Below are 144,179 nucleotides of genomic sequence, written 5' to 3'. Positions count from 1 at the left end.
GTGTGATTTTTTGGAGAGGTTGGACCTCAAATAAACTTACCCTGCTGCAATTGTGCCTATCCTTATTTGACAGAAATATAGTGCAGATTGTTGCATCTGACTAGATTCAGTGTTTTTCAAAGTTGCAACTTATAGATATGTGGACTTCAACTCCCAGAATCCCCCAGCCTGCAAGTTTGAAAAAAACTGGACTAAATATATACTGCCCAATTAGAATATTGATGTTTATAGTATATTTAAGAATGTTTAATTGTATGTTCAGTTAAATTGTTTCTTCTCTGTTGCTGTCTTTATTCAGTAAAGTATAAAAAAAATGAAACAAAACAGTTGATTAGCAACTTGCAGAACTTTATGTGCTGCATTTCACAAATGCTTCACTTACATATAGTTTGTTTAATATGTAGGTGTATACTTTCCCCCCCAACAATTATATAGTGAAACTCCTTCAGATGTTGCTCTAACTTTATTTTTATTTTGTTTTTCCCAGGATATTTCAAGAAGCACAGAAATATTGGCAAATTGGTGACACCTAACGACATTCATAACATCTACACTTAAAAATGACTTGTGATCCTTCAAATTTTGATTAAGCTTCTGTATTTACAAACTGCAACTACTTTGGAACACAGGGCCCCTTCATAAGTGGGGCATTCATTAGTTTTTGTATCACTGGGTCATTTGGGGGGGGTAGGCTGATTTAAAAATTAAAATATGACCTTTTTATTTTACACAAGTGGAAGAATATATATTTTTTCTTAAGAATATTTTATGCATTTTGCTTCCTACCCATAAGTTACAACATTGTTACCACGAGACATATTGCTGCAACAATTGTGATAGATTTGAGGGGAGAAGCAAAGGGGGGGCAGAACATTTTCTTAAAATCAGTGGCAACTACTCAAGCAATGGTGAGAGGAAAATGCACAGAAATAGCATGAATATGAAAGCAGAAGGCTGGTGTTAGATGATTGAGTCAGAAAAACATTAAGGAAGCTTGACAAAAGAGATAGGGTTTTGGAAAACATTCTTGGAATTAGTGGAAAAGAGAAATGATGTAGCAGAAGTTGTAATTACAGTGTATACGTTCACACAAAGAGCAGTATACTGCATAGGTTTTGTTGAGCTTAAGTGTTTTGCTTCTGATTGCAAGGCTTTGACATTTTGAATACATGCTTAAATCTCCACTCAGTTAAACTGCAAAAATTTAGCTGATAATAAAATACACACTTTGCAAAGCGGTTGTTGTGGCCTACCAGCAGACAGATTCAGACAATGAGGAGGTTGGGGAGGAACATGGGCCACTCCTGCAGTCTGGGGAAGGCTCTGACGAGTGCTCTGCATCGGAGACAGAGATGGGACCAGGGCCATCTGATAGTTACCAGCTGCCTTCGGAGTCAGAGATCAGTGAGACACATGAACAGCTAAGGAACAAGGGTCGATTTGGAAGTAAGGCAGTGGTGGGTTTCAAAAATTGTTGGAACCTACTCTGTGGTGTGGCCTCCTTGTGTGAGTGGCTTGCTGCCCATGTGGCTGGATGGGAGTGGCTTGCCACCCATGTGACCAGACAGGAGTGGCTTGTCAACCATGTGATCGGATGGGAGTGGCCTGCCACCCATGTGACCTGGTGGGAGTGGCCAAGATGATATCACTAGTACAAAAACAATAAAGAGCTACTTACAGATGGAAGATGACTGTTCTTGCCAGTCTTCAGTATCACGGATTAATGGGCTGCACAAAGGAGAGACACAGAAAGCAAGACTTTAATTGCATGAACTGCATTGGGATGAAACCAGCACACAAAATAATAGAAAAGGAAAATTACTCTCCTTTTTTGCGTCTTCTGCACCACCACCTCACCACCTTGCTCCAATAACCTGCACAAAGGAGAGAAAACAGAAAGCAACACTTTAATTGCATGCACTTCACTATCTCGAGGAACACAACACAGAGCACATCACACCCAGCAATAAAGACAGCTACTTACATAGGAAGCATTGCTGGCTTGCCAGTCTTCTGCACAGCACTTTATTAGATTTAGGTTTAGGTTTATTGGCTTTACTTTGCTCAGAAAACCTGCACAAAGGAGAGACACAGAAAGCAACACTTTATTGCTGGCACTTCACTATCTCAAGGAGGAGCACAACACAGACCACACCACACCCAGCAATAAAGACAGCTACTTACAGAGGAAGCATCGCTGGCTTGCCGGTCTCCTGCACACCACCTTCTTTCTTTACTTTGCTCAGAAAACTTGCACAAAGGAGAGACACAGAAAGCAAGAATTTAATTGCTGGCACTTACACCTTACATAAGAATAACACAATGAAGAGATACACTCAAGTACTTACTTGTGTTATTGCTTTTCTGGTTGTTGATAGCTCCATACTGGTTTTTAGGCTTCCAGATTCCTCTGTTGCAGTTTTCCTCGTCTTTACGCGTGGATCATCAGCCGTGTGGTGGTGCGCTCTGAGCCAAACCTTCACTGTAGGAATTGGGTCCCATCTCTCAACAAGTATGCCAACAACACTTATCACCATCAGATTACTGAAGTTTGGAACAATTAGGCATGTTCTTTGCTCTGAACATATGAGGTTCATTTTTGAGACCCCCTTTCCGCCTCTGCTGAACTAACAGCAATTATCCTGACAATATCTCTAGCTTTTCTGACACTGTCAGGAATTTGTAGTTATCTGGATTTTTCAGCACATTTTCCAAAAAAATCCGTGTAGTGACACTGTAGTCCTTCAAATTAATTTCATAATTAAAAATATTGCCAAATTCAAACAATGCTTTCCTCTGCGTCACCCCATGGAATGACTACATCTTTCATATTCCAGTAACCTGGCTCCAAATAGGTGATAAATCTAACTTTTGTGCTGCTGGCAATAGGCTATCTGTTCTTAGATGGTCGCAATCCATCAGCCTTTTCTTTAAATTGGTGATGATGCTTTGCAAAAGTTTTTCACAGGGGAAGGACAACAAATCGTTGGTTTGGAGCTAAATTGATGTTTGGAAGGCTTGTGTTTTTAGCAATTCCACAAGTTCTTTCTCGTATTTGCCCTTTTTCTGTAGTAGCACTTCAAAAGCACCAATTGTTCACACACTAACTTTCGGCCACAATGATATTTGTCGCTCTCCCCTGTAGGGCATTTACAGAACAGAAATCTCACTTAGGATGTCAATCAACAGGGCCAAATCCTGCAAAAAATGTAAATTTTCAAAACGGGAAGCCATGCCTGGGAACCTTCATTGCCTTGAAAAAATTGATGTAGTGCTGGATAAGCACGCCACACAGCCATGGTTGCCCTTAAACTACAGGCAGCCCATCTTGGTCCCAAACTCTGCCAATCTTCACAATTTTGATGCCCAATTGCTCGGAGATTTGGAAGAGCTCATTCTGGCTCTTGCAGGATTTGTGGAAGGTGCACTTTATCCAGGAAGATCTTGAAGTAGTTGATCTGCTTCACTTCTCTTATTGCATCATCCAGCACAAGTTGCAGGCGGTGGTTCAAGCAGTGCCAGATGATGATGTTTGGGAATTCTTAAGCTATTCTGGCGATGACTCCAGATTTTCTTCCCAGCATTACGTTGGCCCCATCGGAGCAGAAAGCGATCAAATTCTTCCGTAGATATTCGGTGGTAAATCCAACTTTGTGCAAGCTTTCCATTGATGCAGAATATATGGTCTCCACATCTTGTCTCCGTAATTCCAGAAGCTCAACGAAGATGGTTGCTGGGCATTCTGGATCCTCAACTCTAACAAAAACTATCCACGCTGCTCTCATTGAAAGTGTTGAGGCCTTTCGATTATTGGCAATAATCCTTGAAAACACGGTGGTCTTGATTTGTTTTGCAATGAATTCAACCATTTTCACTACATATCTTCGTGAATGCAAGCCAACTCCCACATCCACTCCAAGCGTATTCAGCAAATTTACTTGCGCTTCGATGTCTGAGAATGGATTACATCTCTGCGCCAGATCGTAAATGGTAGAAAACATTGTGCAAATACTGGATAAATGTTTCTCAGTTGACTTATCCAGGGATTTGGTGAAAGCTTCCTGCTCCTGTTGCTTACTGGTCTCCACGTAAATAAGGTGTGCCTTTGACTGAAAGTGTTCCCTTAATTTTTTTCTGAGCGATGCTTGTTGTATATCCTTGCTTTTCCCTGCTGGTGCCACCTGGAAATGTTTCCACTCTTTGGAAACATGAATACCTTTCTCCAACCTTTCAAACAAAGAATACCTTTCTTTGCACAGTACTCACAACCCACCTTCTTGTTGGATACTTCCAGTCCATCATACTTGTCCTTGAAGAGTCAGTATTGCTGCAAATTCCACCAGTCAGGAAGTTGTGGAACTGCAGTGGAGTCGATGGACTTGCTGCTTTCTCCGACCTCAACTGATGATAGTGGTCATGCTGGAGGTGCTGGTGCAGCTGGCAGTGCTAGTGAGGCTGGCGGTGATGGTGCAACTGGCGGTGCTGGTGCGGTTGGCGGTGCTGGTGAGGCTGGCGGTGCTGGTGCCTTCCCTCGCAGAAGCTAGGCCACTACTGCCGCTACCAGCCCCCACCCGGCTTCGGCCGCGTGGCGTGTGCCAGCCCGCGGCTTTTGTGAGGCCTTCCCTCGTGAAAGCTGGGTTGCCACCGCCCACCCGAAGTAAGCTAGCCTCTCGAGTCCTGCTGCTGGGGCTTAGTTGCTTACCTGAGGGGGAAGCAGCAAGCTCCTGGAAGGTGAAGGGAGATTTCAAATGGAGGTCAAGCATGAAGAGAGGCGTCTTGGCAACAAGAGTATTTAGAGTATTTTAGAGTATTTAGAGTATTTATTAACACTTATAGGCCGCCCTTTTCCCTGAGGGGACTCAGGGCGGCTTACATAAAATGAAGGGAAGGGATATACAAACAATAACACATACGAAACATAAAATAAAATAATAAGCAACATTCATTCATCATTCGGGTGGGGGCAGTTATCTTTGTCCCCAGGCCTGACGGGCTAGCCAGGTCTTAAGGGCTATGCGGAAGGCCTGGACGGTGGTGAGGGTACGAATCTCCACGGGGAGATCATTCCAAAGGGTCGGAGCTACTACTGAGAAGGCTCTCCTCCTTGTAGTTGCCAGTCGGCACTGACTGGCAGATGGAACTCGGAGGAGGCCTAATCTATGTGATCTTATAGGTCGCAGGGAGGTAATTGGCAGAAGGCGGTCTCTCAAGTACGCAGACCCACTACCATGAAGGGCTTTATGAGTGACAAGTAGCACCTTGAAGCGCACCCGGAGATCAACAGGTAGCCAGCGCAGCTCGCGGAGGATAGGTGTTATGTGGGTGAACCGAGGTGCACCCACAATCACTCGCGCAGCTGCGTTCTGGACTAGCTGAAGTCGCCGGATGCTCTTCAAGGCCAGCCCCATGTAGAGCACATTGCAGTATTCCAGCCTAGAGGTCACAAGGGCCCGAGTGACTGTTGTGAGAGCCTCCCGATTCAGGTAGGGTTGCAACTGGCGCACCAGGCGAACCTGGGCAAATGCCCCCCTGGTCACAGCCGTCAAATGATGGTCGAAAGTCAGCTGTGACCCTTTTGAAAAGAAGAGCAAGACTCTTTTCAAGAGAGGAATGTTAGCCGTTGGCGCCACACTTTTAAATGCTTTGCCTCCAGCTCGCTCACTGATTGGCTGGATTCCAGCCAATCAGTGAGCGGCAGGCTGGGCTAGCTTAGTGCGGATGGGTGGGGGCGAGCAAGCGATGCGACGCACCGGCAGGGGCGCTTTGCAGCGACAGAGGCCAGGACCGTACTAGTATTCCCGGAAGTTAATTACTTCCGGTTCATTGACCAACCGGTTCGCAAGGACCGGCGTGGACCAGTAGGAACCCACCCCTGGAGTAAGGGGAGTGGAGTTTGCAGGAGACAATTAGTTGAAAGACTGTGAGAGGAAAGACTTTGCTGGAGAGGAATTCACTGTAAATTAAATGAAAGGGGTTTATCGTGATGGGGACTCAGCTTCATGCTGCTGGGGAAGGCTAGGTCAGAACCCAGATGTTTAATCTAATACAATGTGCATGAAGCCTTGAAGGTGATTCTACTAAAACACTCATTATTGGACACTGCAGTTAAAATAGTAATACAATTGTTAAGTGAATCTGGTTTCCTATTAACTTCGCTTGTCAAAAGGTCACAAAAGGGGATCATGTAATCCTGGGATATGATAACCGTCATAAATGTGAATCAGTTCTCAAGCATTTGAATGTAAATCATGTGACCATGGGGATGCTTCAATAGTCATAAATGTAAAAACGGTCATAAGTCACTTTTTTCAGTACCATTGTAACTTCAGTCACTAAATGAACTGTTGTAAGCCGAGGTGTATTATCCCATTCACCTTCCCAATATAGTTAGAAGAATAGAATGGAGAGAATTTGGAAAAATGTCAGGACTGAGGCGGTAACTTAAATACATTTATTGTCCATTTTTCTGTGACTGAAAGTATATGTAGAAATACTGAACCGTTTAAATAATGCAACCATCACAATGCTAAAAAATGCATATGGGATTTTAGACTTTCAAAATGACAGTCTAGGGAAGGTACCTCTTTGCTTGTTTGAGCCTTGCTGATGTAATCTTCCCAGGTGCCATGTGGTATGATGGGTGGAGGACTAATCCTACCTTTGTTATGTAGAATAGACTGGCTCGGGCCTTAATGGTCCATTGACAAAGGTGGGGGTGCAGGGAGCTGCTTTGTCCTTTAAAACACGTTTCTCCTTTTCTCATCCAGGGAAATGTAATATTTCGCCTTTTTAATATTTATTAAAATATTTCATTTTTCTAGGAGAGTGAGGGGTGGGTGCTAACTTCCTACAATACATTAATTGGATATCCAGGCATAAGTGGATACAGATGCTGCACTTACAGGCCACAATGCTCAAATAGGGCAATCCATACTAACAATGGCATTTGAAGCCTCAGGATTTCCCAGAAACCATCACCACCTGAATTTAAGCTTCATGTATGATCAGATATAGTGACCAGCTATAGAGCTGTAGATTTACAGGGGTGTCAAACTGATGGCATGCGGATTGGATATGTCATGCACAGGCCACGCCCACCTTAGCTCTGTGAAGGGAAAAACCTTGATACATCATGTGACAGCAATGTTACGCTGTGAGTTTGACACCAGTGATTTAAAACAAAGGTAGCTGATCATGAATACTTAAAATTGTGCCTTCTGTGGTGCTGCAGACAATAGTGTTGATAATTCTTTGTACAATACTCCATGTTTTTGTCCATGTCCCTACTGGCCACGTTCAGCAGAAATCCTGGAATCCTTCTTCTATACTGTAGCTGAGAAAGGGTGTTGTGATTGTGAGGGTGGATAGTGGGCCATAATGATCAGGATGGCAGACCATGCTGGAGAGTGGGCTCTTCAAGTAAGAGTCCTGTTTACATTTAGGTGAAGAGTGACACCATCAACTGGCTATGTTTGCATAGTGTGATTATTCAAGTTTACCCTGGTTTAATATTAACTATGGTTCATAAGTCATAAAGGTGATCCACTCTACCTGGATATCTGCTACAGTAAAATGTGATAGACTAATTCATGGTTCAGTGTATTGTGTGAGCTCGTTTTGGCACAATTCCCTAAACCATACCTCTGTATGAGCTAAATCTGAAAAAAAAAATCATGAAACCATCTACAGTGTGTGTACTGGGCTGTTATGCTATGATCCATTTGTGTATCCATGTCGCGTAAACATAATAATTAACGTTGGTTGATGGTTTATGTTGTATGAACAGCGGTTGGATTTGAACAACATGCTAGACTAAAATGTGAATGATTAGTATGTGATTCCGTATGTTGGCGTAGTTCAGTCAACCAGGGTTAAAGCAATCATGGTTAGCAAGCTGCCCACACTCAGTCACTCTGATGTGCTTGTGGATGTGCTGTGCGTATTCAGAAAATGAAGGTGTGAAGAATTTTGTCCAAACATATTTCATCTTCCTGCTAAGGTGAGATGATTCACAGTTCCTGAGAGCTGCTGGGCCATCTGAAGGGAAGATAGTGTTCTTTGAAGCTTAAGTCCAAATGGAAGTCATTGTTTAGACTGAGCTTAAAAGAGTCAGTTTAGTTTATTGGTTAAAGCACCAGGCTAGAAACCAGGAATCAATGAGTTCTAGTCAAGCCTTAGGCACAAAGCCAGCTGGGTGACCTTGGGCCAGTCACTTTCTTTTAGCTCTAAAAAGCAGGCAATGGCAAACCACTGTAGAGACTTGTCCGGACTTGTCTAGATAGTTATCAGCAATCAACAATGACTTGAAGACCCGGGCTGGGACGCGCGCGCGCCCACCCACCGAGAGCGAGAGAATGGGCCAAGATAAATTGGATTAGAGGGTCCTTCGAACAGAAAGGAGTAAGGGGCTAAATAAGATGATGGGGATGCAGTGCCACCCACTCTGTATCGACTTCTAGCGGCCAATCAAGTCAAAAAGTTAGCAGATTTAGACTCAGTATCTGGATGAGAGAGATCCCCACAGAATACTGGGATCGTAGGCTAAACGGGACGGTCGGAAAAAACAAACACAACACACACCACACACACACACACACACACGGCAGCGAAAAACCGTTTCCGCCTTTCGTGAAGAAAATGAATTCCAGTCACTTTCTGTAAATCAATGGCACGCCTTAAATCTAACAGTAGGCGCGGCTTCTTGGAGTTCTTCAGTGGGCGGAGTCAAAAGTTTTACACCACCACCCCTCTCAACAACCCGCTCCCTTCTTTTGCGGCCCGCAGAAGCTGTGAAATTGGAGAGGGCTGCGCGCGCTTGCTCTGTTGGGAAGAAGAGGGTGAACCTCAGAGCATTCACCGGCTTTTCATCGGGGATTCCCGGTGACGCCTGGTAGGAGTGGAGAGCTACTTCGTCGCAACACGCACGCACCACCCACAAACAGACACGGAGAGAGAGAGAGATATAAACCCCCTGCGCGTGAAAAGAAGAGCTGAGCTGCGATAGCCGCGAGCCCATTGAAATGGCGGAGACGCAGGTGGTGGTGGTGATGTCGTGCTTGGCCGCTTTGACTTGGCTGCAGAAGGTAAGCCGAAGGGGCAAAATGAGGCGGGAAAAGCTTTGTGAGTTGCTGTCTGAGCGCCTCCTCGGACGTCGGGGAGCCGAGAGGAGAGGAGAAGACGGGGGAGGAAATTCCTAAGGAACGGGCCGCGCGGGGCCAGCTTCATTGATTCCGCCGGCTCTTGCAGAAGCGGCCGACTCCTACCGCGGAGTGGCGGAAGGAGAAGGGAAAAGTCTTGGAGGAAAGTCCGCCAAAAGTTGCAGTTCTTCACCCCACCCACCCCCATTCACTCCCCTCCATATCCTGAAGATCCATAGGTTAGAGAAGTGCTGCCAGGGAAAGGGCGGCGAGAGGCTTCTTTTCTTTCCTGGATTTCGACCTTTGGCACGTCGGGGTGTTAACTTTGCAGGACTTTTTGCTTGCCCCCCCTTTCCTTCCTTTCTTTTCTATCTCTCCTCTCTCTCTCCTCTCTCTCTCTCTCTCTCTCTCTCTCTCTCTCCCTCAGCACCTCTCGCTCGGGCAGCCCTCCTCCTCTCTCTCTCCTCTCTCCTCTTTCTTCTTCTCTCTCCATCTCTCTCTCCACCTCCATCTCCTCCTCTCCTCCCCTCCCTCACTCCTCTCTTTCCTCTGAGGCCGCAGTTAGAAAGGAGTTCAAGGAGTTTGAATCGGGGGCCAGCCGGCCGACTCCGGATTTTGCCACTCCCGCAACTTTACTCTCTCTCTCCTCTATAGTAACAGTTTTAGCTGCTGGTTACATTATGTCACTTAGACCGCAAGATGGGCAGGATTTAAAAAAAGATACACGGGGGAAAAACTCCTGAGAGGGAATTCGAGGGCGTGGCCTAGCCCCTTTTGGTTCTAACAGGTTTTGCAGGTTTTTTGGTGCTTCTTTCAGGGGCCGCGGTGGGATGAAGCCGATCTTAGCCTTTTCCCAAGCGGTTTGCGTTCTGAAACTCAAAAGTTTTCCTCCAGCCATGTTTTTTTTTAAAAAAAATGGCATACCTGTACATCTGTACAAGTAGTCCTCGACTTACGATAATTTCTGTTGTTAAGTGAGACATTTCTGGCGTGAGTTTTCCCCCTGTTTTACGACCTTTCTTTGTTGTTAAGGTGAATTGCTTCAATTCATAAGTTAGTAAGTAAACTGGTTATTAAGTGGATGGGCCTTCCCCATTGACTTTCCTTGTCCAGAGGTTGCAAAGGTGATCCTAAGTAGAACCAGTTGCCAAGGAGTCTGAATTTTGATCACATCATGGGGATGCTACAAAGGTCATAAGTGAAAATGGTATAAGTCAGTTTTTTCAGTGCTGTTGTAACTTTGAATGTTCACTAAATAAACAGTTGTAAGTTTAGGACTACCTGTACTGAAAATACTTATTGCTATTTGTGACTTGTGAGGTAAAGGGACATTTTGGATTTAAGACATTTCAGTCCATTCCACAGATTATTCACTCTAAGAGATGCTCCCCAGAGATATGATCTGATTTATATAACTGATTTATTGAATAACTCCAGTTGGCTGAGTTTATGCACACACAAAGGAAATCACTTTTGACGGATAGCATGTTCTGAGAACTCCTGCATTTTAATTTCAAGTGTCTATTTTATGCTAATAAAAGTTTGATTAAAAATAAAATGGAAAGTGTTGAGCTTCTAATCTAGCCCTTTAGTGTCCCCAACCTGGTGTCCTCCAAATATTTTAGAACTACAGTTGTCAGAGCATAGCTAAAGCACAACGGTAAAGTGGCATTGTGTATGTGCTAGGATGGGGCTGAAGCACCCTTGGGAGTAATAGGAAATACATGAGTGAGATGATTCACGTTTCTTGTAAATCAGAGTGTTTATAACTAGGCAATGCTTTTAACAAAATGTTAAAACGCAAAAAGTTTAGACAAAATTTTTCTTCAGAATTTTGACCCTTTTTGAACTTTTTGCTGAAAACATATCATTTGATTTTGGATCTACAAGTTTGATTGTTAGAAAAGCTGAAATATGGAAAGAAGGGAGCCATGATCCTGAAGGATAAAACATAAATACATTTATAACTGCAGCAAAGAAGATTTGAAGTTGCTCCTTTACATCTTTTATTCCCCTTTTCTTTTTTCTTCTTTTCTGTCCCTGTTCTTTCTTATTTCACTTTAGTTTTTTCTTCAAATTTGCATTGTTTGTATTTTTGTTATTCTGCAAAATTTTTTAATAAAAATTAGAAAGGATTTGGGATTTTAAAAAAGAACAAAGAAAATATGTTGATGTTAAACAAGAGTCAAAATTGAGTATAAATTTAAAGTAGAATGCAGTGGACTTAATTGGATTAGGTTCAGTCCTGATAAGATTTCAGGTTCTATCTTGGTCTACTGAGAATGCATAAAGGCTGTCCTGCTTGGGGGGGGGGGGGCGACTATAATTAACATAGAATGGTGCAGTTCTTTGACAGGCAAAAAACACAAATGAGTTTTATATCAACAGTGCTGCAATCTTTTTTTTTTGCACTAGATAAGATAGCATTTGCATTCCTATGGTTAAGAGACTATTCTCAACAGATTTCCATCTTCTCATACTATAATAAATTATCTTCCAATTTGAGGTCATGCTTCTAAAAAACAAACTACTCTTATACTCTCATATTGGGAAAAGGCAAACTCTAAATTCTGAAAGCATTGCACAGATGAAAAAAATGGAATTTTATTAAGAGCTCCTCATCAAGTTTGAATTTTTAGCACTGTTAAACACTGTGTGTTTAAATAGCATGTATATGTTTCCTCTACTAGTTTCAGAGTTAAAAGAAAAATGTGCTACTCTACTGGAATGTTTACCTACTGCTCACAGTCCTACCAAGTACTATATCATATATTTTGCTAATTCAAGATGATGGAAGTTAGAGGCTACTCTGCAAAGGTTTTTTTTTTTTAAAGAGGAGAGACCATGATCGGGAGTGGGAGAATTTCTGTATATGCGTGAAATGTAAAAGTTCTATACAAGATCAATGGGAAATATTTATGTTGGGTACCACCATTCCTTTACAACTATTATTAACTAATTGATAGTTATATAGTTAGGCAATATTTGTTATATTGCCAACATGCATATAACAAATTATTGTAGACACAATCTGGTTCTTTATAGCTAGCGTTGGCCTTCATTCACATTCAATTCATCCCATATAATGTAGGGAACAGGGTGAATAAAATTGATGTTTTTTTTAAAAAAAAGATTTTTTAATTTTAAATTGGATTTTTTATTTAAATCAGATTATTTTGATTTTTATCAAATTTATTTTAATAAAATGCTTTTGGAGTAAAAGTCTATCATTTTCTATTTAAGATACATTAATAATTTAGTTTTTCAACGATATTAGACGAGGGGGCAGACCTAGCATGTATTACTGAAACCTGGCTGGGCCATGAAGGAGGAGTCCCTCTCTCAGAAATGTGCCCAGAAGGTTTCAGGTGCTCCACCAACCACGACACTAGCGAAGGGGTGGGGGAGTGGCAATTATTATCCGGAATCATTAGTTCCTCACAGGATCCCTGCTCCGGAGACTGTCGGTGTGAGTCCCTCTTTGTGAAGTTGGACCTGGGAGGTCAAGTGGGCTTGTTTCTGACGTACCTACCTCCCAGCTGCGTCACAACCCCTGCCTGCGCTCCTAGAGTCAGTATCCAGACTGGCGGTTGAGTTCCCCAGACTTATATACTAGGGGACTTTAACCTGCCATCTCTTGGCAAACGCTCTGATGGGCCTAGGAGTTCATGGCTTCCATGGCAACCATGGACTTGACCCAGGTAATTCAGGGTCCGACCCATATGGCGGGACACACACTCGACCTTGTGTTTCTCTCAGGACAATGGAGACGATCTGGAATTAAAGAGGATAGAGATCTCGCCCTTGTCATGGTCAGATCACTTCCTGTTGAGGCTGGATTTTCGGAAGCTGCTCCCCACTGCAGGGAGGTGGAGCCAATTAAATGGTTCTGCCCTAGGTGCCTGATGGACCCATTGGGATTTCAGACAGAGCTTGGTGAGATACCTGACTCCTTGCCCACATCCGACCGAGTCCTTGGTCGCTGTCTGGAACATTACGGCCTCTCCGTGCAGTGGATCCAGGAGGGCACCTTGGTTTACCGAGGACCTCTGGGAGATGAAGCACCAAAAGACACCTAAAGCGACGCTGGAGGGCTAGTAACTCCGAATCTGACCGAACACTACTAAGAGCCTACATTAGGACTTCTAGTGGCGATACGGGTCAAAATGTGCTCATTTTTCCGCTCTTATTGCGTCCGCAGAATCTCACACGGCTGCCCTGTTTAGGATAACCTGCTCCCTCCTGAAAGGGAGGGATGCCGGGGAACCCTTACAGGGAAGAGCTGAGAATTTGTCCAGTTTCTGTTGGACAAAGTCACTCAGATTCGGACGGACCTAGACTCCATTTGGACAGGGACAGTAGAGATGCTGAGGGAGGGTCTTGATCAAGTTTTGTGGAGCGAGTTCCAGCTTGCCACTCCTGAGGAAGTGGACAAGGCCATGGGAGCGATGAGTGCCGCCACCTGTTTGCTGGACCCGTGCCCCTCCTGATTAGTTTCGACCAGCAGGGAGGTGACACAGGCTGGATCCAGAGGATTGTGAACATCTCTCTTCAGGGGGGATCTTTCTCGCAGCCTTTGAAAGAGGCGGTGGTGAGACCCCTCCTTAAGAAGCCTTCTCTGGATCCAACTGTCCTTAAAAACTATCGTCCAGTCTCCAACCTCCCTTTTGTAGGGAAGGTTGTTGAGAAGGTGGTGGCCTTCCAACTCTGACGGACCTTTAATGAAACCGATTATCTAGATCCCTTTTCAGTCTGGTTTCAGGCCTGGTTACTGCACCGAAACAGCATTGGTCGCGCTGACCGATGATCTCTGGCAAGCCAGGGATAGAGGACATTCCTCTATCCTGGTGCTCCTTGACCTCTCAGCGGCTTTCGATACCATCGACCATGGTATCCTTCTGCGACGGCTAGAAGAGTGGGAGTGGGGAACCATCTTGGGGTGGTTCTCCTCTTACCTCTCTGGCAGGCCGCAGTCGGTGTTGGTTGGGGACAGCGGTTGACCCCTAGGCCCCTTAAATACGGGGTGCTGCAGGGCTCGGTCCTGTCCCCCCTCCTATTTAATATCTATATGAAGCTGCTGGGTGAGATCATTCGCCGGAACGGCATTAAATACCATCAGTATGCGGACGATACCCAGTTGTATCTGTCCACCCCATGCCAACTCAGTGAAGCGGTTGAAGTGATGTGCCAGTGCCTGGAAGCTGTTAGGGTCTGGATGGGAATGAACAAGCTTGCACTCAACCCTGACAAGACCGAGTGGCTATGGATGTTGCCCCCCAAGGATAGTCCAGATACTCCATCCCTAAGTCTGAGGGTGAACATCATTTGTGAGCTGTGACCAGGGGAGCTTTGCCCAGGTTCGCCTGGTGCACCAGTTGCAGCCCTACCTGGACCGGGGGCACTTCAAATGGTCACTCATGCCCTCGTCACCTCAAGACTCAACTACTGCAACACGCTCTACATGGGGTTGCCCCTGAAAGCATTCGGAGACTACAATTGGTCCAGAATGCAGCCGCACAAGCGATATTGGGTGTACCTAGATACACCCATGTTAAACCCATCCTCCACAAGCTGCACTGGCTCCTGATCGGTCTCCGAACGTGCTTCAAGGTGCTGGTCATTACCTTTAAAGCCCTGCATGGCTTAGGGCCTGGATATCTATGGACCGTCTTCTGCCACCACCTCCCGCGACCAATAAACCTCACAGGGTGGGCCTTCTCCAGGTGCCGTCAACCAGACAATGTCGTTTGGTGGCTCCTCGGGGAGAGCCTTCTCTATAGCTGCTCAGGCCCTATGGAACGATCTACCCTCAGAGATCCGGACCCTCCCCACTCTCGCAGCCTTCAAAGTCTATTAAGACCTGGCTTTTCCGCCGGCAGGCCTGGGGCTGTTGACCTCTTGAATGAGGTCCAGCCCCACTACGGTTGAGTGTGTTGTGTTTTTAACCTGCTTGTTTTTCTTTACTTTTTAAAACTTTTTAGTACTTTTTAAATTGTTCTTTTATGTAAGCCGGAGTCCTTCGGGATTGGGCGGCATATAAGTTTTATTAAAACTAAACTAAATTATTCAGCATGAAATGGAGCTTACCTGTGTAGCATGAAGCTGTATATTCTGCAATATTTACATTTTTAGTAAACTCTTTAATGAATCCAAGGTCTACAAGCTAAATAGGAAACCTTCATTTTGTTTGCAAATAATAATACCAAAGATTCTACCTACCAGCAAGATGAGTCCTTACATTTAAAGACCACCTGTCATTTCAGATCCACCATGGCCGCGCCTGTTAGCGGGCATCCATTCACCCGCTGCCTGCCACATCCCTCACCTTGTTGTGTCACGGGTGCGGTGAAACAACAGCGGGTCAGAGGAGGTGCCACTGCAGGACAGAGATGACAGTTGTTCTTTAAAAAGGTTGATTTAAATCAAGCCTTTTTACTAGTGATTTAAATCATCTAAATTGTGACTTAAATCAACGATGTAAATCAACTCCTCCCTAGTAGGGAATGTATGTATTGGGGTGGTTATGTGCAAATCCAAGCAGTGGGCCTTTTGTAATTGACAAAAATATTTTCTAAGTGCCATTCAACCCTTTTGGGCATGGCAGTGTGTCAAATAATCACTGGGACCACCACTGCCAGTTTATGCTATAACCTTTCATTGTAGTTTTTGAACCTTGATACTTTGTGATGTTCCCCACTTCTTTTGTCACCTATTCTACTATCCTCTGGTATTGCCACATTGATTCTCCACACTTTCTTCTTTTAATCACAATTTAACGTGTCATGTGCCAAGGATTTATCCGTTTGTATTAAGGATTAAGATTGGTCACACATTTAGCCAGATGTTTAGACTGGATTTGGCATTTCCCCTCCCAAATACCATGCCTCCCCCTCCCCGTTTCAATGACAGCCGAAAGCAAGTAGCGAAGCAGAGGCTGACAGGTTCCTTGGTATGGGTTTCATGACTAAGAGAACAGATCCAGTGGTAGATAAGGCAGAGAGGTGCCATCCCTCATGTGAAGATCTCAAAGATTCGGAAGAGGAGTCAAAGAATTTAGGAAGCTAGAATAGCAGTACAGATAGTCCTTGACTGATATCCACAAGCCCAAAATTTATGTTGCTAAGTGAAAAATTTGTTAAGTGAGTTTCCTCCCATTTTATGACTTTTTTTTGCCACATTTGTTAAGTGAATCACTGAAGTTGTTAAATTATAACACAATTGTTAAGTGAATCCCCATTGACTTTGCTGGTCAGAAGGTTACAAAAGGTGATCACATGACCCCAGGACACTGCAACATAAATAGGAACCAATTGTCAAGCATCCAAATGTAATCACATGACAATGGAGATGGTGCAATGGTCATAAGTATGAAAAATGGTCATGTCACTTTTTCAACACCGTTGTAATTTTGAACAGTCACTAATCAAACTGTTGTAAGTCAAGGACTATCTGTAGTGATGTTATCTGGGAAGAAAGGGTGTAAAATTTTCTATTGCTTTCATATGAGTTCATTAACTGCCTAATGCACAAGCTGAGAAAAGGCCTATAGCTGTGATAACGAACCTATGGCACGCGTGCCACAGGTGGCATGCGGACCCATTTCTGAGGGCATGCGAGGCATTGCCATGCCAGCTCCAGAACGTATGTGTGAGCTGGTCAGCTGATTTTCAGCCTTGATTTTCGGCTGTTTTTCTCCCCTGAAGGTTGAAAAAACACCCATCGCACAAACCAAAGTTCGGGAACAGACTTATGGTTTGCGCATTGGGCTGATTTTTCGCCCTCCAGAGGCTTCAGGGACCTTCTGAAGCTTCCAGAGGGAGAAAAACAGCCCAATGGGCAACCCAGAAGTCTGTTCCCGAACTTCTGGTTTGTGTGTTTGGGCTGTTTTTCGCCCTCCCCAGGCTCCTAGAAAGCCTCTGGAGCCTGGGAGGGCGAAAAACAGAACTACCGGCCCACCGGAAGTCAGAAAAGAAAGATGTACGCGCATGCGGGGCAACGGGGCAGTGTCACACATCCATATGCAGGGCACAGCGTGGAGGGCATTAACTTATGAGGGTGGGCATGCGACGCATGCGATAGCGCATGCATGCTTATGGCACCAGAGTGAAAAAAGTTCGCCATCATTGGCCTATAGTTTGAGATGGCAGAGGCAGAATGAACCTACACACATATACACATAGTAAATTATTTCTATGTTTGAAAAAACTGAGATTGACCATCAGACTCATTGGCCGTATTTGCTTATCATGGTAGGTTAATGCAGGAATGCAAAACTTTTCATTTATTATCATATTTTTCGGACTATAAACGCACGAGACTATAAGACACACCTAGTTTAGAGAAGGAAAACAAAAAAATGTTTTTTGCCTCTGCCTCTGCAGCATCCAGAAGCACTCTGCAGGTCAAAACGGGCTTGTTTTTGGCCTCCCAACTCTCCGTGCTTCCCTTTTCAGCCTCCCCGATGCCAGGGAAGGCCAAAACGGAACCCACAGAGGACAAAAATAGGCCCATTTGTGGCCTGCAGAGGGCTTCTGGATCCAGGGGAGACAAAAATGGGCCCGTATTCACTCTATAAGATGCACAGACATTTCCACTCACTTTTTGGGGGGGAGGGAGTGCATCTTATAATCTGAAAAATACGGTAAATATATACAAAGGATCCATAAACTCTATATGACAAAACAACAAAGCAAAATAGACAACACTTGAAATATGAAACCTGCTTGCTCTGGGGCAACTCATCACAGCCAATTCGCCACAGGTCAAAAGTTATACTAATGTTAAAGAAATGGTGGAATAGAATCATTACAGAAAGGATACGAAAGAAGGAACACAATGAAACATGAATGACAAACATTAAAATAATTTTTAAAATAATTTAAAATAATTGCATTGTTGAATTGTCCTTCAGCGAGTTGTCCTGCTACTCTACAGTTTTAAGTACTTAGATCTTTCTCAGTAAGAGGAGTGGCATATAAATGCAATAAGTAAGTAATTAATAGATTCCTAATTTTGTGCTTTATGAAAAAAATCATAAACTGCCGACACTAAGGAAGAAAGAGGAAAGGGTGTCTTGAATATGCAATGCAGTTATGTAATTTAGTTCTGTTATTTAACATTATGACTAACCTGAGTGAATGCAACGGTGATGCTTGCTTTGTATAGCGACAGAAAATAATTCATTATACTTGATGTGAACCAATTAAGATTTAAGAGTGCAATTGTATGACTATATTTGGATTTACTTCTGTATAGGAGTTGTTGGCACTACAGCTATTTAATGTCTTCAGTCTTTTGAAATAGTGTTTGCCTTCTCACTATTGCTGTATGACAGCAAGTAACTTAGAGTTTGAGGAAGTTTTGCCCTTTTATGATTGTTGTTAGCTTATTTTATTGGTACAGATTAAGCCTCAGAGTTTTAAAACAATGTTGAATTTGTTTTATATTGTTTTGATTTATTTATGTAATTGTTTTAAAATACGTTACACTTGGCAAATTAAATTAATGCTTATTGTTTATCTGTGCTACTCATGACAGATCAAAGGTTATTCATACAGTATGCTCAACTGAAGTTTGAGGAGTTTCATGTACAAGTAGAAGAAGATAGTGGGATTAAAATTTAAATTGGCAGATAGAGTAGTTGCATTTTTAGCCCAAGGGCAAAAAATTCTAAAGAATAGAAAAGTGATTGAACAAGCTAATGGAACCTTTTGTCTCTGACATACCGCACCATTTTATTTTGATTTGAAGAGACCTTATATGGAGAATAACCATATAATAATCTCTTTCTTTCACAGTATCGTGTGAATCTAATCATTCCACCACACATTCTGTTACTTATGAAGGAAATATAAGGTTCAATTTTCTATCTCAGCTTTTCTTGATTAAAATAATGATGTCCAATTGTTATAGAATTTTTATACATTTCAGGTTCTGATGTATTATAGGGAAATATACTCCACTGACTTATTTCAGGAATGTCTGCTTTGACTGGCATTATTCTAACGCCATGTAATGAATTGGCCTCCTCTCTTCATTCACTGGATTTGAACTGCCAGCCCTATTTTACTTGATGCTATGATTCATTCCAGTTTGCATCTGTTGCCATATATTTAAAGTTAGGTGTTGTACTTAAAAAGTTATCCAGATCCTTTCCTGTGTAAGCAGTTTGAGAGTTCCAACTTTATATTGTTAACTAGAACCATGACATGTTGGATTATCCTTTCAGAAATATTTCTTTACCTAAACAGAGAAACAGAATGACCACAAGCAGGCAAGAAAGCAGTAGGAGCATAAGCAACTTCCAACTTCCTTTCAGCTTCCCCATTGCCTTTGTTTCTGGGAAACTAGCAGAGAGTGTTGGAAGTTTCAATCATATCACTGATGATGCTGCAGTAGGTACAAGTTTGAGAATACAACTGGTGTGAAGATCCTTGAAGTTTCAATTACACAGAAGTAATGAGTCACAGATTTTATGCAAATCCTTTAACTTAGCAGAACTGAAGTGTCCTGATTCAAAACACTTTGCACAATGATGTAATGTTTGGGATAATTGAAGGTTACCAACAGACAAAAAGGAAAATTTTGATAGTATATAGATAGATAATTCCTCAGATCTTGGCTGAATCATTATTGGTTGAATTAGAGTAACATCTTTATTAGGGACTAATTAAAATCCCACAAATATTCAAGCAAGATTTTAAGTTTTCCTGCACTACTTGTCAGACAAAATGCTATAACAAGCAGGAGATAGGAAGAGAGAAGAAAGTCCAAAGATTAGTTTAGGGTAGTTTTTTTTTCCAATTGTAGGGCCTACATTAGGACCAGTTTCAAGATGAATATTGTTCATGTGGTGTTTTCCAATTGTAGTATTGGTATCAGATTACCCTAGTTTTCCTCATCAAGTAATATAGCCATTATGGTTTTTAATAATTATTTTTCAAGCTTTCAAAAAATTCTGATTTGTGAAATGGCTTTTGGGGTTCCTTTTGTTTCATCTTAGAACAGGGGTGTCAAACTTGATTTCATTGAGGGCCGCATCAGGCTTGTGTTTAGCTTCGGGGGGCCAGAGAGGGGTCCAGGCTGGGCATGGCCAGCTCAACAGTACTCACTGAGGCTCTGTTTTCAGCTGTGATGGCCTCATGCAGCCTTACCTAAAGCACCCGGCCCTCCTGAGCTCTGTTTTTACTTGCAGAGGGCTGCAGGAGGCTGTCGTGGCTGAAAATGGAACCCAGGAGGCCCATGTGTGACCCTCCCATGCTCCATTTTCACTGGCAGAGGCGCTGCGGGCCAGTCCTTCGCTGTTTCCAAGGTGGGCTCATGGGCCAGATCTAAGCACCCTGTGGGCTGGATGTGGCCTGTGGGCTGTGAGTTTGACACACCTGTCGTAGAAGGTATGAAAAACTCCTGATGTTTCAAAAGTTGCTTGAATCACAGACTTTCTACTCTTTCGTCACCCGCATAAGACACCACAGACAGTATTCCTTAAATATTAGATGCTAGGAAGCAGTGGTGGAAGATAGTTATTTGCACTCCAGTTCATTGCATCAACTTCCCCAAAACATCTAGTTGGCCACTGTGGGGCAGAGAATTGTAGAGAGTGAGGATGACCTTAACACATGTAGGTCAGGAGGAAAGTGGAGGAAATTGTATTTTATTCTGACAAGTTACTGATACTCATAGCATGTTACAGGGTGGATTTGATTTAAATCAACTCGATTTAAATAATAACTTTTCATAGTATACAGCCTCATGCTACATAACTAAGCTCCATTTCATGCTGAATAAACTAAATTAATTTATATCTTAAATAGAAATCTATCCTTAGATTTTTTTACTCCAAAAGCATTTTATTAAAATAAATTTGATAAAATAAAAAAAAGGATTTAAATTTAAAAAATCTTATCTGGCAAGCTACACTCATTCCATGAGAAGGTATAATATATCTATTCCCCCCCTACACACGCACACACAGATCAAATTTTCTTTCAATGATAGAATTTGAATTTAGTTTATCTTGACAGCTTTGCAGAACAATGGCTTGAGTTTGCAGGTTCGTGCATCTCTGATTAAGACAAGATAATATTGCTGGAAAAGTGCAGTGATTAGAAGAAATCTCTCCCTTTTCAAACCTCCTAGGTTGAATCTCCATCACTTCGAGTCCACTGCGATCCTGCAGAATTCCCATATTCTGGGATTTGTTGCAAACGCTGTCCTGCGGGTAAGTTCTCATAATAAGATAATATGATTTTATATTCTAGTGAAAGAAATTGGGGCTTTCTTTTTGAAAGAAGACAGAGGCGACTGTAAAACAATTAGTGTCAATAGGTGGTGTCTTTGAATCTAAGAAAATTTTTCTCATTTTAGGCTATTCTATACAAAGGAATTTTCTTCTCTTAACAAAGTCCATATAACATGTCTTGAAAAATGTTCTCTCCACCCTGGGTATCCTTTTTCCTGTTGTGTAATCTGAAAATGGTTGCGCTTCCTCAATAAAATAACTAGGGTGGCAGATTGCCAGAAGTAGTTCCTTTGACAAAACTTGATACATTTTAAAAGAGATAGAAGGTACTGGAAGTCACATAGACTTCTGCATTCCCCCCCCCCAAATACTTCATTTTATCCCACTTTTTCTCCAAAGGAGAGAGTCTTATCTTTTCGCCCCTTAGCCTTTTAAGTTCTGTAAAGCAATTTCTTACATCTTATCAATGTTTCACAGCCTAAAATCTCAAAGGCTTTATGGATATTCCACCAAATCATTCTAGGCAGTTGAATTACTATAGAACAGGGGTGTTGGGAACTGGGCCATGCAAGCAGCAGGCGAGTGTGCAAAACTTTATTTGTACATGTGCGGGACCTAGGTTGTGCGTGCGAAACCTTCCCCCTCCCTCCACCACTGGTTCATGTAGCCAGAAAGGTTAAGAAAGCTTGGGACTGCTATAGAATACTGGCTTAAAAAAAAACCTAGTACTCATTTAAAACCAATCAAATGTATTCCAATTTGCAAAAACTTCCTTGCTGATTGGATGTTTAATTCTTTGCTTCCTCTGAGTGATTTTGTAAGCTTGACTGTGCCATTACCTAAAATACATGCCCAAAGCTTCGTATTGGTACCTGGTCAACCCATTACTTTTATAGGGCGTGGATAATAGTCATTATTGTGCTTCCAGTAAGACTTCGTGGTGTCCTGTAATGAAGGCATCAAGATATATATAGTTTGCTCCTGATTACTTGTATGGTTGAATTCCAATGTGTACCAGAATCGCAGACCAGAATCAGCAATGGCATAGCAGTTAGAGATTTCTTAAAAAGCAAATCTAGTGAGATTTTGATATCCCTGGATGAAAATCTCATACATCTCATGCAAAACTACTAAAATGGTTTTTTTAATTCATTTTTAATACCTTTTTATAAAACTTAATTTGGAGTGCTCATTTTTACTATTTGGGGGTGTTGTCATCATGCCCTACTTCCTCTACCAGCAGTGCCAGTATAATTGTTGTAAGAAACTTTGTAGATATCCTGATTCAAGCAAAACATTATTTGGGAGATGAAAAGTCATTTGCTTCTGTTCAGTTGTGATAATCTCTAATAGGAAACAGAAAGAAACCTGTATTTTATATGCTTTTGTACTTCAGGTGATAATTGTTGGATGATTTTGACCACAAATGTAAATGATTTTATTAGCTTTGCTTGGCGACTTAATTACACAAGACTTAAGCAGCAGAACAATGCAGAGTTTAATTATGAAGTAATTTATCAATCAGTAATTAATCCATATTAGTTCAGATAAAAATCCCATAGTTCCATTGTGAAAGTTCTTCATTAGTTGGCAGTCTTGTAACATGCAGTTGGAAAAGCATATAACATGCACAAGCCAAAAGTGTATAACTGCCTATATTCAAATACTAACTTTCATTTACTATCCCATATCATAGGTACCTTTGTTGAGGAGTTCTGTACTGTTCCACGAACACAGGGAAGATGTGAATTCTGTATAGATGGAGAAACGTATACTGACCATGAAAATGGTTTAGCCCACTGCTTCCCGTGTAGTGTCTGCAAATCTGGTATGGTACATTTTGGACACCACTACTGAATTGCGCTATTTTTCAGCATCAGATATTATAAGATTCTGCCACAATCTTATAATGCCTTATATATTTTAGAATTTTGCTAGTCTTTTGCCACATTACCTCCCCATTCCTACTTTGTTTAAACTGAGTATGGGTTAGTTGAGTACTTTTTTTGTCCAAAGTCACCTGATCTCGGGAGTAAACTTTATTTTTCATAGGCTTCTCTTCCCCCCTTTTCTTCCTTGCCTGGTAGATAGTTATATAGTGTCAGCTTGAGGTCTGAATTCATCTATTTGCGCAGGGCTTCTGAAATTAAGTTGTAATTAAGCCAATCACCCAGAAAGGTAGCTGGTTGCCTTTACTTGGATATATTCAAGCAGAAGTTGGACATTAGTTTAGATTCCTGCACTGCTTGAGTGATCTAAATCAGGGGTCCCCAATCCCCAGTCATTGGCAACTGGGTCATGTAAACAAACAAAGTCCCATGTGTGGAATGCAGGCAGCACATGAAACCATGCCCCCTCCGGTTCATGGAAAAACCTCTCTCCATGGAACTGATCCCTGGTGCCCAAATGTTTGAAGGCCACTAATCTAAATGATCTCTTCCATCTCTAATTCTAGGCCCGGGATGGCGAATCTATGGCACGTGTGCCACAGGTGGCACATGGAGCCATTTGTCAGAGCACGCGAAGCATTGCCCTGTCAGCTGGCCAGTGCGCATGCGTGTGCTGGCCAGCTGAGTTCAGCCTTTTTTAAAGCCATTTTTCGCCCTCCCCAGACTCCAGAGGCTTTTTAGGAGCCTGGGGAGGGTGAAAAGAGCCTCCCCCGCCCCCCAGAGGCCCTCAGGTGGCTTCAGGAGCTTCCCTGAAGCCTCCGGAGCGCAAACAAATGGCCCTATGGGCAAATCAGGAGTTCGAGAATGGACGGTTTGCTCGTAGGGTCAGTTTAAGCCCTTCGGAGGCTTCAGGGCTGAAGGTCCCTGAAGCCTCTGGACGGCCTCCGGGGGGGCTGTTTTCACTCTCCCCAGGCTCCTATAAAGCCTCGAGCCTGGGGAGGGCAAAAAAGCATGCAAAAAATGGAGGGGAGTGCTGCTCATGTGAGCATGCGCACTGGGGGGGGGGTCACGCATTGCATTATGTTCGCCATAGCTGTTCTAGGTTAAGGACTGTGTTTAGGAACCTGACAGCTTAGTTGCTCACTGTCTCAAACTTCATTTTTGCCTGCTCCAAAGCTACTCCTGCAACTCGTTCATAATCTACCTCTTAGGAATCTTTCTCCTTTTCTATTTTGTTTCATTGTTAGTATCTCTGTAGAGTTTGATAAAGAACCTTTCTTCGGGAGGGATCCTTCCCGCCCCTCTTAAAGGCGGCGGTGGTGAGACCCTTTCTGGAGAAGCCATCTTTGGATCCAGCCATCTTAAGTAACTACTGTCCAGTTTCCAACCTCCCCTTCGTTGGGAAGGTTGTTAAGAAAGTGGTGGCCTCTCAGCTCCGGCGGTCCTTGGATGAAACCGATTATTTGGATTCCTTTCAGTCTGGATTCAGGCCTGGCTACAGCACGGAAACTGCTTGGTCGCACTGATTGATGATCTCTGGAGAGCCAGGGATGGGGGGCCATGCCTCCATCCTAGTGCTCCTTGACCTCTCGGCGGCCTTCGATACCATCGACCATGGTATTCTTCTGCGGGCGGTTGCATGAGGTGGGAGTGGGAGGCACTGTTCTTCGGTGGTTCTCCTCCTACCTCTTGGACAGGTCGCAGTCGGTGTTGGTTGGAGGGCAGAGGTTGTCCCCTAGGGCTCCCTTAAGTATGGGGTGCCGCAGGGTTCGGTCCTGTCCCCCCTCCTGTTTAACATCTACATTAAGCCACTGGGTTGAGATCATTCGTCGGCACGGGATAAAATATCATCAATATGTGGACGATACACAGCTGTATCTGTCCGCTCCGTGCCAACTCAGTGAAGCGGTTGAAGTGATGTGTCAGTGCCTGGCGGCTGTCAGGGTCTGGATGGGTGTGAACAAGCTTGCACTCAATCCTGACAAGACCCAAGTGGCTGTGTTTTTCCCTCCCAAGATTGGCCTTGTATTCCATCTCTCAGGCTGATGGGTGAAATTATACACCCCTCAGACAGGGTTTCGCAATTTGGGAGTCCTCCTGGACCCACAGCTGACTTTAGAGCATCATCTGTCGGCTGTGACCAGGGGGACATTTGCCCAGGTTCGCCTGGTGCACCAATTGCGTCCCTACCTGAACCAGGAGGCCCTCAGAACAGTCACTCACACCCTTGTGACCTCAAACTGGACTACTGTAATGCGCTCTACATGGGGCAGCCCTTGAAGAGCATTCGGAGACTTCAGCTTGTCCAGAATGCAGCCGCTCGAGCGATTGTGGGTGCACCTCGGTACACCCACGTTACACCTATCCTCCACGAGCTGCACTGGCTGCCTGTTGGACTCCGGACATGCTTCAAGGTGCTAGTCGTTACTTTTTAAGCCCTACATGGTATCAGACCTGGGTACTTGAGAGACCGCCTCCTGCCAATTACCTCCCTACGACCAATTAGATCCCACAGATTAGGCCTCCTCTGAATACCATCAGCTAGCCAATGTCGACTGTCGACCCCTTGGGGGAGGGCCTTCTCGGTGGCTGCTCCAGCCCTCTGGAACGATCTCCCTGTGGAGATTCGGACCCTCACCACCCTTCAGGCTTTCCGCAAAGCCGTCAAGACCTGGCTGTTCTGGCAGGCCTGGGGCTGGTGAGTTCCCAGCCCCACTTGAATGTTGTGATTGTTGTGTAGCTTTTAATCTGTTTTTTGTATCTTGTTTTTGTCTTGTTTGTTTTTTGTATCTCCCCCTTCCCCACTTGTTTGTTAGCCGCCCTGAGTCCCTCGGGAATAGGGCGGCATAGAAGTATAATAAACAAAAAAAAAAAACAACAACAAACAACAAACAAACAGTGTGTATATTTCTGCTTTTTTGAAAAGAAACATTGTCCATGTTGATAAGGTTACGAAATTCTGTTTCAGGTTTCAAAATGATAGCACCTTGCACCAGTAAGAAGAACACTGAATGTCAGTGCAATGATGGTTATTTCTGCCTCAAGGCTGTGAGGAGTGTATGAAATGCAGGACACAGTATGTACATTAATACGTTTTATGGTGCAGTTCCTTTTATGATAGAGAGTATGTTACATACAAATAAATACTTGGCAATAGATTGATTGCATTTAAGCTAAGTTGATATTTATATGTTATATATCCGTTCGTTCATTTGCTGGGCTAATAATAAGCCTCTCCAATTGAAACCAACTCTGAGCAGTTTACAGTTCCCATCTTTGTAACTCAGATTTTAAAAGAAAAGCATAAACAATATAAATGATAATCCAACAGTTAATGAAAAAAATATGTAAAAAATTATGTTGAAACAAGTTGAAATCCATATCCTTTTAATGATGCAATAAACCCGACATTGGTATAGTAATCTTTTCTGGGCAAAGCCCACTGGCTTTGAGCTGTATGCTAAGAATTCCAGAATTAAATGTTGGTTTAATTGATTTATACCATGGGGTTACTCTCCATGTTAATTTCTACTTCTGCTACATTAAAAAAAAACCTTCAGTTGCTGCATCTGTAAAAAAAACTCTAAAAGTTTACCTCAGACTAATGTGCTTTGGAATATCAAATTGTATATTTAATTCATAAATATACAACGTGTGCTATTATCTAAAGCTATGTATAACTCAGTCTATTAATTTTGTGTAGCTAAGCCTATTAATTTTAGATAAGTGTGCTAAAATCGCCCCTGGTGATGTTAGAACTAGATAACATGGCAGGAATGGCATATTTAAAAATTATTGGCTATCTTATTTGCAGTATTCACTTTTGCACATGCGATTCTGACATATTCCACAAAAATTGCTTTTGCCACAGATTAACAATAGTTGGTGGAGTCTTGATCTAATGCAGCAGTCTGAGAGTGTTGTTTTTAGATTACTTAATACTTTATTGTCATTGCGCCTTGTACAAAATTAAATGCCATCTTCAGTGTACATTATACACAAGAAAACTATAAAAACAAAACAAAAACACACATCCTCACATTCTATACAATTGAATTAAAAAACCCTGATATTGCATTAATATTGTACCATACAGTAGAATTCAATATACGTACTGATATAGATATGTGCGAGCACTACAGTCCAAATAATTCCTAGTCATCAAAGCCCAACACTTCAAAATTCATAGTGGGTGTGCATTCTTTTGTCATGAATTTCCTGCATTCGGTTTCACTTCTACTTGCTTATTGTTTTGTTTCATTTTAATAGTGCTGTGTTTTCCTGCCTTGCTTAATTACCACACCAAATTACTGGCAGTCTACAGCATTTGGTCACAAGTCTTTACATGTGTATGTTTAAGGAACAAACTAGAAGTTCAGAAGATGGTGAAAATAAGGATTAGTAGGGAATTGGGCAGTGTCTTTGATAAATGATCTTATTCATTTACTGAGATCATTTGCTAATTTTTTGGAACTAAATAATAGCAAAACACCAAACAACAAAAATATATTGTCTGGAAACATCCTGGCATTAAGTACGAAACTTGTCTTTATCATATATAGAATGCTACTTCCTCAACATCTCAAAAAGGGATTGAGAGAGTTACAGTTTGTTTTGCTTGCTAAAGACTTAAAACAGTCTTTAAGTAAGCTGTCTAATTCAAGTTTTACCAGAAGTGATAATTTCTTGCTACAGAATGAGAGTGTGGAGAATAAGTTAGGCACACTTCCAGACAAAACACCTAACTCCTGCAGATAAAGTTTTTATTTTCTAAGAAAGCTTAAGGCATTCCTTTGGAGACCAGTATATATCTCAAGTGATGATGATGATGATGATGATGATGATGATGATGATGATGATGATGATGGAGTGACATTTTTCTTTATCGGAGGTCAGCTTTCCTTGTTTTTAACAAAATTGAATTAAAATTAAACATTTAAAAACTTGGTAGGGATCAAAGGAGGTGACAGTAACACATTGGCTCTTTTGGATGCCACATTGGGCACTATTGATTTTATGAGGAACTGAGGATTAGCTTGTGTCAGATAGTTTACATGTATTTCCCAATATTGTAAGAGAAGAACCTTAAATTAAATATAATGGCAAAAAATAGGAGTGTGGTGGCTTCTTTTCCAACTAGTAAAAATGTCTTAGATAAAAGAGTGCTACCAGACTCCTCTGATTATCATCAATAATGTTACAACTATCGTTAGTTCAGACTATAGCTTCCCACACAAAAATATTTTCTTCCTGTCTTTTGTATCAGCTCCACACCTTGTTAAAGAAACTGAAATAAAATCTTAGAAAAAATAAAATTCTCAAAGTTTAATTGAAAAGATCAGTATTCAGAGATCAGAACTGAGATTCGAAATATTTGAACTTACATGTTGTGGACAGTTAATAAAGATTCATGACATTGTCTCTTTCATTTCGAGATCTACATATTTCTATTGGATGTTGTAAAATATATATTTTATAAATTAAATCAGGTGATCCCTAGATTGCAAATCAAAGGAGATTTTCTCTTTTCAGAACACAATTCTGATTCTTGGTCCTTTGAAATACTCTAGTATTGGTCTGTCTGTATATTCTCAGCTGCAGGAGGTCCTCTGAAAATATGTGGCTGAAATTTAGTTTAAATGGCCAAATTTGGGTGGTGTTTAACAAAAGTACCCTCCTCAATTCCTAAAAAATAGACTGAAAATTTATTTGGGGCTCACAATTGATGGAGGTGGGGGTACTTTGCTGTTGCGTCTCCTCCCCCCCTCCTATCCTTAACAATAACTTCAAAACTTGGGCCCACATCTTGTATGAATTTACTAGATTTCTGGAAAATATTGGCACTGAATTGTATTCCAGATCTCAAACATTGCCATTCCTGATTTGTATAAAAAGCTGTAATGGGCAAAATAACAGTACTGTAATCAGCTGATCTGCCTCTTAGACCGGTGTGACTTTCATCATTTATGGTATTTTTGCCATTGGAGGCAATTTGGGGAGGGAGGAATTTGTTTAATGAACATACCTAATTTTACCAATGTCCCATCCCGAGTTGGGTAAGGTTTGCTGGCTGGGCCTCTTGAATTATTCTGTGGAAAATCCAACTAAATCTGTTATACTTCCTCTTCGACCTCTAGCAGTCAGTCTTACTGTGATTTAGAATGGGCATAATCATTTCAAACAATCCTAAAATAAGTTAAATTAAGTTTTTGTAAACACAAATAAAAAGATTTGAACTGTATCAGTTTCTGTAAAAATTGCATATTTCAACCCTTCAGTTCTTAGGCTTGCCTGCAAATTTATCCCATTTGTTAAACAGTACGTAAGTATTATATTTTTTTGCATGCTAGATTGTAGAAGAAAAACATCTGATATACTCTTACTCTAGAGCTCATTGAGCCTTTTCAAAAGTCCCAAGCAGCTCTGTTATTTTCATTCAGTATATAGATATGCCTTCTAAACAATCAATCTACCTTTTATTAACAATTAATTTTTAGGTGTCCTGAAGGACAGGTGGTAATGAAAAGCTGCAATGCCACAACAGATATGAAATGCGGATCACATTTCCAGGTTAATATTATAATTGCAAACAATAATAGACCAAATTGTCGTAAGTCAAGGACTACCTATATTTTTATTTAATGACAGTATAGCATTGTATTATAATCAAACAATGGGAAGGCTACAAAAGCAGCTTCAAGTGATTTTATTTTACAGTTGTCCATGTGGAAGGAGAGGCAGTTCATGCAGGACAGGAGAAGTGTGAGGTACCCACTTAATGACTGGACAGCTGGGACTGCTGTCATTAAACAATATGGTCAATGCTTCACTTAAGGACTTCTTTGTTTATCAATGAAAATTCCAGCCCCAATTAGGGCCATAACCCAAACATTAGCGCAGTCTATTTCGGAAAAATACCAGCTGAGAGGTTCTTAATCTGGTACATTAAAAGAGTATGGCTAGGATGTTTTTCCTTCCCAGAATTACTGTATTTTTCAGAGTATAAGACGCACCTTTTTCCCTTAAAAAATCTGGGTGCATCTTATACACTGAATATAACATTTTTTGCCTCCTGGAACTCTGCCCCCTTCACCAAAATGGCCGTGCATAGTTTTTAGAAGGCTTTCAGAGAGCTCTTGGGGGCTGGGGAGGGCAGAAATGAGCGAAAAAACAAGCCCATTTCCCCCACTGCCCCCAGCAGCACTCTATAAGCTTCCTAAAGGCTATCCATGTCCTTTTTTAAAAAAACAGGCCCGTTTTGCGAAAAGCGGTCTGTTTTTTGCTTGTTTCTTCCCCTGCCCAGGAGCACTCTACAAGCCTCCTAAGGCCTATCATGCCCTTTTGTTGAAGAAAACTGGGCCTGTTTTTGTGAAAAACTGGCTGTTTGGGGGAGATTGCAGAGTGCAAAAACTTTTTTTTTAATTTTCCTCTTCAAAACCTTGCTGTGTCTTATACTCCGAAAAATACAGTAATACATTAGTACTGTTTTGTCTCTGTTGGGAGTAAGGAAGCTGATACCTAACCCTAAACCCCAATCAGCCTTAGTATGATCAGTGGCAAAGGTTATGGGAGATATAAGTCAAATGATTTGGAAGACGCCAGATTATCTTCTGAAGGGATGTGGCATTCCTTTGCCTTGCATTGCAGAAATGAAACTCAATATCAGAGGATATTTTGTAAGTTTCTGTAAAGCTCTGGCTAATTTTGTTCCCCAAAGCAGTTGCCTAGATTCGCTCATTATGCTTAATCATGATTTGCAAAATTTTGTTTCCCTGAATAAACAAGAATATACTCGGTATATGCAGCATGTTTAGCCATAAACAGTCTTCAAACTCAAATGGTAGGGTTCATATAGCTGTACCATTATCTATAAATCTAACTTCCGTTCTTGGCATGTTATGAGTGCATACGTAGAAGAGTCTCTTTACCTTTAATTTGTTTAAAGGCTTTCTATTTGTCTTTTAGAAACTTCAGATTCCTCATTTCCAAGCATTTACATCGGGATTGGTGTTTCAATTGGAGTGGTTTTCTTGGCAATTGTCATCATTGGTTGTTTAGTTTACTGCATGTATAAAAGGAGAAAATCTAAAGGTAATTTCCTGATGAATCGCTAAATATGAAATAATTTGCTATCTAATATTAAATGAACCAAAGTACCAAAAAAATTGGGAGACCCAAAGCAGGGAACAGTGTGTGCTAATTAGTGAGTCGGATTTGCATGTTGTAGTTTAGCTGTAGTTTGCTTAACTGAGGTTGGTTGAATAAGTATCAATTGGCTGGATGTTCAGATTGCACTAAAATATAAATCATAGCATTTTAAAGAATCCTCACCCATGGGACAAAGATTGCTTATTTCCTCTACCTAGGGGTGTCACACTCAAGGCCCAGGGGCCGGATCCAGCCCATAGGGTTCTTAGATTTGGCCAGTGCGGTCATCCTGGAAACAGCAAAGGACTGGCCTGTAGTGCCTCTGCCAGCAAAAACAGAGCTCAGGAGCTCCCGAACTCCATTTTCACTGACAGAGGTTGCAGGAGGTTGTCACAGCTGAAAGTGGAGCTTGGGAACACATTTTTGCTGGCTGAGCGCTCTGGCCACCACAGGCACCCCCGACACAAGTGATGTTGAGCCACCCCAGGTCAAACACAATCCTGATGCAGCCCTCAAGTTTGACACCCCTGTTCTTACCCATTAGCTTCCTTTGTGCCAACCCATGGTTCATTGCATAATGTTGCAATCGTGTCCAAACTTCTTGCAGAATGCAGGATCAGAAATTTCAGCGGAAGAAGTACAATAATGAATAGCTATACATTTAATTGGAAGACCAGGGCTAATAACAGAACTGCTGGAATGAAAGGAATCATCAGGTTATCAAGTCAGCTTTAAATAAGCGATCACTTATTTAGCAATGAAATCATGCAATTTTTCCCTGTACAAAGATTTGATGCCGATATTGCTTGTTTACTGATGGTACAGGTAATCCTCAACTTACGACCACAGTTGAGCCCAAAATTTATGTTGCTGAGTTAAGTGAATTTTGCCCTAGTTTATGATCTTTCTTGCCACAGTTGTTAAATGAATCACTACAGCTCTTAAATTAGCAGCAGAGTTGTTAAGTGAAGCTGGCTTTTCCCATTGACTTTGCTTGCCAGAGGTTCACAAAAGAGGATCACCTGACCCCAGGACACTGCAACCATCATAATATGAACCAGTTGTCAAGCATCCGAGTATAAAACCTATGACCATGGAGATGCTGCAATGGTCATAAGTGTGAAAAATAGTCATACGTCACTTTTTCAGTGCTATTGAAACTTTGAACGGTCACTAAATGACTGTTGTAAGTCGAGGACTACCTGAAATTGGTACTAGGAATTCCATCGCTAAGCGTCATAAGGCACAGCGTCATGGGCCCACCCCAACTTGTGAGAGTAGTCTAGGCGAATCCATCAGGCTGCAGTATTTAACAGTCATGTTATCACCATTTGCGACATCCCGACAGCTTCCCCACTGACTTTACTTGTTGGAAACATGCAGCGAAGTTCACAAATGGCAATGACATTATCAGAGGAATGCTGTGATAATTTAAGCTATGAGGACCTATCATAAATCCCCCTCATTCAGCACCATTGTAACCAAACAGTTCCTGAATGACAATGTTAAATGAGGACTAATGTATATATTTTTTTCTATACTTTTCTTCCCAGGAATGAAAGAATCCAGAGACAACTTGGTAAGCATTTGTGTACTTATTTTTTAAGGGAAAATAACTAGTGTTCTTAGCATGCTTCTGTCCATCCAAAATGATGAGAAGTTCACAAGAATCAGCATAGCCAGCTTTCTTCTCAGTTGTTAGTTCATAAAACTGAAGAGTTACTGAGAAGACATCAAATTTTTATTTTCATGTACAACAATCAAGGCCAATCAATGATGCACTTGAAAAAAAAACAGCCTTGTTTTTCATCTTCATTGCAAGTGCATCTTTGATAGGACCTCTAGCTTTCTTTGTGCCCCACCAGTGTATTCTCCCTCCAGATTAATTTTTAATGTCACATGGGATAACCAGAACATTAGCATTCAGTTGCTTCTACTGTCACAACACCAATTAGATTCCAACCCCCAAATAAGTGTTGGTTTGCCATTGATAAAATCCTATATGGCTCAGGTCCATATTATCTTAGGATCCATCTGTTCCAGGTGAAAACTGCCTAGCCCAGGGGTCTGCAATCTTAAACACTCAAAGAGCCATTTGGACCCATTTCCCACAGAAAAGAAAACACCGGGAGCCACAAAACCTGGATAGGCGTGGCCAATTCAACATGACTCCCATCCAGTTACATTATCCAGCTGCCCCTGACACGCTTACCCGGGTTTTGTGGCTCCCTGTGTTTTCTGTGCTTCTTGCAGCACTTTGTGCAGCAGAATTAAATTTAGTGTGCTTCACAATGGGGGAGATGACTTCCCATCCTTGTCCTGGAGCCCATTATGACCCAGAGTATTGCCTGCAGCCAGGCTGGGCCAGTGTCTCTGGGCAGAGAACAGGTTGCGCATCTCCCCGAGCAACTGAGGTGCGCACAGCACCAACAAGGGCCGGAAGAAGCGCCCAGGAGATGAGGCAAATACAGGAGCACTTCACTCCTGCTCTGGAATATGAAGCGAGTCTCCATCCACCGTTGCCCTTACCTTCTCAGGCCAGGTGAGGAGTGACTGCGCATGTGCAAGATCAGAGATGGCTGTCAGGCGTTTTCGCTCTGAACGAACCAGGCGAAAAACGCTGAAAAATCTTTAGAAAACAACTCTGCACCTCTCGGAAAGGGGTCCCTGGGGATGTCCAGAATTCAGGGGACCCGAGGAATCCAGACTTTTGGGGGGGTGGCCACTCCTAGGCGACCCTGGACCATCCAAATCTCAGAGACTTTTGTGCTGCCTGTGCTGTTCGGCGGTGGGGGAGGCGGCGTTTCGCTGGCGGCAGCGGCGTTGTCTTCCAGCATTTTCAGCGTTCCTATTCGACTTGCTGAGCTTTTAGGGGCTTCGTTGATTGCCATCGTCCCAGAGAGGGGGTGAGCGAGCTGGATTATTATTGGGACTGGATAAACTGGGCAGCTGGCTTTGTGGCTGGCTTTGCCTGGCGTCGCAGCAGCCCTTCCGGACAACCCCCCCTCCCTGTTTGGCCCCGCTCCCTTGCCGACGCTGCCTCTTTCCTCCTCCGTTCCTTGCCTGGCTTGTTTGACGCTGCCTTTTTCCTCCTCTGCTCCTTGCCTGGCTTGTTTGTTTCTTGCCTGGCCTGGCTGCTTTCCTGGCGCGTTTTCTCCTCTGCCCACCCTTGCTGTTGTGGGCTCTCCCCCCGTGTCTTTTGCCTGGCACCTGGCTCTCCCCTGCTCTGGCCTCTCAACATCTGGCCTCCTCTGGCCACGGCCTCTGGGCTTTTGGACTCGCTGGCGCAGCCCCATCTGGCCTTGACTATTACCATCATTACCATCATTATCATCATTACCACCCGTCATTGCCCTTGGGGTATTATCTTGGATAGCGCCCGCGCAAGCCATCTCACTGAGGCACACTGGACTCTGGATGGGTGGGGGCACTTACAACGAGTGCTGAGGCCCCCGGACTTGTTGGTAACATCTACAGTCTGCTCCTTGGTTTGCTCCCTGGTACATCTGTCCAACGGAGGGAGCGACAGAAGATGGCAAAACTATAAGAGGGGATTTAATGTTTCTAATGTATCCCCCCCCTCTTTCACGATCCACCACGGCCACCCCGGACTTTAGACTCTTTAGACTCTGGACCTTTTATTATACCTTTCCAAGAACGAGGTATACCATTTGCTTACCACCTGTATACCACCTGTATACCACTTTTTGGTGCTCAGCTACCTCAAATCTTTAAGATCTATCTGCACAGCTATTAATCTATACGTGCGCAGTGCTCCAAAATTTTTTAGGAATGCGGTGTGAATGGTATGCCTGACTGATGACTGTACCCACTTTTTAACTTTATTACTGTTGTATTTTTTGTGTTTTAATTGACCTATGTGGGGAATGCATGGATGAGTGGATGTATTTATGTGAGAGGATGATTGATTCAAAGGGCCTGTCGGAAAATGCGGGGCCTGTGGGGGTGGGTGGAGGGATCACGGACACGGGAGTGGGCCGGAGCATTACGGTCTTAACAGGGAGGGGCAGATATGGCGGGGACTTTAGGGCGGGCCATTACCGGGGAAGGAGGGCTCGCTACGTCACAGAGATCCCTCCTTCCGGCCCTATGAGTCCCACTCCAAGGCCAGATGGTGTGAGTAATCAGGACCCTGGTCTCAGGCTGCTGTCGCTAAATGCCGGGTCTGTAGTTCATAAGGCTCCCCTCGTTCAGGACTTAATTATAGACAAGAGGGCAGACCTGGCATGTATTACTGAAACCTGGCTGGGCCCGGAGGGAGGAGTCCCCCTCGTAGAGATGTGCCCAGAGGGCTTTCAGGTGCTTCATCAGCCGCGAGCCCAGGGAAGGGGTGGGGGTGTGGCCATTGTTATCCGAGAGTCTCTAGTACCTCGTAGGATCCCTGCTCCAGAGCTTGTCGGGTGTGAGTCCCTGCTGGTGAAGTTGGACCTCAAGGGTCAAGTGGGCTTGCTGTTAATGTACCTGACTCCCAACAGCGTTGCAGCAGCCCTCCCCTCGCTCCTCGAGTCGGTAGCCGAGCTGGCAATTGAGTTCCCCAGGCTTATGGTTCTGGGGGATTTCAATTTGCCTTCGCTCGGTGAACACTCTGATGGAGCGCAGGAGTTCATGGCTTCCGTGACAGCCATGGGCTTGACCCAAGTAATCCGGGGCCCAACTCACTCGGCGGGTCACATGCTCGACCTCGTATTTCTCTCGGAGCAGTGGAGTTGTGACCTTGGTCTGAGGGGTAGTGAGATCTTACCCCTGTCATGGTCGGACCACTACCTACTGAGGCTTGACTTTCGGAGACCAAACCCCCACTGTAGGGAGGAGGAACCGACCAGGTGGTTCCACTCCAGGCGACTTATGGACCCGTCGGGTTTTCAGACGGAGCTTGGGGTTATTCCTGATACTCTCACCCGCAGTCCGGCGGAGACTCTGGTTGCTGCTTGGAATTCAGCAGCGACAGAGGCTCTTAACCGGATTGCGCCTTTACGGCCGATCCGAGGCAGTGGATCCAGGAGGGCCCCTTGGTTTACTGAGGAACTCCGGGAGATGAAGCGCCAAAAGAGACGCCTAGAGCACCGATGGAGATCCAGTAAGTCCGAGTCAGACTGAGCACTTTTAACATCCAGCATCAGAGTCTACATCCGGGCAATTAGGATGTCAAAAAGAACATACATTGCCTCTCTGATTGCTTCCGCTGAGTCGCGCCCCGCCGCCTTGTTCAGGATAACCCGTTCCCTCCTAAATAGGAGGGATACGAGCGATCCTTTGCAAGGCAGAGCTGAGGACTACGTCCAATTCCTCGCGGATAAAGTTGCTCGGCTTCGGGCGGACCTGGACTCCAATTCTGCAGAACCAGCTGAGGCACCAAGGGATAATCTGGTAGGACATCACTGGATTGATTTTCAAGCTGTTACCCCTGAGGACGTGGACAAGGCCATGAGAGCTGTAAGTGCCTCCACATGTGTACTGGACCCGTGCCCCCCCTGGCTGGTTAACAGCAGGGAGGTGACACGGGGCTGGATCCAGGCGGTTGTTGCTGCCTCCCTTTGGGAGGGGGTCTTTCCCCCCGCATTAAAGGCGGCGGTGGTGAGACCCCTCCTGAAGAAGCCATCTTTGGATCCAGCCATCCTAAACAACTATCGTCCAGTCTCCAACCTCCCCTTTGTGGGGAAGGTTGTTGAGAAGGTGGTGGCCTTTCAGCTCCAGCAGTCCTTGGAGGAAACCAATTATCTAGATCCCTTCCAGTCGGGTTTCAGGCCTGGCTACAGCACGGAAACCGCTTTGGTCGCATTGATCGATGATCTCTGGAGAGCCAGGGATGGAGGTCATGCCTCCATCCTGGTACTCCTTGACCTCTCTGCGGCTTTCGATACCATCGACCATGGTATCCTTCTGCGACGACTGCGGGAGGTGGGGGTGGGAGGCACGATCTTACGGTGGTTCTCCTCTTACCTCTCGGACAGGTCGCAGTCGGTGTTGGTTGGAGGGCAGAGATCGACCCCTAGGCCCCTAACGTATGGGGTGCCGCAGGGTTCAGTCCTGTCCCCCCTCCTCTTTAATATCTACATGAAACCGCTGGGTGAGATCATTCGACGGCACGGGATAAAATACCACCAGTATGCGGACGATACACAGCTGTATCTGTCCGCTCCGTGCCAACTCAATGAAGCGATGGATGTGATGTGCCAGGGCCTCGAGGCTGTTAGGGACTGGATGGGGGTTAACAAGCTTGTACTCAATCCAGATAAGACCGAGTGGCTGCTGTGCTTCCCTCCTACTAATTGGCCAAGTGTTCCACCTCTCAGGCTGGGGGGTCAAACAGTACGTCCCTCAGACAGGGTCCGCAACTTGGGAGTCCTCCTGGACCCACAGCTGACTTTTGAACACCATTTGTCAGCTGTGACCAGGGGGGCATTTGCCCAGGTTCGCCTGGTGCACCAGTTGCGTCCCTACCTGAACCGGGAGGCTCTTACAACAGTCACTCGTGCCCTTGTGACCTCTAGACTGGATTATTGCAACGTGCTCTACATGGGGCTGCCCTTGAAGAGTATTCGGCGACTTCAGCTTGTTCAGAATGCAGCCGCGCGAGCGATCGTGGGTGCGCCTCGGTTCACCCACGTAACACCTATCCTCCGCGAGCTGTACTGGCTGCCTGTTGATCTCCGGTACGCTTCAAGGTGCTAGTTGTCACCTACAAAGCCCTTCATGGTATTGGATCTGGGTACTTGAGAGACCGCCTACTGCCAATTACCTCCACTAGACCAATTAGATCCCACAGACTAGGCCTCCTCCGAATTCCATCAGCCGGCCAGTGTCGACTGGCGACTACCCGGAGGAGGGCCTTCTCTGTGGCTGCTCCGACCCTCTGGAACGAACTCCCTGTGGAGATTCGTACCCTCACCACCCTCCAGGCCTTCCGCATAGCCCTTAAAACCTGGCTGTTCCGACAGGCCTGGGGCTAAAGACTCACTGCTCCACTTCGAATGGTATGATTGTTGTGCTTTTAACTATGTATGGTTTTCATGTTTTTGTAACTCTGTTTGTTTTTCCCCTCCCTTTTGAGTTGTGAGCCGCCCTGAGTCCCTTGCAGGGAAAAGGGCGGCATACAAATAAATGAAAATGAAAATAAATGAAATGACTGGGAGGGGAGGGTGAGAGGCTGAGCCAGCGAGTAGTAGGTTTATCCTACACGGAGCCATAGCCAGGGGACGAAAGAGCCATGGGTTGCTGACACCTGGCCTAGCCTATGCATTTGGGCAGGAAGCAGTTGTTTAGGAACCTACCTGTGAAAAGAGTAAAGGAAAAAGGATATGTAAGCAAACCTTCTCTGTAGCTGTCCCTCTGTTTTTGGAACATTGTAATCCAGGGAAGCATTCATAATTTTTCACCTTAGGGGCACAATGAAGATGTCATTATTGACCTAGGCGATAAAACCCATAGGTGGAACAGAATTTGGCTAAATTAAATGGAGAGGCATTTTTGATGTGTAAGATTGTATTATTAACACGCTTCTCCGTTTGAACATTTCTAGAATTTCAGAGGTGGTTTTTTTTTAATACAATTACTATTTCCTACCAATTTCTTTATTTTGCAGATATCTGATAATGAGAATAAAAACTCTAAAACTGAAGCCTCTGCTCCTCCTCAGGACAGACTGCCTGAAACTGCGGAGGGAGAGGATTTGGAGATGAGGGAACAAGACTCTTTCCTTCCAAATAGGCCATCTGTGTCATCATCACTTGAGGCTGCTTGTTCAAATGGGCAGTCCAGTGGAGGGAATAATGTAGGTATTTTTCAGTAGAAAATTGCTAGATAATTAATAGTTACTACTGTTCTGTGGGTTGTTCCATAGCAGAACAGTTTGAAATAGTATATGTTCACTTAACAGGACGGCCTTTTATGAATAAATTAGGCCGGTTTGAGGCAACTCTGTTCTGAGAAAACATGTTGTGCCACAGAAACAACACAGTTCTCTTCAAAGTGGTTTGTGCTGCTTTGTGGTCTCTTCCAGTGGATGGCCTGAAGAAGCTTCTCTGCATAAGCAGCATGTGTAGAGACCTCTTTAGGCTATTGAAACTGCTGGATGAAGCCTTAGAAATGAGGCAACGTAGCATTGTTACGTCTAATTTTAGATGCCAGTGGAGATTTAAAACAGATTTTAAAAGATGGTTCACACAGATATTCACTGAAGGAAAGCAACCCCTTGAAGTTTTATACAGCCATAAAACATGTAAGATAGGTTAGAGAAATGATCATTATAACATAACATACCTGTTATGTTATAACAGAATTTCATCTAAAAATACCAGGTGAAACTTGCAGTATTTTGAAATAGCAGCAGAGGGCGCAATATAGTAACATTTAGCAAAAGGACCTGCTTAAATAATAGGGTTCTAACAATAGATGTTGAAGGATTTAAATGCTTTTGTCTTGCAAAGCCATTTGTCACACTAGGAATTTGCTGTGTTTCTGTGGCTGGAGATAACCGGATACAGGCAGACATTAAGCAGTAAAAAAAAAAAACGCTAACTGCTTGCCTTGATCTGCTATGTTGACTGCTAGCTAAAAAGGTTCACAAGAAAATCCAAATTTTTCTAGTGTGTGCCAATATGACTAAGATCAGTTTTGTCAGGTCCTGAGCAACTTTATGGGAAGAGATATTTCCTGAGATATTCTGGCCTCAAAATGGCCACCAAACCTCAAGTAAATTTCCACGTTTCTTTAGGACACGGGTGTCAAACTTGCCATGTCACATGACGGATCGTGACATTTTGCCCTTCATGGAGCTGGGGTGGGTGTGGCCAGCACATGACATATCTGGCCTGCGGGCTGCCAGTTTGATACTCCTGCTCTCGGAGAACTGTTATATTAGTAGCAACATTTGCATACTTCATAATTTGGACCTGTACCTTTTCCTCTTCCTTGCCCCTCTATGCTTTAACTGAAGCCTTTGCCTCCACAATAGCACTTGACCCTTGTTATTCTAGGTAGTCAATATGAAAATGGACTTAGAGATGCCGTAAGAAACATGGTTTTGAAACACATAGTTAGAATGTAAGAAAACACTTCTGGCCTTGATATCTGCCTCTTTATCATCTGCGTTTTTGCTATCCTATCCCTTAAAGTGAGCTTTATAAAGTAACTGCAGCCTTTAAAGATTAACACACACACACCGCCCCCAATTATGATTTCATTGAGGACAGGAAAGTGTTATGGTGGTGTTCTTATTGTGCATCCAAGTGTTTATAGAAAATATTGGTATATTCCTTTTAGAATCAAAGTACATACAGCTTAAAGCAGAAAACCTTATGCTTCTGCCCAAAAATTCTTGGTAGAATGTTCTTTTACAGTTACTATTTTAAAATGATTATTTTCTGTTGCATTGCCCTGGCTCCAACTTCTTCTGCAACTCCCATTAAGGATTCTTCAGAATTCTCCAGCAGAATGCAAACTAATTCCACACCATCAATTATTTCAAAAGAAAGAACATTCTTGCTTCATATTCTTCCCCTCCATGGTTACCTGGAAAGATGCATTTATTTTTGCAACATGGGATTTGCATGCTATTTTGGATTAGCTGCATAAAGAAACACATTACACAAACTTTCTTACTGAGTGTCAGGGAGATTATCATATTTTAACATTTTTATTAAACAAAGAAGTTGAATAGCCCTCTTAAAAGTTAACAAGTTTATCAGTAGTAGTTTCCCGTGACCCGTCAAAACCGCATTCCACAAAAGCGCGGTCGACGAAATCGCGTATGTGACGTCATCACAACGCGTCGAAAAAGATCGAAAAATTGAAATAAAAATTAAATTACAGCAAGCCGATTCACATAAAGGTAAGCGTTAGGTTAAGGGTTAGGGTTAGGTTAAGGGTTAGGGTTAGGTTTAGAGCGTTAGCGTTACGTTTGGCGTTAGGTTAAGGGTTAGCGTTAGATTTTTCGTTAGGTTAACGGTTAGGTTTAGGGTTAGGTTAAGGGTTAGGTTTAGGGTTAGGTTTGGGGGGGGTAGGGGAAGGTTTTAGCTTTATTTTTACATTTTTCTATCTTTTTCGTCGCGCTGTGATGACGTCACATACGCGCTTTCGTCGACCGCGATTTTGTCGTCCGCGGTTTTGTGGTGGAACCGTAGTTTCCCACTTACAGATCTGGTCAACAAATAACACTAAACTCTAATGTGGTTTTCTTTCATACCAGATTTTATGCCCGCTGTCAGTGTAGTGGCGATGAGCTTCCAGGCTAACAGGCTGTGATCTAATTGATATCCTGATGTTTTGCCAGCAACTGTGTCTGGCATTTTCAGAGGCAAAGTAATCTGCTGTGCAGTGTACTTCTTCTCAGGTCACAGGCAGCTGCGCAGAAATTGAATGCGCTCACTTTACTTCTGAAGATGCTAGTCATAGTTGCTGGCAAAATGTCAGGATATCAGACCACAGCCTGTTAGCCTGGACGTTCATCGCTATGATGTGATTTGTTTGCTTTCAACTTGGCACGTGATATATGATTTGTACTTTCTTTTTTCTAGTAGTGTCAAAAACAGAATGGAATCATCTTACATTGAAGTTTAAGGTTTAAGTTGAATCTGAGAAACAGAAAGGTTGCTTAAAATTTGTCGGGTGCACTTTGGAATCCATTGAATAAATTTCACTATGTTTCTCTGATTATCTGTTTAATTCAGGGGTGTCAAACTCGATTTCATTGAAGACTGCATCAGGGTTGTGTTTGACCTCGGCGGGTGGGGTGTGTGGTCAGGATGGGCGTGGCCAACTGGACCTCACTCGTGCCTGTAGTGGCCCGAGAGCTCTGCAAGTGAAAACGGTCTCCTGAGCTCAGTTTCACCGCAATGGCCTCCTGCAATCCTCTGCCAGCGAAAACAGAGCTCGGGAAGACTGCGTGCAATGCCCCTGAGCTCCATTTTTGCTGGCAGAGGCACCATGGGCCAGTCCTTCACTGTTTCCAAGGTGGCCCACGGGCCAGATCTAAGCACCCACGGGCCAGATCTGGCCCTTGGACCTTGAATTTGACACCCCCGGTTTAATCTGTTTAAAAAAAACAATTTGCTGTGTTGAGTCATATTTTACGTTTTTTTAATACTTTGAATTACAACAGATCATCCTTTTTTTAAATTTTTCAGGTACAGAGCTCTAACAATCCTGCAGTAAGGTTTAATACTTCCTGTAAGGAAAGTGAGTAGTCCAAATAACTATTTTACAGATTATCATTCAATAAATCATATTGAACAACATTTGTAACTCAAGTACAAAAATATGTTAATATTGACAATTACATTTTCAATTCTTGATAATTTAAATTAATCTCCTAAATCAAATAAACAGCAAAAGAAACTTCTTGAGCAAGTATGTAAATGATGCACTCATTGGACATCATATTAACAGTGAACTATAATGATTCTGTTCTGAGTGCAAGGGAATACTTAAATGTCTCAATCATCTTCTTGAAATATCCTTGAAATATTAATTCCATCCAATATTTTTTAAAGTGTTCATGCTACTAGTTGGATTCTCAGTTCCCATAAGTCATGAGTCCCCAATCCCTGGATTGTGGCCCACTACTGGGCCGTGAGCTGTTTGGAACTGGGCTGCAGAAGTGGTGGGTGACTGTGCATTTGTGTGCGTGTGTGTGCTCTCCATTTGCACCAGTGGCAAACGTGAGTGTCTGCTGCTCGCGCAAATGGAGATGGGTGCACTTACTGGCGGTTCACACAGAACTTACAAAATTAACAGAAGAATTTTTTCCTCCAGTTCTTAAAGTAATGTTCCAGCACCAAGTATTTATTTTCACATTGAGTTTAGTTTTTAGTTTTATTTGGCATTTATAGGCCGCCCTTTTCCCTGAGGGGACTCAGGGCGGCTTACAATTTGTGGGAATTCGAGTTATTTGGAATTATATATTTCAGGTCAATAGCTTTATCAAAAATAAACTACAAATGGTTATTAAAGTGAATTCTTACCCTAAACTGCAATTACAATGGATAGATGCTACAACTTAACTCTATTATAGTTAGGAATGGGCAGTCATAAATTTGGCTGAACAAGGGCAGCAGCAGATACTCAGATCCACAGAACATTCCACTACAAAGCAAAAATCAGAGAGTGCACTATGTGAGTGTACTGTTTTATCTCCACATACACATGGCAGGATGCAGAAGCTAATTGAGGCTGGTATTCCATCTCAGTGAAAAGCCTCCTTGCCTCTCCTTGCCTCTATGTGTAGAATTCTCAGCATTCAGCCCTTATGTCAATGTCTACACTATCATCAGATAGAGCCGAGGTGGCGCAGTGGTTAGGGTGCAGTACTGAAGGCCACTACAGCTGACTGTTATCTGCAGTTCAGCGGTTCTAATCTCACCGGCTCAAGGTTAACTCAGCCTTCCATCCTTCCGAGGTAGGTGAAATGAGGACCCAGACTGTGGGGGCGATATGCTGACTCTGTAAACCGCTTAGAGAGGGCTGAAAGCCCTATGAAGTGGTATGTAAGTCTAACTGCTATTGCTATTGCTATCATCATCAGGATCGGTTCTTTTTTAAAAAGAGGCAAACTGAGTACAAATTTCAGCTTCCTCATTTAGTTCCCAACAACAATCTCCACTATTCAGGAAGATCCTCAGACTTCTAAAACAGCTTTTTACAGGGAAGTATAGGAGAAGTTTTAAAAAAATGCAACAATGAGGACATCCTATGAGTAGAGTAGTACATATGAGCCGAGGTGGCGCAGTGGTTAGGGTGCAGTACTGCAGGCCACTTCAGCTGACTGTTATCTGCAGTTCAGCGGTTCAAATCTCACCGGCTCAAGGTTGACTCAGCCTTCCATCCTTCCGAGGTGGGTAAAATGAGGACCCGGATTGTTGTTGGGGGCAATATGCTGACTCTGTAAACCGCTTAGAGAGAGCTGAAAGCCCTATGAAGCGGTATATAAGTCTAACTGCTATATGGCCCAGTTCCTCAACCTTTCTGGCTTTGTGGACCAGCAGTGGGTGGGGAAGAGTGGATGGTTCTGAAAAGGGTTTTGGTATTTGAATAGCCCCTTCTTTGTCTTCTCTCTGGCTAGGAAAGATACTTTTATTCTAACAAGCTAATATCCCGTTACTGCATTTTTAAAATTATTTTTTGCAGTTTGCTATAATTATCCCAATTGTTGTAATCTATCTTAAATGGCATGAATTGGGGGGTATTACTTTTGTCATATAATGTAATCCTTGACTTACAGTCCATTTAGTGACCATTCAAAGTTACTGAAAAGCATTGAAAATAGTGACTTACACTTTTCACTACTGTTGCAGCATCCCCATGATTTCATGGTCAAAATTCAGATGCTTGGCAAGTGGTTCATATTTATGACGGTCGCAGTGTCCTGGAGTCATGGGATTCCCCCTTCTGACAAGCAAAGTCAATGGAGATTACAGATTCACTTAATAACCATGTTATTAACTTAACAAATGGAACAATTCACTTCACTTAGCAAGAAAAGTTGTAAAATGGGACAAACTCACTTAACAAATGTTTCACTTAGCAACATAAATTTTGGGTTCAGTTATGGTTATAACTCAAGGACTACTTGTACTTTTTTTTTTATGCTTTTGAAAATTAAACATTGAGCCAATGCAGCCGAAAGCCAAATATATACATTGAAGAAAAATGTGACGTTTGTCCTACAGGTCATTTGAAATGCCATATAAGTATATAAGCATGTGAGTCGTGTAAAATGCTTTTTTTTAAATCTAACATATATTTTTATTTGCATTGCAGAATTGGAGAAGACTTATTTTAAAACAACGGACAGAGTGTTACCACATTATTGGCAAAGACTTATGAGGGAATGTGGCTTATCAGAAATTGACCTAGAGAACATAAAACTTGATAATGCTCAACATTCTAATGAACAGCGTCATCAGATGTTAAGAACTTTGCGAGACAGGAATGGAGTTGTTCCTGCTTTTAATAAAATACTTGACAGCCTGAAAGAAATGCATCTTAATGGTATTTATGAAAATATAATGAATGAACTAATAAGTGAACATTTAATAATAAATGCGACTGAAGACTAATTTAGCTTTTATTTCTTTATTTTTGACTATGCAAAAACCGGACAGAGAAGAGTCTTCTCTGAAAAGGGACTTTTTATGCATCAATTTACTTTAGTGCATTTTCCCTTGGCTGAAGATGTGTAAACTGACAACACAGTTGTTGAACTTTTGGGAAATAAAATGCTGCATATCTGAGTGGGTAAATTTTGCAACATTCAAACTTTACAATGGATAATACAACAACCAATAAGAGCTTGGTCAGTGTTTGGAAATTACAGGTTTTTATGTGATTCTGTACTGTCCTCTATAAAAATGCTATTGTAACCAAAATTCAGTATTCAATATTACGTGAACTGCTAACATACAGCAGGCTGAAGCTGGATACAGTAGTTTTCTATGGAATCACAATCGTCTAACCTGTTGGGTAAGTGGAATTTGACTGTGTAAAACTATGTAAATAAATCAGGCAGGAACTGTGTTCGCATTTGCTACTATAGTATGAAATGACTGATTGATTGCAATACTTCATTTGTGATCTTAAATACAAAGAGTGTGCTGCATCATACTCTGCAACTTTTTGTACATATTTTCTAATAAAAAATTACTTCTGATTCCTTTATTGTGTATGTCACTGGGAAATGGGCCAGGGAATGAAATGAAATTTGAGTGGAGCAAGGAATAATTTTAAATAGTATGGATAGCATTTGTACATTTCAAAGAATTCCACATAGTTTGACTAGGAATACATACCACATTGGTTTGTTGAATAAACTGTAGTGATCTGCATAGTCACCATCATTGGCTTCCTATCTTATGCTACTGTGAAAACAAACCAGATTATTGTTTAGTGTAAATCTTGCCATCTATTAAATATATTACTAGGACACAATTTCATTCTTATACACTAAGCACCATACATTTGTTAGTTTTTATAATTACTTAATTTTGGAAGCCAGTTATACCAATTACAAAAAAAGTGCACAATATGAAAAGTTTCAGAATATTATACCATATATGGGATATTATTTGGGTCCAATTGTATCATAACACTGACAGATGTTCTGCCAGCAGAATAAATTATTACGTCTACTAATATTCTGCACACAATTGAAAACTATCCTGAATGCTTGGGGAAACCCCCTGAATCAGATTTGAGAGATGATAAAACTTGCACTGAATACAGGTAGTTCTACAACAATTCAATTAGTGACCATTCGAAGATGCAAGGACACTGAGAAAAAAAGGATTTATGACCATTTTTCACTTGCAGCATCCCTTGATCATGGGATGAAAACTCAGATGCTTGGCAACTGATTCATATTTATGACAGTTGCAGTGACCTGGAGTCATGCGATCACCTTTTATGACCTCCTGATAAGCAAAATCAATAGGGAAGCCAGATTCACTTAGGAACCTTGTTACTAACTTAACAATTGCAGTGATTCTGGCAAGAAACACTGTAAAAAGAACGTTGGTCTTACCTGAATGTGTCTTTTCAGGGGAAGAGAGGGAGGGGTTATGCATGGGAAATACCCAAGCTTAGTCCCAGGGAGGGAAACTAGGGCCCAAGGGGAGAGTCAGCTGCCACCCTCTGTAGAATCCTACGACCAAAGGACGCGTCTACCGAGGTGAATGCGTCCAGTCGATAATGACAGATGAAAGAGGTTGGGGATGCCCAAACAGCCGCCCGACAGATATCCTCAAAAGGAGCTCTAGTGGCCCACGCCACTGTGGTTGCGGCACTTCTAGTGGAGTGGGCCATGATTCCCGCCGGGGCAGGCTGACCCACTGCCTCATAGGCCCCTGCAATGGCCTGACGTATCCACTGGCCAATAATGGCCAAGGAAACCCTGGCCCCCAGAGACCCCGGCTGAAAGGAAACGAAGAGGGCCTCCGATCTGTGTACATCCCACCGTCCGCCTGAGATAGATGCGCAAGGTGCGGCGGACGTCCAGACGGTGCCATAGTCGCTCCCTATCACTAGAGGGGGCCGGACAGAAGTTAGGCAAGACTAACTCCTGCGCCCTGTAAAATGGGGTGTTCACTTTGGGGAAAAAGGTGGGGTCCAGGTGAAGGACCGCCCTATCTTGGTGGAATTGACAAAGATCATCCTTGGAGGATAGGGCGCCTAGCTCTGAAATACGCCTGGCAGACGTAATGGCCACCATAAATGCCACCTTAAGGGACAAGAACCTAAGATGGACTGTTCGAAGAGGTTCAAATGGAGCCCCCGTCAAGGCCCTGAGGACCAGAGGAAGATCCCAGGTTGGAAATCTGTGGATAGGAGGGGGCCTGAGATTTGCCGTCCCCTTCAGAAAATGTTTGACTAGGGGATGGTGGGAGAGGGAGGAAGAGCCCACCCACCCCCAGGATAGATGACAACGCTGCCACCTGGCAGGCGTAGGGTGTTATGTGATAGGCCGTCATCCAGTCCCTTCTGCAGGAAGTCCAGGATGTTGGGGATCGTGGCCCTGGCTGGACTGATGGCTAATGGGGAGCACCATCTGACAAAGGCTGACAGGTGGAGTTATAGATCCGAGTGGTTGACGGTCACCTAGAGGCTTCAATGGTTTGTATGACTTTGGAGGACAGGTTAGCCTTTCTCAGGAGTCGCCGTTCAAGTGCCAGGCGGTCAGATGGAGCCACTGTGGCTCTGCATGCATCAAAACCCCCTGGCACAAGACGATCTCCCGAGGAATCCTCCATGGCTGGGAAACCGAAAGTTGTACCAGATCCGCAAACCAGGGTCTCCCGGGCCAATAAGGGGCTAGCATGATGATGTGAGCCCTCTCTGTCACTACCTTCCTGAGGACCCCCGGGATAAGGGGAATGGGAGGGAAGGCATAGAGGAGGCCCAGAGGCCATCTGCTCCTGAGGGCATCCGTGCCCTCCACAGCTTGGTTCTGGAAACGGGAGAAGAACTTTGGCAGTTGTGAATTTGCCAGGGTGGCAAACAGGTCCACCAGCAGGGTGCAGAACCTCTGGCATATCTCCTGAAACAGGTCGGGGAGGAGCTGCCACTCGCCGTTGTCGAGGGTCGCCCGGCTCAGCCAGTCTGCCTGGTGGTTGGACTCGCCCAATATATGTTCCGACACTAGCGAAGCCAGATGTTTCTCTGCCCAAGAGCCGATCCTCAGAGCCTCTAGCCAGAGGGCTTGAGAGTGTGTCCCTCCCTGATAGTTTATGTGGGCCTTTGTGGCGACATTGTCCGTCAGGAGGAGCACGTGGAGGCCCTTCACAGAGTCCTTGAAATGTTGGAGGGCCAGGCGCGCTGCTTTCAGCTCCAACCAATTGATGTTGTGTCAGAGTACTTGAGAGACCGCCTGCTGCCAATTACCTCCCAAAGGCCCATTAGATCACACAGGGTTGGCCTCCTCCGGGTTCCGTCTACTAGCCAATGCCACCTGGCTACTACCCGGGGGAGGGCCTTCTCTGTGGCAGCTCCGGCCCTCTGGAACGAACTCTCCACAGGGATTCGGACCCTCACCTCTCTCCAGGCCTTCCGAAAAGCCGTCAAAACCTGGCTTTGCCGGCAGGCCTGGGGTTGATGAGTTCCCTCCCCTCTCGACTTGTATGGTTGCGTGATTCTTGCTTATTTTAATTATCTGTATTCTGTTTTATGTTCCCCCTTTTCCCTTTTTGAATTGTTCGCCGCCCTGAGTCCTTCCCGGAGAAGGGCGGCATACAAATAATAAAATTCAATTCAATTCAATTCAGAGGTCTGAGACAGTCCAACGGCCCTGAGCTAATCTGGAGTCCATCAGGGCCCCCCAACCGAACAAGCTTGCATCAGTTGTAACAGTCACTCTATCCGGCTCCCAAAATGAGCAGCCCCGCCATAGGGCTGGGGAGAGCCACCACTGGAGGGGACACCCAGACCTCCGCTGGGAGACGGAGGATCCGGAGGGAGTTACTCATTTTCCTCTTCTGAAACGGAGTAAGCGCTTACTGGAGAGGGCGGAGGTGAAGTCTGGCCCATGGGACTATCCCGATGCATGATACCATCTTGCCAAGTAACTGAGACAAGGTCAGGATGGAAACTGACTGACTTCTGCGAACTGAGCTTGCTAGCCAGTGAAGGCTGGTCTGGCGGTCCGGGGAAAGATGGACTATCCCTGACACTGAATCTATGATCGTCCCTAAGTGAAGGATTCACGTGGATGGTGAGAGATGACTTTTGGGGAAATTGACTGAAAACCCCAGAGACTGAAGGCACTGAATGGTGAGTTGAATATCTGATACTGCTGGGGAAGGGACCCTGCCTGAACTAGGACGTCATCTAGGTAGCATTAGAATCTCACCGGAATCGATCGGAGGTGACCTGCCAATGCCGCCAGGACCTTTGTGAATGTCCGAGCGCCGAAGCCAGACTGAAGGGGAGAGCCCTGTATTGATAGTGAAGGCCCCCCTGGGAAAATCTGAGATACCTGCGATGAGCCAGCAACCAACTATTCAAAACCAGTAATTCCGCAAGGAGAGAGGATGGGGATATTTCAAAAACTAAGCACATATCCTAAAAGAAAATCCACCTGCGACCAGCATTGAGTGGAGCTTTTATAAGCTTTAGATTAGAATAAATGAGCTGGAAGGGGCCTTGGAGGTCTTCTGGTCCAGTCCCCTGCTAAAGCAGGAGAACCTATACCAGAGGTCTTCAAACTTGGCAACTTTTAAGACTTGTGGACTTCAACTCCCAGAATTCTCCAGACAGTTATGGACTTCAACTCCCAGCTATGCTGGCTGGATAATTGTGGGAGTTGAAGTCCACAAGTCTTATTGGGGAGTCCTGACTATACTATAATAGTATATACATATAGTATACTATACCTATATCAAAGAAAGCTCCCGTGAGTTTAACAACACTCGTATTTCAAAGACTAGAAACGGAAGATCGCAATGCGAGCTCCCTCCTACTGGTAATCAAAACCTCCCTAACCAAAATCCACACCACCAAAAGGGAGTTTTTAAAAAAAACTTTTCACAAGCCAAACCGGTAGGTTAAGACGCCGGTGGTGTTGGGGGGGCGGGCGATTGAAGCGGCACATGCCCCTCTCCTGGGAGGAAGGCGGTGATTGGAGGGGAGGGTGGTGACGTCGCTTAAAGGAAAACCCGCAGCTATTTCCAGGTTTGTTTGGGTAATTTTTTCCTTGTGCCCGCGCCGATGGGCTTTAAACAGTCCATCTTTTGCTCGGCAAGTTTCTCCTTTCCATCTGAGAATTAGCTAAGGGGAAGCTACCAACCTAGGGGCGACGCCCTCTACAGCCAACAATCTTTTCCCTCACCCCCTGCTGGCCCCCTTGCCTCTTAGCGCCCCCCTAAGTCATCCCACCATTCCCCAGGGGGCGATACCACCCACTTTGGGAACCACTATTGTAAGTCAAGGACTACCTGTATAAGAAATATGCTTACTTAAAGCTATCTACTAGACCTCTGAATGTAAAACAAATAATTAACTACTACTAGAGCAGCTAACTTGTTTCAATTTATTACTCTGGAACACAATCAAAACAATGGATACTTCTCACTTAGAAAAAATTTAAGACGCATCATGGCATAGTTCACAAACAAAGTAAGCAATGTTGATTTGTAAGAAAAAAATTCAGCCTCTTGTTAGATAATACCTCCATTAAAAGTAACTAACAGTAAAAAAACTAAACTAATTTTGCAGTGTCCTGTTTTGTAATAAGTTTGATAAAAGTTGTTTTTGACTCCACTGAAGAACTACAGGTGAGTTTCAGGAAAAATTGCCTGAAGGGAAATAAACATTGATTTGGGATGAAGCTGAAGTGAGAGAAGGGTTGAAGGAATATTTTTAAAGATTCATCTGAACCTGGTGCTGTTATTGCAGGATCCAATCTGGATGGTTTCTAAGGATAGTAGAAGTACAATAAATTAGTCTTAACATTCTTCTACTAATCTCACACCTTCACTTTTTCAGGCTTAATATGTATCTCTTTTCTTATTCATCATAACAAAAGGACAATGTGACACGGCAGTGTGGATTTCAAAAGGCAGAGGGAGAAAAACAACATGGTCTTCCAAGTTTAGCAAAACCAGTGTGGTAAAACTGGTTACAGACTTAAATGGGTTTGATTCTACCAGGAATATGTTCACACAACACAAGGAAACAAACTAGCTAGCCACCTTTTACTGTTATGTGTGTTATGTAAACGCAGCTTGTATGGCTAGCTTATGGTTCAGTGTGTCATCCAAGCCTATAATGAATGCTTTTTAAGTGAAATGTTTATGCCACCAATTTTTTTCTGGGTCACAATTATATTAAGAATGGATAAATGTGTTGAGCAAACAGAGACTTAATATTTTTCAGGTTTCATATTATATCTTTTTTTTTTTTCTTGGTCGTCAAATATATTTTATTCATTTTCACATTCAATTTTTTACAGTCACTTATATACTGGATATTTGCTATAAGAAAAGAAATAAAATAAAATAAAAAAGAAAACACAACTCATCATCATTCAACATAAAACAAAACCCCACCTGACACTTCCATCCTCCATACACCCCATCTTCCCCCTCCAACTTTCCTTTCCTCCCTCTAACACTCCCCTTTCCTACTTCCCTTTCCCCTCACACCTTCCTTTCTCCCCTTCCTCACCCTAGCATTCCCCTTACACCCTCCTTACATTCCCCTCTTACTCCCTCCTTGCTCCTCCCTCTTCTTTCCCTCTACCTCTCCCCTTGGTGTATTCCTTTATTCGACTCTTATTTATTAATATTGAGCTATGAAGATAGAAAATAGAAAACAAAATATGATAAATAAATAAATAAAAACCCAAGGAAAAAAATATAAAGAAAGAAAAAAAAGAAGAGACAACCGTATACAAGTGCATTCTTCTTCTTATTGAAACTATATTACCACCCACCCACCCACCCCCAGTAGGTCCCCCTCCCTAGTCCCCCCCGACTTCCCAGGGCCCACACCTGGCACTGCCCTCTGTCAAACCCCTTCTGAAATATCTTGTGATCCTATGGATTAAAAATAAAAGTAATATGAGAAAAAACTAAATAAAAAGAAATTACAAATTATAAAAAGGAAAAGAAAAGAAAAAAAAAAGAAAAAAGAAAAAAAAACTCTTTGTATTAAGCTCAGCCCCCCATCTTTATTAATGTTTAAACAGTATAAATCATTCTATATGTACTTTATTCTCGTCTCTTGCTTCTTTGTTATTTACCCCATCTTCCTGTAGACTCTCCAATTCATCTTCCTTAACCTTATATTCAAATAAAAATTTATGCAGATTTATGCAGAGATCAGTTTACGATCTAGCTCAAAATAATCTCACCAAACTTTCCCTTCTAGTAGGATTTAAGCAGTGTGGATCATTCCACATATTCAAATAGTAATTTACACAAGAATCAATTTGCATTCTGTCTCAAAATAATCTCCCCAAGCTTTCCCTTCTAATAGAGTTTAAACAATGTAGATCATTCCGCGTGAATTTTACCCTCGTCCCTTGCTTCTCTGATATTTACCACTACTTCCTGTAATCACTCCAAATAATCTTTCTTAACCTTATTTTCGGATAATAATTTACACAAGAGTCAGTTTGCCTTTTAACTCGAAATAATCTGATCAGGTTTCATATTATATCTTAATAACAAACCTGTGGCCTAGGTAAGCAGAAGTGCTATTTAATCTTTGCTGTGGTTGAGAAGGTTCCTGTAAAATATAGCTGAATCCCAACAATTCCCTTTAAAGTCAGAACAGCATGCCAGGTAAGCTTAAACTTGTAATAAATTGCAAATGTAAAAATTATGTGGAAGAAAAAATGAAGTATTACACAGAAAAGCATAAAATAATAAACTACCGTAATTCTTTGAGCCTAAAAGCAGGTTTCTTCTCCCATGTTTTGGGCTTTTGTGCTTGTAGCTCCAGACAGTGTACATATGTATTATTGATGGTGATTTGCCATCTATTTATCATGTATATTGTTATTTTTATATTGCTTGTATTGTACACTGCCTAGAGACAGATTGAAGTTGGATGATGGTTCAATCAGTCAAAAAAAAAAGAGGAAATACTGATAAACAGAAATCCAGGCTTTTATTTATAAAAACTCTGGTAAATTAAAGTATATGATCATAAAAGTTTCTTTAAAAAAAGGAAAATCTATTTATTGGAAAATAGCTTCAACTTTGGAGGGGGGCGGAATCTGCAGACTTGATTTGCTCAGTTTATAGGTATCTGAACTAATATAATAAATCACCATTAGTCAATTGCAAAAAGCAACTTTACTCCAAACAGTTTATATTTTGTGATGATACCTTTAACATCAACAGCATCAAACAACATCTGTCTATCCCCAGTCCTTGGAAGGACTGGGTAGATGGCTAAAAAATAACAAATTGCCTAAACATCTGGCTGACTGATACTATAATAATAATGAAAGCAAAGCTAACACCAATAGTAAAAGGCGCTATGGATGCAGCTCCAAAACATCTGGTTCTCCACTTGAACACCATCAGCATTGACAAAATCACCATCCGTCAATTTGTATTTGTATTTTGTATTTCCCTTTATTTGTATGCCGCCCTTTTCCCTGGGGGGGGACTCAGGGTGGCTCACAGTTCAAAAAAAGGTGGGGGGAGGACAAACAATTTCTAACATACAGACAATATATCATTATTAAAAACGCAACAGTCACACAATTCGAGTGGGGTTAGAATCTTAACCCCAGGCCTGCCGGGACAGCCAGATCTTTAAGGCGGCGCGGAAGGACTGGAGGGTGGTGAGGGTCCAAATCTCCACGGGGAGTTCGTTCCAGAGGGTCGGAGCAGCCACCGAGAAGGCTCTCCTCCGGGTAGTTGCCAGTCTACATTGGCTAGATGATGGAATTCGGAGGAGGTCTAATCTATGCTAAAGGCAGCCTTCCTTAGAACAGCTTACCTCCTGATACCTGTATGATTATTAAACCACATCTGTTATTCCAGTCCTCCGGAAGGACTCAGATGGAGAAAAACATCTGGCTGACTGTGCGACCCAAATCATAATAATAAACGTTTAAAAACTATGTAAAGAGCACAAATAAAGGAATATCAATTGAATTTGAAATAGTCCAAAATGCAAAGCAAAAGTCTTTAAAACCTAGGCTGCTCTAGCAATCCTAAGTACTGGAATACTGGCCAATAAAAAGAAGAGACAAACAAGGCAATTTGCGCCTATGGTGGTGGATCCATTTCTTCTTCTATCCTCGAAACAAGTGTCATATCTGCCTACTGTGTTCTGATGCACTTTTTTGTGTGGGCCCCTCCGCACATATTACTGCAACTGTCTACATACGGTGCTGCTTCCCAGCCTTTTAAAGCCTGCATTGCCTCTGCATCGTCAGGTTACCTTGCGCCCACCAGAAGTGACGATCAGAGGTGGAGCTAGGCTTCCGGAAACGGTCCTGGTTGCATCAGCTTGTCAGGCAGAGCAGCGCCTGGCAAGAGACGGAGGAGGAAGAATGGCAGCAGCCGGTAAGCGTAAACGTTTTGGTTCCCTTTTCTAAATAAAACGTGGCTGGGAATTATGAAATATTCCGGAATTCCATTCTCAAATCATATGGAAAAGGCGTCGCGAGGCCATAAAGATTGAAGCCGGGCGGAGAGCGCTTGCTTGATCACCCGGCTCAGGTGGTTTGTGATACAATTTGTGGTACCGCATCATTAGAAGCACCTGGGCTGTAGGTAATGTGTGCTGTGAAAGGACAGCGAGTAGGGACTACTACTACTATTGATTTCAGAGACGGAAACTTAATCCATAGGCTCGATTAAGCTTAAAGATAGCTTTTTTTACGTGCTCCCCCCCGCCCCCAAAAGTGGATTTATAAGGTTGAAGAATGTGGTGGATTGCCATTACAAAACAGCAATTGTGCTGCCACTGATTTTAAGCAAGACTGTTTTTTTTTGGGGGGGGGGGGGAATATCTTTCACTTTTGTTTTCATTTTCTTCCCGGCGAAGTCGTAGTGAACGCATAAAAATCCTCCAGTTGAGTAAATCGAAAGTTAGTAGCCGACGAGATTGCCTTTGGGAACCCTAAAGGCAGGGCATATATAGCCATTATTTTACCGCTGGCTTCTTGACAACAAACCTTATCCATCTACAGTTGATGATAACTTTAAAGAGTGATGGAAGCCTTCTACGAAGCCAAGTCATAGCTGTTGATAGCTGCAAAATGTGTTAGGTTTCACAAATCCAGGGAGCAGTCATATCCTGTGGCTATACAGTCCAACTCTTTTAATCTTTTTGATAGGAGTATTTGGGTTTAAAAAAAATGAAGATCAAACTTGTATTTATTATTCTAAATGCATTTTCATAATACCTTTGTGATGAAAGTACTTATAAAAGCACTATGTCCTAATTTTAAAAAAAAAATCTCAGATGATTTTTGTTTCTTAGCTGAAAAATTTAATTTTAAAAATAGGCCTCAAGTTCAGCTTGATATATTATAAACTAGAGCTTGCTCAATTGATTATGCAAATAGTTAAGATTATGAAATTGCTTCAGTATACTCCTCTGTGATAGACTTTTATTAAACAGATATAGGCTATGTTTAATGTTACACTGATATGTATGTTTGTTGGTTAGATATAACTATTTAACTATTGAGATTATTCACCAAACAGAATTTACGATATTCTCAGAACCATTCTCTGTACCATTCAGATCCTACAGTGATGAAAGACTACCATACATACACCTTGTTACAAGCAGTGATAATAATGTTGTACATCATATGTTTCACAATGCTATTGATGAGAAATGTTTCCTGACTAAACAATTGCCAATGAATAAAATAATAAGGATTTTAGTAGACACAAACAAAAATCAACCACATGAAAGCCTGAAATTTTAAGTAAAGTTACTTAAAATCAGGGCTATTGATTCCTAAGGATCTGATATACATTTGAAACTCTATTTACAGGTGTTCTGTGTAAATAACTAATGTTTTCCCTTTGCATTTCTACTTTATAATCAAGTAAACATACAGTTAATGCCCTTAAATTTAAACCTAGTCATTTCTTTATAAACATATAATTAAGCCTTAGAGAAAATGTGCAGGGCATTAATTAAAAATGAAAGGTGTTATCAGTTTGCATTCCATAAAGTATATGTAAGTGAACTATTAGGTAGCAAATTCAGATTTGCAAGCATTGTTGATATCCTATGGTAGATCATTTATACTTCAAGCAGTTGCCTGGCTTCCCTCTTTAGTTAGAAATGTGCGCATTTTGCATGACTTCATTTAGAATTATCCCTTATTCTAGAAACAGCAATGCCTCTATTTTGTGCATGATAGTGTTATAGTGGAATAGATATAAAACAAGATTTAAATAATTCACAAAGAGCTGTGGAAGACTAATGTGCTAAATATTATACAGGATTGTTTCTGGCTGTGCATAGATCCCATTCGTAATACCAAGGGTTCATGTTGAATACTTTTGCTTTATTAATAATAAATTCATCTAACTGCATAAGGATCCATTTATGAACCCCTTCATATGCGCAGCAAATTTGGGTAAAAGCAAAAGGACATAGCATTTCACGTTAAAATGTTTGTGGTTCTGTTGGGAAAGTACCAGCTGGACAGGGAGGAGGGGTCAATCAAGTAACTAGCCTTGAGTCCTTGTGCAACTAAGTCTTTTGGGTCTTATCTGCTTGTTCCCAAGCAGACTGGATAAATTCTTGTAATATACCAATGGTGGGTTGCAGGCGGTACGCCCTGTATGGGCGTATCAGTGCCTGACCGGAGCACCGGGTACTATTCCAGTACGGTGCTCTGGAGGGCCCACCCGCCGCCCAAGCTCCTTACCTGTCCTTTAAGCCTTTGGCGCTTCCATGCACGCGCATGGCACATACGGCGCCTGCGCAACGCTCTGCCGAGCAGCTGAAGCGTCGCAGAGGCTTGCGGAGGCGTCGCAGGCAGGTACGACGCATGCGCATTCCACGCATGTGTGTGTGTGCACACCCCGCATATCCATGTGGGTGATGCCGGGTCTGTTCCAACTGTACCGGTTGGAACGGGATCTGTAACCTACCACTGTAATATACCATATTTTTCGGAATATAAAACACAAAGATTTTTTCCCCAAAAAGAGGGTGAAAATCTGGGTACATCTTATACACTGAATACAGAATTTTTGGCCTCCCGAAACCTCGCTCTGTGCATCCCATTTTTCACAAAAATGGGTTTGGGAGGCCTACAAAGTGTTCTTGGGGGCTGGGGAGGGCAAAAATGAGTGAAAATGGTCCCATTTTTTTTAAAAAAAAAATGGGGGTGTTTTTGCCCTCCCCAGCCCCCAGGAGTACTCTGCAGCCCTTCCGAACTCTGCATGCCCTGTTTTTTTGTAAAAAACAGCCATTTTTGCAAAAAAATGGCCATTTTTGCTTGTCCCCCCCCCCCCCCCAGTCCCCAGGAGCACTTTGCAGGCCCCTCAAACTCTCTGCATGCCCTTTTTTTTTAACAAAATGTGCAGAGGGTTTGGGAGGCCTGCAGAGTGCTCCTGGAGACCGGGGAGGGCACAAACCTTTTTTTTAAATGTACCGCTTCAAAATCTTGGTGTGTCTTATACTCCGGTGTGTCTTACAACCCGAAAAATACAGTAGGTAAAGTGCATTAATGTAGCTGACTTGAACCTTTTACGAGTAGATCTGGTTGTTTCCACCTTGACAGGTTGTTCCAATTGTAATAACCTGTGAAAATCATCTGAAGTGGTACTTTTGAATATATTACTATGACGTAAGGAAACTATGAAGAACATTAATTTTAAAAGAAGGGAACTATTATTTTTCCTCAGTTTTGAGAAGGAAGAATGACTGTTGCATACACAGAAAATGCTTCTGTTGTGATTGCATGTAAATGAAATGGCAGCCACCTCATCTTGGTTGCCAAGTGACCTCAAAGAACAATTGCTGCAACTGAAGCATTTTTTGAAATAATCTGCCCATAATAATCCTTTCACTATTGGGGCAAAAGAGCTTAATGTACTTGTTGGGGACATAGTGCATTGCAGCATTGCAACAAAATTCTATAACATCACCAGACTGCCTTAAAAAACTGTGTTTACATTGTTCGGAGGATACAACTTAGATATCTTCGAAGATATAACCTAGACTTCGGAGCAGAAAATAGGACCTCCTTAAAGCTGCAAGTAGACCTAGTTCTCTTTGCTGGGTGAAGACCAGGGGTGAAATTCAGCAGGTTCTGGAGAACCAGTAGTGGAAATTTTGAGTAGTTCGAAGAACCAGCAAATACCACCTCTGGCTGGCCCCAGAGTGGGGTGGGAATGGAGATATTTCAGTATCCTTCCCCTGCCATGCAGGGGGCAAAGCTGCAGCCTGTGTAGCTGGAGCGTGTTTGCAGTAGTGCCTCCTGGTTTTATTTTATTTTATCAATTTTTAGTACTCCCATTGGATTCTTTTTTATTTAATTAACATTTTTTGGTGGAGATAACAGCGTAGAACATAATACAAACAAAAACTTTTGTTGCTGCCGAGAATTAAATAAGCATGGGAAAAAGAAAGAAACGCCATGGCACCAGCCCAGGATCTCTCCCGCCAGTGAAGACAGCAAAACAACCAAGAATTGAGGAGCTCTTTGTTGGCAAGAGATCTATAAGTAAAACTAATTCCCCCATCCCTAACAATCTGGAGAGATTAGAACAGGACTCTTCTCACAAACAACTAGCCCAATAACTTCCTATATGGAGGCCGAGCTAAAGGCAAAAAAGGCGACCAACAACCAGATAATTCAGAGTATGGAGAGTTACCTTGGGAAATTCCCCTGCCACTCCCACCAAGCCATGCCCACAGAATCAGTAGTAAAAAAAATGTGAATTTCACCACTGGTGAAGACCATTTCCTTGGCTGGAGTAAACTGATCTTCTAGATACTATATGTCTCATTCAGGTTTCAGCCAGGATTTAGAATTGAGATAGCTTTGGTTGCGTTTATAGATGACCTGTGGCAGAGCTGTGATGAAATGGTGCATCCATCCTTATTCTCCTTGATCTCTTACCAGCTTTTAATACCATCAGCTATGGTATTCATGGGCTGGGGATCTGGGGCACTGATCTATGGTGGTTCTTTTCCTTTCTTTGGTGCCGGTTGGCAAGGGGAAATCACTCCTTTGTCCCATCCTTTGTAGCATTCCACAGGGTTTTACTCTCTCTTCCCATCTTTTCAACATTGAGGTGGGAGAAAAGTTGAACTGATAGACACTTCTTTGATATGTTTGTTACTAATATAACAAACTGTGGGAGATAGAGTCAAACAAATCTTGAGGGCAGTTAGGATATTCCTGTAGATACCGGTGGAAAGAAAAATATAGGTGTAACGACAAATTGTCAGTCCCATCACAGTAGCTGCTGAATTCTAGATCTGAAAAGACTAATTAGTTTCTTGTCTTTACGCACACTTCGTTCTTCTCTCTCTTTTTTCTTTTGCAATATTCAGCATGCATCTGCTATCCATTTGCCTTTAAAGATGCATTTGAGAAAGAATGCAAGCAATTCAGATGCATTGCACCACCTGGAAACCAATTGTAGGGTGGTTTTGCTGGGTTGATTAGGTAATGAGGCTAAATGTAGAACTGCCAGCATGCAAGCCTTGGGCCTTTTAAATTAATAAGTGTTAGCCAACATGGAGGGGAACAGGAATCAGCATTTGAATAACATGGATTAGCAATTTAGTCTTGTATATTTGTGATGTAGGAACAGGGATGTGTGTTTAGACATAAATCCGAGAGGCTGAGTCAGTTTCTTGGATGGTAAATAAGCATTGATTAGTTGATGGCAAGCACTTCTTTTTTTTCCTTTTTACCGTCCTGTAATCCCTTTATTTGGGGTGGAATTGAGGCAACTGAATGGAGCTGAGCATTTACTGGCCAGGTGCCCTTCCTGACTCCTACTTGGAGTTTGCAGCAGATATTTTCTCTTTGCATCCTGATAGAGAAACATCTGCTGCTGCCTAGGATTGAACTCTCAACATCCTCCAAGTGAAAGGTGAGCGTTTTCAGCTCTAGGCCACCATGCTGCTCCAGTTGATGGAAAGCACTGATTGATTGAAATTCTTTGTAACTTCTATAGAATTTCAAACAGATTTGTTCAATGCATCTGGATGTCTGACTAGATCTCCAGTACTTTTTCAGATGCATTTAGAAGATTTGGAAGAGAGAGAAGTTCAAAATCTGAAACTGTTCTATAATAGGTCTGTGTTAGCACCAACTCCACTCCCCCCCTTTAGATAAACTTCAAATATTTGTACTTATAAACTTTCCCGGCTTTAATTAAATTAATTTGAAGAACTATGATAACAGGATGAACAGGTATCACCCAGAAGACTTTTGGTTATTAAGAAGATGAACATTATCTAACATCTGCCCTGTGGGTCACCTACAGTAATTACTCTGCAAAATCCTTTTTTGGAACCACCTACTCCATTTAATTACGTATAGATGTAATCTCGTTTTTCTAGATCTTGTGGTGCAGATATTCCATGCTACCGAATGATCTTGCGCTGAGAGATACATGGTATTTTAAGGCTCCATTTGTCTGTATATACAGTATGAGGGTTAAAATTCTATAGATGTATGTGCAGTCCTTGGTTCTGATGACAGCAGTAATCAATTTCCATCACTAAGCATTATAGTCATAAGGTATGATGTCACCTGGCTGCATTGCTTAGTAATGACAATGCCAGCACTTCCCGTTCTTAATCCAACTGAGGATGCTGTGGAGTATTATACTCCACACACACACACAAATGGCAAGACTTCTACAAGTGTTTATTCAACCTCCTCCCCCCCAAAAAAAATACAGGTCATCAGAAAGGACCCCTGTTGCACAGGTCTGGATTCCAAACTCAGCACAGCCAGAGTCACTGGGTAACCAAGTTCAGTAGGTACACATGAAGTCAAAATGGCCAGGATACACTGCACAAGCACACAAAGAATAGAACTGGGCATGTTGCTCCAGCAAGTCCTCTGAACGGGGTTAAGTAGGTAATGTGGTGCAGCCCTTCATGAGAGGTTGCCTTCTCATGAGTAGTCTAGCCGACCTACATTCCTGTCTCTTATCCTCTCTGCTCTATGTATGTCCTTGGATCTGGAGGAGGTGTGCACTTCACTTCCTCCTCATTGCTAACAGGTAGCCACTGCTCCCTGTCCTCACTGGGAGCCTCTTGGTCAACTTGCTGCAGCTATGGCTTGCCTTCTTCAACCTCAGCCTCCCTTAGCCTGTGGCTCCTCCAATTGACCCAGCTGACGCTGCTCCAGCAGGCTAGCATTCTCTGAGCCCCAATCCTTACCAATACTCTGCTCCACACTTTCCTCTGCAGACTCAAACTCACCCTCCTCCTCTGTACTTGCATCTGGAGAGGGGCCTGGAGGAGGCTCCATGACAATAAGGGAAGAGGCAATAAAACTGCACCCTGAGCAAACAGTCTGATGGGCGAGAGCTGTAGGCAGACAGGCAGCTGCTCTGGAGTACAAGGTCCCCATGCCTCCTGGGGGCTCTTTGGGAGAAAAAGCAGTGGGAGCAGGAATTGTGATCTCGCTGGCTTCCCCATTGCTTGTTGGAAGCCAGCAGGAAAAGTTACAAATGGTTATCCTGTGGCTGTGGTATGTTGCAATCATCATAAGTGTGGACTGATTGCCAAGTGCCCAAATTATGAAAACATGACTGCAGGGACAATGTGGTGGCCCCAACTTTGGAGACCGGTTGTAAATCTCATTCAGTGCTGTTGTAACTTTGAACAGTCTCCAAACAAGTACTTGTAACCCCTGAAGTACTTGTATGTGGCCTTTCTAAAGGCATTTGAAGATTTAATTATTTCAGGTTAAAAATCAGTCTGAGCACATTTAAGTGGGTAGTAAAGGATTGGAAGTAAATGTGAGTGAGAATAAGTGGAATATTTAGTAAATAATTCAGCTCTGAGCAAAGAATAAGAAACCAGTATGTCGTGTCCCTTTAATATGAATAGGTGTGATATTTGTGTATGCAGTGATGCTGCCTCTTTGGCTGTGAATGCAAATTACTCAAAGCAAGTATTACATAGATTTCATGATACAATGAGAGGCATGGGTCTGAAAATAAATGCATTAAAGAAGAAAGATACTGTATGTGACAGGAAAAATGAAATGAAACATTGCAAATTACACAAAGTAGTGAAAATCTAAAGCAAGTAGCTGAATCTGTATACTTTGGTAGAATGTTTACTATAAAAGGGAAAAAGGATGGAGAAATTTTAAGATGTGTAAATGCTGGTAGATAGTGGATATCTATTCAAAAGAATGAATGTCAAAAGAAGCAAAAATGATACACTTACATGGAAATAAGAATTGGAAATAAGAATATGTTAAAACATAAATGTAAGATGGAAGAAGTGGGGAAAGTGTGCAATTAGAAAAGAGGGACAAGAATAAATGGCTGCTGAGTGACTAAATTGAATTTAGAATTGAGTGACAAGTATGAAAGAAATACACTGAAATGGTTTGATCATATAAGGAGATTGACTGAGGAACACATTGCAGAACAAGTATATGAAGGAAGATTGGACAGGTCAAGAGGAAGTGGCAAATCAAAAATGTGGTTGGATGATGAGATTCTGAAAAAGAGGTGAAAAGTTTGAAGAACAAAAGGCCTTGTGTGATGTGGAGGATGGATATCATGGAAACAAGGATGGTTTGCAAAAATAGAGAGTATGTGAATGGTATTGAATTTAGCTAATTTTCTTTGTTTTTTAAAAAACCCATTCCTCAGTTTTCTAGGTCTAGTATTTCTTACTCTTTTTCTGTGCTTTGCCTAATGTTGCTTATTCTAAAGAAGTATTGCATGATTAGGTATTCATGTCCAATATTTTTATAAAGGTAGTAAATTTCTTCAGATGTTTTCTTTCAAACCTTTAGATGTTTAGCACTGTGAGCCCAATTAGGAATTAAATTCATAATTCCCCCATAAGCTATTAATATACAGTAGAAGACATAATCTTTATTTTATATATTGTTTCTTTGAAACACATCTTCATGCAAAACAATGATTGCCGTATTTTTCGGAGTATAAGACGCACCAAGATTTTGAAGAGGCAATTTTTTTAAAAAAGTGGGTAGGAAGGTAGAGGGATAGAGAGAGAGAGAAAGAGAGAGAAAACCACTAGGTAGGGATAGAGAGAGAGTAGGTAGGTAGGTAGGTAGGTAGGTAGGTAGAGGGAGAGAGCGAGAGAGAGAGAAATACAGTAGGTAGGTAGGGAGAGAGAGAATAGGTAGGCACGTAGGTAGGGGGGGAGAGAAATACAGTTAGGTAGGGAGAGAGAGAGAGTAGGTAGGTAAGTAGATAGATAGAGGGATAGAGAGAGAGAGAGAGAGAGAGAGAGAGAGAGAAATACAGTAGGTAGGTAGGGAGAGAGAGAGTAGATAGGTAGGTAGATGTTTCCAGGTGTATTTATCCATGTGCTGGAGAAGGAAATCGCTGACAATCTGCAGCACCTAAGACTTTGTTTCTGCTGGCAAAGTACTTGATCAATCTAATTCTCATCGATCAGTTAAAGAGCTTTCCAAAAGGAAAAAAAAAGTTTTTGCACTCTGCAAACCTACCAAAGACGGCCCATTTTTCGCAAAAACGGGCACTTTTTTTTAAAAAAGGCATAAGTAGCCTTTTGGGAGGGGCGTGCAGAATGCTCCTGGGGGCTGGGGGGGCACAAAAATGCCCGTTTTTTGTGGAAATGGACCCGTTTTTGTCAAAAAAAAATTGCATGCATAGCCTTATGGAGGCTTATAAAGTGCTGCTGGGAAGGCAAAAAAGGGCCTGTTATTTGCTAATTTCTGCCCTCCCCAGCCCCCAGGAGCTCTCTGAAAGACTCCATAAGGGTATGCACAGCCATTTTGGTGAAGGGGTGTGGCTTCGGGAGGCAAAAAAATGCTGTATTCGATGAATAAGACGCACCCAGATTTTCAGCCTCTTTTTTGAGGAAAAAATTGCGTCTTATACTCCAAAAATATGGTATTCACATATCATTCAATTGATGCATACTGTACTAGAAATCTGAAGTTACTAGCTTGTTTATCCACACACTGAAAGGAGAGATTAACTTGATTTTATCTAGTTTTCCTTCTTGGTTGCCTGGAGGTAACTACCTTCAAATAACTAACTTAAAGAGGTGTGGTGGAACAGTAGCTAGAATGCAGTATTGCAGGCTGCATTTCCACTGCCAGGACTTCCATCCTGACTGCTCAAGATTGACTCAGCCTTTCATCCTTCCGAAATGGGTAAAATGAGGACCCAGATTGTTGGGGCCAATATGCTGACTCTGTAAACCACTTAGAGAGGGCTGTTAAAGCACTATGAAGTGATATATAAGTCTAAGTGCTATTGCTATTAACAGTTACTTCCAAAGCTAAAGCTCTCCAGCCTTTTCCCTGTTTCCTGCTTCTTCTTTTTTTCTTGCTTTTCATTTTTGCATCATTTCCCCAGAGTGTGCTGTGCTGCAAAATTCATGTAGAGTGATGCTTTATTTCTGGATACTTTCAAGCAGTGAGATCTGACAGCTTGCTGTTTGCCTCTATCTTTGCAGCTTTTGACTACACTGATATTCTGAGCATTAGTGAAGAGGAACACAGGCTGAAGGCTCTGAATGAGTATCTCAGCACCCGTAGTTATATCCAGGGCTTCACATTTTCACATGCAGATGTGGAAGTGTTCAGGCAGTTTTCGGGCCCACCTGTGGATCAACATTTCCATGTTGTTCGTTGGTTCAGGCACATAGAAGCAATCTATGATGGCAGCTTTGAAAAACATACCTCCTGTAAACTCCAGACAAGTAAGTAACCATAGGGAGTTAATGACTTGCTATTTGCTTATCACTTTTGTTTAAAGCATCTGTCAAGAATCATTTGGTCACTTTGATTTATATGAGGGCTTGCATTTAGTAACCAGAGGCAGCTGCAGCATGTTAACCAGCACAGATTTGTAGGAATGTGCATGTATCTGTGTATATGTATGTATATTTTCTCATTTTCTTCAGAACACCCAAGGCCAGAGTTTGCCTGATTAACTTTGGCTGAATCTGGATATGCGCTGAGTCCTTCCCATTTTCTTAATCATCATCTGACACAAAGAAAGTCAGTTGATTAATTGTTTTCCATGACTTGCTTCCTCATATTTTAAAAGAAGGAAACACTTCGGATCTACTCATATAGTATAGTTTCATAGCTGTTTACTCTTAGAAGAAGACAGGAACGAGAAAGGCCCATAATATGTGCTGATGTTTATCTTTGACACTGCCAAACTATTACTAACAAAGGAGAATATTTGTAGCTCAGGGTTGAAATGAAGGGTCCTTGGTACTCCCTGAGCTGGCTTGTTTTCTTGCAGACATTTCATTACCCTAACTAGGTAACATCTATTACCTAGTTTGGGTAATAAAATGTCTGCAAGAAAACAAGCCAGCTCAGAGAGCCCCAAGGACCGCTCAAAAGTATTACTTTTGGGATCAGCAAAACATACCATCAACAGCAGATTTAAGCTTTTCAAATAGACCTGGGAATGAAGATACATGCATACATACTTGCTCTCATTTATAAAGAGAGAAGGAAAAGAAAAATATTCAAACTGAACAAAAAACCTCCAAGAAAACACAAAAGCATATTACATTACTGTTTAAAAATATGGCTTGCATTCATATTTTGCTTTCATTCAGTGCTCCTTCCTATTTTTCCTAAAATATCAATCCTATGAGATAAACACACAAAACCACACAACTATTTTAAACACAGCTCTAAAGCTTGACCACACAGAATAATGCTGATTAGTGTTATTACATTAATAGAAAGCCAGTTCATAAACTGAAAGCAAACACATGACGACAATGCAAAATTGTTAATCTGAGGTTCCACTGTGTTTTCATATTGTGGAAAAGTAGTCTAATCATTTGTTGCCCTTACAAACCTCTCTCCACCGCCAAGCACAATTCCTGATGCATTAGTACTTTCAAATTGTTCATATATTAATAAGTATAAATTAATCATAGTGCCTATCAAGTCCTTGGTGCTCTCTGAACTTGGTTGTTTTCTTGCAGACTTTTCATTACCCAAACTAGATAATGTCATCGTTGCATAGGTAAAGGTAAAGGTTCCCCTCGCACATATGTGCTAGATGTTCCTGACTCTAGGGGGCAGTGCTCATCTCCGTTTCAAAGCCAAAGAGCCAGCGCTGTCTGAAGATGTCTCTGTGGTCATGTGGCCGGCGTGACTAAACGCTGAAGGGGCATGAAACACTGTTACCTTCCCACCAAAGTGATCCCTATTTTTCTACTTGCATTCTTACATGCTTTCGAACTTCTAGGTTGGCAGAAGCTGGAACAAATAATGGGAGCTCACTCCATTACGCGGCACTAGGGATTCAAACTGCCGAACTGCCGACCTTTCTGATCGACAAGCTCAGCATCTTAGCCACTGAGCCACCGTGTCCGTTCATCAATGCATATTTCCTCCTTTAATGATAATGATTTTTATAAAATAATAGTAACAACTTTGGTGTTCTTTAAGCCGAAATAGGACTATAGTGGGACAAATCCATATTATATGAATGTGAGTACCTTTAATGCAGGAAGTGCAGCAGAACTATTGCTAAAAATGGAGCCAAACCCTGCCATGGTGTCAAAGGATTTTCATAATATGTTCTAATTATGCTTGAAATATTTTTTTTTAACTTGATCACTTGTATTCTATAGAGAATGTAAAGTCAAAATATATCCCTAATGAGATTCAAGCTAGTTAATACTCATGTTATAAGACAGTTGTAATTTATACAATGTAAAATAATGTTAAACTTTAGCAGGAAAGTTACATATTGTCATAGCTGCTGGGAGTATACTGAATAGAAAGGGATGAACCAAAGCTTCCACTAACTTTATAATTTATGAATACTAAACATCATATAGTATTGTCATTCCCAAATGGATTTGTTAAAGAATAGATTAATTAAAATATAATCTCTGATAGTAGAGATAAAATTTATAAAAATGGAACATAATAGTCATGGCTAAAGTACATACTAAAACTCAAGGCCAAAAAAGATCCTACATTGGCCTTGTAAATAGATGCCAAGCAGACCCTTAGAAGAGCATATATCTCAACCTAGGTACCATCATGAAATGGTCCTCCACTAAAAGCTATGTCATATGTAGAGGTTGTTGCAGGAGCACTTAAGTAACAATTATGTACAGGTTTCCTATAGGTGCCCAGGTTATGAGCTGTATATAGAGGGGCAAATGTCAAAACTAGTAGTTTAAATGTAATAACTGACATGGCACAAATGTAAAACAGTCAAGATGTTCCTGTGCTACAAGCTATATTCTGTGATTTCTGTATTTTATAGTTAGATTGTTTGTGAATAGAACCACATTAGTCATTTAAATCAGGGCTCTCCAACCTTGGCAACTTTAAGACTTGTGGACTTCAATTCCCAGAATTCCTCAGCCAGCAAAGCAGGCTGAGGTATTCTGCAAAGCTGGCTGCGGAACTCTGGGAGTTGAAGTCCACAAATCTTAAAGTGATCTAAATCAATGTTCTCAGCTTTGGCACCTTTAAGATGTGTGGACTTCAAGTCCCAGAATTCCACAACCAGGCATTTTTAGCATGTTGGTTATGGAATTGTGGGAGTTGAAGTCCACACATCTAAAGGTGCCAAAGCTGAGAAACACTGATTTGGATATATACATCTGTCTGGGAGTTTTGAAGGCTGTCCTTTGGTTTGCTACTGCAGTTATTTATTTCCTCTCAAGCCAGATGAGCTCAAGCACAACTGCTTCCTATACATAATATTTTTTTTCAAAACTATACATAATATTTTTTTTCAAAAACTGGATTGTGCAATCATGACAAATTTTATTAAAGTCTGCACTGTATTTGTTAAAAGTAGTGAGATGTATTAATTGATTTACCAGGTAGTGCCATTGTAGAACTCAATAATTTATTCTTTTTTACCGGCCTTGTTATAAAACTAGATAAATCCTAAATGTGATGTGGGCCCCCAGTATATTCCTGATTTTCACTTTCACATTTAGGGTCTTGCCTGATCAAAATTCCTTTTATACCAGTCGATGCTGCTAAGGTTGTTCCAGAGTAACATAATCCAAAAAGATTCTTAGGGCTCTTCGGAGTCAGAGGTGATGTGCACAAAGAAAGGAAAGCGTTTGTCATAATCTCTGATTACGTTAGAGATTTTTCTCAGGAGAGAGAGAAGAATGTGTAAGAATTTTATTAGATGTCTATAATTAATGTTCTTGTTTCTCTCAAGAAGCTTCAGGCCAAGACTTAATTATGATTCCATTAGAATATACTTACTAAAGCAACTGTTCTATGTTTTTGAGTTTCAAAATGGTCCAATTTTAGAATGCAAACCAAGATCAAGCTGGCATGACTATAAAACATTGATAGATGTTTTGGATAGTCATGAGACTATTCTATATATTTGTGTGTGTGTTGTGTGTGTGTATACACACACCTACATATATACACATACATAACACATATCGATATATATATCTACACACATATCCATATATATATATTACACTAATACACAACACTACACACACCACACTTTCTATTATATATCTATATATACCTAATATTATATATATATCTATTATATATATATATATAATTAACTTATAATATCTGTTTTATTTGGCTGATAAATAAATAAAGGGAGACTCGTATAGATCTATTTCAAGCTATTAGCTCTCATCAGCTAGCCCTACCCTGCTGGGAATCGAACCTTTCTTTATTTATCAGCACAAATGTACACAAATGTAAACAAAAAGGCAACAGTCAAAAACTATGGGTTTCCTGTCTGGATGGTCTCTTGTGACGAGCCGAAGGACAGAGAATGGAAGTGTGACCTTCCTCCCATATTGGGCATACCAGGGGTTGTGACTTTATATATATATATATAGTCAAGAGAGCCGAGGTGGCGCAGTGGTTAATGCAGCACTGCAAGCTACTTCAGCTGACTGCAGTTCAGATCTCACCGGCTCAGGGTTTGACTCAGCCTTCCATCCTTCCGAGGTGGGTAAAATGAGGACCTGGATTGTTGTTGGGGGCAATATGCTGACTCTGTAAACCGCTTAGAGAGGGCTGAAAGGCCTATGAAGCGGTATATAAGTCTAACTGCTATTGCTATTTCTGCTGGTTATGTTGATCAAGAATTTGTACTTCATCACTGGGTTTTGTCCTTGGTATAAGCATCCTGAAACAGTTTCAGTTCTGTGATTTTTTTTTCTTTTCTTTATGCGGTCTGGAGGTACATAGGACAAGACAGACATTTCAAAACACAGAAATTCATGCAGAGATTAATTGTATCACAAATGTTTGTTAAACATTTGTTCCCTGTAGCTGAGATGTATGTAGCAACATGACCACCTTGGCAGGGCAAAGGAGGCCTTTGGCTTGTTTCTACCAATAACTATCTGTGCCTTCTATTGACGCACTTTGGGGTATGGGGTTTTTGGAAGAAATTTGGCATAGGATGGAGAGGTGCTGTTTAAAGTACTACCGTATTTTTCAGAGTATAAGACACCAAGATTTTGAAGATGCAAATTTTTTAAAAAAGTTTTTTGCACTCTGCAGACCTCCCCCAAATAGCCCGTTTTTCACAAAACGGGCCCATTTTTTTGTCAAAAAAAGGGCATGCATAGCCTTTAGGAGGCTTATAGAGTGCTCCTGGTGGCTGGGGTGGGCAGAAAATGAGCAAAAAATGGCCATTTTCCCCCCAGCCCCCAGGAGCACTCTGGAAGTCTCCTAAAGGTTATGCACTGCCATTTTGCAAAGGGGGCGGGGTTTTGGGAGGTCAAAATGCTGTATTCAGTGTATAAGACACACCCAGATTTTCACCCTCTTTTTTGAGGGAAAAGGTGCGTCTATACTCTGCAAAATATGGTACTTAGAAAACAAAACGAAGCACCCAGCCTCAGAACATTCTTAAATCCTTGGCTGGATCTAGGTTACCATTTAGATTTATTTGCATTGCTTTTGTTCTGTCTGTCTCTCTTTTTATATTCACGTGCTTCCCCTTTTTGCCTCTAAGACTAGAAATTTATTAAGGAAGGGGTCTGTATCTGAATGTCAGGGCATACGTTGCACGCTGAGGAGTCATGCTGGGAACAACTTAAGCTTGTAACCATGGAGAGCCATGATCATTACCAACATATTGTGTTAGATGGATCAGTGATCTTGTTCATCATTTAGAGTGTGTAATCACCCAATCCAGCTCAGATTTGCTGTATGATTTGAAGAGTCAATTTGATTAGAATTAATGATGTTTTACAGTCCATTAAATCTTCACATTGATTCAGAGTTAGTAGCTTCATTCAATACATCGACTTCAGTATTGCCACAAACCTTTAAACTAAAGCTTGTACAGCCCTGTTAAAAACAAAGCACTTTTTGTTAAGAGTGAAAATTGTGTGTATTTTTTATTATTATTTCATTATAAAGTGACTAGGGAAATGCGAGGTGAACTTCCAGTTTGATTTCTATGAATTAACATTTATCTGCTGTTTTTCAGTTTAAGGAAAGTGTAAAATTCCTTAACCAAAACTGTGTGCTTAGTAGAAACAAATAATCAAGATAGAAGAATAATTATGAGAAGTAGGTGAACAATTTTATACAAGGCTTCATTAAATAAAGAAGCTATTTTAAAAGTAGTATAATTTGAGAGCTCCACTATGCATTTATAAATTCATAGATGTTTCAAATCACAATCCTGCTTTTTGTCCTGCATAATTCAGTGTAATAGCAATATCAGAAATCCTGAAGGAACATAGATCTCTGGTAGAGTGATGGAGTCTCCATACAGCTTTCAGAGATGTTTGTGTGAATTAGATTCCACTGTTCCAATGAATGGGAAATTTTGGGTGGCTTTGGCGATTCTCAGTCATCCAGGGCATCATTGTCCCAAAGGCGCTTTTTCGGGAGGCAACTGGGCTTTCTGGTTTTCTTTGAAAATGTTTTGCTTCTTCATCTCATGAAGAAGATGAAGAAGCTTATTGGATGAGAAGTGAAATGTCTTCAAGAAAAACCAGAAAGTCCAGTTGCCTCTTGAAAAAGCACCTTTGGGACATCCTTTTGGGTGGGGCAGCTCCAAGAGGCAATGATGTCATATCTGCAGCAATGAATAGATTGTGAAATGTAAAGACTTTACTCTGTGGCTTGTACAAAGAAATATAGGGAATAAATTGAACGTAGGCAGAATGTCTTTTTAAAAAAATTATTTAGGGGAAAATTCTTATAAATAGAAATGAAATAGGAAGCTGTCCCAAAATCAATCAGATGTTCCTTAGTTACATTTTTGGAGACAGAAAAAACTTTGTCATAATCCATGAACATCGTCGGCAAATGATGTTTTGTAATGTAGCTTCCTTTGTGATTGCTTATAGTGAGATGCGTGGAAATGGGGAAATCTGACATATGGAAAATAAAAGCAGAAACAAGCAGCTATTCACCAAGCCCATTCTGTGTCTCTGTGTATGTGAGGATATGCAAGAGATTAAGAGATGAGCATCAACAGAATACACCATTTTGCTGTAATGTGATCATAGAGATTGAGGCAGACATATGGAAGAAGCACCCTGTCCTAGATAGGACAGGTTTGGATTTTATATCTGCCTGTTTTCTGTTTCATAAACTGAGGATCACCCTGGCACTTTGTGACTCATAAATGTGGAGTACAGATTCACTTTTCTGTTCACTTATTTCTTGTTTTGGATCACTCAAGACTTTTCAGCATTTGCCTTCTTTTCTGTTACCCTGTTGCTGACAGTTAATGAGAATATATTTATCCCTTGTTTTTCTCCTAAATACTTTTCTCTCATTTCTCAAATGTTTAAAATTATTTCAGGTTTAGAAACTAAAACAATCAACCCATTAATTTTGAAAGGGTTAGGGTGTTTACTTAGGAGGAGTGGTATTTAATATAATAGTACAAAATTGTGCTTATCTCTACTATCAGTTTTAAGATAGATTTCACCTATTTGTGGATACAGTGCGGGACTATATACTAGTATTGCTTTATTTTGGTTTTGGGAGAGTAGCATTTTAAAGCTTTGTAGTTCTAAATTTATACCTTTTTACTCTTCATTCAGCTCTTTAAGCGGGTCTCTGGTTATTGATTACTGTATTTCAACAAGATTTAAATCTAAATGAGGTTTGAATACACCAATACAATATAATTACTGAGGGAGATTCAGTTTCATGTCCAGCTTCATCCTTAAAAACTGGATAACTTTGGTTTCTTTGTGGTGAGGTAAAAATTGGCAGAGGACAGTGCCATATTTACTGCCCTATGCTCTTGCAGGAAAGGTGGAATATAATTCTTCTATTTTATTCATTTCATTTTTGCCTTTAATTTTGAAGAAAGATTGTATGTTAATTAAAAAAGAAAATGTGCGTAAATTATAATTGTTCCTGACATGTAGAATAATATTAGTTTTCTCATTTCTTTGTATAATTCTTTTTTGCTGGTACTACCAGGCTTGATAAACCATAATTCCCTGATAAACAGTTAAACCCCAAAAGCTTTAGTACACAATTCAACATTACATTAACATTTAAAGATTTTCTCATAAATCTGCTTGCATCCATTAAATACTTTCCCCAAACATACGAAATGATCACATGACCCTGTCATGTAGGTTGCTGAGCCCTCAAATTTTGTTACCTGCAGCATAGAAGAAAATCTGTGACCCATCTTTTCAAATACTTTGGAGAGCCCAATACACCAACATGCATGCTTTTTTTATGAAGCAACCTTAATGTCAGTTTTGTAGATGTTGTCTTAACATTTTTAAGAACAGGAATCCATGAAGGGGTTTTTATAAAAACTGGGTCTTTTCAACATCCCTTTTGAAATGTCTAATGACAGATAGGAGTTCCTTAAACGTTTTCTTGTAACACTGTTTTCTGATGACACTGTTGCGTGATCATTCATTTGAAATTACAAATTCCTTTGCAGGTAAAAAAACGTACTCAACCTCACTGGGAGCCACCCCAAGGGACAGCTCAACCCAAACTTGCCTATACAACAGTCTCACTCGTAATAAGGTGAACTTGTCTTTCTTTCTTTTCTTTCATCTCTGGATAACATATTCCTCACATCAAGCCTAGTTTTCTAGGCTTGGAAATCATTGTTGAATAACAATACCCCGACATTGCTGTGGAATCAATAGTGTTACTTTGATTCAAAGTTGTTATTTCAAGTGTAATAAATTCAGCCGCTTTCATTCATTGCCACATGTGCTATTTCGTTGTAGGATGTGTTTCAACCCCAAATGGGAACAGGGTCAAATGGTATTGCTGTGGCCCAACAGTGTATGATGCTTCCCATATGGGACACGCAAGGTAAAGTAGGTTTTTGTGTTGTTACAGCTGAACATATATGTAGTGTCATGACATTGTTCATTTTGGGAGTCTTACTTTCAATCTGCCCTATTTCTTTATCTGTTGAGGGGGAAAAAACAGTCCTTTTTGTTTGCACATTTCCTAACATGATTATTGATAAGAAGCTGTTTTATATATATTCTCACTAAGACATACATTTCTGTATACTTGTTTGGAAATAGCACATATACAAAATTAACTTACTTTTAAAATTATTTTAGATCATATATTTCATTTGATATCCTGAGAAGAGTTTTAAAAGACTACTTCAAATATGATGTCTTCTATTGTATGAATATTACAGACATAGATGATAAGGTAAATGAAAATACCTCAATTTAGTTGATTTCTGAAATGAAACTTCTTGCTAAGGTTAAGGTGATAGCTAATTGCATTTTAACAGTATCTCTCGCTAATTGAAAGTTTATTTTTACGATAGACAGCACCATATGAATACATACAGTAGCTTTAAAGAGGTAATATCAGCTGTGGAATTCACTTACCTTCCCTATCAGTTTGCAAATGTGAGCGTGCTTGCTCGCGTCCCTCGCACGCGCCTCATCTATGCATGCACAGTGCTTGCACATTATGTCGGGCTGGGTGGATGGAGTCTCCCGCAGCCACCGCTACTGGTTCATCCGAACCAGAGAGAATTGGTTGAATACCACTTCTGGGTAATATAAACAAACGTCTACTTGAAGAAGCTTTCTGTTTGATCATCAAAAGATGGCAGTGGGAATGGCATAAGATGGAAAGATAATGAAAATGTGTATGTTCACCTGTGGTGGTTCCGTCTTCATGTATAAGCTTGCTTCTTAGGCATATTCCATTTTTTGTTTTAGATCATAAAAAGAGCAAGGCAAAACTACCTCTTTGAGCAATACATGGAGCAGAGGCCAACAGCCAAGCAGCTGCTTGAAAATGTTAAACAAGCTTCCAAGGTAAGCTCATGGTCTGCCTCCTCTCCCTTCTTTCCCTAGCGCAAGAAAGAATGGGACAATGGGTGTGAGAATCTTTATCCAAAGAGTAAATTTCTAGGAGCTGTTGCTGGAGTAAATTGGAACAATGATTAGCTGAGAAGAGCTTAGGGTGAGTTGTAAAGCAATGTAGAGTTTGACCAAACTAGTGACCTGAGTTGGGCTTGTTCCAACTAGGGTGAGAGTTAAACAAAGGAGCAGATTGAAGCGACTGGCCTTGTCTGCCAGAATGACAAGCCAGCTAATTTTGCTGAAAAGAAGAAAAATAACTGATGTATTAGGTCATCGGCTGCATTGGGCTGATGTTTGCTCATCTCAAACAGAAGCTAGTGTCAAATCATTATAAAACATTCAAATTGCTTTCTTATCTTGGTTGAAATTCAGTCCAGTAGGCTGTCATTTAGTTCTTACAGTGAGAGGGAGGGGAGTTAATACACTTATTTTAAAAAGAAATAATAATTTACCATAAAATTAAACTTACTTTGTGATTTGATTTGAAAAGGCTTCTAGTCATTTATCCATTTAGAGACTGACTGTTTAGCTGGCAATTGAAGAAACAAGCAAGATGGGGAAAATAGAGAATCAGCCTCTTGTTCTCCACCTGGTATTGTAATAGGACAAAGTGGTTGGTTTCCATTCTGGCTTGCAAGGACCAGGATCAGTGACTGAGGATAAAGCCCAGAAGTCAGACTCCAATGTTATGAGAAAGCAATGAGAGTGTCTCATAAGAGGGATCTCTTAGAACACCTATTCATATAGTTGTTCATTCCATTTTATTTCTTCTTTTTCTTTCCCTGCTCTTCCCTTTCACATCCTTCCATTCTTTGAGGATTTCATCCTTTCTGCTGTGACTGATCCTTCCAAGCCTGCAAAATACTTGTAACATCTTGATTAGTTGACATCTTGATCAACTCCATCAACTAATCAAGATGTTACAACACAGCCAACCAATCCGCTTACAGCAACAAAGCCAGCACTCCACACACACCCCACCAATATTTATAGAAAGACGACAGCTCCGATCACTCTTTGCTCACACAAGCACGAAGCCGAAGGCACCAGCCTGAAGATGGCGAGTGAGACCTCGTAGAAACATTGCCAGGTTACTCTCAATCTTACACAGGAAAAGACCTGAATATGCCAAGACCTACCTACCTACCTACCTACCTACCTACACACAAACACACACACACACACACACACACACACACACACACACACACTCCTGCATTGGCCAGCCTGGCTGTGATTGCTACTACAATATGATGTTAATGAGAAATTCCACTTTCTTGTAAAATTCAAATGACTTTCTTACTTAAAGCATGATTGCCTATATAGTTTTATTTTTAGCATTTTACCCCTATAACTAATAGATAGGGTTAGGGAGATAGATAGTCACACTCTCTTGGAGGAGAGAGGTTGAATGCTGCACAAGAACAATGGGAGAGATCACAACCAAAAGGGAGCAGGCCCTTCTCCTCTTCACTTTACATATCCTTGTTTGCAGGCATGTGCGCGCACACACACACACAGGGGAGGGGAGAGAGAGAAAGAGAATGGAAGCTTTTAATAGCTACTTTTAAAGCTCTCTTTTTTCCATGATAAAAATATTCACACTGGTTTTGGTTTTGTTTCCATCCATGTTTTAATTCAGTTGTTTTCGGCAAAGTTGGAAGAAACTTCTGATCCTGATAAGAAGCAAATGCTGGAAAGGAGGCAAAATTCAGTGAGAGATGCTCTGGAACCACTAGAGAATGGCCTTCAAGAGAAGCTCTCTGAGGGAGAAGTCAATAATATGCTGAGGTTGGTACCCTTTTTTGAAACAGGTTGAGAGTCATTTCAGTCATTGTGTTCTGATACATTACCACACACAAAAATACACGCACACATCATACATATATACACATTACGTACATTCTCAGTCCCAGAGCAAGGTTCCCCTGAAGTATTTTCCCGTGAATCGTGAAGAATATTTGAGCACGGGCCTCTGGGGAATTTGTAAGAATTGTGGAAATTGTGTGTTATGATGAACAGCTTGTATTAAATAAAATTTATTTTCAGACTTTGTTGCAAGAAGCGAAAGATACACTTTCTGAGTGGCTGGACACTAAGTTGGGTAGCCAAGTGACTGACAACTCTATATTTTCCAACATTCCAAATTTTGGGAAGAAGAATATCATAAAGATATGGCAGCTCTCAATGTAAGTAGATATGCTTATTCAACAAAACTTAAAAGACACTTCTGAATGACATTGTTCATGCTTTATTGTTTCAAATGTCCTCTTCTTTTCAAGACTAGAAAGTAATGTGTCATATATGTAGTTAAAATATATAGTTAAAAGCTTTGATTTAGAAACAATTTCAAATATTAAAATGATAAATTGAGATCTTTAGGCAAACTCCTCCAAATGTCTGTTTGTAATACTATGTTTCATTTGTTCCCATCTAGAAAATCAGAATTATAATTAGATCTACATCGAGAATCATTTGTGTTTCATCAACAGTTGGAGGCAATGTTAGTTTCTATTTTAGCTTGAAGGATATTTTTCAGGTTTAGCTTTGGCAGTTAGATATTTCTGATTTCACTAAGCAGAATAATAGCCCAAGAACAGTAGGTCTGTAGAAATCAGTTCCTATCTGTTTTTAAACTAGGTTTAATTAAGATTTTCCTACCAAGTTTTATTATTATGATATTATATACTTTTAATTGTAAAGCGGAATATACTGTATTTTGAGATCTTGGAAAGAGAAAAAGTTTGGTTTTTTCCTCCCCAGGTATTACCTCCAGATGTTTTAACTCGCGTAAGTGAATATGTACCAGAAATTGTGGATTTTGTTCAGAAGATTGTAGATAATGGATTATGGGTGAGTATAACTTGTCATTTTCCCACTGATCTCTGTTATATACCGAAATTGCTGAGAATATAGTTTGAGTATCTGATAGTACCATATTTTTTGGAGTGTAAGATGCACCAAGATTTTAAAGAGGCAAATTTAAAAAAAAATTTTTTTTTTGCACTCTGCAGACCTCCCAAAATGGCTGTTTTTTGTCAAAAAAAGGGCACAAATAGCCTTTAGGAGGCTTGCAGAGTGCTTGTGGAAGGCCAAAAAACGAGCAAAAATGACAATTTTTTTGTGAAAACGGGTCTGTGTTTTGTCAGAAAAAGGGCATGCATAGCCTTTAGGAGGTTTATAGAGTGCTGGGGGCTGGGGGGGGCAAATTGAGCAATAAAGGTCCCGTTTTTTGCTTATTTCTGTCCTCCACAGCCCCCAGGAGCACTCTGAAGCTCCTAAAACACTATGCCCGGCTATTTTTGCAAAGGAGTGGGGTTTTGGGGAGACCAAAAATGCTGTATTCAGTGTATAAAATGCACTCAGATTTTCACCCTCTTTTTTGAGGGAAAAAGGTTATACTCTTATCTTATACTGCAAAAAATATGGGTTTCCTATAAAGGAATATTCCCAATGTCCTTTTTATCTAAGATAGTCTAACATATTCTCTACATTATATAACAAAGAATTACAATTAAAAAAAACAAACAGCTATTTTACAAGTGCTCATGAATTAATTTTATCCGGTTTTCCCAGTCCGATGCTTTCAAATGAGTTTTCTATGGAGATTCTCAATCATCCCTGTCATGATTGTCCCACAAGTGCTTTTCAAAAGGCAAGTGGCTTTTTTGGTTCTTTTCCTTGAAAAACATTTTGCTTCTCATTCAAGAAGCTTCTTCAGTTCTCACTGAGTAGTGTGCAATGGGAGAATTTATATTCTTTGCAGTCATCTGGTAGTTAGTACTCTGAAAGTGGTTGTTTAGTTCTCTGAGAGTCGTGAAAGCCACTTGGAGGTTTATCTGTACCCTCAGGTGAATCAGAGTGCAAATGGATGTGGAACCTTCTTGAGACTGCTGAAAGGACTGAAAGCTCTCTGATTCTTCTTGGATGAGAAGCAAAATGTTTTTCAAGGAAAATAAAAAACAAGAAAGTCCAGCTGCACTTTGAAAAGCCCCTTTGGGACTTCCAGATGAGCTGAACTACAATTCCAAACATCAACTCCCAGCGTAGCCTAACTTTCTTGAATTCTATATTAAAATCAGCCATGCAAAAGTGTTGAAGAATGTTGTTTACATTAAAACGACATTAACATTCCTGTTGACTGAAACTATAGTTTTGCCTTCTAGTTATGTGTCCAATGGGTCTGTTTATTTTGATACACTAAATTCGATGCCGCTGAGAAACACACCTATGCGAAATTGGTCCCTGAAGCTGTAGGAGATCAAAAAGCATTACAGGAGGGTGAAGGTAATTTAACTTCATTAAAATACATTTCCAGAGAATGTTTGGAGACAATGATGAAAGTTACTGATTCTTACCATCACTTCTTCTGCTTCTTCTCCTAGGTGACCTGAGTATCTCAGTGGATCGTTTAAGTGAAAAAGCGATCACCAAATGATTTTGCTTTGTGGAAGTCCTCCAAGCCAGGAGAGCCTTCATGGGATTCTCCATGGGGCAAAGTAAGGATAGCTGAGATTGAGCAATCATTTGTGTGATCAGGAGGCACAGCTACTCCCTTGGGAGAGGATAAAGTTTTTTTTAAAAAAAAATATTTCTATGATGCAGTTTCTGTAACCAGGCAAAGCAGGAGAATTTTCTGTGTGCCCCTTCTTGTATATGCTTTTCACTTATACAGCAAAAATTCTTGGATTTAGAACACTATTATTGCCTATGCCATTCAGAGTCCCTTGAAACAGTCTGATGGCTGGCGTTTAATTTAATGAAATAAATAAATAAAATATTATGCACAAGCATTTGATCCTTATACAGTGGTATCTTGGTACTCAACTGCTTTGAAACTCATCGAATTTGGTACTCAATGCATTTTGATCCTGGTCCTCATCATTTCGTTTGGCACTCGATGCACAAGCTAGAATTTGTCAATGTGAGCTTCCTTGTGACTCACTACCTTATTCCTTATAAGTAAAAAATTGTTTGGTATTCATTATTTTGAGTACCCATCACTCCCCTCAAAACCAATGAATATCAAGGTACCACTAATAAATTTGGAATAAATAATAATGCCTAATAATTACACCATTATTATTTTTTTAAATTCAGTAAACATAGGTAGTCTTCAACGTACGGGCACAATTGAGCCCAAAATTGATGTTGCTAAGTGAGGCATTTGTTAAGTGAATTTTGCCTCATTTTATGACTTTTCTTGCCACGGTTGTTAAGTGAATCACTGCTGCTGTTAAATTAGTAACACAGTTGTTAAGTGAATCTGGCTTCCCCATTGGCTTTGCTTGTCAGAAGGTCACAAAAGGAGATCATGTGACACCCCCCCCCTCCGGACACTGCAAGTTTATAAATATTAGCCAGTTTCCAAGCATCTGAATTTTGATCACCTGAACATGGGGATGCTGCAACAGTTGTAAGTGTGAATAAACAGTCTTAAGTCACTTTTTTCAGTGATGATGTAACACTGACATGGTCACTGAATGAACTGCTGTGAGTCAAGGACTACCTGTACAGCTGTATGCTAGTTCATAAAGCATTTAAATACCTTTTGTTTTTTCAGTTGTGATCTTTACCTAATCAGCACAAATCAGGGTCTCAGATTTAAATGATTTAGTGTTGCTGTGAAATAATGCCCTTAGAAAGATTCAGTTTGGAATATTTTTTCCTCTGTGACCCAATAATTTTACAGATGAGGTTTATTTGCTTACTTTTTTTAAAACAGCCTTCCCATCTGAACTGGTTATAGGCCTAAACCTTGAAGTCTTGTTATCTTTGGCCTCACCGCTGACTTAGCAGACTTTTTCAGTTTTTACAGTTTTAGGTTGCAATTATATATTCCATTCATCCTAATTTTTTTCTAAGCCACCAGCTGATTGGAGCTTTAGAAATATTTCTCTGATAATATCTTTAATTCGTAAACAAAAGGCAAACATCTGCGGTTTGAAGATTCCACCTTAGACAAGTTATGAGCCCATCGTCATTCCGTTACTTCACCAGAATTCACTGACTGAGCTAAATCCTTCATTAATATAGTGCATGTTAGCCTTTAGTATTAAATCATCAAGGATATTAATTTACATGATTAATTAATTATCACCCTGTGTTAATAGGGACGTCCAGGATGGCATATTGAATGTTCTGCTATGGCTGGATCCATTTTAGGAGACTCTATCGACGTTCATGGAGGAGGGTTTGATCTTCGTTTCCCCCACCATGACAATGAGTTGGCACAATCCGAGGTAAGTAGTGTGAGGCATTAAATCAGTAGTTCTCGACCTCCCCCCACCCTGAAATCCTTCATATCCCTGTAAAAAAAAAAAAAATCTGGGCCCAACCAAGATGGGAACAAATATACTTTTTCCGAGAACAATGATATGTATAGAGAACATTTATATACCACAATGGTTATAAAATGGGTCAGTCATGTCAGCAACCCTATTTTGGGACCTTTTGGGAATTAAGTGAACACACGATCATTAAGCAATCACCACAGTTGTTAAGTGAACCAATGTTTTGCTAGGGACACAATTTTTCTGAAATGAGAGTCTGTTTTCAGCAAAACCGTCATAAAACATGATCATGTGACCACAAGTTACTGCAAATGGCCATAAATTCTACCCTATTACCAGAGGCCCAAAGTTCATCATGTGACAGTAGAGACGGCGCAACTGTTTGTATCTGGGTCATAAATCTCCTTCTTTGAATCAGTTGCGACTCTGAATGGTTGGTTTTTGAAGTGCTGGCTGGTGTTGTTGGTTTTTTACTGTTTCTTACATGTTTCTATTATTATTAATATTAGCTACCTAGAATCATGGTACATAAGATGGGCATCTATCATTTTCCTAAGTAAATGTTACTAACTAATCCTCATTAGTTACCATTAAAATGTTTTTTATTACTTCCTATGTAATTACATATATTTTTTATTCTGTTTACAATGTAGATCCCTCTTTTTTTAATGTTGCTGCAATCTAATGGGGATTCATATTATAATATACTTCTTTGGTCTCATTGATTTTGTAGGCATACTTCGACAATGATCACTGGGTGCGCTATTTTCTACACACTGGGCATTTGACAATTGCTGGCTGTAAAATGTCCAAATCTTTGAAAAACTTTATTACAATAAAAGATGCATTAAAACAGCATACAGGTAAGATCTATTAATTGAGGAACATTTCATTTTTGGTGGGTACAGCGGTGCTAGCTGTTGCTGAGCTTATCTCCATTGTCTTTGGCTAAAAAACTGTCTAATTGGCATTTTAAGATTATTCTTTATTCTATAATTAGTATTTTGGGGTTGTTTTTTTTTAGAGTAGCTATGTATCGAAAGCCTAAACGGCTTCGGTCAGCTATGATTCCTCCTGTGCAGCATTTTTCCATTTGTTTCTTTAAAACTCTCAACAGCACGGCAATTAAGGCTGGCTTTTCTTATGCTTCTTGGAAGGATACTCTAGACTATTCAAAGAACACCATGGAGTCTGCTATCCATTATGAGAAATTCATAAGCGTAAGTTATTTTCCTTTTTTCTCATTGTTCTGTTGTGCAGATGTTGGGACATACTCCTGAAAATTCCAGGTGTTCTTTTGTTCCTTTCTTCATATGCAAGATTGTGGCACAAAATCATAAGGTAGGCCTACACGCCTTGATCCACCAAACCAAAATCCGGCCACTATTCATATGTGGTAGTCCTTCATGAGTTCATTAGTTTGTTGTCTGTCAAAACAACAAGAGGGAGTAGTGAGGTTGGGGGTCAGAATTTCAGAGGATGTTATGCAGGCTCGTAAATCACAAATGGAGTGGGCCCAGTTCACAGGGTAGCATAAGCATCTATAGGTAATCCTTACGTAAGACCATTTATTCAGTGACTGCTCAAACTATGATGGTGCTGAACAAGGGGGATTTAATAATTGCAGCCAATATAATATCCCTACAGTCATGTGGTTTTCCTCTGGGTGCCGGGCAACTGGCTTGCAATCACAACTTGCACTGTCCTATAGACTCATAATCACATTTGCGATCTTCTGGACCCAATTACTATTGTTAACCAAGGACTATGATTATGATAAAAAAATGACATTACATGTCACCATTTGCCCTAACCTCATCCTCAGTTGTGAATGACAGGTAATGACAGCAATCCATTATAGAAGCAGCTAGGAGTGATTAATTGTTGGAAGAAACCCAGGAGAATCCTGTCAACTTTACCTTGGCATAGATTGAAAACTTGCTGGTTGCCACTTAACTTTCCAGGTTAATTCAAGTCACAATATCCTCCAAGATTAATCTGTGTTATAGTGGAGACAGGTTTCCTTAAAAGGCTAATTAGAAATAAAAAACTTGCAAAGCCTGTTTTCTTAGTTCATTGTTAGCATGACAATATACAGTTTAAATCTATATACAAAGCAAGATGAAGGTAGGGACAGAAGTAAAACTCTTTCAAATCATCTTCTTTGGCAGGGTATGTTCCACCAGGTTGTGCAAAAAACATTTTTAAGGACACACACAAACACACAAACACAAAGAGCCTGATAGCAGGTGATGAAATTTTGCTTTTCTTGATGGGTTAGTCCTGTTTTAAACCAAAAATGTGTATAGAATAACTATCTGAACAGCATACTTAGTAACAATTGTGGGCTCTTTCTTTCCCTTTTTAGGAGTTCTTTTTAAATGTAAAGGATATCCTTCGGGCTCCTGCTGATGTGACAAGCCAGTATGAAAAATGGGAAAACCAGGAATTGAACTGAATAAAAGGTGAGCTAGCCGTTTTTCTTTCTCTCTTTATGAATAAACCTCTGTATATCTGTGTCAATGTCTGTTTTTCAAACTGGCATTTCCATTTAGAGCAGATAGGGCATGTTCCTTAAAAACTTCCTCCTTGAAATTCAATTACTTATTAATTCAACATACCAAACCAGGGCATTCATAGGACCAATCCCAGGTCCTTGCACATACCTTCTTAACTGATTTCATCTTCTGTTTAATGCTTGGCATAGATTTCTACATGCCAGTCTATGTTTGTGCATTCGCAGTCAGTTTTTTTGGTCAAGTGTGCTGCCATTCATTACTTATTATTGCCTAGAATGTAAAACAAATACTACTGTAAAATCTGTAAGTAGGAAAAAGAACTAATGCCCCTTTCAAGAGATCTGTTTTTCCTGATAAAGTAAACTGGTTATGACCTTTAGATTTAAACATTATTTTTCATCTTCTAGCCCATTCTTTCCTTGATTTGATAAAATTAAAAGAAACAAGGGAAGGCCATCCAAGGAAGTGGGAGAAGAGCCTAGATCAGAGATCTCATACATGCAGCCAACTGCCACAATCATCCAGATCATTTTCTGGAGACTGCAGTTTTCAACACTTCGTGTTTGCTGAGGTCATCATGGTCCACCAAGGTTCCGATGGCTGAATGCTGCACAGATTTACAAGCTGAGCCACAGGAAGCATTACAGAGAGAAGAGTGATGGGCAGCATGGTAGTTTATCCTGGCTGACTCTTAGCACGAGCAGAGCCCGATTGGATAGGTTGTGCACTTGTGTTCCAACCTAGGCTTCATCAAATCGCTAAACAGATTCCTTGTCTTCCCCTCCCCCCCAAAAACCCCTCCTTTTTCTTTGGCTAATGTGAATTCCTGGCATTCATATCCAGCAAAGTCCCGGCAAACAGTCTTTCAGTCCTTGGATAGTTACCCGGCTGATAGCTTCCAGACGCAACGCTGTACAAGGAAATACTTGGCAAGGAGTCTCTCAGATGAGCAAATCTTCCCACTAATAATATGAATTAATTGTCTCCTGCAAACATCACTCCCCTTTCGCTCCTATTTATTCCCTATGGGAGAGGCCATTCAACATCCCCTTGTGCTTTTACTCCCAAGTCGACCTCTGTTCCTTAATTGTTCCCTTCTACTGACAGCTCTGCGCATGCGCACATCAGAAACAGGCTCCAGCTGTTCTTCAGCCCCACTTATCTCTGACTCCAAAGGTAGCTGATAATTGTCAGATGGCCCTGGCCCCATCTCTGCCTCCAATGCAGAGCACTCATCAGAACCTTCCCCAGACTCCAGGACTGGCCCATGTTCCTCCCAACTTCCTCACGGTCCAAGTCTGCCGCCAGCTCTGCTGGTCGATGGCAGGCCACAACAACCTGATGCCCCAGAGCCCTTTCATACCTACAGGGCCACTCTGGGAACTGTTGCCCACCCTGATGCTCTAGACTGAAACGCCTTCTAAGATAGTGTCAAGCTCTCTGGACACGGGCAGTGGAGAAGCGCACAGCTTCACTTGGAAGGATCAGGAAGCAGAGGCAAAGGCTGTCCAAGGAAAGGCATGGAGCGGCAGATTTGGCTGCTCTGCCATGAGGGTCCTCTGCCAGGCAAGGAATAGGAGAAAGCAAGAAAGCAAGCAAGATCTTTCTGCTACTAGACACACATGGAGAAGAGAATAGGAAAAAAAAAAAAAAATAGCAGTAGCACTTTGACTTATATATCGCTTAATAGTGCTTTCCAGCCCTCTCTAAGCAGTTTACAGAGTCAGCCTATTGCCCCCAACAATCTGCGTCTTCATTTTACCCACCTCGGAAGGATGGAAGGCTGAGTCAACCTTGAGCCTGTTGAGAATTACAATGAGAGCCCAGAATGAGGAAAAAATGAAAAAGGCCTATTAAAATAAAGCACTGAGATGACATATTATAACAGTGCATGTAACTGCCCTACCTAACCAATGTATAAGATGGTCCTTGTTTAACAACCACCAGTTCAGCAACTGTTCAAACTTATGATGGTGCTGAATGAATTGTAGTTATAACCAATCGAGTTTTAGCTATTGCAGTGTCTTCCTTCCCCCGCTGGTTCACAATATGGGCGCTGATTATTATTGCAATTTCTGATGTTCCCTGCTGGCTTTTCACAAGCCAAGTCAATGGAGAAGCATATAGGAAGTCACAATCACACTAGATCCTCACTTAACGACCTGAATGGTCTTTGCTTAAAGACAGCAACCAAGACTGCTGGAACTACCAATGCTAGGTAGCACAGTCACATGACATTGCTCATGATAACTGTTTTGTTTAACCATGGCAAGTCCACTCTGAATTACTTTCATAACCTGAGAATTACTTGTATAGCATTCTTGACTTATAAGCCAAATTACAGAAACTTCTGAAAGGCAGCCACACAACATAACATTATCTAGCACTAAGCCATTATTTATTCTGGCATGCTGGAATATTGTCTGAATTGTACATTTGAGATTGATCTTAATTCTGGTAGATAAAAGCAGGCTGGCTTTAAATACTAGGTTTTGAAACTGGCTAGTCACTATTGGCCATATAGATTAGATCAGGGGTCCCCAACCCCTGCTCCATGGACTGGCACCGGTCTGTGGCATGCCAGAAACCGGACCACCAAACAAGTAAATCCCCATCCATGGGATGCAGGCAGTATGCAAAAGCAGCCCCTCTGGTCTAGGGAAAACCTTCTCTCCACGGAACCGGTTCTTGGTGCCCAAAAGGTTGGGGGCCTCTAGATTAGATTAATCAAAGTTTTCTGGGTTTGGATGATACAGCAGTTGGGTTAATCAAAAACAGGAGAAGAAGCCTTCTGTCTTATCAGAGCATGGAAAAAGAAAGAAGTTTACAAATCTGGAGAGCAAGACTATGATTATTCCTATCATGTTTGTAAACCATGATTATTGCATCCAAACACAATGAAGGGTTTCTGAACAAAAATGTTTCAATCGGCATTGTGCAATCATACTTCAGATAGTTTATCTGATAAAGAATGAATGCCTCTTAAGAATGTGTGCGTTCAACTCTGGAGGCCAAAACAACTTTAATATCTTTGTGACTGATATAAAAAAAAATACAGCTTGGAAGCCAGCCAAATGTGGAACAGAGTTCCAGGAATCCAAGGTGAGACTTCAATGTACTTTGCTCTTCAGGGGGCTAAAATAACTATAAATTGTTATATAAAACTGTTTCACCTGCATAGCAAAAACTGCTGTCAAAGTCGGTTTGGGGATTCAGCATCTGAATTACTTTTAGCATTGGTTTTGTGCCTCTAGCAGACTGTGGCAAATGGCCAAAGGTTGTAATTTTCACCATGCTTGTGTGGGGGAAAGCCACTATTCTGCTTTTACAGCAGATCCTAAAACAACTAATCACCGCCAAAGAATTCATTCTGAAAGAAGGGAAAAAGGAAGTCTGTTGTGGGTCACTGAGTGCTGAGAGTACCCAGATGATAGCAAGGCTAATTTTTGCCCAGCTGAAAAAAAAGTGAGGCATGTGAATGAGTGGATCTTCTACCTGATTTTGGATGCTGCTGGTCTAGGGCAGGGCCTCAAACTCAAATTGGTACAAAGGCTGCACGAGGCCTAGTTTGCTCACCTGAGGTTCGTCATACTGAAATCTTATAGGTTTCTCTGCCCACCTAGCTGTTAGCATTTTTGATTAACCTGAATAATATTTGGTTTTGTGACTGGATTGATATGCACTATTTTAAGATCATGACTGGAATGACATAATTTAGGAAACAAATTAGCATAGCTCAAATGTTGCTTTTTTCTCCTTTCTTTTCACCCTCCTTGCTTAGAGAGATATTTCTGCAGTGGTGCAGTGGTGAGAATGCAGTACTGCAGGCTACTTCTGCTGCCTACCAGCTGCCTGTAGTTCAGCAGTTTGATTTTCCTGTTCTACCCCAAATTTATACTTTAGAATTCTTCACAAATCTGTTTGTGCCACCTCTCCTCCAAATAATTCCTTGCAGAAACCAAAGTAGATACTCGGTATTTCAATTACAAGGGTATGGATTGATATTTCTAGCTGCTGCTAAAAGGGTTTTATCCTTTCACGTAGGCATAAGTGGAGGAGATCCAAATAAAGTAAAAGTGTTATTTTGCACAAATCTTCAGTCATGTTTTAGTTTTACAATAGACTAACAATATTCTAAAAGTAACATTCTGATAAAACTATACATCCCTAATAAAAATTAGTATTATAAGGCATGGTAATTATACTATAATGCATTTCCATATAATATTGGTTGCTTTAATTCTAGCTGGGGATTTTTTTCCCTCCTGAGGATCCAAGTAAAACAAAACAAGCTCTGTCTTACTATTCATGGAATCCACAGCTCTGGCTGCTGCCTTCAAGGACCTCTCATTCTATGGAACTGGAATACCAAATGCTACACCCACCAGGAGCGTGTAGGAATGCAAAGTGCATTTTCAAGGGAAAAAGCAGAGTTTGAAGAGAGCTCTGGTTGTCCCTTAAAAATTATTCTTTCATCCCAAAGGGGAAAAAAAGTCTGAAGAGCTTGTTTCAGTGATATTCCAGTATCATTAGCCATGCCCCGTGCAACCCCCAAGCCAGAAGATTTGTTCACAACTGCATTATATCACTTTGGCTTGCTCAATATCTTATAGAAACATTGTACTTAAGTCTGAAACTTTCAAGCTTGCTGCAGAACAGCTGCAAATGATTTGCCTAACCTAATGTATCTAAGATCTAAACATAATTGGGTATGTATGATAGGATTCTCAATGTCAGCCCTCTGGACTCTTTCTCTCTCTCTCTCTCTTCCCCTCCCCTCCCCCCCTTTAAAAATACCTTAAAGTCAGTGTTGACTTTTGGCAACCACTCCCTGGAGGATTTTTGGCAAGATTTTATGGAAATGGTTTGCCATTGCCTCCTTCCTCAGGCTGAGAGTGAGCGACCCAAGATCACCCCGCTGCTTTGTGTCCCCTGGTTTCTATCCAGATGCCTTAAGCACTGCACCAGACTGACTATCTTTGACCCTAACAAGCAAATACTGAGAACCACAAAGTGCTGCTGGAGAAGATAAAGGCCTGTCTAGCCAGGCTTCCAGTTTTTTCAGTAGCCAATTAGATATCTATGAGGATCTCATATTTAAGAAGGTCATGAGTGTAATAACTTCCTCCATGTTATTTCATAAAAGTAGTATTGAATGCTGTCTTTGATTCTAAAGGCAGAATGTAGATATTATATAATTTATTGTTCTTTCAAGTAATCTAGGTTGATAATAATCAGCATAATATAAGGTTAGCTCATCCCACACTTAAGATATGCATTTGAAGAAATTTTTTTGTTTGTTAAGTGAATCTTCCATTTATTTGTATTGGATTAGTCTAAGTACTAGGTATGAGAAAATAAGATAATTTCCTTCTGTAAATTATCTCCATTCACACATAATTCTACATGCCTCCGTTTCACATCATCACATTTTTTCTAAAGTACATAGGCTCAAATATTTTAACATTTCCACATAGGAGAGCTGCTCAGCTTCTTGATAATACTAGTTTCTCCTTTATGCATTCTCCAGTTTTATTGTGTCCCCTTTTGAGATTTTTGCAATCAGCATAGTCAGTCACAATATTTTAGAAATGATTACAAAATACATTTTAATAAGACATAACACTATCGGCAGTTTCATTTATTTCCCTTTTCTAATGATCCTTTACATGGAATTTACTTTTTTCATAGTTGCTTCAGACTAAGTTGATATTATTGACTTATCCATACAGACTCAGGATCTCTTCTTTGATCAGATCTTGTTGATGTACAAAAGAAATTAGTTTTTTTAATGTAGTGTGTAACATTCAATATTTGCCAATTGAATACATATTCATCCAGTTGAGAGAAATTCTTTTAGATTAAGCTGATTTTTCTTCAATTAGTACCAAATCTTTTCATTCAAATGGTTTAAGGGTGAATTTTTTGTCTTGATTTCTTTTCTTGCCTAGTTTTTATGATAAGAAAGAAGCTGTCCATGAAGCATTGTGTGATAACATTGATACGCGTACCGTCTTGGAAGAGCTGCGATCATTGGTCAGTCAATGTAATTCCTACATTGCAGCAAAGAAGACTGCCCGACAGAAGCCAAATAGAACGCTGCTAGAAAACATAAGCATTTATCTTACCCACATATTCAAGGTATGGGATTTTGAAGAAAGCTTTCAAATTTGGCCATGTATTGTTTATTAAGGATGTCTGTTAGTGGCTAGTTTTTTATTATTTGGATTAGAACTTTTAATTTTATTTGATTAGATTTAATTGGCAATTACTTATATGAAATGAAATATGAGGTTTGAGGTTTGAATGACTAAAAAAGTCTGCTTTCTAGAAATTAATAAATGCCTTAAGGTTCATTAGTAATGCTTGCTTGCTTGCTTACTTCCATACTTACTTATTTACAAAATATTTTATGAAGTTGTAACCAAAAACTGACTTGGAGCAGTCTAGATTTTATTAATTCAGTGATAAGGTTAAATACATAAGTAATTAATGTATTAATCTTGACAATCATCAGGCAATACTATTTCAGGAGCAATTAGAATTTGCATCATGCCCCAAAGTGCTATAGAACAATTTCTTGGAGAAGTTCCTGCTGGAGAAAGGATATCCAGTCCTCTGCAGGTGGTTTTCTTGGGAAAAGTCTATAGAGGAGAGAAGAAATAGATAAAGATACTTCCATCTCACTGTACCAAATAGTTGATAGCTATCTATATGAATTTATATTATTGTTCCACTGTATGTGTGGAATATGAAACCAGGTATGCTAACTCAAATTGCATTCAGTTTTTGATTGAAATTTCTAACAGTTAAAAACTATCTGCTAGTAAGTGTGAATCTATATGTTCAGGTTTGTATATATTTCTTTTGCATAGATCTTTGGTGCAATAGAAAGTGAGGAGGGAATTGGTTTCCCAGTTGGAAGAAATGGTCATGCATTAAATGTAAGTGGAAAGCATATTTTGCTAATTTTATAGCTATTTATGGTTTTTAAAGATTAGACTAGATGTTGAAGCAAGCTTTCAAGAAACATAGCCATGGCGGTGGTAGTAGTAATAGTAGGAATGAGTGAGCACATTCATAGTAATAATAGAAAATAAATCAGATATAATGGTAGAATGTGAAGATCACCATATTTTGTTCTAGGTTAAGATTGGCAGAATATGTTTTCTAACTTACTTAGGAAGATGATGTATTCTGTTTAAAAGACTTAGCATTTTGTTAAAGCCATAGTGCTTTTTACTAGTTACACTTCATTCCACATTTTAGGTAGCAATTAAGCAGCCTATGACCCATTGGCTCATTGTTTCAGGAATGTTTCCTTACCAGATTCCTCAATGCCTTCAACAATGGCAGAGTTTCTAACATTCTGCCTTTAACTGGAAAAGTTGGGATACTTTTCAGAGATTTCTGCCTTGAGAATAGTCCATGTTGAACTGACAGCAGTCAAACTGACAGGAAATATTTTATAACACTTTATGTTATGTCATAAAATGTTAAACACAATTTGGTAAATTTCAATTCCATGGAAAGTATGGATCCTAGATTTTGGAGGCATTCTATAAGCCCATTTGTAGTACCTGGGTTCTCAAATTGTTGCCCTACAATGCACCATTTCACCCAGTTAAAACTTATACTCAGACAAACCTATGAGTTTTAGCAGTACATAGAGAAATAATTTGATCATAGTATATGAATTAACCCTAAAAAAAGGCAGATGGTTGCAGAAAATGGCACTAGCAAAAAAAAAAAAGAAATTGTACAAATTGAAATTCCTGGGTATGTGCTACAATAAGACCAATGTAAACCTATTGTAACCTGTATATAATTATCACAGAATAAATTAGTGAATATCAAAATGGTATTTGTCAGTTCATGGCAGTATGACTATCTTTTGTTCATCAATGTAACATCCGAGTGATACTGGTATTATGAATAGTGGGATCATGAGAAAGCTGCTTTTGTTCATATAAGAGCCTTGTTCAAATAAACAATTTTATTTCGAGTGTTTAGACACAAGAGACTTGCATTAGTTTAGCCAGAATATGGCAATAATGCAAATGCTTTGTTTAGATACACTAGGGGAGCATTCTCACATCAGAAAGAGGTATCCAGCTTTCTCCATTTCCAACAATCACAGCATATCAGATGTTATCAACAGATAAGACCCATTGCTTGAAATGAGGGAGGGGCACAGTGGATTTCTTCTTTTGGACCGTGCTGTCACATACATTTTGTCTTTTCCCAAACAAATAATATAATTTTTAAAAGGTATCCGGTCTTCTGTCATGCCTGAGTGAGTTGGATTATGTTGTCTATCTGCGCAACAGATAGTCCTTGATTTACAGTCATTCATTTAGTGACCCTTTGAACTTACAACGGCACTGAAAAAAGTGACTTGTGACAGTTTTCCAAAATTACAACCATTGCAGCATTCCTGTAGTCAAATGATCAAAATTCAGATACTTGGCAGATTCATATTTATGATGTTGCAGTGTCCTGCGGTCATGTGATCACGTTTGCTCTTTTCTGACAAAGTCAATGGGGAAATCACTAACTTAACAACTGCAGTGATTCACTTAATAACTGTGGCAAAAGTCGTAAAATGAGGTAAAACTCACTTAACTGTCCTGCTTAGCAACAGAAATTTTGGTCTCAATTGTGGTCGTTAAGTCGAGGACTATCTATGTAAAACTCAGGTATGATAAGAGCTCCTTTGCTTCATTCATTCACCTCATTCAGGTAATGGTTTTAGAAATCTACCTAGTTTGGAAGAAAATGGGTAAAAGTCATTTAGGAACGAAATGGTATTTAAAGTGCCTTTTTTTTATGCTACAGCTTGAATCTACAGTAATGCCGTATCTTCATGTTTTATCTGAATTCAGAGAAGGGGTAAGGCAAATTGCCAGGGAAAAAAAAGGTGAGATTTTTCTGGTTATAAATAGGCATCTATACAAATTGTATGCCACTCTTACAAAAGGGAATCCTTTCTTTGTTTCCACATACAACTAACAATTCAGTCCCTTGTGCAAAATGTGCAAATAGACAAGAGCCCTTTCAGTCACAAGGTGGGCATGTTTTGGAAATGACACTCTGCATTTACATTCAGGCTTACTTATTTCGGTTTGCTCTTAGAAATAACTATTTTTATTGCACGGTGATGCGTTTACTGATGACTGCATGAAATTTTATTATTTTAAAGCATACTTATGAAGAAGAAAAAAAGGAAGTGTACTGTGTTTTCTCACTCCCTGGCTGTAACTGTTTGGGTTGCCCAGATTCTATAGCCTGCTGCATAAAGAATAGTTTTATAGATGAGACAATATCAAGGCAAAGAATTTTAACTAACATGCCATTACATGCCACAATATGACCCCTTTCCTTCTCCTGCTTCTAGGCATTGTAGAGCTTAATAATTTACATGTGGAAACCTCATTTTGAGATCATTAGTGTTGTAACAGAGATTCATGCACTGCTGATCTCTTTTGTGTTTAGTCCAAAAGAGTTTAGGATATTATACGATATGTAAATAAAACATTATTCATTGAACAAAAACAGCAGAAACTGGGAACTATGAGAGTATAGTGGCTGTTCTTAGCGAATACTTTTTTTTGGTTTTTGAATGTTTAGTTGGTAACTGAGATGAAAATCCCTCAAATAAATTATAATATCAGGACATTGAGAAGCATTTAAAGGAAAAAAACAATTCTTGTTGCAAAGTATCAGTATGATATGGTTTGAGATAAGGAACTTCAATTCAGCTATTAGCTCCTGAACCTTTGCTTCTTTGAACAAAAGCAGTTCCAATTATGTATTTTTAAGAGTATATGAAGTTTTATTGTGGTTTATTTGATATAATTTTAAATATATTTACTAGTTAAGAATTGAGAGAATTTAAGTGGAAGAAAATCTACTAAAATTGTAATTTTAGTCCATTTCACTGGAATAATGAAAGTTTATGCAGGGGGAGGCAAGTTGTATAATTGTAGGGATGTTCCCAAATGAAGTCAATTCTGACTCTTGAAATGCAGTATTACCGGTAAGTATGATTCTTGGCTGAGATATGAGAAAATGCTGCTTATATATATATATAAGATTTTTACAACCCCTGGTAAGCCCCAATTATGGGAGGAAGCTAACTGCTTCCATCATCTGTCAATCGGCTCATCACAAGAGTCCATCACGACAGAAACCCAATGTTTTGTACTGTTGCCTTTGTTATGTTTTTTTATTAGCACAAATAAAAAAAATAAAACACAAACACACACACACACACACACACACACACACACATATATATATATATATATATATATATATATATATATATATATATATATATATATATATATATAATGAGGCATCTCCTGTAAAGTTTCAGTCATTCCATTTCTCAATTGCATAGTATACATTGTTTCCTCAAATGCTTATTCCTTTAAAATAAACACAGAAAAAATTAGCAAGATCATATCATGAAGAAAACATATTGAAATGTTAAGAAAAGATCTTTACCTTAATGTATATCCAGCTGACCAGAGAAAATATTTTACTTAAATTTCAACATTTTCATTGTTCTTGTAGTATTTGAAGTTCTGCAGCTTTGCGATTCACTTCGAGATGATATCCTTCCAGAGCATGGAGTTCGGTTTGAAGATCATGAAGGTAAAGAACTGCCTGACCGCTGTCTTGGCTTCTCTTTTGAGTTGCTAATACGAAACACTACAGTAGCAATCTAATTTGATTCCTCACAGTGTATGTGGATGACACTGTAGTAATAACATATGTAAAAGCATTTACAAGATTTTTTAAAAAATTTTCTCCTAGGACTTCCAACTGTGGTCAAGCTGGTAGACAGAGACACTTTACTAAAAGAAAGAGAAGAAAAGGAAAAGGTTCTACATTTTATTCTTCAAATTATTTTTATATACATTTAATTTAATTTAGAATAATGCATTACTTATGCATGAGCTAGCAACAGAAATGTAGTCAGGTGTCTCGGTACTAGTTTCCGAGTACAAATTTTACTAGGGATTTGGGAGCTAATCCAAACATGCTATTTGCTAGAACAAGAAAATTCCCCCTTAATCTACATTTTACATCATAAGGGTTATTCCCTCATAATTTCATCCCCATTTCATTCCTTGTGTGTTGTTACTATAATTGAGTTCATCCAACTTGTAGCTGATTGCCCTTTTTTTTCCTTCCACCATTGCCAGCATTATAGACTTCTCCAGAAAACTACGTCCATGTGATATTCTCACCAAGTGTCCAATTCCAATCCATTTTAATTCATTGATCTCTAAAATGACAATGTGCAGTCAACTAATTTAATATTTTTATTGAGTTTTCTCATGCTTATGCTTCTTCCAGTTCATGTTCCCCTGTAATTCAATCTTTGCCATTTCAAATTTGCTTTTTCTCCATGACAAGACATAACACCATTGGTACTCCAAAAGATGCTCAACATTTCCTCTGCCATATATTGTCATGTTACTTGAGGGGCCTACTATCCACAAATATATTATCAGTCACTTTTTCTTGGAAAAACATGGGACTGGTTTACCACTGCCCTCTCCTATGTGAGGCGATGTTTTTGCTGTTGTCATTAGAGTGATCATTCACCTCCAACATCTTCCTATATCATCATTGCTACTCCAGTATAGATGTTTGTTTTGATTGAGCAGGTAGATTGATCTTCATGAATATACCCTCTGCTGTAATAATGCAGGAATAATCAGACTTGAAGGATAGGGAATATATGCATACAGTACAATGATTTTAATACTGTTTTTAAAATTGTAATCATTCATTCTTATGATTTCGCCTAGATTGAAGAAGAAAAAAAGAAGAAAAAACAAGAGGCAGCTAAGAAGAAACAAGAGCAAGAGGTAAATAACCTATATCAGGAACTGAATAGTAGGCAGTGATATCAGAGTCACTACAGACTTTGAAGATAATTTTGTTTTCAATGTTCAAGTCATTCTACAGTGTAAAGAGTTTTGTGCTTTCACATAGCATACTTGTGATATTAACATGAACATCTATTTCTATCTTAAGTTTTTGACGTGTTGATCAAAGTTTATTTTTAGCCAAAGGTTGGGTATGTTTATTACAATATGAGCAACAAAAAATGTGGCAATATGTACCATTGTACTCCTATTTACCACCACAATTAGGATCAGAATTTCCATCGCTAAGTGATACAGATATTAAGTGAGGCACACCTAATTTTATGAACTTGTTTTGCCTCAGTCATTAAGCAAATCATCACAGTTGTTAAAAAATAACATAGTTGTTACATAAATCTGGTTTCCCCATTGATTTTGCTTGTCGGAAGCCCATAGGAATGGTGCAAATGGCGATCATGTGACCCCAAGACATTGCAAGTATCATGCCATTAAATATATGCTGTGCCAAGTACCCAAATTTTCAACATGTGATCACAGGGACATTGTGGCGGCCGTAAACACGAAGACTAGTCATATGTTAGTTTTTTCAATACCATTGTAATCTTGAACGGTCTTTAGAATTGTTATAATTCAAGGACTGTTATCTTTATTTTACAGGCAGCAAAAATTGCGAAAATGAAAGTTCCACCTGGAGAGATGTTTAAATCTGAGCACGACAAGTATTCCAAATTTGATGAAAATGTAAGTATACTGTAACTTTTTTTAAAAAAACCCACCAACATTTGATTCAGGAATGAGGGGAAAACCTCATGGTAAAATGCTGTAATAAGAATGATATAATAATCCTTGTGATTATTTGAAATATTTAAAGTGCTTAACAAATGTAATTAGTTATAAACATAATGCAGCAATTTTGTAAGATAACAGCACCAATATTATCCATCATATGTCAAGAGTGACCAAAAGTGACTTGTTCAAGGCCAACCCCATGATCATTTCATTCATATAAGTATTTGAAACTGAACCTCTTCCCTCATTTACATTGATTTAATATTTTTTAGGGGCTTCCAACCCATGACATGGAAGGGAAAGAACTCAGCAAAGGACAGATGAAGAAATTAAAGAAAATGTATGAAGCACAAGAAAAACTGTACAAGGAATTTCTTCAAATGAATCAAAATGGAGTTGCAAACTGAAAATAAAATTTGGACAGTATTTTTCCTAAAGAAATGAAAAAGTTGGGTAACATCAGTGGAAGTAACAAGTTGTTTCTGTGTGTGCCATACTGTGCTGACATATATAATCTAGTTGCATATATCAATAAAACTTTTGTTACAATAATAAAATCCATGTAACATTTATGCAATACAATCAAGAATAACTTAAGAACCAACAAAACCTAATTTAGTTTTATCTGAATATTCACTTTTTCTGAACTGATTTGTGAATTAGAACACACTCAGATGGAGAAAATGTCTATAAAAAGTTTTACCTTTAGGAAAACATGCACAAAATATATGTGCTAGAAAAAGATAACTGCATTATATTAGGAAACATACTGAAAACATTGTGTTATTAAAATGTGCAGGACTTTTCAGGTAGGCTTGTTTTGTAAAGGAAAACTGATAATGACTGGTATTAATTTAATTTAAAATTAGAAAAGTGAGAAACTGAGTCAATGTATAAAACAAATTCATCTTTCCCTAGAATGAAATAATTATTTCCCCAATGAATGACATGATCAGTTGAACAATATTGTTTAGTGCGATATCTGATTTCATGTATTTTTTTTTTCAAAAATAGGTACCAGTTTATTTTCTGTAACTCACTCCAAGACTGTAACAATCTGCACATCTTTTTGCAGATTAATAGATTAATAAAATAAGTCATTAAGTAGAAACCAAGAGTGCTAAAGAGCCAGTTGCAAGGAATTGAAACATTATTGCAAAAACTGTTTTTTAAACAGACTCAGAAGCATAGATCCATTTTTTTCCTGTAATTATAGCATTTGTACATAATTTTCAGATTGTTGTTATAACCTACAGCTAACCCAGAATATATTCCCACCCAACTCTACCAAATGTTAAGGTTGTTTTGGTCCTATTGGAATTACTTTATAACTCAATAAAATTTCACAGATCACTGATTTTTACAAACTGAAGTCAACATTTCAACAAAATCTACATTTATTCTGGAAAAGTTCCACCTGATTTGCTGCCTGTCCATTAGTATTCTCCAATATTAAATTAGGGTGATTTAAATACTTTGCAACAATAACAAATGCACAGAAAATGGCATTTTTACCTTGTGTGCCAATTGTTCAGTCATTCATGCATAGTCACTTCCCATTTGGATTACTGCAATGTGCTTTATATGGGGCTGCCCTTGAAGACCTCTCAGAAGCTATAAATCATCCAGAACGCAGCCAGGTCAGATAAGGTAGGCACACTTCAGCTTCCTTCCCTGAAACCTTGCCACCCATTGGGACCCTGGAAGCATTCCTTTTCCATGATTGCCCATACCTAATGGAATGCTATCTCCCCCCCCCCCCCGATGATTCACCAGGCCCCCACACTTTTCGTCTTTCAGAAGGCCATCAAGACCTGCCTTTTTACCCAGGCAATGAAAATATTTAGAGTTGGATATGAAGCATTCCAAGAGGATGATTGACTTGCCAATTTTGTTTTGATTTTGTGGTTTCAGATTTTATGATTTTATACTTCTTGGTTTTGTTGTTTGTTACTCAGGGTTGTGTTTAAACATGTACAACTTTTAACTAAGAAAAATGGCTGATAGCTTATTGCTGTGTTTAATACATCATAGCAAACATATAAATTTAGTCTTTGTGGTATGCTATAAAAGGGCCTGATATTTCTTCAGAGGAGGATATACTTTTTTGGGGGAAAACCAATGTACAGTATAATGAAAAGCAAAAGAACAAACCAAAAGGAATTAAATATCTTCAAATGTATAAACTTCACCTCTAACCCGAAAATGGACCATATTGCACAGAATCATATCATATACAGCAGATTATTTTAGATATTTCTCCTTCAGCAACCATTTCAGAGAAACAATCATCTCCAAGAATAGATTTTGTGGAATTCTATTGTGTCATTACATATCACAAAATTTTGAAACAGAATCTAATTGTAAAATGTAAAATGCTTAAACTTTTGATCTGAATATGTGAAAAATCACCCAAACCAGTTTACAATAACCTACAATGTCCGTACTTACAAAAAGAGTTCCATGTATTAAAAGAACAGTTGTTCAGTAGGTATATGTGTTCAGCTGTGCTCAGTAGGTTCAGCTCTACTGCTTGTTCCTAAATAACTAACAACCCAGTGCTTTCTGCTGACATTTATGTTCTGCACTGCAAGCCTCTGAACATGTCAACCTCAGTTCACCTTTCCCCTCCAGGGACTCATAAATGCCATCTCCTTTATTTAATGGGGCAATGTTTATTGTTTGTTGAGAAGGTATGAAAATCTACATTGTCTTCAGAGATGATCAGACAAAACGTGTATATTAGTAAATACAGGTGTTTTTAAAAACAAGATATTTTTATTTATTTTCCTTAACATATTCCACAATGCTGAGTCTCTTGGCAGCTTCTAATATATTGCAATGCGAATGAAGTATCACATTATTTTTGGGCGGCAAAGACTTTAACCTTTGCCGCCAAAAAATAATACGATCCTTCATTCACATTATATCATCTCTAATCCTTAGCCTTTGCTCTTCAAAACATAGTAGAAAGAAAAAGCCTAGATATAAATACAAATGCATTAATATTCTCATGAGCAAAAAATACCCTACAGTACTCAATATTATCTTATTTGAGTTGCAGTAAATTTGCTATAGGCATGCTGTACAATTCTGAAATTCTTTGGGGTGGGAAAAAATAACTTGATTCAGACATAAGTTGTGATTTAAAGCTTAATATGTTGTCTTATTTTTAAAATACCGTTGTTTTTGAGACCATTGATGCAGTACGTTTTTTAAGAATGTAGCCAGCTAGAATATGCCAAGCCACTGTCATTCCAGACCAGGGGTTTCAAACTGGCAGCCCATGGACTGTTTGCATCACACGCAAGTCACACCCACTCCAGCTCCGTGAAGGGAAAAACACCACAATACATAACGTGAGAGCAATGTGATGTGGAGTCGTGACCCGTCAAAACCGCGGAGGACAAAATCGCGCTCGACGAAAGCGCGCATTTGACGTCATCACAGCGCGACGAAAAAAATTAAAAATTGAAATAAAATTAAAATTAAAGCAAGCCGATTCACATAAAGGTAAGGGTTAGGGTTAGGGTTAGGGTTAGGTTAAGGGTTAGGGTTAGGGTTAGGTTTAGAGCGTTAGGGTTACGTTTAGCGTTAGGTTAAGGGTTAGCGTTAGGTTTAGCGTTAGGTTAAGGGTTACGTTTAGGGTTAGATTTAGGGTTAGGTTAAGGGTTAGGTTTAGGGTTAGGTTTGGGGGGGTTAGGGTAAGGTTTTCGCTTTATTTTTACATTTTTCAATCACAGCGCGATGTTTTCGTCGCGCTGTGATGACGTCAAATGCGCGCTTTCGTCGAGCGCGATTTTGTGGTGGAACCATGTGGAGTGTGTGACATCCAGACCATGATCAGATCTGTTTTGAAATGAAAATAAGTTGAGTCTCAATGATAACTGAAATACACTAGATTGAAGTGGACCATTTTTGAGATTGTGTTGTCTTTTCATGGCTGGGCTTACACAATATTTTGAACCTAAATTAATATTGGATAGATTTGCAGAACTAAGCAAAACTGCATTACCTAGTTGGTCATTCAATGTATGATGCATATATAGCCTGTGTTTCAGGATCCTAAATCCAAAAAACTGCAAGAAACGCATTCCTGGGCTTCTGGCTCTTTCAAATAGAGTTGCAAATTAGATATCAGTTTAGCAGCCTAAAGTATCTAATGGCAAAACCCTAGATGGACTTTTTAATGTTAAAATGCCTAAGGAGATTGTCCACTCTATTCTCCCCACATATAATAATCTATGTCAGGAGAAACCTTCAGCCATTCTGTCTGTATTACAGATTCTTTTTTCAGTATCAATTGATCTGGCCAAGCTGCTTTAAATTGACCAATACTTTCAGGTCAATGAAAATAGTATTATTTATTGCGTCCAATTTTGGCTTGATAGCTTAGATATGTCTACATAAAAGTCATCAATTGGCTATCAGAGTATCATGTACATGAGTGTGCCTTTAGTGTCAGGCAATGTAAAATGTTGCTGTTTAAAGTTTTAGAAATACATTGCCTGAAACATGATGTTCTGAAAAATAATTAAGGAACTCCTTAATAGAAAGTTTGGAGCAAAAAAATAAAGTACTTCAATTTATTCAGTATTTGTTTACTTGGCTGAATCAGGAGGAAGTAATGTTTGCTGAGGTCCCTATAAATCAAGTATAGCCTTGGGATATGGTAGCGAATAAATTCTTGTCATAAATAACTAAATCCCATTCTTGAATAAATACATCTATGGTTTTCCATAACAATGAAGGCCACCAGTATCTTTCCTATAGAATCTTCATTAATGAAATGGCCTGTATCCATATAATTGGGTGATCTCCAAGGCATATGTCTACTCTGAAATGCAGTTAAATACCGTATCTAAGGCAAGCATTTTTAATTATTAGTATTCAATTTAAATTATGGAACTATTTTTTTGGCTATTTTTTTAAAATATTGTGTGAAATTATTTCTGCTTTGAGACTCTTGGGAACCTCTTTTAAGGGGAAAGGGGCCTCCAGCTCAATAAATGCATAAATCTTTCTAAGGCAGGGCTGTCAAAATCACTGGCCGCAGGCTGGATGTGTCACACGCTGGCCATGCCCATGCCCAGTTTAGCGAAGGGGGAAAAGACACGATACATCACATGACGACACCGTGATGACATGAGTTTGACATCCCTGTTCTAAGGTATAAACAACGTCCATGTACCAGTTAATTTATTCAGTTCCCCATGTTTTGATAGCATAGGTAAGTAATCTACCATTGGTGTTGAACTTGAAGAATTAGTATGCAGCAGCCCAGTAAGACATAGAGGAAAAGAGACAGATCCTTTATAGAGAATGGAGCTAGTTGAGAAATCAACATGTGAAGACAGGAAGGTATCATTAAAATGAAAGGGAAAACGTTCTGAATATTTAAATTTATCCATTATTCAATAACACTAAGGAAGTGAATATTTCCTGTGAATTGGGGATCACTTTGGAGTTTTATTTTAATGCAAAATTGGATTTCCCTCCCATATGTCTTTCTCGCATCTCTTTAGGATAGAGTCTTCCTAAATCTTCTGCTTGCAACATATATGGGTATGATTATTTCCAGTCAGGATCTGCTTTGTGACATCAGCAGCCATAGTAATGTTCATTTCTGACTATGTCACAGAGCTGCATGCCTTATGAAGAAGCAAGCCAGCACATCTCAAGCTGCTATACATCATTGCCCTGTTTCATAAATACAAAACAACAATGCATGTGGACCATACAGGTGAGCTAAAAACAATTTGGAGGATATTTTACTTTTTAAAAATTGTGTGCTTTCTAAACTCTGGTTTGTAGGCTGGTAAAACAGGGATTGAACACATTAAATACTAGGGATGCTTCTGCATTGTTGTGGGGATTGTTTTTACTTTAGGCAAATTATATGTTTATAGACAGGAACCCATGCAGGCATAACAGAGATTGGTTTTCTCCTTTTTTCCACAGCATGTGCAAAAATGCTGCAACGACTGCTGTGTAAACTGGGAGTCCTATTCATGTTTATCACTTTCTCCAACTTCCTATTCTATAGCAGAGAAAAGCAAGAAATTTGTTTCTGAGGGAAAATATGATATCTCCGAAGTGACCTGCCATTGCTTCCTTCATGGGGCTGAGAAAGAATGACTAGCCCAAAGTCACCCCTGCTGCTGACTTTGTGCCTAAGGCAGGACTAAAACTCACAGCCTCCTCGGATATTTCTAGCCTGATACCTTAATTACTACACCAAACTGACTCTCCTGAGAGTGTTTACCCCCGAGTGAATGCACAAAGAGTTGCGGCTTAGACCTTAATTTGGGAAAGAAGGCCATTCTTTTCCTAAACAAAAATAGCACAATACCACACCAGAAATCTAAAGTGACAGCTTCAGCTTCATTTATGGTATAATTGGTGATAAAGAGGGCTGTGAAAATATCTACAAACCCCTTACATCCTGGACATAAATTGTTTCAACTTCTACCCTTCAAAACGATGTTATAGGACACTGCACACCAGAACAACTAGACACAAGGACAGTTTTTCCCTGCATTCCATCACTCTGCTTAACAACTAATTTCCATATCAAAAATTTACTAAGACTGTATTACTATTATTCTTCTCTTCCTTCCTAGTATCTATCTCTCCCCACTTACTATACCATGTTGCTTGTATCTTTCAATTTATATTGTTTGTATTTGTTTCTTAGTACAATTTGAGAGCTTATTAGTAACCTGGACTATCACTAGGTGTTCTATCTTTTTATTCTTAAGGAATGTATTTTATCCTCCTCATGTACACTGAGAGCATATGCACCAAAGACAAATTCCTTGTGTGTCCAATCACGCTTGGCCAATAAAGAGCTCTCTATTTCCCTTCATTCAGGAAAAAGAATACAGCAATACCCTTTCCCTCCTCCGTTTATGAAAACGCTGGCCACTCAAATCTGTTTTAACAATTACTTTTTCCCCTGTTGGAATGGACACCGTATATTTTATCGATCTGTGATGTTTCTATGAAATAAGACTTTGCCAGCTTGGTATTTCCCTTATAATCAGCACCATCTTCAGCCAACCCGTCTAGAGCTGGAGAGCGCTCAGACCGGTGACTTGGCTATTATTTTGTTTGGTAGCGCTCTGAAAGGAAAGGCGGGACCTCTGTCACGGCAGCTATAAACAAGCTATAGCATATAAACAAGGCGGCTTCTTCTTCCCAATAATAGGCGTTTCCAATGGGTCCTTCGGAAGAGACCGGGAGCAGTTGCCCCACCCCCCCACCCCGACACGGTGCTTGACGTTATCTATTTAATACTCCTGTAGTAGTAGGATGTTTCTGGCTAACTTTTGAGGTGCGGATGCTCAATCACAAATAACCCCCCCCCCCAAAAAAAAAAAAACCCCACAAAAGTTCTCGGCTGAGCTTCCGAGCGACAAAATCTCCCTTTCGCAAAGACACGGCTCACGTCCGGTGCTTTTAAAAAGACGCTGTACCTTTAACTAAACACCGCGCGGGTTGAGCGCGCGCTTCCCTCTCCCGCCTGAGCGGCCGCGCTCTCACGCTTTTTGCGCGAGCCTATGTTACCCCACTAGCCTCTCCGCTTCTCCCTCGCCTCCCTCCCTGCCTCCCTCCCACTTTCCCGACGCAGCAATTGGCTAATCCGCTGTCTGCCGGAAAGTCAACATGTCCCGCGTGTGGAGCGGCGACCGCTGCTAACCTTGCACCAATCGAGGTGGCTTTTACTGCGGAGGGAGGGGTGCCTCGTCGTTAGCCAATGGGAGGCGGTCTTATTCGGGGCGGCGCAGCCCTGAGAGAGTCTGTGAGAGGATCCGCCTGGCTTGCTGGTGTTTCGGGCGTGAGGAGACGCGGAGGCCGGACCAGGTGAGAGAGTGAGGGAGACTGCGGGAAGAAGAGTAGGGGCAGGGCTGTATGGGTGGCGGCCTTTAATTTTTCCTTTGCTAAAGCGAAAGCGGCAGGTAGTCAGGGTGGCCGGCTGGAGGAGGAGGGGAAGGCGATAACGACGACGGCCGGTGGGAGGGAGGCTGGCCGGTCGCTCATCCCGTCACCCCCCCGTGCGTGTGCCAAGCCCGGCTACTAAATGGTGGAGCGGGTGGAGGCAGTCCGGTCCTACTCTGGGCACCATTTTAAAGGAGCGGTCGTGGGGTCCATTCCAGACCGGAGAAGCGGAGAAGACGGGAAGTCTCACTCTCGCCCAGGTTGCCACATGCGGGTGGGAGGAGAGAGGCTTGGTTTCCACTTCTTAGGGCGGTCCCTTTTCCTTTGGTCTACGCTTCCTGCTCTACCGTTTCTCGGCCATGTGTTTGGTGCTTTCTTGCTCAGCTGGGTAGGCCACCTGGCTTTAAATATTGTGGTCGAAGATTTATGCGGAGAAATACAAGCCCGGGAATTGCCTTTAAATTAATAATGTCTTCTACCTGTGACGAATGTTTTTTCCCCTTGAAAATATACGCCAGGTTTTTTTCCAGACATAGGTCCTTTAATACTTAACCTGCGATGATTTTCCTCCCGGTTTTTTTCCTTTTTCCTTCCTCCGATCTTGAAAACACACACTCGCTTTGTTTCCTGTAGATGTATAGCTCTGAGCTCCCTAACGGAAGACATAATTTTCTACAGTAGTTTAACATCATGATGTGAGCCTTTGGTAAAAGCTGCACATTTTGTAAGCTTGGCTAATTTGCTTCTACTTGCCTCAAGTTTGAAAGGAACCAGTGAAAGAAAAATGTAAGAAGTTCGCTCAAGATAATAAAATGGCATAAAAGTAATTCATCTGTGTGGGGGAAATCTTACATAAAATTAAATGTGTAATTTAAAAAACAATATTGAAAGTCATACAAACTGAAATTCTCTAATGCAGCAATAACTGATTATAACTTTGATACTACTTTATTTTGTTTGACATGTTGACATACAGTACATTCCTAGGAACACCAACTTCCCATTAATACCTTTAAGTCTGTTCCTGTTTTGTGCTGTACAAGTAGTCCATGTTTAGTTATTCTAATTGGACCAGCATCAAAGTTTTAAGCCAAGTCTTCACGAAGTGAAACTTCAACTATGCTTATGATTTTTCTTCAGCTTTGCTTTACTTTATAGCTCTGCGATGGTCATAAATGCAAGGATTGGTCATGAAATTATTTTTTCATCACAGTCATAGCCATGAATGCAAACTGAACAAGAACTCATGTATCAAATTTCTCTGCCTTGTTTTTGGAAGCATAGTAATGAAAATTTAATGTGCACTTGATTATTACTATTTTGATTCAAAATGAAAGCTCCATAGAATTTTAAGGGAATACAGGTACTCCTTGACTTACAGCAGTTCATTTAGTTACAGTTCAAAGTTACAACGACACTGAAAAAAGTAACTTACGGTCATTTTTCACACTTACAACAATTGCAGCATCCCCATGGTCACCTGATCAAAATTCAGAGGCTTGACAATTGACTCATATTTATGACAGTTGCAGTGTCCCAGGGTGATGTCATTTTTTGGCAGTATTCTGACAGTCAATGGGGAGACCTGATTCACTTAATCGTGTTACTAACTTAATGTGCAGTAATTCACTTAACTATGGCAAGATAAGTCATCAAATGAGGCAAAACTCACTTAAATATTTCATTTAGCAACAAATTTTCGGCTCAATTATTGTAAGTCAAAGACTACCTATATATGTATAATGCATAATTGAACTATGGAATACAGTACCACAAAATGTGATGACTTTAAAAGAATCTTGGAAAAACGTATGACAAATAGGACTCTTCGTCTTGAAAACATATCTCCCAGCTGGGAGTAGCATGCATCCAATACTAACGTCAGGAAAACAGTGGTAAGAGATAGGTATATCTTATTCTCCTGCTTGTGAGCATCCCAGAAACATCTAGTTGGATACTAAGCGGTAAAAAAAATAATGGCATAAAATAGACTTGGCAGTATGCAAATCCTGATATTTAGGTGTAGTTATAACAAGTATTTCATTGTACTGCCACACTTCCAAAATATAGAAACGCTGGCTGAAATTCTGAATACCAACTCAAATAGATGGTATAAATGCATATGATAATCTATACAAGCATATTTAATAATGAAATATTTTTAGGATACCTTAACACTCTAGATTAATTTTGCTGTATTTAAAATTATTTTAAACTTGATAGGACTTTCATCATAGTAAATTTGAAGAGTATTGTATTGTGCTTTTGTAACAAGAGGGGAAAATATTACTTATATAGACTATACAGTGGTGTCAATCACCTTCCAAATGGTATCTGACAGTACAGTATTGTAGGTTCCTCCTCTAAAGCTGCTTAGGAGTGTTAAGGAGTCCTTAGAGAACGTTTTAGTGGCAGACAAACAGACCAAATGGAAGTCAGCGTAACTTTTCAATGCAGTCTTTGTAGACAAAAGCTGAAAGAAAATGTCATAATATCTGCTTTGAGATAAAATGATTAATTTTGAGGGTAGTACTTCAGCAAGAGTTGAATGTTTTCTTCCTTTAAAATTGGTCACATGACCGTTGAAAGCCTTAATTCAAGTAATCCTCTGGTTTAAAACCCCAATCCTAACGCCTAAAACTAATTGAAATGATTCAGGATCTGTTGTGAACTGGAAGAATTTTGTAATGGATGGGTAATGGAGTTCAATACTGTAAAAAATTATAGCACTTACGTACACGCAGTGAAACTTGTCTCTTTGCAAAGAATGATGTACCTACAATGAAAAAAGATTTGCGATTCTTAGTTTATAATTGTTAATAGAATGTTAGAAAGATTACATATTAATATGTATTAATATGTAATACATATTATTTTATTTACATTTCATATTTCCTATAATCACTCATCTTTCTCAGAGAGACTCTGTACAGTAATCATTGAATATGAATAGTATTTTAGAATACTTCATAATTTTATATTTAAACATTTCATAGTAAGATTGTATTTCAGTAGCTTTCAGTAAAGTGCTATTTGGGATAAGGTTGCTTTAGTTTTATTTTAATTAAGATGTAATTCTGAGCTACATTTTGTAATACAATTCTGATTACATTGTCAGACATGGATTTTTTTTAATGTTTGTGGTCAATAGTATATTCTGGCATCCAGTGGGTACTCTTTATTGTTCTAATAATTAATATTTATATTTATTACCCATGTTTAATTAAAAATAGATGCTCATATTTGCATTGTAATTTCCTTTGATACAGATATACTCTTTATTAAAATAGGGAATATAAAAATACTGTGCTGAGCCATTATGTAGATTGGTTGGTTTGTAATGTACAATAATTAAATCTCCTTTTGTACATAGGCAAGTTCCTTAAAATCATTTCTGAGTAGATTCACAATATTAAAAAAAAGTTAAATCTTCAAGCTGAACTCAACTGCTAATAACATCAGTACAGAAATGATTTGGCACTGACTTTTTCCAGGATTTTTTTTTTGGGGGGGGAGGACTTTCTAATATAGTCTACAATCCTGGTATTTCTTGTGGGGGGTGTCTAGCTTAACATTGTCAATCTGTCATTTAGTTGGATCCTAATATTAATGTTGGTTTGGGAGAGCTAGGACTTTTTCAAGTCCTCTGAGTTTTGATACCATTTCATATTTGGATCCTGGCATATTCTTCCTATTCAATGGAAATTATTTGCATGAAAGTGAGGGGTCTAGGTGTTTTTTGTCTATTCCCCTTATGCTTCTGAAGGGGTATTATAGACATTTGAGTAGTCCACTGAAAGTTTATATTAGGCTACATGCTTGGAAAAATTGGTGAAAATAATTTCTGATTGACATTCTCTAACAAAATCTCTGCTACTAAAATGGATTGCATTGATAATGCATAATTTTTTTTATTTGACTTCCTACATATTTTATATTTTAAACTATATGCATTGTGTTACAGGTGGATAAAAGATCTTACAGATGGCAGAAAACAGGTAAGCTCTTGAACATCTGTTTCAAAAACTCATGTATAAGGAAATGGTTTTCTTATGGAAAATATATTGGAAAATGTAATGAAATATGATAAAATATTAATTGTCAAAGGATTTTTAATGTAGTTCAGTATTGCTTTTACAGCTTGTCTGCCTCTGAATCTTTTTAGTGGTGTTGTTTTTCACTTAGATTATTCTTATATTGGGGACATGTGCTGAAGCATTTGCTTAATTGTAGTATGCATTAGAATAGTACTGTCTCATACTTAATACATGACTTCGACTATACTTGCCAAGAAGATGGGCCACAACTATTTTTAGACCATTTACTGCTGTCTTATTACCTTCCAATCATTGAGTGGTGTTTAATTTCTTTTAATAGAATTACAAAGAATGTTGATTTTTTTATATCTTTGCTAAACTTTTCAAAGATAAAATCCATTGTAGCAGATCAGTTTCTGGGGATCTAAAGCATCATCTGCTCTCAGTTGATGTAATAAAGTCCTTCTGATTAAGAGAAGCAAACCTGTTTATACAACTATTGGCTGTTAGCGATAAAGTCCCTTTATTAGCTATAATGGCTGGCCATATCTATTTGAGGGAAAAAATCATCCTGGCCTATTTGAAAATCTTTCCTAATAAAAGAAATAAAATGAATTGTGGGTGTTCAATTTCAGAATCGCTGGGAAACAATAGGTTAGCTTATTTTACTTTTTTGCCTTGGGACTAAGTTGACATTGAAATAGCCTTGATTATACTGACTGGCATATTGGGATTATTTGTAGAGATGGGTAGTATTTACAGTATTAGGTATCTTTCAATGATTGAGGAGATGATTTCAATTCAACATTTGTATTGTCTTCCAAAACATTTCATATTTTTTATCTATGAAGCTATTGGGCCATATTATCTGGGAATTTGAAATGAAGCTAAGCTTCTTATTTAGGTCACTAGAGGCTAAGGAAGTGCTAATCCAAGGCATAAATTCAGTAATAGTCTGAAGACCTAATGAACTGAAGCTTAATCAAGATGAGAATTCTGTTAGACTCAATGTTGAAAATGCTTTTCAACAAGTTCAGGTGCAACTGTACATATCTTAAAGAAAAATTTCAAATGTGGATTCTAATTGCATCCATATTTGTTTGTTTGTATCCCACCTTTATAACCCAAGGCAATGAACATATCCAACACATCTTGCTCCTCCTAATTTTCCCATAAAAACTCTGTGAGGAGGGTTGGCATGAGACTGAGTGACTGGTCCAAAGTCACCCAGTTAGTTTTCATGACTTAAGATGAGACGAACTCAGTTTGTTGCTTTCTAGCCTGATGTCTTAACCATTAATCAATTAATCATTGGTGTGCCAGGTTTCTCTTGGAGAAGATAGTTAGCCATGTTTATAATAGTTTTTCAGCTTCTTTTGTTATATGTGATATTGCTTAAAGTCCTACAGTGATGGGTTTTATAATATCCTTGTTTTGGTTCTGCCTTGCCAATCTAGAAAGAGCTTTAATACTATAGTACTGTTTCTTTGAGCCCAGTTCAAATAGCTTAATCTTTGAAAATTATAATTGCTTGGTACTGAAGTATTTAAATAAATGCTTTCTATCATTCCAACTTGGCTTTGCTGTAAGGTTATTTGATGATGTTTATCTTCAGCTTCTAGCTCAACAGAGTTGAAAATTATAACACTAAGGGAGAGGAATGTCCTTTCCTTGGGAGTGTGACCACCAATAATTACTATATTTTGGCAGTCTTTTTTAACTTTAGCATTTTGAAACATGTTTTTCTAAAGTGTTTTAAAATATTTTCTAAATATACTTTTTATTTTGTGGTTTTGTGAATATATTTGGGCATTCAAACTCCTAATCACTGATAGAAAGCAAATCTTGTTGCTGTAGAAAATTGCCAGAGCATATCAAGTAGTCATAAGGTGGTTTACAAGTTTATATTTTCTAGTAGTGGTCTGTTTACTCTCTGTTCATTGAATTTGTGCCAGCTATTAAATTGCATAATTTAAATATTTGCCTACTTTTAAAATTAGAAATAATGATATATTACCGGTGGAAGCTTATTTTGTCAAGAAACTTTGAAAATGTGAATTTTTGGTTCACATTAGTCTCTACACTATGTTTCCAGTTCTAATGTTCTTTCTGTACTTAGTATTGGCACATAAAAATTAAATGTTTGGTATAGTCCATTACTATCTCAGGGAAATCAAGCATATACATGATTTTTATAGCTTAAAGATTAACAACTTTATTTGGATTTTATCTGTTCTTATTTGTCTCAAATATTTTTCACAGTAGGGCAGAAGATGCTGCCTCAGATTCTGTGGAAAGTGCTAAAGGCACAGGTGATAAAAAAGGTAAATTGCTCAGACTTATTTCAGGCAATGGAAGAAAGGGAATAACTACTGGTTACCAGATATTAATCCAAGTTCTGATGCAGGGAGGAATTATGTAATTTGTATGTGCTTTGACTAGTTTTCTGAATTGCTACATTCTCATATTCATCTGCTGTGGGATATATCCTGTTTGCAGAGAGATGTATGAGGGGACTTCTGGAAGGAGGAGGTTGGAGACACAATAAGTGTATATTTTGTTGCTTCTTAGGAGAAATCATTTGTTATTTTAAAAGTAATATTTTTGAAGTTTTACATCTGCAAAAGATACTGCTATGGTTTAGAAGCATAGAACAAAGCTATAAGAAAATATTCAGAAGAAAGTACAAGAGAATAACTAGATCTCCAGGTTTTCTTAAAAGCTGGACTTATTTATTTGTATTCCAATATTATGTTGACTTAGGCCTTAAACATTCATTAAAGGTTTGTAATTTAGGTAATGTACTGCTTTTACAGAAAAGTTAGCAGACCAAGTAATGCAGAACCCACAAGTCTTGGCGGCTTTACAAGATCGACTTGATAATGCACCTCACACTCCTTCCAGCTATATCGAAACGTAAGTATGAAAAACTTCTCAGACCTGAAAAGAGGTCCAGATGGTTAGTGATTTTCTTAATATAGCAATGAAAACCTAAGACTAAGGAAAGCAGATTCTCCAGTTTTTAAGCAATATGACCATATGCACACTATTCAATGTATTTCTAGGTTACAGTTCCTCAGTTTGATATTCCTTATTGCTTCAGTTTGTCCCTTTTACTGACATTAACTATGTTAAACATTGCTATTGTGGGTATATTGAATACTGAAATAATCTTTGTTGAAAATTAGCTAGAATTCTAAAATGCATTCCTACTCTTTTTATAAATTAAATTATCTAAAATTGTTTTAATATTGGAAGAGACAGGTCACATATATTAATTTTCTATGAAACTCCTGTAGAATGTTTTGATAGTTGAATAGATTTATTTTCCTTTGGTCCTTCCCAAAGAAGCACAACTGAGAAATTTAGAACAATGCCTTTTCTTTTTAAAAGCCAGAAGAGGTACTTAAGTTTACAAGATGACATAAATGTCTAGAGAAATGTTTGATTTTTATTTTAACTTCTGGGTATATTTTTTCACATTTGGCAACAAAATGTATGTTTCTTTTAGGTATTTCAGCAGTAATTACCTCTGAATTTTAAATATAAAACATTATTTATATTGGATGAAAATATTTGATGCTATTTTTAAATTATTGTTTTTATTACCAGCTTACCAAAAGCAGTAAAAAGAAGAATTGATGCCTTGAAACAGCTTCAGGTGAAATGTGCACATATAGAAGCTAAATTTTATGAAGAAGTTCACGATTTAGAGAGAAAATATGCAGCTCTTTATCAACCCCTTTTTGATAAGGTAATGAACCAGCTAAACTGTTAAATTTGTTTGTAAGCCTCTAAATTAAAAATACTGGTGAAGGAAAAGACTAGACACTGCTACACAGATTTTTGCCCTTCCAAATTTTAATTATGTGTTCAAGAGCATATCACTTTTATATAACTCAAGGCAGTATCTTCTGAGGTATATATGTTTGATTCTTTGCCATTTACAGCATTGGCATTCTCTTACCATATTATGGGTATGCATGAATCTTCTGGACCTTGTGAATTACAGCATTATTCAACCAATACATGATAATAGTCCTCAGTTCTTTAATTTGTCTTTTAAAGAAAAAATATAACATATTTTTAGGTTTAGATACATTAATATAGCTATAATAAAAAGGTAACGAGTAATAGTGTTCAATAGTGTTTCCCTTCTAATAATTTTTGTGGTACTTCATAAACCACAATTTGTTCAAAACAGAATAATAGAGTTGGAAGTGACCTTGGAGATCTTCTAGTCCAACCCCCTGCTTGGGTAGGAACCCTACCCACTACACCATTTTTAAATGAAGTGTTGCTTACTTTGTTTAAAATAATTGGGACTATAGGGGTGTAGTAAAACATTTTGTGTGTTAAGTAGTTGGTCTTTTTACTACTTCATAGAAGTATGTAAAATGTTTTGTGGCTGAAACATTTTCGTATTATCATTTTTAAAATTTGGAATGGACTTTTTGTAGCCTCATTTCCAACTTTGTTTCAATATTGGAACAGACAGTCTGAACTTTTCAGAATTGGTATAACTGCAAAACATGAGTTTTACAGCTTCCAAGAATGATAGAATACAGATAGTCTTCATCTTAAAGAAGAGTCATTTAATGACAGCTCAAATTTACAGTGGCATTGAAAAAAAACTGATGTATGACTGGTTCCTACACTTAAAACCACTGCAGTAGCCCTGCAATCACATCAAAATTCAGACTCTTGGGCACCAGGCATGTATCTAAAATTTTTGCAGTTCTAGTTATGTAATCACCATTTGCTTACCTTCTCGAGTGGCTTCCAAAGTCAATGGGAAAGCTGGATTTACTTAACCAAGTGAATAGCTTAATAACCATGGCAAAAAGGTGATAAAACAGGGTGAGACTCTTCATGATTGCATACATTTAGAAACAGACATTCACTCCCAATTGTGGACACACGGCCTGTTTTAAGATTGGATCAATTCTATTGAGATTATAGCAGGAGGTCAGAATGTTTCAGCCTGAAATGTTTGCAACCTCTCTAACCCATTAAAATGTAGTTGAGAGATCATTTTTCAGATTTCTGCAGTATTCTTAGGCTCTGTTGAATAATGTATCTACAATTTGTGTAATTTGTGCAGAGAAGGGAATTCATCATTGGTAATGCTGAACCTACTGAAGCAGAGGCAGAATGGCACAGTGAAAATGAAGATGAAGAGAAGCTAGCTGTAAGTGGAAATAAATAAACTTTTAAATATTTTGAGGTAGTCAAAATAACTTCTACTGAACAATCCAATTAATTTGTGTTGCAGAGCATATTAGAAGCTTATGTCGGCTGTCATGGTAATGTTTTGAGGGATTTCCCTTTCTGTAATTTCAGAATTGCAACTCTGTTCAAGAAGTTTAACAAATGTTTTAAATTTAATTTTAGTATTCCAATATAAGTACCATTTGCACTGTTCGTAACCTGTTGTGACAGCCTTTTCTGCTAATGGGTTCCATTCCAGTGCTACAATAAAACCTGATATGAGAATAAACAGGCTATTTTGCCTGCTTATCATCTCTGTTGCAGGTTACATCAAGTAGTTTCATCTTATTAACTGTCCTTTGTGGTATAGTAATTTGTAATTGGTATATTAATCATAGTAATTTGATTGTATGTAATATTTCCCTACATTTTCCAAATCAACACAGCTAAGTTCACCCATCACATTAAATCCTCAGTTTATGGCTTAATGCATGATACATGAATACATCCCACATGTTGATTAAAAAGAAAAGAAAGATTTGTTTGTAGCATTTACATGACCACCTAATTCAAGTTATGCAACTCTGGATGGTGTATAATAAACAAAATTATGAAGTAACCAACTCATAACAAGGATAAAATTCCAGCATCTAAAAGTAACCTTTTTTTGCAACCAATTATCTACTGATTCAGAATACTGTCAAATCCTTTTCTTTCTCAGTGTTGGTTTCTGTTCTTCTCCAAGTGTTTATGCTGCACTCACTTCAAGCAAGTTTCTTAACCAGTAGCAATATCTTCAATGCAAGACTTTTTGACAATTTTTTTTTATTTGCTCAATAATTCCCTCCACAGATGTCTAAATGGTTATTTGCAATAAAATGGGTGACCAAAATCCCAGTCACTCAACATGGTAGGAAAAGATTAAATCTGCCTCTTCTAATTAGAAGGCAAGACTTGGGGAATTTTTTTCTTTTTGAGGGATCTTCTGCTTCCACCTTCGAATATAGCTTTCAGTATGACGAACCATGCTAGATAGGTACTGCTAAAGATCTTAAGTGCAGAATTGGAGAAACAGGCAGACAGGTATGATGAACCCAAACATGTATATGAGTTAGAAGAGCAGGGGGAAGAACTTGACAAAGCCATACTATGTTTCCCGAAAATATGACAGGGTCTTATTTTCTTTTTACTTACAAAATATGGCCTTGGGCTTATTATAGGGGAAGGTTTATTGTTTTGGGATTGCCGGGCGGCTGCTCCCTTGCAAACTGGCTCCTGAAGAGCCGGGCACAGCCTCAGGGCCGAAGCAGCCATGAGGTGACCAAGCTCACGAGCAACCACCCGGTGCCATTCACTGACCTAAGGGGTATCACTAAGGCGCCAAGCCACGTGGCACTCTACCCGCTCCCCAGCTCCCACAACCATAGAGCGCATTCCTAGAGTGGCCGCTGCTGGAAGACTCAGCAACCAAGTTTTGGGGTTTGGAACCGGAGAAGACATGCTCGGAGCATGGCGGTGGTGGCTGCTGCTGCAGGGAGAGCTGGGCCAGGACATGTTGAGACTAGGAGGCATGTCTGCGGGAGGCGGAACAGGTGCTCGCACAACCCCTTCTCCAGCCAGGCAGAGCGCCATGCACTGACCTAGCGGGTGTCCCTAATGTGCCAAGCCGCATGAGCTGGGGAGCGGGCAGAACGCCATGTGGCTTGGTGCCTTAGGGATACCCCCTAGGTCAGTGAATGGTGCTCTGCCCGGCTGGAGAGGGAGTTTGCCAGGCGATTGCTCGTGAGATGGTCACCTCATGGCTGCTTCGCCCCTGAGGCTGTGCCCAGCTCTTCGGGAGCCAGTTCGCAAGGGAGCACCCACCCGGCAACTCCCCCCCTCTGGCCAGGCAGAACGCCACTCCCCAACCTAGCGGTGTCCCAAAGGCACCATGCAATGTGAGCACCTTTCTCCCCTCTGGCTCCTGCGGCTTGGGGCCTTCAGGATACCGCTATGTTGATGAGCGGTGCTCTGCCTGGCCGGAGGGGGGTTTGTCCAAGGGGTTTATTTTCAGGGGTGGGCTTATATTTTTGCCCACGTGAAAAATGTGGCAAGGCTTTAGTTTCAGGACAGGTCGTATTTTCAGGGAAACATGGTAGCTCTTGAGTCTAAAGCCAAATTAAAGTAATATGTGCTTTTCAGCAACAATAGCCTAATTTAACTTTTTCTACCAGCTGTTTGTAGGGGAAAAGAGAAGCATGATGATAAGAAAAGTAGCAGTTCCTGGGCCTCTTGACTTTTGGGAAGAACAGCCCAGTAACCAAGTATAGCCTATCTCTTTGCCTGTAGCAAAATTGCAGAGATGCATAGGTCAAGATTTAGACCTTCCTTTCTAACTATGAAGCCAGATAACACATGATCCTTTTTACTTGTGTAAACTCCAAAACATAAGTAGACCTCCTATCTTCTTACACCAGCATGATGTTGGGAAAGTAGAATAATACCTAAAATGGCTTCTATTAGAAGGTGAGAACCCTAAAAAAAAAAAGCTTGAGAGTACCATTCATGAAAGTTTTAGGATGTCTCATTCCTATTTGTTCATCTGCTTTGAAATTCCAAAATCCATTCCCAGGAGAGAAGGCAAAAAATAAAAAAGGGGCCTAATCAGTATGAAAGGGCAAAACAAGGCATGGGAAACCATCTTAGAGGGGACCTCCATCCAACCTCCCAATGCTCCATAGTGCTAAGCAGGGAGATGAAACTCATACTCCAGCCAAATAGACAGAAACAACAACCAAAGGATAACCCCTAAAGTTACCCAACTTGGGGATGGAGAGGGTATGCTGATATATCATGGAGAAGAACAGATTTCAGAGAAATAGAGAAAGATCATATCTGAATACTAAAGGCGGTTTAATGCTATAGAGCTAACATTTTTCTGTCAAGTTCATTATTTATGTCCATAGTAGCACTACATGATAATTCCAAGTGCTGTTCTTAATAAACACCTATTTCTGTATAAGTGTGATATGAAAGGTGAGACAGTTTTTAGAAATAGGGGAATGAACAGAGCTACCTTTTCTGTATACTTTCAAATTGCTGAATGTACTAATCTTACAAACCAATAAGCATGAATTTTCCTAAGTGTGATATTAAAAGAAAATTATGTTATATTTATTTGTTAAATCTGTTTGCTTCCCTTATTAAATGTGAAGGATTAAATAAGCTATTTTTCTTTTCTAATTTAAAATATTTTGGAAGTGTTTCTACATAAAATTTTCACGCTCATATAAATACCTTATCTTCTAGGGAGACCTGAAAAATAAAGTAGTAATAGAAGAAAAAGAAGCAGGAGCAACTGAAGAGACAAATCCTAAAGGAATCCCAGATTTTTGGTTCACAATATTTAGAAATGTAGATATGCTGAGTGAATTAGTACAGGTAACAAATTCAGTGGCTATTTTGATTAGAGTGTACATGATGCATTATTAAATGGGGGTTGTCTGCAAATTGCCACATTTTTGATGATCTTAAGCATTTTTCTTGGGTTCACTTGTTTGGAAATGTCATTTGTTGGTGGCAGTAATTCAGGTGTGCATGGAACTTGAGATCCTTCTCTTCCTGCCTCTGGACAATGGAGGTGAGGGAAGGGGATTGAATTTCAGCAGCTGAGATGCATGGAACTTGAGGTCCTTCTCTCTCTATTTCTACAGAGAGTTCTGTGGAGTCAGGGAAAAAAGGATTTCAAGCTCTGTTCCTACTTGGATTTCGGCTGTAGACCTGGATCAATCAGCAAGGAGTTCTTTTCAGTTAGTCCTCAGAGATGAGAGGATGTTCTCTTGGCAAGCGGTAGTGGTTTGCAGCCTTGTCTGCTGGCTTCCCTATTGACTTCTAGAGAGGCCAGCAGAGAAGATTGCAAATGATGATCATGATCACATGACAGGTAGCTGTTAAGTGTGAACAGGTTGCCAGGCAAACAGTTTGTGGTCATGTGACCAGGGGGTATGTGTGCAGTATTTTGTGACAGTTGGGAATGCTTTACAGGGCATAAAGCAATCTTTCCAAGGGCACTATAACTTTGAACAGTCATTAAGCAACCAGTCATTAAGTGAGGACTACCCGTAAAATTTTGTGTCTTGTATGCTGAGCCTGCCTATTGTATTTTTCCTAAGAATAAGAAGTGCCTTCATTTCAGTCTGCTTTTAATGGCAAATGAGAATGCTCAGGTTTGAGAATACTTCAACATTTTCCTCAGTATTCAAAGAACTTTTCAAATTTATTTGCATTTGGCAACAATTTTACTGTGATCATTTCCTTTTATAAACTTAGGAGAAGAAAAATAAAATGTTCAGTATTGTACTTCTGCATATTATCAATTATAATTATATGAAATAGGCTTATAAATTTTTTAGTAAATCCCCTGGCAAAAGGTTATGGAAAAGCTTTTTCCAAATATAGTGTTGCAGAGGTTCCCAATCTTTTTGGCATCAGGGAAAGGTTTTGTGGAAGATAATTTTTCCATGGACTGGGATGGGGGGCGGGTTTCAGTTTCACTTGCTCACCTGCCACTAATCTCCAGCTGTGTGACCTGTTTCCTAACAGGCCACAAACTGGTACCAGTCCAGGGGTGGGGATCTCTGTTCTAGAATAAATAGGATTTTTTTGAGATAATGCAAACTATTTCCCTTTCTGTAATTTCAAAATTGCAACTCTTGTTCAAGAAGTTTGTTAAATGTTTTAAATTTAATTTTAGTATTCCAATATAGTACCATTTGCACTGTTCGTAACCTGTTGTGACAGCCTTTTCTGCTAATGGGTTCCATTCCAGTGCTACAATAAAACCTGATATGAGAATAAACAGGCTTTTTGCCTGCTTATCATCTCTATTGCAGGTTACATCATGTAGTTTCATAGTTACCTGTCCTTTGTGTACAAATCATAGTAATTTGATTGTATGTAATATTTCCCTACATTTTCCAAATCAACACAGCTAAGTTCACCCATCACATTAAATCCTCAGTTTATGGCTTAATGCATGATACATGAATACATCCCACATGTTGATTAAAAAGAAAAGAAAGATTTGTTTGTAGCATTTACATGACCACCTTATTCAAGTTATGCAACTCTGAATGGTGTATAATAAACAAAATTATGAAGTAACCAACTCATAACAAGGATAAAATTCCAGCATCTAAAAGTAACCTTTTTTTGCAACCAATTATCTACTGATTCAGAATACTGTCAAATCCTTTTCTCTCTCAATGTTGGTTCCTCTTCTCCAAGTGTTTATGCTGCACTCACTTCAAGCAAGTTTTTTAACCAGTAGCAATATTTTCAATGCAAGACTTTTTGACAATTTCTTCTTATTTGCTCAATAATTCCCTTTATCCTTTGCCTCACACAGATGTCTAAATGGTTATTTGCAATAAAATGGGTGACCAAAATGACCCATTTTTGTTTTAACTGGTTAGTACGTTATGCTCATCATGTATGGTTTATGTCCCACTCCCAGTCACTCAACATGGTAGGAAAGGATAAAATCTGCCTCTTCTAATTAGAAGGCAAGATTTGAGGCATTTTTTGCTTTTTGAGGGATCCTCTGCTTCCTTCAAATATAGTTTTGAGGATGACGAACCATGCTAGATAGATCCTTTTCTCTCTCAGTGTTGGTTCTGTTCTTCTCCAAGTGTTTATGCTGCTACTCACTTCAAGCAAGTTTCTTGCTTGAAGTGAAATTTTGCCTGTAAAATTTTGTGTCTTGTATGCTGAGCCTACCTATTGTATTTTTCCTAAGAATAGGAAGTGACTTCATTTCTGCTTTTAATGGAAATGAGGATGAACACTGCTCAGTTTTGAAAACACTTCAACATTTTCCTCAGTATTCAAAGAACTCTTCAAATTTATTTACATTTGGCAACAATTTTACAGTGATCATTCCCTTTTATAAACTTAGGAAAAGCAAAATAAAATGTTCCGTATTGTGCTTCTGCATATTAATAAATTATAATTATATGAAATAGGCTTATAAATTTTTTAGCAAATCCCCTGGCAAATATTGTTATGGAAAAGCTTTTTCCAATTGAGCATTTTGGAATGTTCTCAACCAAAAAACAGCTTTTTTGTTCAGAACATTTCCAAAGCATTTAGCAATTGAAGTGTTTAGAATATAGAACAACTTAGGTCAAAACTTTTTGTAAATGCCTATTTACTATGTGAGTATTGGTAACTGTCAAATTCTTCAATCTTTTGCATTTTATTTAGAAAGAGTTTTAAGAGTTAAGGAAAAATCAAAACTGAACATTTGCATAGATGTAGTTTATTATTCTATTGAAATGTAACCCATTTATTTCATTTTAGATTTTTCATTTATTTTTAGGAATATGATGAACCTATTCTAAAATACCTGCAAGACATTAAAGTGAAATTTTCTGAGCCAGGACAGCCTATGGTTAGTATGATTAACTTTAAATATTAATATAAATTGAGAGTTAATAATTTTATATGGGAGCTTTCATGTTTTATCGTATATTAGTTTTTCACATAGAAAATTTGAGTTTCTCAGCCATATTTTCAAAGATCTTGCTATATTGGCACAATTCTTAAGTAGTAGTATAGTGCAGAATAACACCACCTACCACTACTGTTATTTAATGAAGATCATCCTAAAAACCCACAACCTAACATTTAAACTTCTTTTACCTGTATCCTCATAAACAGATATTTCCCATATTACTTGCTCTAGCTAAACACCTCAACAATGATGTAGTCCTATTAAATATTCTGTATACAATACCCATGCTGAAATACAATATTCTGTAATTAAGTAATCTTATTTTGGAACAAGAAAATTACTGTGCAGTCATGCTATGTTTTTATAACAAAGGTTCACAGCATTTTGCATTACAAACAGAAGTAGTAAAAATATTAAATAATTAAAAATTTAAAACATCATTTCATTAAAACAAACAGATCAAAAAATAAAACTGCATTGAGACTCAACAGAAACACAGCATCACTAGATAGATACACTCATGCCAGAGCCCTGACCCCAATGCCAGGAGGAAGTGCCAGATCTTCATAACCTTGCAAAAGGCCAACTGAGAAGGGAACTTAGTATATTTCAATAGGGAGTCTATTCCATAAGGCAGGTGCCATAACAGAGAAGGCATGATTCTGGGTATTCATCAGATGTTTCTGTTTAACTAGTAGTAGCATGCCCACTCGGCCATATCTGCTAGAGCAAACATACCACCAGGAAGAGGTGGTCCCATATGAAACCTGGTACCATGCCATCTAGCACTTTAAAGGGCACAGTTGGAAGCTTTTTGGGAAGCAGGGATGGCAGGGATGTTGCATTAGCATACTATGTGTCCAAAACTGCATATGCCACTATGTTCTGGATCAATTAAAGCTTCCAAGTGCTCTTCAAGGACAGCCCCACATGGAGTACATTTCAGTAGTCAAAAAGCATGTGTGACCATGAGCAGTGCTGCCCAGTCCAAGAATGGGTGTAACTGGTGCACAAGATGCATTTGGGTAAAAGTTGTCCTAGCTTAGGTTGTTACCTGCTTCTCAAGCAGGCCAAACTATATGTATTAGGGTGATATCTCTGTTACACCAGTTTGACCTCACAAATTACGTGCAACTTCAAAGTTTTCCAGAATCATTAAGGGACCATGCAAGGGAAAAATAAAGTGAAAGCAGGGGAAAAGGGTCTTCATATAATCAGTTCTAAGAAGATAATAGGTGGCTATAATGAAGGATTTTCTCAAATAATTCTAGAATGAAGAAACAAGTGGTTAAAATTAGATTCTTTTCCATTAGAATCTTGTCTTGCACCAGCATTGCAGTTAACAATTTTTGTTGGATTAAAAAAAAGAATAAACACCTGAACTGTAAGGTGTACTTGGTTCAGACAGGAAGCATTTTTCCCCTTTTACATTTTTGAAGTCCCACAAAGGTTGAATATTATTACAACGTAATACGGTTGGGGAATTAGCAGTGGAAGTAGTCATGACTTGTTTTATAACATTTGTTCAGTTGCAATTACTAGACAATAAATTCATAGGACTTTGCATAAGTTTGTATTTCTTGCCTATGTGAACTATGCCATTTTGGAGTAACTTGATAATTTTCTGTTCCTATTCATCTACCATGCTGCAGATTGTCAATTCAGACATTCCCTTTAACTCACAATTTATTGTTTTGTTTACTATCTGCCAGAAAATTGTGATCTTTGGAACAATAATGAACTTCTTTTAGTCTTTTACATTAGAGTTTCACTTCGAACCCAATGACTACTTTACTAATTCAATTCTGACAAAAACCTACAAGATGAAATCAGAACCAGATAAGACGGATCCATTTTCATTCGAGGGTCCTGAAATTGTTGATTGTGAGGGGTAAGGAAATGTTTTAAATAACTTTTTAAAGATTTTAATCAGATTGTATCATAATGTGATCACAATATAAAATAGGGCAAATTATTCTGCCAGACAGAATGAGTGGTAGAAAAGGAAATGATAATAGTTATTGCTAATAAGGTTGGGTATGCAAGCATTTTGGGATGAATTTACATCAATCAGTTCTAATAGGATAGCTTTTAAGACACAGAAACATAGAATTAAAAAATAATGTTTTTGATTTTCAGTCTGCTTCTACAACATATGGTCCAGACTTTAAATCCCATGAAGAGTACTATTATATTCCCACCTCATTTCCCTATCATTTCTTCTCATTGTTAAATATCCCCAGCTCCTTCAGTGTCTTTTCATAGGATTTCTGGTTCCCTGATCAGGATTTGTTGTCTGATTTTTTTTCTTTAAATACTGCTCAAAATACATTGTCTAAAACTGGACAGTATTTAAGGAGTAACAAATTAAAATGGAATAGTTTATGATTTGGCAATTCTCCTTTGATGCAGCTAAAATATATTTTTATTTATTTATTGCACAGATATATACACCAACCAATTGCAAGAATCAACTTTTGTGACTAAATTATTCTGTTGACATATAGTCTTAGGATCTTTTTCACAGTGCCATACCATAATAAGTCTTCTCCATCCTATGTCTGTGCATTTGATTTTTGTTTAGAAAGTGAAAAATTGCATTTATTATTGATTCTTTCATACTATTTATCTAGCTCAGGTATATCAAACTCAAGGTCTGTGGGCTGGATCTGGCCAACAATATGATCGGATCCGGCTCATGGGGCCATCCTGGTCTATGTAATGCGAAGAGGAAAGATCAGGCCAACGTAACTTTGGCCTCGTCTACCCAGTGCGAAGAGGAAACATGCCAGCAGTTTGGGGAATGATGCTAAGCTGGCCACACCACCCACTCTGTGCCCCCCCCTACAGCCCTGATGTGGCTCTCAATGAAGTTGAGTTTGACACCCCTTATCTAGCCTATCAAGATCATTTTGAATATTGTACAGGTTTTTAGCTGTCTTATCTTAATTCTGTGTCTCCTGCAAAATTGATAAGTGTTCACTTCATCTGTTCGTCCAAGTCAATAATATAAATACTGAAGATTATAGGACTCTTGACTGATCCTTATGGTACCCCACTCATTATGTTCTCCAATTTGATGAAAAATCATTGGTTACTCCATAACTTTGGAGCTAATTACGTATTCACTTATTTGTCTTGCTCACACATAATTAACTTGCTAATCAGTATGTCAGAGGATACTTTGAGATTGTCAAAAGTATATTTTAGAATTCCACTATTATTGCATCAAAAAAGTATAATGAAATTAATTGGATAATATTTGTTCTTAACACATTCATGCTGATTATTAGTAATTAGCACATCATTTTCAAAGCGCACACCTACTGATCTTTTTATGACCTGTCCTATGATTTCCCAGGTATTGAGGTCAGAATGACAAATCGATGGCCTCCTACTTCCTCCATTTTGCTTTTTTTTTTTAAAAAAAGGAATGTCTATAATCATATGGCATTTCTTTAATTTGTCAGGATTTCTCAGAGATGATATGTAAGCATTAATGTCAAATAATCAGTTCTTTCATCAGCAGTTCAGTTCGTCCTGAGTATTTAAACATAAATAAATATTTTCCAAATATGTTTTTATCAGTAGCAAATTTCAGTCCTGTCCCTTCACCCTACTCTTTACAGTCTCTTGATAGAAAACATATTTTTGTTGCAGAAGATGTGTCAAAATAGGAGTTGAGTAGTTCTGTCTCTTCTTTGTTACCTATTAACATTTTGTTATCTTTATTGGGCTATTGATACACTAATTCTTTTTTTATTTTGAACATATCTGAAGTAGTTGGTTTTGATTGTTCTTAGGCATTCCTTTATTAACCCTACCTCATACTGTGCTTTTTTGCCCAGTTACATTGACTGCTTTTGTCCTCGGTTTTTTGCCCCTCATTTCAGTCATCTATTCCCTCCTGAACCTTTTGAAGAAATTGTATTCTTAACTACCAAATACCTGTCATGGAAGTCATCCTACCAGCTTTCCTTTACAGGTGAAACTTGAAAAATTAGAATATGATGCAAAAGTTCATTTATTTCAGTAATGCAACTTAAAAGGTGAAACTAATATGTGAGATAGACTCATTACATGCAAAGCAAGATAGTTCAAGCCGTGATGTGTCATAATTGTGATGATTATGGCTTGAAGCTCATGAAAACCCCAAATCCACAATCTCAGAAAATTAGAATATTACATGCAATCAGTAAAACGAGGATTGTACATAGAACAATATCAGACCTCTGAAAAGTATAAGCATGCATATGTACTCAGTACTTGGTTTGAGCCCCTTTTGCAGCAATTACTGCCTCAATGTGGCGTGGCATGGAAGCTATCAGCCTGTGGCACTGCTGAGATGTTATGGAAGACCAGGATGCTTCAATAGCGGCCTTCAGCTCTTCTGCATTGTTCGGTCTCATGTCTCTCTTCTTTCTCTTGGCAATGCCCCATAGATTTTCTATGGGGTTGAGGTCAGGCGAGTGCTGGCCAATCAAGCACAGTAATCCCACGGTCATTGAACCAGGTTTTGGTGCTTTTGACAGTGTGGGCAGGTACCAAGTCCTGCTGGAAAATGAAGTCAGCATCCCCATAAAGCTCATCTACGGAAGGAAGCATGAAGTGCTCCAAAATCTCCTGGTAGACAGCTGTGTTGACCCTGGACTTAATGAAGCACAGTGGACCAACACCAGCAGATGACATGGCTCCCCAAATCAACACAGACTATGGAAACTTCACACTGGACTTCAAGCATCTTGCAGTATGTGCCTCTCCATTCTTCCTCCACACTCTGGGTCCTTGGTTTCCTAATGAGATACAGAAGTTGCTCTCATCAGAAAAGAGGACTTTGGACCACTGAGCAACAAACCAGGTCTGTTTTTCTTTAGCCCAGGTAAGATGCTTCTGACGTTGTTTGTTGTTCAGGAGCAGCTTGACAATAGGAATACGACATTTGAAGCCCATGTCCAGGGTCCTTCTGTGTGTGGTGGCTCTTGATGCACTGACTCCAGCTTCAGTCCACTCCTTGTGAAAGTCCCCAACTTTTGAATGGCCTTTTCCTGACAATCCTCTCCAGGCTGTGGTCATCCCTGCTGCTTGTGCACCTTTTTCTTCCACACTTTTCCCTTCCACATAACTTTCTATTAATGTGCTTTGATACAGCACTTCAGGAACATCCAACTTCTTTTGCAATTACCTTTTGAGGCTTTCCCTTCTTATGGAGGGTGTTAATGATGGTTTTTTGCACAACTGTCAGGTCAGCAGTCTTTCCCATGATTGTGATTCCTACTGAACCAGACTGAGAGACCATTTAAAGGCTCAGGAACCCTTTGCAGGTGTTATGGCTTAATTAGCTGATTAGAGTGGGACACTTTGAACCTAGAATATTGCACCTTTTCACAATAATCTAATTTTCTGAGATTGTGGATTTGGGGTTTTCATGAGCTGTAAGCCATAATCATCACAATTATGACAAATCACAGCTTGAACTATCTTGCTTTGCATGTAATGAGTCTATCTCATATTAGTTTCACCTTTTAAGTTGCATTACTGAAATAAATGAACTTTTGCACGATATTCTAATTTTTTGAGTTTCACCTGTATATACATTAGATATATTTGCCCTCCCATAGTGGGTATTCAGACTCACCTTATTTACTTTTTATACTGTGAATAATAGTGGTTATACATTGTTACACACAATGGTCATTTAACTTTATGAACCAATCCTGTTATTTGAGCAATTTAATAGGCTTCATTAAAGCAAGACTCTTATCTTCCCTGTATGTTAGATAGGTCTTTATTTATGTTTTAAATATTTTGTTTTCAGCCCCCACAAGTTTCACATTAAAGCTCTCCTGATCAAATTCTCTATTCTTTGTCTGAAGATGGTTTTATCAGTCCTTCTGAGGTACAGCCCATCTTGTGTCAGCAGTCTGGTATTTCCTTTTCCAATATTTTTCCATGCACTGGAAGGAAAGATGAGAACATCACTAACATCCACCCACCCCAAATATTGAATTTGTTTCTTAAATGTTTGATGTCTTATTGTATTGTTCTTTGCAGTATAATTTGTCTCATGTTGATTAGTAAGCAGGAATAATTATCAGTGAATTTGGTCAACTTTGGAAATTTTTGTCTTTGTGATTTTTGTTCCTGGAAGATAGCACACTTAATCAAAAGGATTGAATTAGAACATCAGCTTGATTTGGGTTTTTATAGCAGTAACAGGACTTTTCTTTCTTTCTATAAAGTTGAAACTGCATCCTCTCTGCCTTTAAGGGATTCACCATCATATCTCTTGGTCTACCCTTGAAGGCTTAGAGTTGCTTCCTCTATAAAGATGAAAGCTATTCTTCAGTCACAGTGGTGTAGTATATGTTTACATCATTTGGGTCTATTTGTCAGTCTGTTCATTGATAATTGCATTTTCTTACATGCAGAATTGTAACTACTCCCTGCTTAATAAAAATATTAATGTAATGCTGTTTTTAATTATTGTGATTCAAACATGAAGGATCTAAAAATTGATAAAAGACTTTTAAAGTTATCAACATTGTGCTGTAGTGTATTTTTAGGCAAACAATTGCACCTGCTTTTAAACAGGAATTCCTTGCTTAATAACAGTAATTGTGACTGGAATTTCCATTATTAGGTGATGTAGTCATAAAGCATGATGTCACATGACCATGTCACTTAGTGATGGCAATCCCTGCAGTCCCTGTTGTTGTCATTAAGCAAGGATTGCAGTTGTTAAGGGAGGACCTCCTTGTAACTTCCTCCTAACTTCCAACAAGCCAAGTCAATAGAGAAGGTGGCAGGAAGTTGTAAGCCCTGGGCAGCTCACAGACAGGCCAGTGGGTAGGTCAGTGACTTCTGTGGCTTGAGTGCAACCAGCCATGGGTTAGCTGCTCCCAACAACAGGTGGCACAGCACAAACACAGGTGAATGGTGTTGGTTGCTCCCAAATGTGGGAGGGCATTGAGGTGACTGCTGTGGCACCAGTGTGCCCAGGTAGGAAGCAACTGCTACTAGATGTGTGGGCGGAGCAAGTGTGGCTGGGCGGAGTGGTGGTGGCTGCTACTGAAAGTGGGTGGGTGTTGCAGACATGCAGTCTAGAAGGTATGAGTAATCTGGCTGTAGCTGGGCTTCTCAGTGGAGAAGTTTCTTTACTGCCTGCTTATTCCATTTTCAGAATTTATCAGTTAAAATGCCACCTTCATATTGACATTTTATTTTCAATATTGTGGTTTAATGATATAGAATTCTGAAATGTCTTAATGCCTCTTTCTGTATCATATTGTTACCGCCTTTCAAATTTTTTCATAAGTAGTTGGAGATAATACTGTTATAGTGCAGGGGAAGGGTACTATTATCATGACTAATACTAGCCTAAGCAATAAATCTATTTCTTTAATGTCACTGATATATAATTTTACTTCATCTCCAGGTGCATTATTGATTGGAAGAAAGGAAGAAATGTTACAGTAAAAACAATAAAGAAAAAACAGAAACACAAGGGTCGAGGCACTGTCAGAACAATTACAAAACAAGTACCTAATGACTCATTTTTTAATTTCTTCAGCCCAATTAAAGGTAACATTGATTCAATTTATTCTGCCTTTATTTTAAAAATACTTAACTTTTTCCATGTCACAAATATGAGCAAAGCAATTGAATGTATTTTATTTCTTGTTGGAATATTTTCAGTTTTGAGTAGATTTTGTAAAGATTTAATATTGAGAGTCAAAGCAAGTTATAACTAGCAAAATGTTTAATAGTTGCAGAAATAAGTCTCCAGCTCAGAATGGGTACTTATTTTTGACCATGATGTAGTTAACCTGGATGAAGTACTTGCAATGTTTTGTAGAGCACATAAAATCACTTTTAAGGGGTTGTGGGGGGATTTATCCTTTTGAAAACAAAAATATGGAGCTTTAATAGGCTTAGAACAGGGAATGGTTGCAAGCCATGAACTTGAACTGAATGAAAAGCATGGTTTAACATGCAGAGGAGAAAGACACTGAAGCTCTTAATAGCGGTTTAAGCTGCCTAGAGTCATTGATTGTGGATGGCCATATAAATATTCTAAATAATAATAAGCAGGAATCTCCTCTGATCCTAACACTTTAGCCTATTTAATCTAGTGGAAAATTAAAATATATTCTATTCAATTTTAAATTTGAGTCTAAATTTCTGTCTCATTCTTTTTACTCATTGAAATAACACAAAGCTGCATTGTGTATTTGTTCTTTAGTCGGAAATTTGCTTGAATGCTTAGGAGAAGCATGGTCATATTTAGAAACTCTTGTCTTATTTCTATGTACATTTTGCTACCAAACTGATAGGCAGTCCATCATGTTCACCATTAGCAGTGAATTATGATGCTGTAACATTAAAATACCACAGCAAGTTTTGTTAATTGTAAAATGTTTACAAGAGTACGAAAGGCGATAATGAACCAAATTTGTAAGATCCAGATTTGGGGAGATTCTTAGAAGCAAGGAGTTTAAAGAATGGAATGGAGTATATGAAGCATTGTATAGCATGGTTAAAGCAAAGATGATTTAAAGAATTTGTGGAGAATTGAGAACCTCAATGAATTGTGTTAATTTAAGCTTATGTCTTTAATTTCTTTGACTTACTTCTTTTATGAACTTTGTATAATGTTGCTTATTCAGAACAGTGAATAGAGAGAATATTAAGAAGTAGAATAACACATGTAGAAGGATGTGTAATAGATTTTTCTCTTAGCTAATCAGAAGGGTTTCCTTTTATCAATACACATTCAGCTTTGTAGCTACTTTTTTGAAAGATGCCCCCTTTCTCTCATTTCCTCTTTCCAGCCAACCTTGAGTAGATTGCAGGGAAAAAGGTAACCAAACGCCAGAACATATACTTCCTTGTCTTGATAGGCCATAATGTTGAAAAGAAAACAAGACTTTTTTCCCATGTCAGATAGTTTTGTAGTAGCAGATGCCAGAACTTAAATATCATTAAGTTATTAGGGATACTTCTGCCGGTTATCACACATAATCCATAAACCAGTGTTCTGCAATATCTTAGATGTATTTCATGCACATGAATCATGGATCACAACTTTGAGCTACATATTAATCCTGGTATATGTTGACTTCTTTCAAGAAACCAAAAAATTGAAGAATTGGGATTAACAACTTAATAGTTCTTACTTGTTCGATTCTAGTTTTTCCACATGATATCTTTTCTTAGTAAGTTGCAATTCAAAATTATTATTTAATCTATGTGGATCATGGCTCTGAACTAGGACAAGACACAACAAAACTTGAAAAAACAATTTGAATATTTGCTATTACAGTGGGGGGGGGGGTTGGTCAGGAGAGCTATATTTTACTAACCAAGCAAAACCAAATAAAGTTGCCACAGTGTTGTGAATTTCTTCTTCTCATTCTCATCATAGTGAATGCGAATGAAAAAGAAGATTTCATGGTATCCCTATAGGGGTATGGATAATATTGAATAAATCCTTTAAGATATGATTTAATATTAGTGATATAATTATCAGAGGACTGGTATTGCATTTGAATAATGCTTTTATTATTAGATGTTCTTTGAATCTCCTCTACATAGAAATATAAGCTTTAAGATAAATCTTTTTAATTATGTAAATATTAGTGCCATACAAACCTATCCATCACTCCAAACCACTTCCATGTTGAATCAGACATGTTTTGCAGTTTTCTTTTGCAGTTTTTCTGATTCCAGTATTCGTGCTTAAACTGCTGATTTAAGAAACAAAGGGAGAGACTTTACATTGAATTCCTATTTGCCCCTTCACAAAGGCATTATACTAGAACATGCTTCAGATCTTTTTTTAAATCTGCCTATTCATATAAATACCAAACATGTTAGCATTTGAAAAACAAAAATTGCTTTATAAACAATTTACAATACATTTGGTTTTTTCCCCTGTAGTTTCAGGAGATGGAGAATCACTGGTAAGTTTTATTTCATTTTTTAAAATAGTGAATTCAGCTTTATAGCTTCACATTTGATTGTTCATATCAGACATTTCATTATCAATGTTGCATAAAATTGAGTCAATTCACTAAGCTTTTTTTTCTCTTTTTCTCTGGTATTTTTGTTCTAAGCATTATGTAATCTCTACTTGATCTCCAAAGCTGGTCAATAATTGTTTACATTTTTTTTTGCTTTGACTGGTGTATAAAAATGTCTGTTTCTAATAAAATTATGTTAATATTACTTGGTACATTGTTGAAAATTGCAAGTTTGGGGAGCAAACTTTTCTATAAATAAAATTCCTCTTTTTAGCAGTTATAAATTAGTAGAAATGCATATTAATAGCATACAAAATACTTCAATTTCATTTCTGTTACTCATTTTAAATGATTTCTTGATAAGATAGATGTAGTTATACAGACATAATTTTCTTCTTTTAATTTTACAGGATGAAGATTCAGAGTGTACTTTAGCCATAGACTTTGAAGTTGGGCACTTCTTCCGTGAAAGAATAGTGCCCCGTGCTGTACTCTATTTCACTGGAGAAGCTATAGAGGATGATGATAATGTATGTGTCTTCCAATTATTTCAGATTTATTTGTTTGTTTTTGCATAGAAGCATTGTACTTGCTTTTAATAATAATTTTTGCTGATTAGAAAAGAAAATCCAAAGCTTTAAAGTCAAGATTAATAATAACATTAACAATTAGTTCAAAGTTGGTAATTTCTCCACTATATGTGAGTCCTGCATCTTGTAAGTAAAGTAGACGAGCAATACTCTCCTCAAAAATTTCCCAGTAAAGATTTTGTTTACTTAGTAAATATGAATGATGGAACATCATTTGGAAACAAAAAATGAGGTTTGTACATACTCTGCTTTTTTATTTGCATGAAATAGAGCTGGCTATAAATCAGGAATATTCATAGAATAAGAAAAAATTATGGTGTATTTTATTTCATGTCTTTTCTGTTATATTAGACTTATGAAAAAAGAAAGTTCATGCTATAAATAGATTAATTTATGCATTTGGATACATGCATTTTATTACTGCTACAATTACTATTAACATGCAATCATTCAACAATATCTGAGGTGAACAAGGACAAGGACCTGTACACAAGAAATTGAGTCAGTGTGTACCTCCCCCATTGGACTCTAATATATAAAGAAGACTAGTAATTTCAGTAATATTTAAATAGCACTTAAGATTCAATGTCTAGTATAATAGTAATCCTAACAACAGTTCTACCAGTAGGTTGTTATTACCGTAACAGATGTGTATAGAAATGCTGAGTTTAAAAAAATAGTAGCTTATATAGTGCTGTTCACTGAACTTACCACTGTGGGGTGATATGAGACTAAGAACTTCCCAGCTAGTCTTTTGTTCAGTATATTATCCTATCTTAAAGAAAAAAATTGCAGACAGATTTGCTGTTTATATGACAATTGTTCCTTTTTGTAGCTTTAAAAACAAAATAAATAAAAAAGATAAATTGTGCAAAATACAGAATAACAACCCTCTGCTCAAGCAGGAATGTTTATATTTACATACAGTAAAGTAAAAAGTAGAGACTCATTTGAGTTGAACTCAGCCCAGGTCCTACTTAACCCATCTGGTTTTCTTGGTAATAATATGGAAATGATTTGCTATTACCTTCTTCCATGTTTTTTATCCAACTTAACCTGTCTGATATACAAGCCTGGTAATTCTTGATGGTCTCTTAAATATTAGGTCCAGCCTTGCTTAGCTTTTCAAGGTAATCAAGGTCAATGATGTATTTCCACCTAGATTGGCATTGCAGTCTTAAGACAACCAGTCAATTGAATGCTTACCAAAACCTCATAGAAATTCATGATGAATATTGAAATAAAAAAATGTTCACATCTATTGAAACTACTTTGCTATATTTGGGATAAGTGATCTATTTATCTTCTCTGAAATAATTATGGGAATGTAGAAAGATATATTTAATTGTTCCGTATGTGTATGCAGGTATTAGTCTGATACATTTTAAACTGTCAGATGTATATAAGTGGATTTGGGGGGAAATGGTTCAAATATTCATATAAATGCTACATGTAATGAGTGTAAAGTAATATCTAAATGAGTATCTCTCTCCCCCTCCCTACTCTACTCCATCCTTTTAATTAGTTTGAAGAAGGAGAGGAAGGAGAAGAGGAGGTGAGTATATCATGGTTTAATATTTTTCTTTAAGTGGAATACATAATAAATACTGCAAGCTGAATAATCAAGGAGATGCATTTTAGAACAGGAATTCGCAATCTGAGGTTTTACATTAACCTTAATTTTTATGTTTTGCATGTGTATATCTATTGACCCAAATGGAATACCTCAGTATCAAAAGTCAGCAATAACAAATTGGCTATTTTGTATATATTTAAAAGACAATCTAGTTCAAAGGAAAGCCAGAGGAGTTACAGAAATAGAATTCTTGAAAAACGTACATTTTTTATTTCACCATTACATTAAAAAGTTAAGTGCAATTCTGAAAATATTACTCCCAAATGTATGTAAAACCTAGTTAGGAAGGCAGAAAGTAGGCTGAAGTTAGAAGAATCCTTTGTTTATTAATTTCCAGTTACAAATAGCTCAGATCTTGGTTCAGTGGTAGATATTAGATATAGTCTTCTGCTTCTCAGAAGACAGAAACCATATGACCTGATTCTTATTCCCTTCTCCTGTAGATCATTTCTTAATTGCTTATTAATTCGTTCACTTATATAGAGCAGAGAGAAGTATTTTTTTTTCTATTTCCCACTCCCTACCCTTTTTTCTTAGTTTTTAAACGGTTTAATTATTGATAAAAGGAACCCTTCTGCTTTTTCCCCTTCTGGTTGTTGTTTCTTCTACTGCTTTCTGAGATTTCCAGTTTAGGGTGTGATGGATGTTTATTACTAGCCATATGGTTTTGTGGGGCAAGTGTAGTGAGTTTGTAAGTAAGCTGTTGTAGCTTCTTCAGCAATGAGAAGCTTCTGCAATATTTATTCATCTGCCAAACTTTTGATGCAGCAGAATTTCCAAAGATAAGACTTGCTGACTTTATCTCTACAACATTGAAGGAACAGTCCACTCATTTAAAGCACTTTTCTTTGTAGACAAGTTACTGATCGTTTTGAAAGTCTAATTGGAATTACTAATACTGTAACAGTTGAGAGAGTAAAAATGTTCATGATCATTCAGGAGAAAAGAAGGATAAAATTATCTGGAATGTCTTAGAAGGCTGCGGTTTTGGTCTCTTCTTACTGATACTTTGACTACTTTTAAAAAGTATTCTAATTTTTCTAATACTTAAAGGAAATGTTAAATAGTCTATATATCATCAGTTTCAGTGAAAAGATTGGCTTGTGTTTATCACAAGTTCTCAAACACAGCATTCACATTTCATGGCATTTACCAGTTTTGTTACTTGAAAACCCCCTTTGATCTCAAATCTTTTCAAAAGTTACAAAGATCTGTAGCAATCAAATTGCCACAGGCTAACAAGCTTGCTTGGTAAACTTTGTAAACGGACTAATCGTACCTGTCATTCCACCTAAATTATGCCATTAACTTATCATAAAGACTAGTATTCCTTTCTCTAAAAAGACAGGAAGATCCAATTGATAACAGATGGATTTAATATTACAAAGTAGTGGACTCATGTTTCTGGCCTTTGTGATTAGTAAGAGTAAACAATTTTTTAAAAATGGATGAAACAATGTGCATAAATGATGTAAAAAAAACATACTTAACCTAGTCCTTTCCTTTTAAATCTAGGAATTAGAAGGGGAAGAAGAAGGAGAAGAGGAAGAAGATGCAGAAAGTGAACCTAAGGTAAGCTCTATTTAAGTACTTCTATTAAGCCAAAATAATAAATTGTACCACATGCCACATAAATTCTGCTAATTCATTAATTAATTTATTAGTTAATAATTCATTAATTTAAAGAATGGCCTGATTTTCTTTTTGTTCATTATTTATTCATTCAAATGAATACATTCTCACTTTTTCCTTGCTATTGCTAAGATAATACAAATTCATTTCATTTTCTTTAACCTGACAAATTAGTTTTATAATATGGCATACATTAAAATAGCAAATTCTGTTTGTCTTATATATATTTATATAAAGTTAGAAATATATTTTAGCATATGCCTGCCTATTTAAAAGCTTTGCTTTGCAGATTTGAAATATTTGTCCATTTGATGCCCATTTGCTTTTGTTTTTCTATTCTTTTTCATTCCAAAATACCAAAATTTGCTTTATTCATTTCATTTTTTCCTACTTGCCTAAGAAAAGGAATTCTTAATTTGCAGATTACATTTGATAAATTCCACATATACAATTACAGGGAGATTTATAGTGATGTAATTGTTATGTGGTATTCCTATGTGATCTTTTTCTCTTGAATGAAGATTTTAGTCATGTAGGTAAGATGAAATAATTCATAGTGTTTCTCCCTTTCCTCCCTTTTCACTCCCCGCACCCAGACTTATTTTTAAAATTACAGCATGGAAAGAATCCTTCTTGTCATCAGTTCTCAAACTAGTTTTACTTACACTGATAGCTGGTTATCTGCAATACATTGACCAGAGATCTATATTAAAAGTAAAATATGCAAATATTTACATGTGAAAATTGGATTTGAATTTTGAACATTGTACATGTTGACTTGAATATATAACCTGTACCCTTGGCACAATTGTACACATGGCTTAGAGATAATGTTTCTTATGATCATTATATTACTCTTGCAGTAATGATATGATAGTTACTGAATTAAAAATGAAATGCATTGCAGGCAAGTGTTAATATCTTTAGCTAGAAAAAAATAGAAATTATGCTTATTTCTGTGAGTGATTGTATGTGACAAATTGTTTTTTGTGCCTTCTGGAATACTAGTTACTGCTTTTTACTTTTGTTTATTTGGGTCCATTTCATCTTTCTTTTATGCTGACAGTTCGTTTCAATTTTTCCCGTTTAGGTGTAATTTAAGTCTGTTTATCATTCATTCATTCATTTATAGGTAAGGTTGAATTCCATTAATACCTAACTTCCAAGGCTCATCCCTCCCCCTTTTTTTGGAACCCATGCAAACCTCATTCATTTAAGTACCTAATTTGTTTCATTCACCTATTCTATAGGGGAAAAATGGTACTTTATCAGGCTAGTGTATAATTAAGTCCACAAGGTAAATGTTGAGAAAAATACATAAAATAGATGTGACTCTTCAATTATAGATAATTACCTTTTTTGAGGGGAAAATAATATTTATTTAGATATGTGTTCTCAATTGTCCAGATAAAATCTAAAAAAGAAATGTTCCAGCCTAACTACTTAGTATTCAAAATTGAGCTATTTAGCCTTACAGATCCAATAGTCTGTTTCAAGATCAGATTGTTTCTGTTAAGGTTGTTGTAACACTGTTGCAGTGTTGAAATGCTTTCAGTAACATCACAACTTTGGAATGGGATATTGAGGGGGGAAGATCAATATTATTTCATTTAAAAGTACATTCTAGAATGTATTTGTTATTGTATTGGTGTGTGTGTGTGCATGTTTGTTTGTTGGTTGTTTGTGTAGGCATTAGTGACTTAAAACTACTAGCTACATTTTGGTATATTTTCAGTATTTGCAAATCATTAGAAGATATTGTTCCAAACTCAGTGTGATTTAACTTGACATTTAAAAGGAGTGTCATCTTGTTGAATTATAACATTCCTCTATCTAAACATTACTTTGTGCATTTAGGTTGGTTTAATTCCTTCTCTTTTTCTTTGATGCTATTAATGTATCAACACGTTGGTCATTTGCATTTAATGTCTTCTTTATTAAGCTGACATTTTGATTTGAAAGTTTTTATTTTTTTCATCAATAATTGATTTTAAAATTGTATGCATGTGGTCTTAACAGAAGCTGTTGTTTTATTTGAAAAACTGTCTTTGTGAAAAGTAGATTGACAGATAGCCCAAATTCTCTGGTAATTCCACATAAATTTTATTGAAGAACATTACAGTATTTGAAATTGTTTACTTTCTAACTACTTTTGTACTTGCTTCTGGGGGGTCTTTCTCCAGAATAAGCCATTAATTTGGTCAGCTCTTCTCTTAAACTGTTTTCCTTCTCAAATGTTCATATCATCCATATCTGACTTCTTGTTTTAGAATATTTTACTTCCTCCCTGTTTTCACAACACTTAATAGTGTAGCATCTTACTGCATTTGGGTTTTAGAAACACTTCAGGAAGTTCTGGAAGCTGTTACTTAAGCTAAAGGTTTATTATTCATTGTAGAAGATCTTGTGCATAATATAGTAGGTACTCTTTTGAAAGAAAATTATTGAAAGATTCAGAAATCACTGTTTTAGCCTGTAAATTGTTTAAGGGTTGACTCATTAGCCCTTATGCAATTTAATTGTGTGTAAATGAAATAACATGCCTTCCACTGAAGCAGTTTCTTGGTAATATTTCCCCAAGGATCCACATCATTCTGCATGCTGGAAACCTCTAGGTGCAACCAGGGATTTTCCATTAGGTCTCTGTCTTTTCCCTTCCCTTTCCCCTTCATCCATCCACTCCTTTGGTGATGGAGAAAGGTGAAAAACCTATCTTGGGATTCTCAAGCAGACACAGCCTGAAAATGGGAAAGGAAGAAAGCAGTGCCACTCCCCATCCCTCTTCTTTCTCAAATGTTTCCTCCCCACATTCTCAACATGAGGTAAAGATAGACTCCATAGGGACAAGAGGTCTGCCACCAAGAGTGCAAGAACTTCCCAGTTTTCTCTATCGTCAGCCACCTCCCTTCATGACCAATCAGACGTATGAGGTGTTTGAGACCTTAAATATGGTCTTGAATGATTATTATACTTTAGAATTCAGCAGCCTGTTATTCCCCCAAGAATAGTTCTACCCTTTTGGTCACATGGTGCAAACAACAACTGTTTTGGTCCTGAAACTCATAAATCATTTACTGAGTACTAATAAAGGAGGATATGTGTAGCTTAGGGTTGACATGAGGGTCCTTGGTGCTCTCTGAGTTTGCTTGTTTTTGTTTTGCAGAAGTTTCATTATCCAAACCAGTTAATAGCATCAGTGCTTGCCTCTGGAATAAGATGCCCACTTGAGATTGTCCTGCACTACTGTAGAAAAACCTAGGGTTCTCTTTTCTGGTGTTAGTGACTGTTGTAATGTCTCAGTATTGTTCACAACTCTAGTTTAGAAGCTACACTAATAATCATATTCCTCTATGCTTTTTAAGTACTCTTTTATTTCCTGAATTATGAATATTCAGTTACTGCTTTCCTTACACTTACACCAGATATTCCCTATTTATGCTTAGTAAAGTGTACATACCAGTGGCTAAAATATCATCATACTGTTACTTTTTAGGATTTTTGTTCCAAAGTAGCCTTAATATGGATCATTGTGCTATAGAGTTAATTTTATAGAGAGTTTTGTTGGCTCCACTTTTAGGGGATGTTTTGAATAAAAATTTTGGTTCTAAGAAGCTGCTGCAAACAATTGATCAATATTCCAGGACCTACATAGGAAACATTTCTAATAGTAGAAATGTCAGGTTTTGTGTACCACTCAACAGCAAGGATATATAAGAGAAAATAGGAATTAGTAATTCTTCTCTTACTAAAATATTGAGTCACTTGGAAAACAGCATTACATATTACAAGTAGTCCTTAATGTACAACCACAATTGAGTCCAAAATTTCTGTTGTTAAGCAAGGCAGAAGTGGGTTTTGCCCCATTTTACAATCTTGTCACAGCTGTTAAATGAATCATTGGAGTTGTTAACATGGTTGTAAAGTGAATCTGGCTTTCCCATTACCTTTACTTGTCAGAAGGTTGCAAAAGATGATTATCTGACCCAGGAGCACTGCCAATATAATAAATGCATGCCAATTATCAAGCATCTGAATTTTGATCACATGATCACGGGTAAGCTGCAATGGTTGTACGTGAAAAGTCACTTTTTTCAATGCTGTTGTAGCATTGAAAGACTACTAAACCAGTGGTTGTAAGTCAAGGACTACCTGTACTTGCCCTTTTTATTATCCCTTTTTAAAAGTGTTCCACTGTTTCACCATAAGTATGCTGTATTACGTTTGTGTAATCTTCATCTTTAATATTAACCCCCCAAAAATATACAAACTCTCTCTACTTCTGTGTTGTCAAAATGATTTGATTTGTATTTGTTACTGTTCAAATGTATTCTTGGTGAACAGAATGCAAAATAAGAGAATGCTTAAAGCAGTCATAAAAATTAAAATAATTGTTTTTATTAGAAATGCAAGTAACATGAATTGAACTTTTTTAACCAGTTAATGATCAAATGAGTATCAGGAAAGTATCACAAGTTGTAGGGAGTTTTTTTCTTGCTCTTCGAATTTTTCTTCCATTCTTCCTTGCAGAATCTTTCTTTCTTGGAAATGTTTTTACATTATTTTTATATATGTTTGAGATCTTCGTGTAGAGATACCAAAGTTTAAACTGTTGTGAAGGCTACTCTAAAAATTATGTTTCCTGTAAGTGTTCTTGAATACTTTGAAGGTGTATTTTAAACTGTTATCTTTTGAAATAGCCCACATGTTTTTCATTTGTTTTATCATTTTTTCACAAATGTATATATTGTGTGGTTGAACAGTTCGTTTTTTATTTCATAATGTCTGTGTGCGTGTGTGTGTGTGCATGCATAGATGAGGCAGTGATGTTGAGATCAGAAGAAAGGGAACTTTCTGCCAGCTTTCCATTGCATATGATTGTTACCAAAGCAGTGCTGTACTGTGGACCTGTGAATAATTACTGTACTGTACAGCTAAAGTTTTCAGAAGGCCATTTACAATGATCTCTGGGTTTTGTTTTGCAGATCTGACCAGCTTTTTTGGCAGTTCTAGTGTATTTTTTTTCCTGGGGTTTCCATAACTTGCCTTTACTTCAACTGTTTTATTAACTTCTATTTCTTAACAATATTCCTCATAGTTGAAACTTTAAGGCTGTTGAAGGGTTCCAAATTTCTGTACCTGACATTCCATGTTTTATTTTGGATCCTTAAATTTACGTGAAGATGAATGCGCATGAATGCATTCAGATTTGCAGAAATTTATTGCTGTACAATATACTAACAGTATATTGCTGTAAAATGTAATGTTCACTTAAGGATTCATTGAAATGTTCCATTTTACCTTTTTGAGAGAGGGCATGCCCTCAATTCATGCTGATTTCCTTCTTCCTGGGGCTGATAGTGAGTGAGTGGCCTGAGTTCATCTAGCTTGTTTCATGTTGGTTCTCCCACTTTCTAGTCTAGTGCCTTAACCAGTAAGCGCTCTCAATTTGAGTTAGAGATGCCTAAATGTTTGCACACAACTGTTTATCTGTGATAACTATTAAACCTCTGCATTATTCATTCAAGGGTGTGTAGGAAAGATTTTAAATGGCTCGTTTGAATTTTAATTTTAAAAATCTTGGTTCTCCTTTAGAATGACTGCTTTTCACATTACCCTTCCTTTTTTCTTCCTTTAGTATTTCTGCAAGCATTGCCCCTGATAGTAAACTCTTATGTGATCCTATGGTATTTTGTTGGTTTTTTAAAACTGGGATTATCTTTTTATTTCGAGAAATGTTGGGGGGAAAAAATTCAGACTAGTATCTTAGAATCTAGTTCTTTATCGGGATGCGATTAACCTTCAGTCTGTCTCTATTTTAGATATTTTGGAAAATGTTGGAAAGTGGGTACTAAGAAAGACTCCTCTGAACAATGATCTGAAAGTATGATACTGTTGGTCTGGGTCAAGGAGTACTGAATGTCATTCATCCATTTATTCTAATCTTAGAAAGAATAATATAAAAATGTAAAAACACAGATTGTTGTGCCAGTTATTGGGAAGAATAAGTGAACCCCTAGCCACTGCAAGAAATTGGATGATATGGCTTTATTGTAATCCATTATTTTTGTAATGGCTAAAATATAGGGGTAACTAATAAGCAGTGCTTCAATTTGAAGGCAAAACATTTCTCTGATTGTGATCCTGAGAAAAGACATGCTTTGAAATTTGCAAAAAAAGATGTGACATTTGGACTGCAATTGATTCTTAAGCACCTTTTAACATTTAGGTCCAAAACACCACACAGCTTTAATAACTGGTTGTCTTGCCTTTAGGATAGAGAATAATATCTCCATCCCTCAAAGCACAATATCTTGAATATTACTTTTCAAATTACCATTTTCATATCTTAGTTCTGGTACTGGTTATGAATACAAAATTAAATTTTATGTTGAATTAAATTCAGTATTATATTGAAGTACCTCTTGCATAAATCTCTTTCTTTTTTCTTTTCATTTTTAAACAGAAAGATGCCAGTCAACCTGCTGAATGCAAACAACAATAAGGAAATACCACTTCAGAGTGATATTTGAACAGCCTGTAACAATATTTGGATACCTGGCCTGCAGTTCAGGAAATTCCATTACTGCAGCACAATCTTATTAACAATGCTTAAACTAAATTGTTTTCAAATGCATGATTTTCACTAACTCTTTTCTTATTTTTGCTTAACTTGTACAGTGGCAACTTAATGCATTTGAGAAATATGAGGTTTAATTAAAGCACACTCTACAGCCTTTGGTACAATTTAGCTCAACTGTCTGTAGGCTTTTCCATTAAATTAAAAAAATAATTTGCCTTTTTGAAAAACTTACCCTCAACATAAGGTAGGTTTTTGTTAAAATATTATGGAATAGGAATATTTAGACTATTAAATTAATAAAATACAGTAAAAACAAATAAAGCAATATGCCTTCTGATAGATCTTTTCCCTTTAAAATAAATCTACTACCATTCAAGAGAGATTAGTGCTACAGAGTACCTTAAACATTGTCATTTCCAGTAATTTTAAATGAAAAATAACATTTCCTTTATCTTTGAAGAAAGGAGTGGTCGAGAGACATTTAATTGTTCACCTTATTTATTCATTTTTTATTAAAGTACTTTGGTGAACTAGTACTTTTAATAGTTTTAAAATACTTGAAGAGAATCCTGTTTATAAACTATGGGTACTTGTATGTGGAAAACTCATACTTTACTCAAGAAAATGATTGCTTCTCAGACATTTCAAAACAACAAGCCTGATGTGGGCTCCCTAGGTTGAGAAGATTGCAGCACTTAAGTATATATCCCTGGTTTGCCTTAGTTATGCTCGGCACTGTTCAGACATTCTTAAATCCAAAGATTTGAAGCCTGGACACAAGCTGCAACTTTATATGCTTGTTCTCCACAGTTCGGTGCAACTTCACTTTTAAATCTTCCTTCAACCCTAAGAACAGACCAGAGTTTGATGTATAGCTGAAGCAGCATTTGTAATTTGTATTCTACCTTTAAACCAAGTGCAGATGGTCTGGTGACGGTTTAGCCATCAAGTACAAATTACAGCATTGAAATTCAGAGGACTTAGCAAAGTATGGCTTCCACTAAACAAAAAAAATAAAGTGAAACTACACACAAAATGTGGGAAATAACATTCTGGATAAATTGGAAGATGATCCAATTTGGGCCTTTGAAATCTATATCTCATAATTGGAAAAATATAAATACATCCTGGGTGCATAGTTCTCATGTTTATCTGCAATATCAAGTCACTCCGTTCCACATTTCCATGTTTTTTAAAGCTCCAGAATCCTTCTGAAGAATATTCAGAATACAGTTCACCTTTCTTAAACATACTATGCCAGCTTATGGCAACACTTCATTACCAATTGTGTGAATGCTGTTACCAGGCATGTAGAGAGTGCTCCAGCCTTATCTTATACATTTGTAACTTAATACGGTGTTTTCAATTTGTACAGAATAGTTAGAATATTCTATTAAAGTTGTGAAACATGAAGCATATTGTCCTGATAGTTTCTCTATCAATACATGACATTTCCTTGTCGCATTCATCAGTATGTGACAGTTAACAATCACATGGATCCCTGCTGAGATTTCAGTTGTAAATTTCCCTGTATATATGGTAACTTATTTTGGTCGTGGGACTCAGTTGAGTATTGAGTTTTTAACTCAGCCTTGGCAACTTTAAGATGTGTGAGTTTTATTCTAGGAGTTAAAGTCCACAAATCTTAAAAGTTGCCATGATTAAGAAACACTATTGTAAGGAATAGATTCGGGGAAAAAATGGTAGAATTCAACAGAAGTCATGACTATGCTGGGCAATTTAAACAAAAATCAGAAGTAGTTTTTTATTTAAAAACTAGGATTACAAAATAGAGCACATTATGAATTCCCTACACATTAACCAAAAGAGATCTGGCAAAATAGAAGGAGGAAAATTATGAAATAGGAAAAACGGGAGGGGGGAGAGGTTGGAGATTTTGATGCAGCTCTAATTTTGTAATATCTTAAAACACTTCTAGGGTAGTATCTGCAGCTGTGAAGAAATTCTTGTATAGCTGTCTCATTCTAACACCTGTAGATCAGAATAGAGTATCTCTATTCACCTCAACTGAAAGCTTGATAAATGTTATCAGAAGAAAATAAATATGCATTTTTGTACTGTTGGAATCTTTGGAAGGCAATTGATAGTTAATGAGAAAAGAGGAGATTCTATCCATCTTCATAAGTAAGAATGATAATAGTTATTCGAAGTGATCAGTTAAGTCAAAACTCTTTACAAGTGTAAGTAAACATACCAGGAAGAAAATAATCCAACTAGTGTTTTGCCTTTTGATGAGAAACAGAGTAAATTATTTACATGTTCTGTATCTTATTAATAGAATAATTGAGTTTCTTCTTTCTCATTCTTGTGTAAATAACAGCAAATAAAAATACTGCTTTTAGTAACAAATTTTGTATTAATAACAAGGCAGTAAATAACTTCCAGAATACTCAAAAGTAGAGATAAAAATGCAAATGTGCAATTTTGGCCTAGCTTTAATTATCTGATAATTCAGTGGTTTGCTGCTAATTTACATTGTTCACTGATGACAATATTCTTTCAAGTTGAAGTATTTGCGGCTGGATTATAGGTTTTTTCCCCCCACACACAGCTGTATCGGTTTTCTGTGATTTGTGAAGGTTAAACTTGGTATTTTTGCCATGAGAGAGTTGGGCTGTATCTTAGTATAACAATGAAAATGGTCTCTAAGTACCATGGGAATATAGTTTTGCTGCTCAGTTTGAAAATCTCTATTAAGTTAAATAGCACTTGGGGACTCCTTTTTCAGTGGTTACCTGCTACATTCTCCTTTCTGGTTTATTGGCCATATAAAATACCTGCAACAGCAGGAGAGACTGTTATCCTCATGTCTTTGTGTGACTTTCGCAAAGGAATTTAGTGTATGATATTGAGCTAAATGGAACCCTTTATAAGAGCTGTCAAGATCAGGAGGAATAATACAGAAAAAGTTTCCAAAATCTAAAATATTAAGGGGGAAGGACTTTTCTCATACTTTTCCAGACAAGTTATTTTTAGTAGAGTTTATAACATACCCAATATAGTCTACAAAGACTTGAATAAACATGTTTATTAAAATTACAGGAAAACTTCCAGTTGAACCAAATATAATACTGAGCCTGAGAAGTTAAATCTTAAGAGTTCCACTTATCTCTCTGTTGGGAAATCCTCCATATAACGTGATAAAAAGTAACTTACATGGCTACAAATAAAATCATTATTCTATATTTTAAGTTGATTCCCATTATATTAATACAGACATAGCAGTAAGTAGATGGAAGGTTCTATCATCAATTTACTTAACACAACCTCTCAACCTAGTCCACATGTTACATAATCTTATTTTGCTTACTTGCTCACCCAAAGAATTTACCAACCATAATAAATTGTATTTTACATAATTACGGAAGCCCCATCAATGCAATATCTTTCTACTCCCAACACTCAGAATTGAGAAGCAGCCCATTTAAGGTCTTTTTTTAAAGCTGTCTTGCGAAAGTCAAGTTGAAATAATTCTAAATATTGCGGGGGGGGGGGGGGGGTTCAGGATTTCATATGCTTTACTTTAGAAAACTTGGGCCAGTAGAGCAAAAGTGGTTGAAGTTTCAAAACAAGTGGTCATGAATCAAAATCTTTTAGAGGCTGGACTGTATT

General features: G+C 39.0%; 4 protein-coding genes and 2 non-coding genes across 8 annotated transcripts in view; all 6 read left to right on the top strand.

Moving 5' to 3' along the window:
* The window catches only part of PSMG1 (proteasome assembly chaperone 1), a 9,536-nt gene extending 8,247 nt beyond the window's left edge, over positions 1-1,289 (top strand). Inside the window, 2 exon segments of the mRNA XM_032232647.1 lie at positions 488-512; positions 515-1,289. Coding sequence (XP_032088538.1) covers positions 488-512; positions 515-558 — 69 coding nt within the window. The 3' untranslated portion in view covers positions 559-1,289.
* Positions 1,290-8,757: 7,468 nt separating this feature from the next.
* Positions 8,758-46,088, top strand: LOC116513281 (tumor necrosis factor receptor superfamily member 10A-like). Its single transcript, XM_032224301.1, is given in 12 exon segments — positions 8,758-9,083; positions 21,276-21,357; positions 23,075-23,206; positions 26,236-26,304; positions 26,307-26,343; positions 29,765-29,837; positions 31,233-31,247; positions 31,250-31,358; positions 32,969-32,994; positions 39,019-39,207; positions 42,560-42,611; positions 45,192-46,088. Coding segments are annotated over 12 exon segments (1,146 nt in total). The 5' UTR covers positions 8,758-9,020; the 3' UTR covers positions 45,491-46,088.
* A 27,749-nt stretch (positions 46,089-73,837) lies between these two features.
* Positions 73,838-97,761, top strand: CARS1 (cysteinyl-tRNA synthetase 1). The gene is given in 25 exon segments (XM_032222777.1): positions 73,838-73,866; positions 74,127-74,223; positions 74,748-74,846; positions 76,537-76,689; positions 76,944-77,037; positions 77,040-77,083; positions 77,658-77,743; positions 79,058-79,092; positions 79,095-79,181; positions 79,280-79,314; positions 79,316-79,393; positions 81,008-81,136; positions 81,921-82,050; positions 82,305-82,331; positions 82,334-82,407; positions 83,556-83,634; positions 83,637-83,652; positions 89,658-89,847; positions 90,582-90,650; positions 92,545-92,626; positions 94,288-94,368; positions 94,531-94,598; positions 95,535-95,594; positions 96,273-96,356; positions 96,677-97,761. Coding segments are annotated over 25 exon segments (2,046 nt in total). The 5' UTR covers positions 73,838-73,852; the 3' UTR covers positions 96,812-97,761.
* A 6,322-nt stretch (positions 97,762-104,083) lies between these two features.
* Positions 104,084-141,959, top strand: NAP1L4 (nucleosome assembly protein 1 like 4). 3 transcript variants are annotated; one of them, XM_032222101.1, is made up of 16 exons: positions 104,084-104,270; positions 108,310-108,343; positions 110,645-110,706; positions 111,199-111,298; positions 111,995-112,136; positions 113,487-113,573; positions 116,882-117,013; positions 119,952-120,023; positions 121,838-121,977; positions 127,522-127,667; positions 130,026-130,048; positions 130,519-130,638; positions 132,224-132,253; positions 133,850-133,906; positions 135,057-135,098; positions 140,430-140,554. In XM_032222101.1, the coding sequence occupies exons 2-15, from the start codon at positions 108,330-108,332 to the stop codon at positions 135,060-135,062; spliced, it is 1,131 nt and encodes a 376-aa protein (XP_032077992.1). In that variant the 5' UTR covers positions 104,084-104,270; positions 108,310-108,329; the 3' UTR covers positions 135,063-135,098; positions 140,430-140,554. The 3 variants fall into 3 exon arrangements, with proteins under 3 accessions (XP_032077992.1, XP_032077974.1, XP_032077984.1); XM_032222083.1 differs by lacking the exon at positions 135,057-135,098 and having other exon boundaries at positions 140,430-141,959; XM_032222093.1 differs by lacking the exon at positions 135,057-135,098 and having other exon boundaries at positions 104,185-104,270; positions 110,648-110,706; positions 140,430-141,959.
* LOC116523734 lies at positions 113,797-113,926 on the top strand. The gene has a single exon (XR_004257105.1). It is a non-coding gene; the product is annotated as a small nucleolar RNA SNORA54 (small nucleolar RNA).
* Positions 118,345-118,473, top strand: LOC116523794. The gene has a single exon (XR_004257151.1). It is a non-coding gene; the product is annotated as a small nucleolar RNA SNORA54 (small nucleolar RNA).
* Positions 141,960-144,179: the final 2,220 nt, after the last annotated feature.

Source organism: Thamnophis elegans, chromosome 1, assembly GCF_009769535.1.
Source record: "Thamnophis elegans isolate rThaEle1 chromosome 1, rThaEle1.pri, whole genome shotgun sequence".
In the NCBI taxonomy this organism is placed as follows: domain Eukaryota; kingdom Metazoa; phylum Chordata; class Lepidosauria; order Squamata; family Colubridae; genus Thamnophis; species Thamnophis elegans.
Note: the sequence above shows the minus strand (reverse complement) of the source record. Positions and strands in the feature narration are given on the sequence as shown.

Bases quoted from the DNA above. Each gene is read 5' to 3' on its own strand.
- NAP1L4 (XM_032222083.1), top strand. The intron at 130,049-130,518 runs GTAAGTTTTATT...TTAATTTTACAG, and splicing joins CAGGAGATGGAGAATCACTG to GATGAAGATTCAGAGTGTAC. The intron at 132,254-133,849 runs GTGAGTATATCA...TTTTAAATCTAG, and splicing joins GAGAGGAAGGAGAAGAGGAG to GAATTAGAAGGGGAAGAAGA.